The sequence below is a fragment of the Rhinolophus ferrumequinum genome (assembly GCF_004115265.2).
Source record: "Rhinolophus ferrumequinum isolate MPI-CBG mRhiFer1 chromosome 15 unlocalized genomic scaffold, mRhiFer1_v1.p scaffold_54_arrow_ctg1_1, whole genome shotgun sequence".
Taxonomy (NCBI): Eukaryota; Metazoa; Chordata; class Mammalia; order Chiroptera; family Rhinolophidae; genus Rhinolophus; species Rhinolophus ferrumequinum.
The window spans coordinates 1-116,685 of NW_022680357.1; the positions used below are offsets into that span (position 1 = coordinate 1).

Below are 116,685 nucleotides of genomic sequence, written 5' to 3' on the forward strand. Positions count from 1 at the left end.
AAAAATTATTAATTAATTTTTTATTAATTATTAATTACATTTTAATTATTTTAATTATTAATTAATTTTTATTAATTTAAATATTAATTGATTTTTATTAATTATGGTTAATTTTTAAATTAACATAATTAATTAATTAATAATTAATTAAATTATTAATTAATTTTTAATTAATTTAATTATTAATTAATTTTTAATTAATTTCATTATTAATTAATTTTTTGTTAATTACTAATTAATTTTTAATTAATTTAATTATTAATTTTTAATTAATGTAATAATTAATTTTTAATTAATTTCATTATTAATTTATTTTTTATTAATTATTAATTAATTTTAAGTAATTTAATTATTAACTAATTTTTAATTAATTTCATTATTAATTAATTTTTTATTAATTTCATTATAAATAAATGTTAATTAATTAAATTTAATTTAATTCCACCTAATTAAAAATCAATTTCACCTGTATGCAAATTAATTTCACCTGATTAAAAATTAATTTCACCTGTATGCAAATTAATTTCACCTGATTAAAAATTATTTATTAATTTTTAATTAATTAAATATTAATTAATTTTTAATTAATTTAATTATTAATTTTTACTTAATTTTATTATTAAATAATTTTTTGTTAATTACTAATTAATTTTTAATTAATTTAAATATTAATTAATTTTTTATTAATTTAATTATAAATAAATTTTAATTAATTAAAAATGAATTTAACTTCACCTAATTAAAAATCAATTTCACCTGTATGCAAATTAATTTCACCTGATTTAAAGATAATTTCACCTGATTAAAAATTTCACCATTATGCAAATTAATTTCACCTGATTAAAAATTAATTTCACCTGATTAAAAATTTATTTCATCTGTATGCAAATTAATTTCACCTGATTAAAAATTAATTTCAACTGATTAAAAATCAATTTCACCTGATTAAAAATCAATTTCACCTGTATGCAAATTAATTTCACCTGATTAAAAATTAATTTCACCTGTATGCAAATTAATTTTACCTGATTAAAAATTAATTTCACCTGATTAAAAATTAATTTCACCTGATTAAATATGAATTTCACCATTATGCAAATTAATTTCACCTGATTAAAAATTAATTTCACCTGATTAAAAATCAATTTCACCTTATTAAAAATCAATTTCACCTGATTAAAAATCAATTTCACCTGTCTGCAAATTAATTTCACCTGATTAAAAATTAATTTCACCTGATTGCAAATCAATTTCACCTGATTGCAAATTAATTTCACCTGATTGCAAATCAATTTCACCTGTTTCCAAATTCATTTCACCTGATTGCAAATCAATTTCACCTGATTGCAAATCTTTTTCACATGTTTGCACATCAATTTCACCTGATTGCAAATCATTTTCACCTAATTGAAAATCTATTTCACCTTTTTCCAAATTAATTTCACCTGGTTGCAAATCAATTTCACCTGATTGCAAATCATTTTCACCTGATTGGAAATAAATTTCACCTGTTTCCAAATTAATTTCACCTGATTGCAAATCAATTTCACCTGTGCAAATTAATTTCACCTTATTACAAATCAATTTCACCTGTTTCCAAATTAATTTCACCTGATTGCAAGTCAATTTCACCTGTTTCCAAATTAATTTCACCTGATTGCAAATCAATTTCACCTGTTTCTAGATTAATTTCATCTGATTGCAAATCAATTTCACCTGATTGCAAATTAATTTCACGTGATTGCATATCAATTTCACCTGTTTCCAAATTAATTTCACCTGATTGCAGATCTATTTCACCTGATTGCCAATCAATTTCACCTGTTTCTAAATCAATTTCACCTGTTTGCAAATCAATTTTACCTGATTGCCAATCAATTTCACCTGATTGCCAATCAATTTCACCTGTTTGCCAATCAATTTCACCTGATTGCCAATCAATTTCACCTGTTTGCCAATCAATTTCACCTGATTGCCAATCAATTTCACCTGTTTGCAAATCAATTTCACCTGATTGCCAATCAATTTCACCTGACTGCCATGCTCCCATGACACAGAGCGAGATGGAAGGAAAACCGTCATGCAGTTTCTAGACAGGCACCCACAGCAATGTTTGTCTCCGCAGACTCCGGGCTGGAGAGAGCCACCTAAGTCCTCCAGCATGTAGGACCAGCTCCAAAGACAGGCTTATGGGAGCCTGTGCCTGTGTTCTGCCCCCGTGGTAGTTCCTTCTTAGGACAAATCGCAAGCAACCCACAGACAGACACCAAAAAAAACAAAAACCAAACATCGGTAAGAGCAGACACTCAATAGAGAAAATCCACCCCTACATAGGCCGAGAGGCTAACTTCACAAATACGTAGTTGTCACTGACAGTTTAAATTCAGAAGACAGACATAGGGCTCATCACATGTAACCCCTACCAAACCCTATAGGAATTTTTATACACGTGCAGGAGGAATTCACAGAAGCATGAATGTTCCACAGACAGTGAAACGAAACATGGCGTAGATGACATTTTGGAAAAGGGGTGGGATGTACTTCTAGATTTTATTGTAGACATGGGCGGTTTGCAGGTCATTAGGAATAGCTCAGTACACGTGGCAGGTGTGTTTCTGTTGGGCAAGCCAGAAAGCAATAGTATAGTATATATATATATATATATATATATATATATATATATATATATATATATATATTCTGTGTAGTGTGGAGGGCAGGTGGCTTTCCAGGCTCCTGTTTGGAGTCTTCCAGTCCACCGCTGAGGTCACTGTGTCATGGTTTTTATTTGCCTCGGACAGTGTTTAAGGAGTCTGGGGAGAGGGACTATGCAAAGGTGTCGCGCGGTAGTAAATGTAACTTCTATCCAATTTTTTTTCATTCCTTTGCTCCGCTGGCCTGGGGCAGTTGTGGCCTGTGTTACTATTTCTGATCTACTCGTCAGGTGGGCGTGGGGGAGGTACTGAGACTTTTATTTAAATTCCTATCACACTTTGAAAAATCTGTTTCCATTTAGCCATTTTCCGATCCATAGGTTAATAAATCCATTCAATATCTTGTCAGATTTCAGATGGGGCACTGTAAATATTTCTCGTGTTACTAAACAATCTCTTAACCCAAGAGGGCACTAAAATGATAACTTCTAGAGTCTTTCCTTCTGATATCAATAATAAAACAATGACAGTTTTCATTTCCCATTTCCCCACTGAGACACAAGGTCTATTTTCACAATACAATCAGGTCAAAGAGATTCATATAAAGCCTGTTTCAACATTCCGAATTCCATCATCATGCAAAAACTTCTGTTTCTATATATTTTTTAACATAATCATAGCCTGAGTCAGGGCTACACCAACGGGTTTTGGTCCCCTAGTCAAGAACTCCCATATGAAGCAAACCTGGAGATTTCTCTTTTCTTACCACTTTACATGCTCTCGGGTCAAAATTCTCTGGCTCCTCAGCAAAGACCCTGCCTTTGATCAATCTTCATTGGACTGAACCGTCCTGGCTGCCGCCCCAGGGGATGGCTGGTCAGGTTTCTCATCCTAATCGCTTCCCTGCACTGTTTTAAGTTTCTCCACACGGGATAGAATACAGGTGACATTATTGAGGCCCTTCATTTTGGGGGGACCACCAGGGGTCAGTCTGGTCCATTCAGCTTTTGGTAGAGCTGTTGTAAAACTTTGGTTATAACCCCATCAATGTCTTTTTTATTTATCCTTGATTTACTTTAAAGTATCTAAATATTTCCACCCTGCAAGGACAAGTCCTGTAACTGACTCTCCTTTCTCTCTGTTTCACCTTTCTTAATATTTTAAATAGGTATCTCTCTCAATACTAACTCTGAACAAGGACCTTAGGACATTCTTACAGGCAAACATCAAATTTCCAAGATGTATCTTTCCTTGTCTTTTCTCATTCTTTCTCTGTTATCTAAAAAGAATGAACCTTCAGGATAACACATTTATGTATCATTTACAAAGTTTTTTCACCCTTTTAACTGAAGTTGATATTGGTGATGATGTGGGCACTTCAAATGTTTAAAGAAACAAACTGGAGCCTAACCTGTCAAGCTGTGAGCAGTGAAGAATAGCATTTACAGGTGACATCCAAAAGGGTGTCATTCCCATATTTTCCACGAGGTAGCAGCAGAGAATCACTTTCCCTGGTGACCTACACATGGTGTTAATTCCAAAATGCACACGAGATGGCAGCAGAGAGTGTGTCCTTGCTCTGCGTTTCAATGAGAAACGGGACACCCGGGGAAGAAACTAGCTCACTGTGAGATAAATCCTTTTTCAGGCCCTTCACAGGCCTCATCTCACCCACTGCTCCCCCTTTCCAGATAAGGCAGAGATGATTATTATCTCCATTTCACATGGTACTTAAACGGGAGACTGATTCTAACACAGTCCTGAGTCCAAGACCGAGGCAGAAATGGGCCCTTAGGGCTTGCACACAGGAGATGCTGGACAAACAGAGTGACCCAAACAGTCCTTGCAGCGTTGGGTGGAATCCTGGTCATTCCACTGAGGAAAATCTGCACATAAGATAATGGTGCAGTGTGCCAGGCACTCACCCAGGCTGGTTTTGGGGTGGGACGGGGCTGGCAGATGGGGACGGGGACAGGTGGGAAAGGAGGTGGTGTCCTGGCCCTTCCCAGGAGGACAAGCAGCACCAGATCCCTGTGAGAATGACACCCCCACAGCTAAGCGATGCCTGTGCTCGGGCCTTTCACAATCTCTTCTTCCTCAGCCCTGATCACGGCTCTGCTTCTGCCCGTGTTCCCTTCCTCTGCAGTCACAACTGACAGGAGCTTCCTGGCTGCTCAGAAGAGAGTCTGGGGTGGCACCTTCCTTATGGCGGGAATGAGGGGTGAGGGGCGCTGAGCCTCAGAAAGGTGCAGAGCTGACGACTGTCCCCTCCAAGTACTACCTGTGTGACTTTAAGCAAAGACTTATGGAAAGTCAGTCTCTTCGCCTGTCAGGTGGGGATAACCGCTCCCTCGGGTGGCGGTGAGGGGTCAGTGAGGTGAGGCAGGTCGGCTCCTGCCCCACAGGTAATCGTCCCTCACTCCCCCTCCCTCTTCCCTTCTCAGTCCTTTCTCTACCCTTTAAGGGCTGGAAGGATCAAGCGTTTAGCAAATAGTCTCCTTGAGGCATTATGAACTCTCCTAGTGCTGTGCAAACAGCCAAAGTCCCCTGAGTGCTGACTCTAGCATCTGTGCCAGCTTCATCCTTGGGGCAGCACTCACCACAGCCCCTCCCTGGTCTTCTCACCCCAGCTCATCTCCAAATTCAAGGCCCTTTTATCAGCTCAGGCCAGCAGCACCTCTCACCAGTCTTCTCACTGGTCTCCTGCTTCCTGTCCCTCTCTCGCACAGTGCAACCTGCACACTGGGACCAGCTTGTAAGTTAGGGACCTAATCCTGTCACTTCCTGTGCCTACAACTACCAACAGCTTCCTTCAGGGGTAGAGAATAAAGTCTGTCATCGGCAGGATGTCCATTATCTTTATCAGGCCTCATGTTCTTCTCCTGGTCTCATTTCCTATCATACAACCCCAATTCAGTCACCGGGTACCCCAGCTGTCAGCATTAACTTGTCTGGTTGTTGACCAGTGGGAGCTTTTACAAATAGAGGTGCCAGCACTGAGACTATACCTCGAATGCAGGAAACTGAATAAAATACAGACTTTCACAAATAATAATGTATCAATATTTGTTCATTAATTTTAAGAATTCTATGTGAAAACTAGAAAGAGAGGAAAAATAAAAGTCAAATAAGAGAAACCTATTTCATCAAAATGGAAACCTAGAGGAAACGGGTGATCTCCTAGTAAAACTAAACATTAATAAAATGGACCCTAAATTAAGGACAATACAAAGAGACTAATTAGCCATCCAGGGACCTCTTCCTCTGCTGGTTCTCCTGTCATTGTTCTGGGGTTCCCTCTCCTGAGACAAACAAGGAACAGGGACAGAGCTGTTCAGCAGGTGCCCTGAGATCTGACCCCACCCAATGTCCTCATGTCCCCCAGACGTGCCCCACCCAGGGAGGACACCATGCAGAGGGAGTGTCAGGGGTTATTGATTCTGCTGTGTCAGCCAGGATTTTGTTGATATCAAGAGTCTAGACACACTTACTGCAGTAAAGGATATTAATAATTTTTTAATGGCAGAAATAAATGAATACTTGTAAGAGGCAAGTTTAAGAGTGGGTTTGGTCCTGGCAGGTCCAGGTTCTGAGTCTCGCTGTGTGAGCTGATCCCTGTCCGACACTCCATCCTTCTAACTGCCATTGTGTGGCCCCATTCGCAGGCACAGTGTCTCTCCCTGCACCCAGGGCCTCCCGCCACTGCAGGCTCACACCCACTTACCGTCCATTCTACTGGGAGGGCTTTTCATCCCATTGGGTCCCATGAAAGGTCATGGCTTTAAATGCCTTTGACCTGGCTTGGGTCACACTCTCGTCCTTGCACCTATCCGAGCACCCAGAAGATAAACTGTGGGGTTGGCTAGACACGGGGTCAGCTCTCTGGAACTGTTTGGACTGGAAGCAGGTGGGGGGTCTTTCACAGAGCAAAAGTTTTAAATTTTCATGAAGTCTAAGTTATACATTTCTTCTTATGAGAGCTCATGCCGTTGGTGTCAGCCGAGCTCTAGAACCCCAAAATTTTTTTCCTGTAGTTTTCTGATCTAACAGTTTTATAGTTTTATATCTTATTTAAGCCATTATTCACTTTGAGTTCATTTTCATATAAAGTGGGAAACGTAGGTCAAAATTCTTTGCTTGTGTCTGTTTTTGCCTGTGGATGTACAATTGCTCCAGCATCATTTGCTGAATAGCTTATCTGTCCTCCACTGAATTGCTTTTCTCAAAATCTGGCATATTTGTTTTGGGCCAATTTCTTCATTCTTTGTCTAATCCACTGATCTATCCCTCCACCAATAGCACATCATCTATATACTGTAGCTAATAATTAGTCTTTAAATCACGTACAATGATGCTTCCCTCTTTATTCTTTTTCAAAATTGTTTTAGCAATTCTCGTTCCTTTGCCTTTCCATATAATTTTAGAATCTTGCTTATATCTATAACAAATCTTAAAATACTAATTGTTGCCAAGGATGTGGATCAATTGGAAGTCTCCCGTGCGTTCAGGATCCATCCAGTCAGAAAAATAAAGAGTCAGCATTACATTCACACATGTTCCTCTAGGTTTACGTTTACACAACTTAAATTGTGCATAAATGCTCCAGACGCCATGTGCAAGTGTTGCATCTATTGCCCTAATTTGTGATTATCTCTGGAAACTCAATTTGGAACAAAATCTGAAGCAAGAAAATGGGTACTTGGCATTACTTGGAAATATTAGTACGTATGCAAGAATCCGTTTCATTCATGTTGTCTGTGAAGAAGGAATTGACAGGTTAATTAATTAGTTTTTACACTTTCCTATGTGTTTCTACCACTCAAATCTTCCCCACTATTCAAATTAGTTTCTGACACCTATGTCAGCAACAGCACAATCTTTAAACGTTTATGGATTTGTTCTGCCTTTGTTTTGAAGATACAGATCAAGTGTGATGCAGAGAAGAATTTTCTTGGGATTTGCACAGTGTTTGTCATGAGAGCAGAATTATTGGTTTCTCTAACCCAGCCTAAGTGACTGAGAATTATAATCAATGTCCAGTGTTTCTTCTAGTATAAGAAGAGTTTATGTTACATAGGTTAAGCAGCAGCTAAAATTCTACTATGAAAAATTCCATGGCAATATCCAGAAACTGTGTTTCTATGTAAGTTTTATTGTACGTTAGCGACTGTTACTTAAAAAAAAAGAAATGACCATTTTTGAGTCGTTTAGAAAACAGAAACAAAAACCTAGATCAAGTATGAGAAAAAGCACCTAGAACCGAGCTGCATCCGTGTTGCTCAGTATCTTTTAAGTTAGTTCAAATCTGAAGCAACAATTTTTATCTATTAATGCTACTAATTTGGGCCTATTTTGAATCTGTTTGTTGTTTTGCAATGTTGAGCCAAACAGCTCAAACAAAAAAACAAAACAAAAACAACTATCTATAGCACCCATAAACGCTACATTTAAAAATTATAACCCATGGGATAAATTTCCAGATATGCTAACATTTTCAACAGGCAAAAGTTACTAAATTGGTTGTAACATTAGTTTTCTCTATAGTATGCTGTTTGTTTATGAGGAAATGTGCTAAAGATTAGAGACCAGACTGCTGTTGGGGAAAATGTTTCTTATCAAAGTTGTTAAACATTTTTTGGCATAAATTTAGTCTGATTTTCTTACTCTTGGGTTACTTGTGGAGAATGAGTGTATTCGTTCAAGTAAAGGAATGCACTAGGCTATCTTTGTCCATAAGCAATTTCATTTTCTGTGCTGGTGTCAGAGTATTTTAAAATGTCCCGTCAAATTGAATTACTTTTTGAGTAACGTGAGTTAAGACGAGTACACAGCTATTTTTCAGATTCCTAAAATAACTCCAGTAAGTTACACACTTACCCAAGTGCAGGGGGACTTACATCATCATTTATTCTCTGTGAGGGAGTAAATGACAAATCATAAAATGAGAAGGACGTAGTTATTGACACTGTCCTTATTTTTAAACAAAATCCATTCCATTAGCAGTTGAATTTTCATAAAGGTACCTCGGAGTTCCCTGGGTCCTGGGAAAGATCTCTGGTGGGAGCTACCCTTCCTCCCAATCCTTCTTTTGTGGCCTGAATTGCGGTCCCTCCAGTTTCATATGTTGAAGTCCTAACCCCCAGGAACTTAGAATGTGACTGTATTTGGAGAGAGGGGCTCAGAAAGATGTTAAATGAGGCCACTGGGCTGGGCCCTGATCCACTGCGACCGGTGTCCTTGTACAGCACAGAAGGACACACGGGGGGAAGAGCATGTGAAGACACAGAGGAGACAGCTGAGGACACGGCCTATCTCTTGACCACCCCTGGATCTCCACCCACTTCTGGCCTCCAGAACTATGAGAAAATGAGGTTGCTGTTTAAGCTGCCGCATCTGTGGTGTTGCGATGGCAGCTCTAGCAAAGTGACAGGGCACATTATATGCACACATTCTCATTCTTGTTTGGGGTTACCGTTCAGTAGCTGAGTCCATTGGGAGCCAGCTGGAAGCATGATGGTTTCTACTCACCGTGTCTCAGATGGTCCAGTAGAAGTGCAGGCAAGAGACGCCTGCTTACACTTTCTCTGTCACTAAAGGGGCTGTCCACCCCTGACTGTTTGTACGTCATTACAAGGGGCTCTGTCACAGGGCTGCAGTGAGACAGAACCCCTCCAGGGAAAGTGAAGTCACCTGTCACCCTCAGCACTCAGCAAGGTCACAAACCTTGCTTAGAAAGAACCCATCAGAAACCCTCAGGCCGCTAATCTCTCTGCCAGGTCGGAAATGATTGAGCTAAAGGAGTGAGCTTGCTGACTCACCTGTGACAAGGGGACACAAATGCTAAAACACACAGACACAACCACACACGCACAGGATCCCATTCACACACGTCACCCACATACATTCACACCGTACATCACATACACAAACATCTCACACGCACACACACACACACACATTCTAAAACCTCACAGATTATTTTCTGTCCCTCACTACTTCTTCCTGTCCCCACCCTCCTCTGTTCCTATCCTTGGGTACCACATAAAAGCGTCAAACCAGTCAAGCAAGCAATTCCGAATACTGTTCTATCCTCTTTCTTGGGGGCCCTAGACCCCACCTTAGGCTCTGACCCTGCATGCCAGGCCCACCCCCAGGGGCTCTGAGCTCACCGGCAGCGACTCGGACTTTGCTGGGTGCACCGCAGTTTTGCAGAACAGCCATGGCCACCTACAAAGGGGCAGGAACGGGGAGAGAAGGGCCTCAGCACGGAAGGACCTGTGTCTGGGCAGTGAGCTTGCAGAGGGTGGCTGAAGATGGCAAAGTGTCATACAAGCGCCATAAGTGTGGCTTCTTCCTGATCTGCAAAAGTCAGAGGCCACGGCTCCTGCCAGGTGTCTGAGTGCTCCTGAGTTCATTGCATAACTAACACCCGCCTCAGGAGCCTCACGTGTAAAGGATGTGACTGCTTGCCAGGGGGATGCCACGAAGAGGTGCTTCTCCCCACCGTGGGGCCCACGTCAGACAGGGCTCACGCAGGAATGGCCGGCCTGCCTGCCTGCCTTGGAGCCCATGTTACGCCTCTGTGGTCTTTCTTGCAGCGCTCTATGAAACTGTTATAGGAGGCTGGTCCGTCATTATCCGAGTAGGTCCAGTGTAACCACATGAACCTTTAAAAACTGGGAAATGAGGAAAGGAGGACTTCAGAGAGATTCAGAGCAAGAGAAGGGCTAGACCCACCGTTACAGACTTACAGGCTGAGAGCCCCGTGGGGGGCAGGGAACGGGCGTCTGCCGACATCTACAAGTAAACTCAGAGGCATTTTGATCCCCAGAATTCCCAGGAAGGAACGCCAACCCAGTGAACCCTGACGGCTGCCCCGTGTGGCGCAAAAAACGACCCAGTGGTGCTTGCCAGGGCTTGCAACCCACAGAGACAGTGAGATGACGAGTCCTGTCTTAAGCCACTGCATTTGTGGGAATTTGCTATGCAGCAATTTGGAAAACGTACACAAACCACCCAATGGACAGCAGCTGAGCAGAACGCTTTGAAAACAAGACAAGCATCTTCGCATGTCTGCACCTTCTCCTCAATCATATTTTCATGCTCTGGTCAGTTTCTACATGGCCATTCCATAAGAGTCCATGACAGAACACAGTCCAGAAGAAACACTCCTGGCACAGTGGCATGACAACTGTCACTAGAGAGACACTTGAGAAAGTCCAAGAACGTTTTCCACTAAAACGAGCCTGTGAGTGACAGCCTCTCACTCCACAGGCACATCCTGACAGGATCACATGATTTAAACATACTCCCTGATCTCCAGGACCTGAAATTCTCGTGTGCTATGGCAGGCTTTGCCCAGAAAATAAGGCCCAGCATCTATTTAGTCAATGATTAGGGTGACCTCGGAGACACGTCTGCAACAATAAAGGCCATGGGCGTTTTAGTGCCCATCAGACAGTTTGTAAACAAGCATTGTGCGGTGTCATGATTCTCACATAATTAACCCTTTCAATAAACAACGGTAGCTCATTTTCCTGTTGGAAAAGTAAAGACTAGATTGAAAATAAAAAATATTAACAAAATGAGGCATATGGTACAAGCAAAGATGGAATGATTGGTAGTCGTAATAATTGTTTTCTTAGCAGTGTTCACAATATTGAGATCCCTCCCCTCTCTTCCGCCTCCTCCCCCCACCCGCACTCCGGTTCAAGCCGTCGTTTCTCAGTCTAGTTGTGCAGGACGCAGCTCCCTGGCCCAGGCGGCTGTTATGAGAATTATGTCTGGAAGAATGATGTACATACCTCAATAAAAAACAGCTTATTGCTAAAGTATGCGAACCATTCTCTGAGCTTTCAGTGAATCGTAGTCTTCTTGCTGGGGGAGGGTCAGCCTCCATGCTCCTGGCTGTGACTGATCGGGGGCGGGGGTGGCTGCTGAAGGCCAGGGTGGCCGTGGCGATTCCTTGGGATGAGACGCTGAGACAATCCCGGGCGACACCTGCCCCTCCGTCGACCCCCCCTCACGACGACGTCTCTGAAGCGTGCAATGCTGTGCGACAGCGCGTTACCCACGGCACAGCTTTCCGAAGTCGAGCCAGCCCGCCAGACCCCGCCGCTGCTCCATCAGCTCGGTTGATGTGATGTTCTCAATCCTTTGTTGTCATTTCAACAACCTTCACAGCATCTTCGCCAGGAGCAGGTTCCATCTCAACAACGGAATCTCTCTTTGCTCATCCGGAAGAAGCAGCTGCTCCTCCATCCAAGTTCTCTCATGACATGGCAGCAGTTCAGTCACCTAGAGACCCCCTTCCAGTTCTACTTCTGCTGTTTCTACCACGTCTGCAGTGACTTCGTCCAGTGAAGTTGTGAACCCGTCAAAGTCACCCACGAGCGTTGGAATCAGCTTCTTCAAAACTCCTGTAATGCTGATATTCTGACCTCTTCTCGTGCATCACAGATGTCCTTAATGGCACCTACAATGGTGAGTCCTTTCCAGAAGATGGTCAATCAACTTTGCCCAGATCCATCATGGGAGTCACTGTCTACAGCAGCTATAGCCTCAGGGAATGTTATTTCTAAAGTGATAAGACTTGAAAATAGAAATGCCTCCTTGGCCCATGGGCTGCAGGACGACGCTGTGTTAGCGGGTGTGACACAACACTCGCCTCGTTGTGGGCCTCCCCAGAGCTCGTGGGTGACCAGGTGCATCATGACTGAGCAGTCATAGTTGGAAAGGAATCTTTCCTCTGAGCAGAGGGTCTTAACAGTGGGCTTAAAATAGTCAGTAACCACTGTTGTAAACAGCTGTGTCATCCAGGCCTTCTTGTTCTATTTACAGGGCACGGGCAGAGTCGATTTAGATCATTCCTAAGGGCCCTGGGACTCTCAGAACAGTCAGTGAGCACCGGCGTCAACCTAACGTCACCCGCCGCGTGAGCCCCGAGCAGGAGAGTCGGCCTGTCCTCTGAAGCTTGGAACCCCAGCACGGACTCTCCTCTCCAGCTGTGAAAGTCCCAGACGGCACCTTCTTCCAATATAGGGCTGTGTGTCTGCACTGGAAACCTATGGTTTAGTGCAACCACCTTCATGAATCCTCTCACTTGGCCTTCTGGATGGCGTGGTGCTTCATCTCGCACGTTGATGTCATGGACTCGGCCTCTCTCCTTAAGCCTGATGAACCAACATCTGCCAGCTGCAGACTTTTCTTCTGCAGCTTCCTCACCTCAGCCTTCATGGAACTGAAAAGCGTTCGGGCTTTGCTGTGGAATAGGCTTTGACTAAGGGAACGTGGTGGCTGGTTGGAGCTTCTACCCAGACCATTAACACTTCCCCACGTCAGCATCAGTCTGCTTTACTTTCTCATCATCCGTGAGTTCACTGCAGTAGCACAGTTAATTTCCTTCAAGAACCTTTCCTTGGCACTCACAATGTGGCTAACTATTTGGGGCAAGAGGCCTGGCTTTTGTCTACTCTCGACCTTTGATGTGCCTTCCTCACCAAGCTTAATCGTTTCTAGCTTTTGGTTTAAAGTGAGAGACCTGTGGCTCTCCTTTTCACTTGAACACTGGGAGGCCATTGTAGGGTTATTCGCTGGCCTCGTTTCAACATTGCTGTGTCCCAGGGAGTAGAGTGGGAGGCCGGCAGGAAGGCTGAAATGGGCCATGGCTCATGGCTGGCGCAGTCAGAGCACACAGCGTCTGTTCACTCAGGGTGCCGTCCGCTCTGGGGGCTGTTCTTGGTGCCCAAAAACAGTTAAATACAAACATCAAAGATCATGATCACAGATCACTTTAACAGATGTCAGCATAATGAAAGCGTTTGAAATATTGTGTGAATTACCAAAATGTGACACACAGGCATGAAGTGAGCAAACGCTGTTGGAAAAATGATGCGACAGACTGACTGGAGGCAGGGATCCCACAGACCTTCAGTTTGTAAAAAAAAAAAGAAAAAGAAAAAGAAAACGCAATATCTGCACAGCACAGTTAAGTGACATGAAACAAAATGAGGTTGCCTGTGTTTTATGTGGGTCCAGCTAAAATTCCAGGTTTCTTGGAACTGCAGAAAATTATTTTACAGTTGACATGGGAAAATAAACATGTGATAGAATTCTCAAAAGTAATGAAAAATAAAATAATCTTAACAGGGGGACTCACCTACCAGAAATTAAAGTGTAGCTAAACAAAGCCCTGTCATTAGAACAGCACTGCGCGCGGCTGCGGGGAAGGCAACACGGAGACACCAACAGTTACATATTGTGATAAAATTGCCTTAGCTGCTATCTCAGCGAATGCAAAAATAAATTCAAGATAGCTTCAAATCAAAATGCAAAGAAAGCAAATATAAATTATGAAATTAGCAGACAATATGGAGGACGTTTGTATAAACTCGGAGTAAGGAAGATTTCTTGAAGAAAAACAGTTAATAAGAGAATACAGCTAATTTTCAGATAAAACTACTCTAGCAAGATTGCAACTTACCTTCGTGCAGATGAAGGCAGGTTATCTGATTGCTGTGGGGATAATGAAAATACAGAAAACAAAGACAAGTTATTGACACTGAGCTTATCTTACACAAAATCCAAGGCAATGTTTAGTCGATTTTGATTCCCCTGGGTCCTGGGCAAGGACCTCACTGCGGGGACAGCACCCTCCTCCCAGCCCTCGTGACATGTGTACCTACCCTGTTTTTCCCTTCTCTTTCCTAAAACACCAGGAACGGGAACACTGGTTCATAGGGTAAATGTGTATTTCAGTTTTTAAGAAGCTGCCTCACCTCCCGAGTGGTGGAACTCACAGTTCCACTAGGCATGTGGGAGACTGCCAGTTTCCCCCCAGGTTCACTGACAACTGCTATGAGTATTGTCGGTCTTTTTGATTGTAGCCACTCTGATGGTGTATAGTGGTACCTTCTGCTGTTCACCTGACCCCCTAATGTTGAGTGAGGCCAGCCACCTTTCCACAAGCTCATTTGTCACCCACAGATCCACGTTGGTATACAGTATGTACAAATCTTTCACCCATTTAAAAAACTGGGTCCTTCTTCTCATAATTGAGTGTTGGAAGTTCTTTATCTATTCTGAATAGATGTGCGAATACTGTATTTCTGTGTGTGGCTCCTATTTTCGTGTTCTTCATGGTGACCTTGGAGGAGCAAGTGTTTTGACCACTGATTGATAAGGGGCAGCTGCAGAAAGGGGCGGCCTAAGGGAGTCAGGCCTGCTGGCGTGGTCCTCTGAGAGGGAATGCAGAAAGGAGGCAGGACACACGTGCACGCCACACACACACATACACACACACACACACAGGCACTGCCTCACACATGCACACTCACACACAAACATCACCCATGCACAAACCCCACACACACACACCGACACATTACACCATCACCCAAACTCACTCGCGCTCACATACATTTCCCAGACACACTTACACACGATAGGCACTCATCACACATACACATGAAACATCACCCCAAAACAACACACCCACACGCTCACACACACATCACCTATATTGCACTCACACACAGGCACGCTTACAGGACCATGGCCACAGGTGACCTTGGGCCTTGTCCCAGCCCTCCTCACGGGGACTTTCATACCTTTCCTGTAGGCAGGTTTGAACTCAGCACTGAGGCTTTTGATGCCTGTTCGGAGTCTCTTTTTACATAACTAAGAGTGGTTAGGCCGTTGCACACTACAAAGGAGAAAGGAACAAAAGTCAGGACTGCCATCAGCTGTGCACAGTACCCACTCAACAGTGGGCAGCTCTGGGCCCAGTCCCAGACCCCAGGGCCCCACCCCACGGCGCCAGGGACTGGTCCCTAACCCAGAACCCATGGAGCTGCTGGACAGCCTCTCCAGAGCCCATCTGGCCTGTGGGCAGCGGCCACAGCTCCTTCCCTGTTGCAGGAGCGGCTGCCCTGCCTGCCTCAGAGCCCACAAAGTGAACGTGCACCTACAGCGAGTGCCAGCTGGGACACTGGCTCCAGCATATGGCAAGTCACCAGAGGTTCTCAAAAGAAAGGCTGAGTTCTGTTTGCCAATAAAAAAGCAGTATCAGTGAAAAGGGGTTCTGTGCCTGTTTAACCAGTGTGCTACATGAGGGGCCATCTTTCCATTTGTCTCCCTGGAAACCACCAGGCACACAGCAGCTGGTTTACAATCGTGTCTGCAAAGTGAGGCCCCCCACAAGCCTACTTGCAGCTTGCCCAGGTGGGGGCTCGAGGAGCAGAAGCCCACCCCTTCCCTTGCGGTCTGTACCCACTTTTGTTTCTGTTGTGCTTGGCCTGCTTCTCTTTCTGATTAACTCCACCTGGCTCTTACTGCATCCTTCCACATTCCCTCTGACCTGGGTCAGAGTTGGAAGCCATACACTCACACGTGTTTATATTCCAGTGGGAATAGCCATTCCTTTGCATGGGTTTACACAAATGCCACGCACAGCAGCTTGTGAGCAGGCCCTGCGTGACTCCGAGCACCCGGCCACTCTGTTTCATGTGAAACGTTGACATGTGATATAACGAGGAAGTAGAGGACAGACAGCACAGAACTTTAGACCTGACAGGTGAGGAACCTGGAGCCCACAGTGCAGCGTGCGGTAAAAGGACGTCCGCCCGTGTTGCCTCCAACATCACCCAGTGGGCACACACCAGCTCGGGCAGTCTGCGGGACCCTGCTCTCCCTCAACACCATCCAAGATGCTCTCTCTTCCTTTGGCCACGAAGGTGGCTTTTCTTCACACCTGTGCTGCGGGCACTCTCCGCATTCGCACGTCTTCCCTGCAGAACTGGCTTGATGGACCATGGGGTCCAGGGGCTCGATGGACCATGCCACGTGCCACCAACCACCCCAAGTGCACATGAGAAAGCCACCGGTCCTCCTGCAGCATGTCTGCCTAGTGGACACTCTGTCACTAGGACACTAGTGGACACTAGTGGACACTCAGTGTCTTCATGGTTAGGATTTCCAGTTCGTACTTTCTCAGTCACCCTGTTCTCTTCCCATGGTGCCCTAGTCCTACCTCATAGATTCCATTTCTCCCTGAACGTGTTAACCTACAGCTTTTCCATCTCTTGTGTTTTCCCCAAGTCTCAGGATAGAACTTGCCCAGCTGCCTCTCATGGTGCTCATTTGTCCTTTCGCCTTGGAGCTGGTTGCTGGCAGAGGCCAGTGGGGTGGGGAAGGGCCACCTGACTCGGGACACCTGTGAACACAAGACTGGCCAATGGGGGGGATACGTACGCAGGTAGATATGGAAAAAGAGCAGGTATGTGATCACCACCAGGCAGAGGCTGGCCAACAGCAGCACAAACATCTCGATGCTCACGACCACTAGGGTCTTCGTCCTCACGGGGAAAAAAGGCAGGAACAGCAGCCATGTGCCCTGACTGCTGATGGCTGTGGAGACAGGGGAGACACACCTGCATCCAGCATCTGCGTACACAGCAGCACCTGTCCCTCAGGTGAGCACCATGGGCCAAAGCCTGGTAGTGGGGTAGACAATACCAGCCGAAGTGAGCACCTACCTGCCCAGGTGAGCCCATCCTCCTTACCCAGGTGTGTGCCCTGCCTTACCTAAGTGCCCTTGCAGCCCCTCCTGTCTCCAGTGGGCATTGTGACTCCACTTTATGGGTCTTGAAAGTGAGGCTGGGAGAGGGGAACTACATCCAGGACACAGAGCCTGACCTCTCTGCCTCATCCCACCACCACCCTGTCCTGCAGGCCACGTCCTCGCCAGGCACTTCTTTCTGCACCAGCCACTCTCAAGACGGCTACAGCCAGCACCTTGCGGCATTTCTAGGATACGGTCCGCTGTGATGCTCCCAGCCACACGGCTTCCAAAAGTAAGTAGGAGAAAATCTCGAAGGCTGTGTGGGTGGGGCAGCGGAGGTCTCTGCTCCACAGAAGTCAGGAAAAGGGCTTGAGCCCAGGTACTTTTGTGGTGCCCAAATGGGAGTGTTATGCACGGCAGTATTGTGTGGCTACAGACAGAGTCTGATGCCCCAGGGGTGGCAGTGCCGTGTGGTGGAGTTGGATTGTACCCACCAATGAGAGCAAAGCATCCCGGGGAACTGGAGGTTCAGAAGCCCTGTGGAATCTTCCGGAACAGTGAGCCCAGGAAGTGGCCTCCACCCCCAGTCGAGGAATTCACCTGGAGCCCATCAATTGCACTATGGCTCCAGGACCAGCAAGTCCCGAGAGACCAGCCTCACCTCACCCTGCTCACATGCTGCCCAGCACCTCCCGCCCTCTCCTGCTCTCCTCAGAGCCAGCAAAGTGAGGGGCCCAGTCAACAGGACAATTGACCAGTGACAAAGGACAAGGGAGATGCACAAAGACCATGCCCTAGGCACCTGGTGTGCTGAGGCCTCGCTCACCAGGTGCAAGCCACATTGCCATTCCATCTGTGGGGCCGAGTGTAGAACCAGCGGCCACCAGTGTGGACTGAGGCACTACGGGGCCCTCCACATGCAGCTCACAGAGCTCGTCCTGCAAGGAACATTCCCAGGCTGCTGGGCACCAAGGCTGCCCCTGTGACTGAGGCCGCCTGTGGGGCGTGTCAGGGAGGGTGGCGGGCGGAGGCCTGGGGTGGCGCTTCCTGCTGAGCAGGGCCTGGTCTCACTGAGCCCCGCCATTCACTTTTGCGGCACCCCAGGCCGCAGCACCCCAGGCCCGTCCCCAGACAGCTCTGCCTCATGCCCCACACTGATCCCATCCAGGACCAAATGCGAGGGCCAGGGTGCGGACCCCACTTTCTGAGGCCTGACACTCCCTGGGGGCTCAGGAAGCTGCTGGTCTGACATGTGGACTCCAGTCCCTCTGGCCCAGGAGAGTACCAGCCTCCCTCCCCCAAACAGGCTGACCGCTCTGGAAGGAGGGCTTTGACCTGGAAGACAGCTGGGGGTGTGGCCAAGACACACAGAAACCCGAGGGGAAGCAAACCCGGGGAGCAGCACGTACCTCCATAGTGGGGGTCCTCGCGGAGCGCCTCTGGATTGATGAAATGCTGGATTAAGATGTACATCACAATGGCAATGATCCCGAGCAGACCTGTGAAGGCGGAGGCTATGGAGACAAAGAACCACCTGTGGGAGAAACAGGGCTCAGAGTGACCGATGACAGCACTGCTGGCAGCACCCGGCGCCCGACATCCCCACGGCAGGTCGACCCAGCACACCCTTACTGCTGCTCGGGTCACATGGTGAAGCTCAGGTTAAACCACAAACACATGCTAGCTTTTCAATTTAAACAATTTTATTACCAATTATCCCTGCAGTTGACTAGCTCTTACTAAGCTGATAAGAAAAATTCCAGAGCAGAGTGATTCACCAGCACCATCGTTAAGTTGCAAACTACCCTTCGTCATGGATACATTTCCGATTAACTCGAGAAAATAAAGTGTTCACAGAAGTACCCAAAGCCATTTATCATGCATCCCAGGGCCTCACAGCCCCTTCTGCAATTGTCTAACTCCTGACCCAGTTTCTTGTAAACAGGAATCACTCAGGTGAGATATCCCTTCAGAGCATTGTTGAAAATATATTAAGTGTAGAGATATCCCAGATCCCTGTTCTAAGCGTTAAAAGTATACTAGCACTCAGAGAAAACCTCCGTAAATACATTCTATTATGTTCTAATGAGTTTTTGCTTCCCCATTTTTGATAATATCTTCAATTTCTTCTGAGACCCTTCCTTTGTAGTCGTTTGGTTCTACTGCACTTCACTACTTTTGAGACGCCAGCACAAAACCATTCTCTTTTGCACTGATGCAAGTGACCTTTTTATACTGGGGAGAAGGGGGAGCACTCATAATTTTTCATCTGATAACTTCGATAGGTTATTTCTTCTCTTTCTTGAGTATAAACAGTAATTTCTATTGGGACATATGTTCCACTATTGACCCTTTCTTGCTTATCCAGAGAACTTAAATTGCTTTTGTTCATTTTCCATACTACTCCCCATCCTTCATCGCCAAGACTGAAAAATGGTGGTTATACCAGCACTAAGTAGCTGCATGCAGGGGAGGGGCCATGCCAGCATGCAGACTGGGGTTCCGCCCTGCCCCTGACCTCTTGGGGCCCCTCTTCTATAAGGGCAGAGACAGGACAAGCGTTCCCAGATCCCTTCCAGTCATACAATTCTGATTGGATTTTTCTAATTATGGCACGTTTGGATTTCCTTCTGCTCAAAGCAGTGAAGCTTCTTTCCATGCAGGCACAACTGGGGCATTTCCCACGCAGTGCCCCTCACTTGGTGGCTGGGAGAGCACTTGGCACCTTTGCTGCCCATTTGTGGGTGAGCCACGGAGCCCGCTCCACCATACATCTGACCATAGCTGGCAGGCCACGCAACCTGCCAGCAAAGGCTTCCCGTTTCCAAGTGCGGTGTGGATGACTGGGGAGGCACTTGTGTCTTTCCTGGTGACACACAGCTCTTTACAGCCAGCAGAGCTGACTGACAGCCTGGTGAACCATAGGCCCTACACCCTGAGCTGAGCAAGTGTCCAGCCTCCCGTTCATGGCTGGACACTTGCTCCTGGCACAGCCCCTGGGCTACATCCTCTGTGCTTTGGCCTGAGGCCTCTGGAGGGCAGAAGGCAGAGGGACCCAGGCCAGCGGGGTAAGGACTCGTCAGCCCAGCCTGTGCCCTACGGACAGGGGCCAATCGTAATGGGGGTCTCCAGCCATTTACTTTGTGAGGACGGACTTGACATGGCCTGTCCAGGGACGGCCCCACCCAAACACGTCTCAGGACCAGACCAGGACACCTGACGGACCGCAAGTGCGGCTGTGCTGGGGGATGGGACACAGCTCTCACCCACGAGGCCCTTCCCCCACCCCCTCACCAGTAATTCCTGCTCCCCACGCAGTTGTTCATCCACTTGCAGTGATGGTCGAAGCCAGCCACACATTTGTTGCACATACGACAATGTTTCGCTTTCATGCTTCTGGAAGGAAAAATTGGGGAGTGGCAGCCTGTCAGCAACCAGTGCAGGAGAGGGACTGGGTCAGAGCACCCATCTGCCTGTAGGGGAACCAAAGGGCAGCAGCAGCCCCTGTCAGAGTCAGAGAGGACCTGCGCCCGAGCGGTGGCGTGCCTTCCCTCAGCCTCGCCTGCCACGTGGGGCCAGGGTTTGACGGAGGCCTGGAGGCCGGGCTCGGATCCCACCATGACCACTGGGCCTCCCTCCCACTGAGGTCCCCAGGACCTCTAGAGACCCCAGGTCCTATCGCCCTGTGATCCAGTGGGGCAGGGGCTCATCTGGGAAACCCCAGGAAGACCGTGCTCTGGCCCCTAAGCCCGGGGTGGGGAGGACTGTGTGTGTCTGAGGCCACAGCACCAAACACATGCAGGCCTGAGGCAGCCACTCCTCCTCCGAGCCCAGCCCCCGCCTCTGTGGGGGACAGCATCTGACCACCCGCAGCACTCACACAATGGCATCACACAGGCTACAGTATTGATCCTGGATGACATGGGCCTGGCGGGCGCGGTCGAAGGAAGGCCGAGGTGCTCCGTAGATTTTACAACGGACGCTGGCTTCGGCCGGGTCGATTGTCATTGCAGTGACGTAAGCAATGTAATGTAAGACAAACCCTCCGCTGGTCACCTGAGGGTGGTGTGTCAAGGAAACAACCCTCAGCCTGGTCAGCACGGCGCCACGTGTCCGGACCCTGGTGTCCGGCCAGGAGATGTGGGCCCACCTGTTGGCAGGACCCAGAACTGCCTCTCTCATTTCCCATTCTTTGTTCCAGAAAGCCAAAGCGGGGGCTATTGGAGGGAAACTCTCACCCTGGAGCCAGGGCCCCACGAGGTGAACTGTTGTTCACCTGAGAGTGTGGCTCCCACTTGTCTCACTAAGGCAGTGGGAAGGCCTGTGCAAGCAGGTGGCACCAGGCCACATGCTGAAGTTTGTCCTTGGGTGAGAGCAGGGGGTCTGCACAGGGGTTACCAATGCATGGGTGGCATTCTGAGCTTATGTTCAAGAAAGAAAGAGCAGGCAGAGGGGAGGGAGGACTCACACACCCGGCCAATGAGCTTTGGGGTAAGTGGGCTGTCTCCCCACAGGCTGCTACTCCCTCTAGAGCTTCATGGTGGAATTAAATCCTCACATGCTTCCTTTGCACCTTGAATACAAGTCAGCCACGGTGTGAAGCCATCTGGGCGCTGCGACCCTGTGTGGATGAGGGCCCGTCACAGACATCCACAGTGCAAGAAGCCTGAGTGGGGGCTGCTGCTGGCCAAGGCGGCTCATCCCTCCCTCATCCTCTGGCCTCCAGCCACTGGGTGCAGACTCAGGGCCCTACGTGCCCAGTGTGAGCGTGGAGGCTGCAGGGCCCAGGGCTGGGGGGGAGCTGAGATGACCCTGATGAGGGCGGGTGAGAGTCAAAAGCCAAGAGGGTCAGACAAAACCAGGGGAGGACCTCCACGTGGGGTAGGGGAGCCGGCTGGCAACTAGCCAGGCCCTGGGGGGCCTCTGAGGGGGACAGGACTGATAAGACCCCTCTGGGGCCACGTGAGGGGCCAAGTGACACGCAGACCCTTCCCTTGGCCACGGGAACCTGCAGGGCTGGGTGGGGGTCAGGCTCGAGCTGAAGTCAGCGTCAGCCATGAGAACTACATGGCTGACGGCTGCACTGCTCTGCTGCTGAGCAGAGGCCAGGCCCCTGGACACCTGGATAGGGTGTGGGGTGGAGGGGGGAGGTGCTCAGTGGCTGGGCCAGGCCTCACAGTCACAGCCAGTGACACTAACATGGACCTGGCAGGCTGGTCCCCCTGCACCTGCTCCCTGAAGCCTGAGGTTCAGGCCAGATGCACGCAGCACTGTTTGTGTGGTCACTGGGGCAACAGGAGTACATGCTGACCAGCAGGCAGGACACAGGCGGTGACAGCCCAGGACAATGAGAAGTAGCACGGGGCCCAGGTGTGGCCCTTTTCTATGCAGTCCTAAAAAAGAATGGCCCTTGTCAGAAAATGGTGGGCTAGGTGGCCAGGGGGACAGCTGGGGGGAGTGGATGGATAGGATGGGGAGTAGCCAGGGACAGGTGGGTGGGCAGGAGGGATCAGGGTAGACAGGGGATACCTAAAACTTGTGATTCATACTTGGAGATTGTAATCATTGAAGCCTAATGTTCTCTCCTGCCTGTTCTGGGCCCAGCTCCTGGACAATTAACAATACCTGAATGACTGGTAGAATGGCCACAGGCTCTATAGAGCTAACGGATTTATTAAAATCTATTTTTCGTCATTCAGGGGCCTTGAGGATACAGATGATGCCCCAGCAAGATTGCCAGTCCCAACCAAAGAAGCCAACACGGTCTTCTAGGTGGATCTCGAGACCCCTTCCTCTCATCTAAGATCAGACAGGACAGGAGTTCCATGAATCCCCAATAGGTAGGGACAGCTCTACGCCCCTGTCCAGCAGGAAGCAGATACAGAAGAAAAGAACCTTTGTCCCTCAACTTCCCGTAGAGATTTTATGGGGATCATGTCTCTCAAGGGGAAACGAGAGGCAGTTAGAGACAAGCATCGGGTCTCTGCATTTCTGCAGCCACAGAATGCGACCACCCAAAAGACCTCCCCTCTCTGCCCAAAATTTGCCCTTTTCATTGTAATTATCTACCCCTACCAGGAACAAATGTCCACTAAGCACCCAACTAGATTAAACCAGCCACTCACACCTCTGCAGTAAAGCAAAAGCCACCACAACCTAAGTTTCACCTGGGCCTCATTATACCATCATTATCATGCATATGCCCGGAAGTTCATTAATATCAGTATAACAGACTGAATTCTGGGAGGGAACATGCATCGTCTAAAAAGATGAGGTAATCGCCTCTTGTCAATCACAGGTGTCAATCAAGTGGTCCCACACCCAGAAAGGAACAGCCCATTCTAGAGAAAAAGGATAAAAACTACAAGTCCTTGCCAATCCGAGCCCTTTGAGCCTTTTGAGCCTTGCTTTTGCTCAGGGGCCCGCTCCAAACCCTTTGGAGTGTACTTTTTCTTTTAACAATGAGCCCTTGAGCCATTTCTGCTGCTCGGGTCTGCTCCTATTTCTTTGGAGTGTACTATCTCTTCTAAGAAACTACTCCTCTTTCACCACTTTATTTCTGTGTCTCGTTCAATTCTTTGCTCAAGAACCTGGACAAAGCGCGGAGAAGAGCCCACTCTCCAGTAACACCACCACTTAGGACAAGCGGGAGGGGCAGCACAGAGTGGGCGCTGAGTCCCTGGGGGTGGGGACGACCAGGGCAGGTGTGAGCAGGGAGTGAGGTGAGCCCGCCCTCGTCACTGCGCTGCACAGTGCGACCCCTGGACAAAGACACGGGGCCAAAGAGAAATGAGATGATGGGTTATAAGCCAGCACATGAGCGAGACCCACAGTTAGGGGCTGAACTGGGTCCCAAAGGACATTGAAGTCCTAACCCTCAGGACCTGCGAATGCGACCTTATTTCTCGGATGATAGGTTACAATGAAGTCCTTAAGGTGGGTCCTAATCCATGTGACTGGTGCCCTTGTAAGAGGAGATTACATGCACAGGGGAACAAGTACAGAAGGACAGAGAGGAGGCGGCCGTCTACAAGCCCAGGGACACCTGCAGCCACAAGGCTGGGAAAGAGGCCTGGGAGGGATCCTGTCCTAGAGCAATCAGAGGGAGCACAGCCCTACCCCCACCTTCACAGTGGACTTCTGGCCCCAGAACTGAGAGAGAATACATGTCTTTGATTAAGCCACCCTGTCTATGGCACCTACTAGGGCAGCAACCCAGGGAAACTCACGCAGCACAGCCCATGCTGCCGCCAAGGGGCTGCTGGCCTGGCCGCCACCTGCAAACAGGCTGACGTCACAAGAGGAGCAAACAAGAGACACGGATCCCACGCTGCCCACACGCACCCCCTGAGCTGTAAAGGCAGACGTCTCCGGGGTGCCCCACAGAGCACGGCCACCCGGAGGACCTCAGATGTGAAACCCCACAGCGAGCCATGTGAAGGCTGACCTGGAAAGCTCTGTGTGGGGACAAGGCTCCACAGCACACACCTGACAGGGGCTGGGCTGTACGTGCTGATGTCTTTCCTTATTAAACTCACTTTTCCTCATTGGACAACACACACTGACCCCTGTACATCCTTGGGAAAGCTGCGGTGGGTCAGGTCTCCACCTCCCCCAGTCCCTCGGCTCCCTGCCCCCACCCCAGGACCCTGGCCGCCCCCCTCCCCGCCAGGCGCAGTCTCCCTACACCAAGGGCAGGTGAGCGGCGGACACTGCTGTGTGAGCATCTGCACATTTAGCCAGGACCCCAAGCCAGCGAGTCGCACAGAGAACAGGTGTGTGGGGGTTCAGGCTCCGTGACAATCGGGGTGCACGGGGTGAGGAGTAGGGAGCAGGACAGGACACCTGCGGGTGAGTCACTGTGGAGGACAGAACACAGAGGAGTGTGACAGCAGGCACAGGAGCCCCTCTGCCCAAGGAGAACTCCCGTGGCCCCGCCGCACCCTAGACCACAGGCAGGTGCTGCCCTCGTAAAAGGATACAGCGTAGGTGACGTACTGCCACTCACAGGGCAGCATGGGGATGAAGACACAGAACATGGCCAACACAAAGGTCAGGAAGATGGCCCAAACCACCACCTGGAAGGGATCGAAGGGCTTCGACCAGCCGTTCACTCTGGACCAACGAGGTGGCGCCACGTCCGTCACGATGCGGGGCACGGTGTCGGGGACGATTGGCCTGGGGCCCCTGCAGCAGCAGCCCATCTGCAAGAGAGAGGAGGGGAGCACGGCAGACCGTGGGCCTTCTGCCACAGCCCAGCATGGCTGGGAGACCCCAGAGGCAGGAACCCACCACCCAGCATCGCCCGGGGCCTGCTGTTGATGGCAGAGTTGGCAGGGCGGGGCCGGAGTGGGCAGAGGGTCCTCCATGGGGGACCAAAGCCAGTCCTGTAGAGCCTATCCAAGCCACAGTCACCATGCAGCTATGGAAAATGGAAGGGGCACCCACTCAGCAGGACCCAGGGGAGGGCAGGGGACAGTCTGCAGCGAGTGCACGGACTGTCTGAAGACCCATCAGTGCGGGAGGAAAACCCACATGAGCATGAGGCCCTCGGGAAACTGAGGCTATGGAGGGAAAGCAGAGCCAGCTGCTGTGACCCGGTGATGTGTGTACTTGACTGAAATCCGCCCTCAGAATTCTTCCTGAAAGTTCCCCTCAAGCACAGAACCAGAGACCACATTTCCAGAGAGTTCTGTGTTAGTCCTCCCGGGACAGGGAAGACCTGCCGACATCCAGGCATCCTGGTGTCACCCAGGTACAGCGGCTGGGAGGGACCGTGGCCCCTTCTGTCCAGTCAGGTGGGTGGAGCCAACGGGAAAGGAAAGAACATGGCGTTGGGGAGACTGTGGAACAGTGAGGGTGTGGGGGAGGGGTGGACGATGTCTCACAGCTGCTACAGGGGGACTTCTGGAAAACTCTGCCACATTATGCACTGTGCAGAGCCCTTCATGTCCCTTCAGAATAAAATGTGCAGAAAACGTAGTTGATAAAACTGTTTCTTTGGGAAGAGACTTTTGTTGGAAAATATTCAAAGACTATTTCTTATGAGCTGCAAATTCCCTTGGTAATTTTCCTAAGAGGTTTTGGCTGCTATCCACCCTGATACTCTGGGTGTGAGACCACGTGGACATGAGGCCACAGTGGCCCCAAGCTTCCTTAGGTTACATGAGAATCTCAGGGAGACCTGCGACAATATCACATTGATAGAACAAGACCAGGGTGCCGTGCAGTGGCGGGTGAAGAGAACACAGAAAGGTAGTATTTGTATAAAAACATGATTCCCACATCAAAACCACATGCAGCTATAAAGCCAACCACAGAAAAGACATGGCCGAAAGTCCAAGTCCCCGAGTCGGGAAGGCAACGTCAAGGAATTATCATAGATCTGGGAACAGAGAGGTGAAGAAGTCATAATTATGAGAGAAAATTGAAGTGTCATGGAGAATAGAAGCTGGAGACATATGTTGTTTGTTAGGATTTTGCACAAGAGACAATGGAGAGGATGTAAGAGAAGAAACAGAGAAAAAAGGTGAAGAAAATGTGTCTGTACTTCAAGGAGACTCAAGACTTTAGACCTAAAGTTGGCTTCAAGAGCCAGACAGAAAAAGAAAAAAAAAGAAAGAAATAACATTACCTATACTATCTGGACACCTAAAAGTGGTAACTGGCTTCAGATTTTGTAGAATTTAAAACAGAGCAACTCTTCCAGTTCAGAGAGTACTTTGAACCAGAATAGACACAGCCAAACTCTCAGTAAAGTGACCCGGTGCTGTGTGTCCCAGCGACAGAAGGCACAGGCCAGGCCAGGTGCCACCCCCACCCACAGCCAGCAACAGCAGCTGACCAGCAGGCTCAGCCCCTCACCCCCCTGGTCAGGCCCCAGCAGTGAGGGCCAAGGAAAAGGCTGCTCTTCCCCGCCACACCCGGCGCACGGCTTGGACATTGCTGCTGCACGGGAACACACGTCACACCACACATACGTACCGCTCACACGCACTAAACCCACATCATATACTTACCATGTACACATATATGCCACCCACGAAAACTACTTACACCACTCACACACCTCACCCCTCGTACGCCAAACATACCACACTACACACACTACACGCACACACACACTATACACACAAACCAAACACAGAAACCACTCACACACAAACTACACACCACTCACACACACCACACATCTCTCTCTTTCTCTCTCTCTCTTTCTCTCTCTCCCTCTCTCAGATTTCTGGACTCACTTCTCACTTCTGACCTCTTTCATGTGGTTTCCTTGCTCGACCCACCTCTGCCCCTCCCCCGGCTCTCACCTTTGTGCCCCTCTCCTACTGTTACTTCCTCTCCATGTCCTCCCAGACAGCCCCACCAAGTCTGAGTTGGGCCCTTTCATTTATTCCTTCCATAGATGTTTTACTTAATCCCGATTGTTTCTAAGGACTGGGAACATTTATGATGTCTTTGTAGGGCAGACTTCTAGATTGGGCTCAGGAAATTAGCCCTGTTTGGGGATTGATGGTGCCTGGGTCCCCTTTCTGCCCCATTTCAGCTCCTGCCTCTTATTTTTCATTGTCCCTCAGTTTTATAGGCTGAGTTTCGGTCCACGATGCATCGGAGCTGGAATGACCCCACAAGGTGATCCTCACCCCCACGTCCTCAGACCTCCAGCACAACCATGGCCGACATTCATGGAGCGTCGCCAAGCCGGCCCATGGTTACGGAGGGAGGCAGAAGGGGTGGTTTAACCAATGTGTGGGTGACCACCCTGCCAGGACCTCCTGCCTCTCCTTATCTGCGGGTGTAGAAACAGCCCCTTCTCACACTGTGCCTGTCCTCACCAGGGGCAAGGCATCCTGGCACATCAGCACGCAGGCTGGGGACGCTGTCCTGGGGGTGTCCTGGGCACCCCCGTCAGCGTCTTTATGATACCATAACCTCTGTGCCTACATTTCTGAACCCCATCATGGGACACAGATCCCTGAGCTTCTGAGTCATTATTCTGTCTGCTCTGTGTCTTGTTGGGTCCTGGTGCCTTCATGGACCTCCAGAGGGTAAAGTTGCTAGTCCCCTGGTGAGAAAAGGAAGAAGTAAAGCACCTACCTCCCTCGCAGCCAGAACCAACTATTCACAACTATCACAAGTGTCCCAGATGAACAGGAAAGCATACAGCTTCTTGCTCAGCCCAGGTTAAAGTGAGGAACACCGCCCAAGGAGAACCTCACAATCTCCCTAGTTGACACGCCCAAGGTACCTCATAAAGCCAGGTCCCCGCCCCCTGGATATGCCCCATTGCCAGGTGTGGGGGAGGGGAGGGAGGGTGAGGACAGACCCTCGGACACCCCCCCTTCCAGGTGTAAGGGAGGACAGGTGCAGGTCCTGGGGAGACCCTGTGGACAAAGTACGGGGCCCTCAGACCGGGCAGGCTGGTAGGCAGTGTCACCATTTGCCACCTGTGCTTGATTCCTTTTACGTGGTTCTCAGTTTCCACTAGAACACTTCCTATCACAGCCCCTCAGTGACAAAGCAGTCGGCTCATGCCGCCCCCTGACCTGCTTCAACAGCTCCTGGTGCCCGAGGACTCGATCCTAACTTTCCTCATCACACATGATCCGTCAGCTGCTTTTGCTCCAGGAGCCCAGACTCGCACACTCTGTCACACTCTGTCTAGGGCGTGGGCACCTCTGGGTCAGACCCAGGGACCATGACACAGACTCAGCCACCTGAGCTCGGTGGCCCTGTGGGCTGCCCCCTTGGTCACCACAAAAGGGCCACAGCAGAAGGAGAAGAGGCAAGGAGTGAGGGACACGTGAACACCATGTTCCGAGTGGGAGGGGGTCACGTGCCAGGGAAGCTTTTCTCCCAAAGACAGCCAGCCAGAAGGGTCCTTCCCTCCTGCCCTGCTTCTTGCCTCAGTGTCTCACTCGTTAAGCTCCAGAAATTTCCGGTTATTGTCTGTGGGGTCCAAGGACTCCTATTGGAAGGCCCCCAAATGCAGGCCAATCACCAATCCCTTCCTTAGTGGGGCTGGGAGGGTGAACGGAGCAAATCCCTTTTCCGTCAGCAGAGGTGGTTTCCTATGGGCTCCACCGGCCCCTGGCACCATGAAACTTCCTAGGGAAGCCACTGGAGCTGGGGTAGTCTGGGCAATGGAGGGTTGGCTGTGCTTCTTCAAAATGTGCTGTGTGGGGCCCTACTGCCAGGCGCCTGTGGTGGCCAGTGGACCGCTGGGCCCAGATGTACAGAGGAACAAGACAAAGAGAAATGAGCAGGTCACTGGGCCCGCCAGGACCATTTGACAGGAAGGGGCTCTTCACGAATTAGAGCTCGTGTCACGTGACACGTGGACATGACAGCCTCTCAGGAGAGCCAGGGACCTCTCCGCTGGGCAGGGACCCAGGCTCACAGGGCTGGTGCTGAGACCTGACGTCTGGGCATGGTCAGTTCAGTCCGCCCAGCCGCCTGGCCTCGCCCTCACCTGGGCTTCCATTTCGTCAAACTGAAGCAGTACCACCCTAAGGGGCCTCGGGAAGCAAAGCATCATTGGGATAACAGGGATGCTTATCCAGGAAACTGGGGCTGACCACAGGCTAGTGGGAGGAGACAGGCCCAGGAGGCTCACCTGGGATCATCAGCCTCACAGGTCCCAGGACATGACGGGGGCTGGGGGCCGAGTCATCAGGTCACTGGGGGGTGAGTGGCTGCCTCCCAGGGTCCCTGGACACCAGTACGGCCCGCGGGCAGGCCTGAGCTGGCACTAACAGAGCTGCACTGACCTCCACCCAGAAACCACATCCAAATGAGGTAAGAGTCCAAAGACACCCACAGCTGACCAGACAGCCACCAGGACTGCCAGGCACCGCTGTCCATGGTGCTGCCCAGGGCAACCCCTTGTTATTGTGCTCCCACCAGGTGCCAGGCCAACATGCTACCAAAGAGACTTAAGGCAGACAGTCAGTCTGCCCGACTGGGCCTTAGAGCCTTGAGGATCCAGCCAACAGCACATGGAGGCAGAGGTTGTGGGAGACATCTGAGCTGTGATCCCTAGTAACTAAAAACCAGGGTACTGCACCCCTCGGAGAGGGCAGTCCGTCTACGGCACCTTCACTTTCAATAGGACGTGACTCTGAGAAAGACCATGGCTGATGGACGGCAATGTCGCAGCTCATGTGCATGGCGATGCATCGCTCCAGCTCGTGGTCAGTGTGGTCTTCACAGTTCTTGAAAGTGCTTCCCGGTAACTGAAGATGAACGCCGTTTGTCTCCTGCACAGAACATGCTTCTCCAGATACATGTGTGCAGCCCATGGATGGTGCTGGGTGGCCACTCAGCCATCACTCTGGAAGCTGGTGACCTCAACACCAGGGTATCTCCTGAGTGACACTGAAGGAGGCCACCAGATGGGGGTGGGAGGTCACACTATCCCAGGGCACCCCAAGTCTGCAGGCGGTGGTCTCCAGACCCAGAGCCAAGGCAACCTCAGCTGCTCACGCCTTTGAGAAATGGCCTTCCTCAGGGATGTCTTTGCTTCAAGGGAATAACTTTAGAAGCTGCAAAAATCAGGGTCTGCTCACTGTATAAACATTAGGAAATACTGTGTTTTCCCGAAAATAAGACCTACCTGGATAATGAGCTCCAATGCGTCTTTCGGAACAAAAATTAATATAAGACCCAGTCATCCCGCTCATCAGAGTATACTCCTGTTTATCAGGATCATTTGGGTGAGCTTCTCAAAAAAATCCTACAAAGAACATTGACAGACACTGCCTTGAGAAGCAAATGGGAGGACTGGGCACCTCAGCAGGAGAGAGAGAGAGAGAAGGGAGACAGGGAGGCAGTGCTACCCACAGAAATCAAAGCCTTAATACAGGGTGAGGAGAGGCCTTTGTCCACTCCACATCTTACAGTGTATCTGCCTTCACTAATAAACTTCTTATTGTCCTATACCTGCACAAAACTCCCTCTCGACTGAATTCTTTCCCTCGAGAAGAGCCAAGGAACTCATCACAACCCGGTAGCACCTGCATCAAAAGCCACAGAATAAAAACCATGGCTCCCAGGCAGCCAGGCGGCAGGGGAATAACTGGGTATTTCAGCGCCATGGCCTGCCTCCTGGGCTGGTACCACCTACACACAGAAACAAGAAGACCCACTGTGGGGACAGAGCCCCAAAAAACAGTTTCCAGGCTCTCGGCCTCACATAGAAAGGTGCTGGCTCAGGTAGTAAATGGCCATGTCTGTGATCAAATGGCCATCAGCTGTGGCTAGTTGGCCGTCAGCTGTAACCAGTGAGCCATTGGCCATGAATATAACTGCCGTGGCTAGGCTAGCAAAGAAAAAAAGGGGGAGCTAGCAAGAAGATGGTGGCTGAGTCTGCAAGCGGCACAGTGAGGGTTGAGAACTGTGTTGCTCCTGGTTCCTGTGTCTCCAACCCAGCCGCCAGCGAGACTATAGTGGTATGACTCCCCTACCTATGGCTCCATGGGTGTTCCTTTTTGGCCTCACCATATCCTGCGTTCTTATGTGGGGAGTGGGACCAGAGACCCTGCCGGATGCCCTGCATGACACTTGGCGTAGTCCGCAGGATCCCCTGCATGACACATGGCGCAGCGAGCAGGGTACGGTGTCCGCCAAAGCTCCCCGAAGGACAGTGGAGCAGTTTGTGCATATGAACACTCAGTTGCAGGAAGACCAGGAGGAGCAGCTGCCTGAGAGCTGGAACCCCGTGGAGGGTTGGAAAGATGTGGACGGTTCCCCAACCAGCAGAGGCCGGAGAAAGCGAAGTTTGTTGCAGCCCTGTGGGCTGGGAAGTGCTTGCTGAGGCAGCCCGGATGCAGGACTTGTAGTCCCAGGAGGAATGGCTTGCTGAGTCCTCCGTGGGAGCTGAGGGTGAGGTCAAGGTCATCCCTCACCCCCAGGACAGCCCTAGCGAATGACTATGGACTATGGGGAATTGCCTTCCATCCCTAATTTAATGGACCACTTGACTGTTTGGGAACATACCACCATGTAATGGAACTGGCAGATATTTGCTTTTGTGTCTTGACCGGCCGCAATCGAGAATATGTAAGCACCTTGACTGTGAGCCGCTATTGTTCCAGCACGGTACCCTGAGAGGCCCAGAGAGAGTGGCAGTGCCCTGAAAGCCCTGGCTGAGCCCAGGAAGTCTGGCTGTGTCCAGAGAGAGTGGCAGTGCCCTGAGAGCCCTGGCTGTGTCCAGGAAGTCTGGCTGTGTCCAGAGAGAGTGGCAGTGCCCGGAGAGCCCTGGCTGAGTCCAGGAAGTCTGGCTGAGCCCAGAGAGAGTGGCAGTGCCCTGAGAGCCCTGGCTGAGTCCAGGAAGTCTGGCTGTGTCCAGAGAGAGTGGCAGTGCCCTGAGAGCCCTGGCTGAGTCCAGGAAGTCTGGCTGTGTCCAGAGAGAGTGGCAGTGCCCTGAGAGCCCTGGCTGTGTCCAGAGAGAGTGGCAGTGCCCTGAGAGCCCTGGCTGAGTCCAGGAGGTCTGGCTATACCCAGAGAGAGTGGCAGTGCCCTGAGAGGCCCTTGTGTGCCCGGGGAGACTAGTGGTACCCTAAGAAGTCCAGGAAGTCTGGCTGTGCCCAGAAGTACTGGTGGTGCCCTGAGAAACCCTGGCTGTGCCCGGGGAGACTAGCGGTACCCTAAGAAGTCCAGGAAGTCTGGCTGTGCCCAGAAGTACTGGTGGTGCCCTGAGAAACCCTGGCTGTGCCCGGGGAGACTAGTGGTACCCTAAGAAGTCCAGGAAGTCTGGCTGTGCCCAGAAGTACTGGTGGTGCCCTGAGAAAGCCTGGCTGTGACCAGAGAGCTTGGCTGTGTCCAGGAAATAGCATTCACCTCCAGGCTCCTTGCACAGGGCCCCTCGCGGAAGACACTTGTCGCGTAGATTGTGAGGCGAGACCCTGTAGGGGTGGAGTGTGGGGACAGAGCCCCAAAAAACAGTTTCCAGGCTCTCGGCCTTACATAGAAAGGTGCTGGCTCAGGTAGTAAATGGCCATGTCTGTGATCAAATGGCCATCAGCTGTGGCTAGTTGGCCGTCAGCTGTAACCAGTGAGCCATTGGCCATGAATATAACTGCCGTGGCTAGGCTAGCAAAGAAAAAAAGGGGGAGCTAGCAAGAAGATGGTGGCTGAGTCTGCAAGCGGCACAGTGAGGGTTGAGAACTGTGTTGCTCCTGGTTCCTGTGTCTCCAACCCAGCCGCCAGCGAGACTATAGTGGTATGACTCCCCTACCTATGGCTCCGTGGGTGTTCCTTTTTGGCCTCACCATATCCTGCGTTCTTATGTGGGGAGTGGGACCAGAGACCCTGCCGGATACCCCGCGTGACACATGGCGAAGTCGGCAGGATCCCCTACACTACACCCACTGTCAGCACGTGCCCCCCACATACACATCACACAAACTAAAATGCACCAGGTCGCACACTCAACAGACACTGGAACAGGAGTGAACAGAAACCTACAGATACACATGTGCACAAGACTCACAGTGGCCCATTCATGTGTCACTGGTGCACACGTACCCAGCCACGACTACACAGCGACATTCCAAAACACTTGTGCACACAGTCCGAGAGGTATACACACACCTGGAGGTAAGATAAGACCTGTACCTGCAGGCCTAAAGGAGACACACATGGGTCAGGCCTTCGGGGCCCCGGGCTCCCCCTCCATAAATCCCCCCCTCCTGCCCATCAGAATAACTTGCCTTCCAGCCAGCCCCCTGAGTAGATGCCCAGTCTTCCCTAAGCAGAGGCAGTCCTCAGTGCAGGCCTTGCCCTCCAAGGGGACACTAGGTAACTGGCTTCTGAGGCCCAGGCAAGGGCCACAGACAGAAAGGAGCAGGAGAAGTGCATACTCACCAGCTTCTGCAGTTGCTGAGCACAAAGGAGGAGGCTTCACTCACGCCGGCCAAGTCTCCAAATTAGAGGCAGGTCCCAAGCAGGGTGTCATGCGGGGTCTCTGGTCCCGCTCCCCACATAAGAATGCAGGATATGGTGAGGCCAAAAAGGAACACCCACGGAGCCATAGATAGGGGAGTCATACCACTATATTCTCGCTGGCCGCTGGGTTGGAGACACAGGAAGCAGGAGCCACATGATCCCAATCTGCAGGTCCGCTTCTCTGCCAGCCAACCAACCAAGCAACCAACCAACGCCGACAGGGCAGTTATATCAGTGGCTAATTGGCTAACTGGTTACAGCTGATGGCCAACCAGTCACAGCGGATGGCCATCTATTACCCGAGCCAGCACCTTTCCACCTGAGACCAAGAGCCTGGAAACTACTCTCGGGGACTCTGTCCCCACACAGGGGCTCCACAGGAGATTCACTCTGCCATGCCACCATGGCCCCTGGCACCTTGACTCTGGCATTGGTCCTCACCATAGACCGTGTCTAGGTCTCCACCATAGACCATGACATTGTAGAAAAAGCTGCCACCAGAGTCCTCCTCCCTGACTCTTGGGAAGCCTGGGGTCCGCGCCAGGGAGGCTCTGAGGGACCAAACCCCCGCCTGGGCTGTCGCCGCCAACACCAGGAGGGACGCCAAGAGGCCCTGGGTGTCAGTGCACACCGACGCCGCCAGGGTGCGCTTTGCTCCGTGCCCCGGGGACTCGCCTGCAAGGAAAAGGGTGTTAGAGACACGGAAACGTAGGAGCCCCCAGCTCCTCCCACTGCCCCGGGGTCCGCATGCCCCCAGCCCCGCCCCCACTGCAAAAGGAAGGGCATTCCGCCAGGCAGCCCCCAGGAGCTAGCCGGCACCTCCCTGGCCTTCTCCCTACCCAGGAGGGGCGTTAACAGCCACCACTCCAGAGCCCCGCAGCCGGGCTGGTCCCTCTGGGACCCCGCAAGCCGAGCGCTCTGCTCTTGCCCCGTTTCGCGGTGGAGCTCCGCGGGCTCTTCACAGTTCCCCAGAGGACAGGCGCGTCAGAGCGACCCCGGCCCGTGAACCTACCATCCTTGGCAGGACGTGGGCCACTCCGGAAACATTCCTGGTTGGCGCTCTACACCTGCGCCTCTACCCTTCAGTGGCCCCTGGGGCCACGAGGACTCAGCTCCACCTTATACGGGCAGCTTGTCCTTCGTTTCCAGCTCACGCTGAGCCCGCTGTCCTTTCCCGTCCCTGGAGGGGTGGAGAAGGGTCCCTCGGAACTTTGGGGATCCCCTCATGGGCGCCCTAACCAATCCTCAGGGCCCCAGGCTGTGTGCTGAGCACCGCTCCAGCGTCCCCGCACGCCCGCCCGGGCGCTGCCTCACCGTGGCTCCCCCGCTGGCTTTGCGGGGTCCGCCGCGGGGCCCTCCCGACCCTCCGGCTTCAGGCTCCGCACGCGTCCGGGGAGCCGCGAAGGCTCCGAAGCTCCCCACGGCCCGAGGCGCCTGGGTGCGCGACAGCCCCCACCACGAAGGTGGCCAACTTGGCCGCGAGCGGAGTTTGGCCAAGTACGGCCGGACGCCTCCTGGGAAGGGGCGGAGGGGCGCGCGGGGTGGGGCACAGCCGGCCTGGGTCGTGGGCGTGGGGTCAGCCCCCACCTACGCGGGCGGCGCGGGCGGCAGCCGGACCGCTGCGCAGAGGAGGCGGCGATCGGCTTCCGACCGCGGGTCCCAGGCAGCCCGACAGCAGCCCGGGCCCCGCACTCGCAGCCGGCGTGAAAGTTCCCCGCGCGCTCGCTGCCAACATCCACCGGTAGCTGCAGCCACCCGCAGCCGCAGGACCGCAGGCGCGGGGCGGAGGAGGCCAGGCGCCCGGCGGACGCAGAGGACGGAGAGGCGGGGAGGGCAGCGACCGGGGCGCCCCAGCCTGCGGTGACCCGCGCTTGTCGGCCCTGCGGCCGCTGCTGTTCCAGGCTCGCAACGAAGCAGTGACACCCGTAGGCCGCGGCAGAGAAGCCCCGGGCCCAGAGAGCCCGAGCACCCCCACCCAGGGAGTCCTCCTGGGGCGCCCGGGTCCCACCGGTCAGCCCCGCGATGCAAGGGGCCACCTTGCCCTCTCTCTGCGCCCTGGTTAGGAAGGGGCACAGGGCTGAGATGGAGACTCCAGAGGCCAGAGCCGCTTTTACAGGCGGTCTGAAGGAAAAGGGACCAAGTCAGGGACAGACAATCAAAGAGCCAGGAAGACCAGCAATACCAGTGTGGGCCTTTATTGGGGTGTCGAGGTGGATAACACCAAGAAGGCGCAGAGCCTGAGGACTTGAAGGGTTCAGAGGCAGGATTTCAGGGTTTCTCGCAGACGCAGGCCTAGCTCTCTGGGCCAGGAGAAAAGCTTGGCGCTTACAGAGACTTCAGGAAGGCCTTATACTTGTCCAGGAAAGGGGCGCACAACGTTCTCAGCTGTTGCCGCAGCTCCTGCACAGCCCTGTCCCGCTCCTGCTCTTCTCCCACCACATGTTGCCTGTAATAGTTGACATAGAAGTTCACCCAGTCGTCCAGTACAGTCACCATGGCTTCTTCAGTGATTGGAGGGTCAGTGAAGACCTGGGGGGTGGGGAGGGTGGATAGTGTGGTCAGCAGTGTCATTCAGGAATAACCCACAAACCCGGACACCCTCTTCTCTCTGTATTCCCTGTCTCTAGTTGTTTCTATCAATTCCACCATTACTCTCTCTGCTCCGAATTATCCTCCCTTCTCTGCCCTCACCCACCACCATCTACCACCCCAGGCCTGTCCTTTGGAATAGAATGCCTGGCTTACCTGCTGATTCAGCAAAACATTAAATTCCTTCATTCCTGTGGAAATGAGATCTTTATTAGCCTGAAGAAGCGCCATCTGCCTGTGCAGAGAAAAACAATTTAAGTATCCTTTCCCCTCATCCCTGGGTATTTCCCCCAGTTCCCCACTCCCCCTAAAGATTCCTGGTAACCTGCAGGACGACTTCCCTCAGATACCTTTCAAACCCCGCCCTGATTTGAAACCACCTTCTACCAGGTTGGCTCACCTTCAGGTCGCAAGGTGCTTTCACCCACACTTTTCAGGATATGTATGTCCTTCTGTGCCAAGCTAGATGTAGGTGAGGAGTAAAGTGTCAGCCTCAGAGGGAAACGCCCTGCATCAGGGTCTGAAGGCGGGTGATAGGTCAAGCATGGGAGGGGAAAGGAGGGAGAGGCTTCCCTGAAGTTAGAAAGATAGCAAGGCTGGGAAACAACAGATAAGTGGCGAGACGCGGAGAACCAGACCAGGGACAGACCCTTGCCCTCTGCCCCGCACCCCACCATCCAGGCACCAAACGCTAACAAAACAAACATTACCTGACCCCATTTCATGACAGGCACTTTTAAATCATCACTACATTGTGATGGCAATTATTGTCCCAACACCTAGGTGATATATTAATAACAGTTTACATTATCTTTATCATTTATGCCAGGCACTGTTTCAAGCATCTGTTAAAGTATTTATCCTTATAAAATACCCTATTACGCAAGCAGTCACATTTTGCAAACGAGCCATCTGTAAGACATGAGGACTGAACTCCACCAGGCTGTGCTTTGCAAGGAGACATATTTACCTTGTTCTCTAATATATCATCAGGTATTCGACAAAACAGAAACATCTTTTTAAGTAGTTCCCTACTGTTTTCCAAATTTCAGAATTATCATGTACTGAGATACATGAAACAATACAAAAAAGGTGTATTTTATACTCAGAAAAGGTGATCATCTTTGCTCCCTCCCCCTACAAAGTAACCAGCATTAAAGATTTATTTCCTGTCACATCTTTCAGCACTCAAAAACCAACATTCATAGGCACCTATTAGACGTTTGTTGATTTGCTTTTTTGTTTATAGCATTTTCTTAGTTAACATATAGCAAAATTGATCTCTGTTTGGTGTGCAATTTATGAATTTTAATTCATAGATTCGTGTAACTACTACCACAGTCAGCATATAGAACATTTCCGTCGCCCCCAAAACTCCTTCATGTTCTCCCCTTGTAGTCACACCCAGTACCAGCCCTAAACCCTGCCAAGTGCTCATCTGTTCTCCACGACTACAGTTCAGTGTTCTGAGTATACCCTGTAGTGGCATCATGCAGTACGTAACCTTGAAGACCGGCGTCTTTCACTCACAGTAATACCCTTAATGTTCATCTGACTCGTTGCCAGTAGCAGTAAGTTGTTCCTTTTCATAGCTGAGTGTGCCTTGTGTGGATACCCCATAGTCTGTTTATTCATCCACCCACTGACGGACATCTAGACGACCTGCAGTTTGGGGCAAGCATGAATAAAGCTGCTATAAATATTTGTGTACAGATTTTTGTGTGAACATATTTTCATTTTTCTAGGGTAGAAAATATTTGTTACCACTAGGAGAAATAATTGCAATACTACCTAACAAAGAACATGTAAACTCTTATAGTTCCATGTTAAGACAACCCAGTTTTTCACATGGGCAAAAGCTTGGAACAGACACTTCACAAATAAGATATACAAATATGATAAGGACATGCAAAGACAATCAACATTATCACTTACCAGGGAAATGCAAATTAAAGCTACAATGTGATACAACTACATTCTCACTACAGTGACTAAAATTTTAAAAGACTATTTACGTGTCAGTGAGGATATGGGACAACCAGAATTCTCATGCATTGCTAGTGAGGGTGTAAAATGGTAGAACACTTTGGAAAACAATTTGGCAATTTTTTATAAAGTTCAACACAACCCAGCAATACCACTCCAAGGTGGAGTTTGTGAGGAATGAACATTCATGTCTATAAAAATACTTACAAGGTAATGTTTATAGCAGCTTTATTCATAATAACCCAAAACTGGAAATAAACTAAATGTCCAATAACCAGTGAGTGGATATACAAATTGTGGTATAATCACACAATGGAATACTACTCAGCAATAAAAAGGAACAGACTAATGGTACTTGTGACATGAGTGAATCTCAAAACCATTATGCTGAGGCAAAGAAGCCAGACACAAGAGACTATATACAGTATAATTTTATTCCTATAAAATCCTAGACTAGACAACAATGGTGATGAAAAGCAGGTCAGTGTTTACCTGGAATCAGAATACATGAGTGGAGATGAACATGCAAAGATGCCCGAGGGAACTTTTTGCAAATAATGGAAATATATGTATCTTGATTATAACGTGCATTTCCATACACTGTTAGGTATGTAAATTGGTAACACTTTTTAGAGGAATAATTTGACAACACTTGTTCTAATTAAAGTATACATACCCTTAATCCAGCGATTCTGCTTTGCTCTCTATTTTAAAGAAATATTCATAATCAGTGCTCAAAAAGGCCTATACAAGGAATTTACGATTCCGGTTTGTAATAATGAAAAGGCAGAATCAACCTAAATGTCCATTAATAGGGGGATCTTTATACAAACTACGTATGGCATATTCATGCTATGGCATGACATGCAGCTATGAAAATAAATGAGGTAGATACATCTGTGCTGATATGAAAAGATCTCAGACAAATGTGAGATGAACTACAGTAGAGAGGGCTACCCCAGGCTGCAATTGGGGGCCATGAGAGTGGGGCTTACATGTAAATCTCTCTCTCCCCCATCTACACGCCTCTCTCTCTCTCTCTCTCTCTCTATATATATATATATATATATATATATATATATATATATGTGTGTGTGTGTGTGTGTGTGTGTAGAGAGGGCTACCCCAGGCTGCAATTGGGGGCCATGAGAGTGGGGCTTACATGTAAATCTCTCTCTCCCCCATCTACACGCCTCTCTCTCTCTCTCTCTCTCTCTCTCTCTCTCTCTCTATATATATATATATATATATATATATATATATATATATGTGTGTGTGTGTGTGTGTGTGTGTGTTTAATGGTAAACAATATTTACTTCTGGGGATTGACTGGTATTTGTTGGGACACGTCAAAAAGGATAAATGTCAAGGGAGAGTTTGACCTTACTTATCTATATTATTGTTTGAATTATTTTACAGCAAGAATGTATCCTTCTGTTATTTAGTAATTCTTAAAAAGAATGCAAAATAAAAAAGAAAGAATAACTCTAAAGTCATTAGCCTCAGATTTAAATCCTGCCTCAGTGCCTACAGGAGTAGCAGCTGCTCACTAAATGTTTGCTGAATGACTACATGAATGCTTTTGCCATTTTCAGTTTTGTAAACTTGAACTCACTTCACAGACACAAGCCTGTGGTAGGTATTTGGCACCTGCCTTGGGCGGGGCACTGCTACAAGACCCTGGGAATAAACCAGTGCCAAGGTCAAGGGTCGCGGTCCTGCAGGGCGAGAGGACGGACGGCAGCAGCACCGACCTGGGACACAAAGGTTCCCCGGATGCTTCTTCCTTCTCCCCGTAACTGGAGGCTGCGGGGGCCCCAGGACCCGGCCACAGGGCCCCCACTGCTCCAGCGGCCTCGCCAGAAAATGCTACAGAGAACGAGGGTCGGAAGCGGCCCTGGGGTATCAGCGGCGGGGCCGGGGAGCCGAGAAGGAGCGTCCGCTTCCGGGTTCCCAAAGGCGGGAGGAAGGTTATCCCTGTGCAGCCGCCGTAGCGGCGCCGGAAACGTGCCCCGGCCACGTCGCGCGTCGCGCGCCGCGCATGCCTGGAGCAAGTGAGGAGGGATGGCCGAGCGTGCCGGCCCCACGGCTCCGCTCTGCTCCGAGCAGTTCGGCTCCCGGGCGGCCCGAGGCTGCTGCGCCGCTGCGGACGGGCGCCTGCAGTGGGAGGCCTGGGGGGGGCTCTCCGGGGCCTTTGAAGTGAAGCCCGAAGGGCGAGATGGGGGCGCAGGGGGTCCGCCGGGGCCCGCCTCACCGCTGGCCTCCCGGCTGCTGACCGTCTTCCTGCCCCAGGGCTTCCCGGAGAGCGTCAGCCCGGACTACCTGCCCTACCAGCTGTGGGATTCCGTGCAGGTCAGCGGGGCGCGGCCACCTGGGGCGGGCGGCCACCTGCCTCCCCGCCTGCAGACGGGATGGGTCCCAGGTCACACACCAAGGAGCGCCGGTGACAGACTTAGAGTCCCGTGCTCGCGCGCCCACTGCTCACCCGACTGCTTTCTTCCCCAGGCCTTCGCCTCCAGTCTCTCGGGCTCCCTGGCCACCCACGCGGTCCTCCTGGGCATCGGGGTGGGGGACGCGCAAGCCTCCGTTTCCGCTGCCACAGCCACCTGGCTGGTGAAAGGTAAGCCGGGCCCCGGGAGCCCGACCTGTCGCTGCTGCTCTCAGCCCTTCCGTCTCTCTGGCCTCCTCCTGTGAGCCCAGCCCCTCCTTGGCCCCTCGCCCCGTGTTCTGGCCGCTGATGTGTGTATTTACAGACCGATGCCTGATGAGGTCTGGGGGCCACGTCTCCCCAGTGCCTAGAAGAGTGCCTCGTACCCTGTTGATGAAAACACAAAATTCAGTGGAGTCAGTCTGACTTTTTTATTGGCTTTATCCAACTTTAATAGGCCTCCCAATGCCGGATGCCCTCGTCCCACTCGCCCCCCTTGCAGCCACCTCCATGCTGTTCAGTCCCTAAGTCATCTGGAGCCCACACCCCCTAAGCTAGCCGTCCCCTCGCTTTACCCTGGTCTCTGTGGAGAACTGCCCACGAGTGCTGTTACTGCATTAAAGTGCCGGGTGCCTGGGTTTGGGAAATTGGGGAAAATAAATCGTACTTGGTCTCCCGAGTAGGAGAGAGGAGATTCTGGGAAGACTCAAAGGCGGTTTAGATTCCCTGGGATACTGGATGGTGCGTAGTAACTCGAGTAGCCACTTGTTTAGTATGTACTGCTTTTTGAAAAGCCACTAATAAATAAAGGGACAGTTTGGTACCGTGGCCCTACAGGGTGGGGCAGGGAAGGGAAACTGCCATGTGTCTCCCATCAGCAGGACCATGGCCCCCCACTGCCCTCGGTGTCACACAGCTGTTACCATGTACATGCATGTACACGGAAACACTGCACTGTTTAGTGTGCGTTGCTTTAGAGCTATATGAGAAGTATATTGTGCTGTAGACAGTCTTCATGACTGACTTCTCACGTAAGATACTAGGATTCGTCTGTGCTGAGGTGAGCCCATTGGTTTTTCACAGCTGTCTACTAGGCCATTAAGTGAAAGGAAGGACCCGAATTGTTTTTGCTGATGAGTGTTTGCAGTATCCCTAGCCTTTTGCTTTTATGAGCAATGTTGTCAAGACCGTTTCTGGTCCGTGTCTCCTGGGTGCACACTGAGGAGCGGAGTCTGGGCACGTCTGGCCCCTTGATCCCGCTGGTCTGTCTAGAGCTTACCGGACCAGACAGCTCCCACGCAAATCAGCCATTTCGGTGCCAGGCCCCACAGGCCCAAGGCTTTTCCTCGTTCCTTCCTCATCAGTGCCTCTCTCCCCAGACTCAATGGGCATGCTGGGCCGCATCGTCTTTGCCTGGTGGAAGGGGTGAGTTTCTCTCCTGGTCAGAGACTTCTGGCCATTCCCACGGACCGTGGTCCCGTCTGTCTTAGCCCTGGCTGTATTGTCAGCACCCGCTCTCTCCGTCCAGTCTCCAGGGGAGGGGACTTTCAGCAGTGACATCATTAGAGCCAAGGAGTCTTTCGTTACAGGACCCAGTACAGGTGGCTCACCACAGGTCCCCTGGCATTGAAGCCACAGCCATTGCTCTGACCAGATGTGCCTTCAGGAGCACTGGTCTGCCACTGGCTTCCTGTCACCACGTGTCCTCTGTGTGCTTGTTGAAAGAAGCCTGGAGGGACAGTGCTTGGAAGGAATGACGTTACTCCAGAGGCTACTGTGCTGGTTCAGGCGCTTCGTCAGCCCCTGCTGAGGGAGACCGTACTTCCCACGTGGAAGACCAGGGTCCTTCCCACGTGCGATCACTGTCACTGGGCCCCGAGGGACTGAGCATCTGCTGCCTGCCGCCTCCTCGAGTCAGTGCTGGGCAGCCCCAGGAGTGGTTTCTATCTGCCAGTTACTGTGGTCATTAAGTTAAGAGAGACAGCTTATGCGATTGCTTCACACATTGCATGGCACCCAGTAGGTGCTCAGTAAACATTCGCTGCTGTTAACACTTCCCGTTGCCTCATAAGCTCCCTGTATGTCTTGTCTAATTCTCATAACAACTTTGTGGAGTAGGATTGAAGGTGTACATTTTACAGATGTGAAGCAAACCTACGATGGCAGTTACCCACATCCCACAGCTTGTAACCAGTGAGGTGGGATTTGAACCTGAAGCCTGTAGTCTGTCCGTGGTATCAGGCTGCGTTATTGGGCAGAGCCCTAGACCAGGCCCACGTGTCCCCACAGGCCCGCCTTTGTTTGCTATGTGGCCCATTCCCCACCCAGGAGCGCCCCCTTTTCCTCAGGAGAGTTCAGATGAAGGGTCAGGGCCAACGCTGCCCTGGGGCCGCCACGTCTCCCGCGTTGGGGCCTTGGAGAAGCAGCCCAAGGTGTCTGTGCGTGGGTCGGGGAGGAGAAGCTGCCGTCCGCGTGCTGTGTAATAGGAGCACACCAGGCCTGGAGGTCAGAGCCTGGCTCTTTCTCTTTCTCTTGCCCTTACCCCCCACTCCCCACGGGACCCAAGGGAAGTCCTATGCTTTCTCTCAGTAGTTAGCTATGAAATGCAGGGGGGTTACACTAAATGTTGTGTTTACCAGTCCAAAATATGTGGACTGCTTGCTGGGTACCCTTGAAGCAGGAGAAGAAGAGGGGAGATGGCAGGGGAAGCCAGGGCTAGCGTCTGTCAGCGGAGAGCAGGAAAATGGGGAGCAGCCATAGGCAGTGTTTTCCCTTGGTGTGTGTGTCACGGGTTAGGAAGGGGAGAACACTCAATGGCCACCGGAGGTCCTCCCAGCTCACAGGGACATTTCAGGCAGTAGTGACAGGGTGCTGGGGCAGATGTCTGGCTGGGGTGTGGGTTTTCTGAGCCCTTCAGACCGTACCATGGCCTAAGGGTGGCCTGGACTGCCCGCAGGGGGCTTTCTCCTTCAATCTAATTGCAAACCAGACTCTCCTCCCCGACAGGAGCAAGCTGGACTGTAATGCCAAGCAGTGGAGGTGAGCCGGGCCTCGGAGGAGGGGGCTCTGCGTCGGGAAGGCCCCACCCCTGACATCTAACCTCCGATCCTTCCCGCAGGCTTTTTGCCGACATCCTCAACGACGCAGCCATGTTCCTGGAGATTATGGCGCCCATGTACCCGATCAGTTTCACTGTGATCATTTGCATCAGCAACCTGGCCAAGGTACCTGGGCCCCAAGACATCTGCCTGGTGCTGTGTGGGCTCAGCCTGCACCCGGAGGAATGAAAACGTTCAGATGTTTCTGCTCCGATGCAGCAGTTTCTTGTGTTCCTTCTCCAGCCATACAGCCCGTGGTGTCAGATAGTCAGTCAGAGGCAGTGCCAAGAGCCACGGCACGTGAGGGTGCCCGGAGCGGGGAGAAGGGGTGCTCTGTGGTCAGCATCTGGGGCGCAGCTCCCGGATTCCTCTCGTTCTTTCAGTAAGCTATTTACTGATGTCTGCCTCGTGTTTGGCACAGAATGTGCCCACCCCCGCCCCCAGCTCTAGGTATTCCAGATGAGAAGCAGAGGGGCAAGAGGTACAGCGGGAAGTCTGGCCTAGGGAGGAGGTGCAGAAAGTCCTCCCGTGGGTCTGGGTCCTGACGGACGAGTTGAAGGTGCAAGGAGGTTATTCTGAGCAGATAGAGCTGCATGGTCATGGTCTGGTGGCGAGACAGCACAGGTCACGGGGTGAGGCTGTGGGGACACGCGAGGCACACGCGAGCCCTTCCTCTGCCAGGCCTGTCCTCGCAGTTCCTTCAGGCTGGCCGCCTCCAGGGGGGACGTGGAAGCCAACATGGTTCGCTGAAGACCTAGGCCTGTCTTCACAGGGTGAGTGCCTGGCGCAGGGAGGAGTCCTAAGGCAACGTACGACCCTCCCCCAGGCCCGTCCGTTCAGAAGCCCGTTAAAGCCGTGTTCCTCACACGTGTTCCTCACACTGCCGCTGTCTCACGTGCAGCGGGTCTTTGTGGAGGAGGATGTTCAGCTGCGTTGGTCCGGGCACTCAGTGCCACGAGCACCCTTTCCCCTCAGGGCAGGAAGCCCCAGAAAAAAACCACTGGTAGCTGTGGACCACATTTCAAATCTGCCACATTTCAAATCTGCCACATTTCAAATCTGCCACTTTTCAAATTCTGCTCTGAACACCACCTGCGGCCTCAGTCTCTTCACTTGAGGGATAACATGGCCACGACCTTCATCCTCTTCCCCCCCTCTCCACCTCAGCCCGACCCTCTCTAGAGTTCTCGTTTCGGTGACCAGCACCTCTGTTCCCCAGGTACACCAGCCCAAAGCCCGGCGGTCATCCATGTCTCCTCCTCCCCCTTCACCTGTCACCTCAGCCATATCCCCACTCGGTTCTGTTATTTCCCCTCCTGACTCTCCAGTCCATTCATCCTCCGTCCCCGTGCCACCTGGCGGTTCCTCGATGCAGAAAGAGCACAGTCGCTTCCTATGTAGGCTCCCGCTCCCGCTCTCACTCCTCTGCAGTCCTCGTGGAGCAGCCTATGGTCCTTGTAAGAGGGACATCAGACCCGGTCACGTCCCCGCCCATTGCTCTTAGGATAAAGACCTTCACAAGGCTGGGGAGGTTCCATGTGGTCAGTGCCTAAATCTGTGCCTGACATCTAAGATTTGATCAGTAGGCGATGAATGAAGGGGGTCAGGGACGGTCCCCAATGAGCTTGACCGTCCTGCATCTCGGAGGGAGAGACCGGGTGTCCTGGGAGATGAGGCAGCAGCGTGGGCTTTGAACTGGCCTGGAGGCGTGGATGGGCCTTTGCTGGGCAGTCAGAGCGTGGAGTCAGTTCCAGGCAGGTGGGGAGTAAGCAGACTGGGCCCAGGAGCTGTGCGAGGGGAGGCTGCGGCCAAAGGGACGTTAGGGCTGGGACTTCTGGGCTCGGGGTTCTCTGGGCCTCCATCTTGGGGAAGGAAGTGAGTGTCCTTGGGGCTGGGTCCACAGGGTCAGATTGCAGGCAGAACGTGAGTTTTCTCCTAGAACAGGGCGGGCAGGGGTCATGGACCCAGCGGAAGAGCCGGTGAGAACAAAAGACCAGGGACGGCGTCCAGGGTTTTGCTGTGGGGTCGCCTGAGGCCTGGTTTTCTTGAGCTGGTTTAGCTGTTTGCGTGGCTCGCCCACAGAAGCGTCCGTGTTGGCACAGCTCGTGGCCACTCAGACTTTTACTCTCCCCTCTCCCACGCAGTGCATTGTGAGCGTGGCTGGCGGGGCCACTCGGGCTGCACTGACCATGCACCAGGCCCGGAGAAACAACATGGCCGACGTGTCAGCCAAGGACAGCAGCCAGGTGAGCAGCCGGAATGGGAGGGATGGCAGCGCGTCAGGCCAGGTCACTGGAGGAGTGTGGAGAGAAGCACCCGAGTGCTCCTGGGTCCCCCGGACGCGTCCCCCGTCTCAGGAACTGTAGGTTGTTAGGGAAGGAGAAGGAAGCACACCGCAGGCCTGGCTCCTCCTAACCCCTCAGCCCTCCCCCAACCCCAGCTGTGTTTCTAAGGCTCCAGGCTTCCCTCAGTGCACAGATGCAGTGACACCTCCCAGGGGCGACCTGGGCTTACGTGCAGCCCCATAGCAGACCCAGGCTTTATTACCACTGACTGGCTGCTGGAAGTGACTGTTCCCACCTGGGGAAGAGGTGGTCCCTCTGCTCCTGAGCTCCCCCGGCTTCCGGTGCCCAGTTTACTGTCACACCCCCACAGCCATCCCCGGTCAGGGTGGCAGGGTAAGAAAAGCTCTCCAGCCGCACACCCCTTAGTGCCAGGACCAAATCTCCTGGGGAGCACAGTAGTAGGGGTACCAGCCCAGACTCCTCCCTCATGGGGAGGTGGAGCCGGCAGCTTGGGGTCCTTTCCCCTGGGGTGAGCTCAGCCAGGCGATCTCAAGCCATCAGAGGGATCTAACAACATTGATTCTCCAGGGAAGAGGTTTAGATCTTGTGCCTTTCTTCCTAGGTCATTCCTTGACCAGTTACTGCATACCAAGGGGCTTTTTAAACCACGACACAAAAATACTTCCCCACTCTAGATATTTACTTGCCTGAGCGTGGGGCTACTTAGGTGACTCTTGCAAACAAAGGAGACATGTTTCAAGGGCATTGTATTTACCGGGGCAGGATGGGCAGATGAAGCAAGCAGATGATATCTTTTAAATGACAGCTCACTCACTAAAAATGTTAAAAATTTACGAGGCTCCCTCATCAGTGTAGGAAGCACTGGGAGACTCTGGGACAGGGAGGAGCGTGTGAAAGGGACTCAAGATTATTCGGTCTGGCCTGGAAGGGAGCCCTGCAGCTCCCAACCCCTCTGCCGTTTCCCAGGAGACGCTGGTGAACCTGGCAGGGCTCCTCATTAGCCTCTTGTTGCTTCCCCTGGTGTCGGATTGCCCCAGGTAAGTCGAGGGCAAGCACTGGGTGGGGTGCCCGGGGGGCCTCTGCCCCTATTGACCACCTCACTCTCTCACTTCAGCTTCAGCCTCGGCTGTTTCTTCCTCCTCACTGCCCTCCACATCTACGCCAACTACCGGGCAGTCCGAGCCCTTGTTATAGAGACCTTGAATGAAGGCCGGCTCTGGCTGGTTCTGAAGCACTTCCTTCAGAGGGGGGAGGTACTAGACCCCACTTCAGCCAATCAGATGGAGCCACTGTGGACAGGTGACCCAGCCCCGTTTTCCAGTCCTGTGTCTCTCCATCTGTCCCCTGCCTGGGATTCCTGACTTCCCACTTCCCACAGGTTTCTGGCAGTGTCTGTCTCTCTCCCTGGGGGTCCCCCTACATCGCTTGATCTCCAGGTAAGTACCCAGTGTTTCCCACTCATCACTACTAGCACCCACTACCCAGACATGCATGTTATCCCCTTACACGCTGGCCTTCCCACCAGGCTGCACCTGTGCTCTAGGTTTTTCTAGGACCAGTCAGCAGGAGTGCTTGAGGGCAGCAGGGTGGGTGACATACGAGGTATGATCAAACACTATGGTGAATGTTAAAATTTTAAAAATTTATTATAGTGAAAGACACGTTGCCATTAATCCCCCTCAAAATACACCTCCTCACTTCAAACACACTTATCCCAACATTCTTGCCACTTTCTGAAGCAGTTCTGGAAGTCCTCTTTCGTGAGTGTCTCTAGTTGCACTGGCGTGGCTGCCTCGATGTCCTGAACCATTTAACTTGGGGGAAGAGCCAGAAGTCGCACGGTGTCAGATCCACAGAATAAGGTGGGTGAGGACACACATAATGTTCTTATTTGACAGAAATTGCCCTAGCGGAAGCAGTGAGTGACACGGAACGTTGTCATGGTGGAGGATGATTTACGGCACACTTTAAAACACACCTTCTCTCAAGTGTAGCTCACATCTGACTGACTGCACCAAACAACTTGAAACTTGTCACACATTGTTACTAAGGTTCCGATGTGTAGCTTCCCATGTTGAAGATCCCTGCCTTTCTGTTAGGTGGCACTCGGCAGCAGCATTCACTGTATTTTGTGATCACAACAAAGATTCCGTGTCACACATCGCTTATGGTATATGGCAAAGACATTATGTGTGTCCTCCTCCACCTTATTCACTGGATCTGGAACCGTGCGACTTCTGGCTCTTCACCAAAGTCAAAGCAACCGTGAAAGGCAAACATTTTGAATTGATTCAGGACATGGAGGCAGCCACAACAGCGCAACTAAAGACAATCACGAAAGAGGGCTCCCCAAACTGCTTCAGAAAGTGGCAAGAACGATGGGTAAGTGTGTTCTAAGCGAGGGGGAGTATCCTGAGGGGGATTCATGCATGGCAACGTGTGTTTTCCTATAATACATTTTTGTAAACTTGCTCTGTGTGTTTTGATCATACCTTGTAGACTAGATTTAAAGGATATATTTGTTGGATGAAGGAGGAATGGGTGGGTGAGGCGAATGATGACTAGATGCGGGAAGAAACGAAGGCCGGCTGTCAGCTGCATGAGCACAGCTAAAGGACAGACGGGAAGTGTGGACATTAGGGTTAGCGGGCCACTGCGCAGCTGATGGGATGCTTGCTCCTCCCTTGGCTTCCCCTCCCCCACTGCCCTCTCCTTTCCTTCAGTGTCTCTGAGCTGCAGCAGCTGGTGGACGGGCACCAAGAACCCTACCTTCTCCATTGGGACCAGCCGCAAAGTAAGTGCCATGTCCTCCCAGCCTTGGACTTGCCCTCCTGGGCTCAGCCTCATTCTTGTAGCTCCAGGGCCATAAGCCCTGGACAGGCCCTGGACCACTTGGAGTCTGTGTTCTGTTCCGAGGGGATCTTAGACTGAGGCGTTGCAGGTGCGTGCCCCAGGGAAATGTACTTCTCCCCTCTGCAACATGGAGCTGACAATACCTGCCTTGCTACCTGCAGTGTTTTGTGAGGATCAAAACCCAGTTAATCCAATCGGTTCCTGACCTTTGATTACCTCAGGGGAACCACTTTTTTCTCCCATCGGGAGTCATCTCTTCATGGAAAGAGTACTAAAGTTTATTGGTCTGCTGGTCGTGTGGCAAAAGTGCTTATTCTCACTGGCCATTAAAGACCTGCAGAGGAAACCACCTCAGTGAGCTGCTGTGAAACTGCAATGGGAAACTGGGTGTTTCAGTTTGGTCAGAGCACTGGGGAGCAGCAGAAGGGGGTGTTGGAAAGGAATGCGTGAGAGGTGGCCTTCCACGCCAGGCCAAGGTCTCGGGGCAGACGGGAATGAAGCAGGGTGGTAGAGTTAAGTGTGTGGGGAGGTGGCTTGCAAAGGTACCAGTCTGTCCCTGGGTCTCCAGACCAGGTGCAGGTGGTTCTGAGCCACAAGGCTGGCCCTGAGACCGTCCTGAGGGCAGCCACACACGGGCTGGTGCTTGGAGCCCTGCAGGGAGAGGGGCCGCTCCCAGCAGAGCTGGAGAAACTGAGGCACCGAGTACGAGCAGGTAAGAGCTTCCTAACCTACACTGCTGAGGATTTAAAGTGGGGTGGAGAGAGGATGGACTCTGCTTGGCTGGGGGACCCGAGCTGGTTCTACACCCTCTCCAGGTCCTGAGAAAGAGAGCTGGGTCGTCGTCAAGGAGACACACCAAGTGTTGGACAAGCTATTCCCAAAGTTCTTGAAAGGTAATATCCAGAAGGCTCCCTGGCCTCTGACGCCTGGTCCCCAGGGGCCCTTCCTGCCCCCTCCCCTGCCCTCTACCTGGGAGGGGGTAGACCCGGGTTCTCTCTGTGAGCTAAGTCTGGGCCTCAGTTTCCCCGTCTGCAGGATGGAGGGTCACAATGGTCCCTGAGGCTGTCAGTGTTGACAGTCTGTAATGCCAGTTGGCTGAAGGACAGGAAGTGAGGGCACTTCCACAAATGACCAGTGCTAATCTTTTATTTAGCAGCTGCTCCTTTTCAGCCTTTTCCACGTGCTGGTTCTGAATTCTTGCTGCAATCAGATTAGGTTTTAGCCTCATTTTATGCCAGAGGTGACCCAGCAGAGGCAAGGCATAGGGCACAGAGCCTGTACCCAACCTGCCGCTCCTTTACCCGTCTCCAGGGTCAGCCCAGACTCCTCCCTTAGTCCCCCTGTGACCTCCCTAGGACTGCAGGACGCGGGCTGGAAGACTGAGAAGCACCAGCTGGAAGTGGATGAGTGGAGGGCCACGTGGCTCCCATCTCCAGAGAAGAAGGTCTTGTGAGCAGCTGACGGAGGCCAGGCCCCCGCCCAGGAGCCTGAAGCAAGGACGATGGGCCCCAGCAGGCCATGGGAAGGCAGCTTTATTTTCACTTAGGGGAGCTGCTGCGACAGGTTGACCAGGCCGCATAGGAAGTAACTGCCAGGCACATGGGCTGGGTGCCCGGGAGAGACCAGGCAGGGAGGAGCACCAGGGCCTCCCTCCTCCCACCCGCACTTGCGAGGTTGACCCTGCCTGGCTGGGCCCGCGGCGTCCCTCACGGTCAGCCTCAGGCGTAAAAGCCCCAGAGGAACGTGGCCACAGCCATCATAAGCAGCGCGTTCAGGTTGACTACACGGGCCCAACGCGGGTGCTCGCTGATGTCCTCCAGCCGCTGGGCGTTGGCCGCTGCCTCCTCCGGGGTGGGCAGTGGGACCCTGCCCTCCCTCCTGCTGGTCATTCCGCAGAACCACAGCAGGCACTGGCGGAGCTGGCCTGGTACCCGGGACTGGGCCTCTGCACAAGTAGAGGCTACAGTTAGAGGGGCTTGGCCCTGCCCACCCCTCGCCCCCGGGCCGGGGCAGTGCCTTACCCTCCATGTCCACTGCCAGTTCAGGGCGCCCGTTCTGGACGGGCGCCGAGGTGGGGCCTTCCTGCCCGTCAGCGTCCAGGTCCTCCCGCTCCTCCTTGCTGTGCCGGAGACTGAACACCAGGCGATGGAGCTGGGTAGTGGACGCAGGGGCTGAGCGGGCGGTGTGCTCCCCGCCCACCCTGAGGTCCTGCCCACATGGCATTTCCCACACCCAGCCCAGGTCTTCCTACAAGTAGCCCAGGTCAGCCGACCTTCCATGGCTGCCCTTTGCCCTCAGGCTAAACCCGAGCTCCTCCCTGGGTTTGGAAAGCTCAGCCTCTTTGGCTCCTCCTACACTCAGAATTGGACTCTCGTTTGGTCCTAACACAGTTCTCCCCATTGCCTTCCCCCCACTTCACCTGTGGAATCCTGCCCCCTCAAAGCGCCCTGGGGCATCTGCCCTGTGGCACAGAACCAAACCCTTCCGTGGGCTTTTAAGATGGTATCCAGTTCCTCTCGGGCACCAGTCAGATCTGTGTTTTGAGTCCCAACAGCCATGCCAAGGACTTCGGGGGGCTTTAGTCACCTCCCCCACAATCTTCAAGCTACCTCCCCCAAACCATCTCAGATAAATGTCATTAAGTAAAAACACTGTTTGCAAATGCATCTTCTAACTGGACCCCCAGGCTGCCCTCACCAGCCCTCAATATACAGAATGAAGCCTCTCCCCTGGGCATTCCTGGAAGGAGACTGGCAAACGCAGTGGACAGGCCTGCCCTAGCCACAAGGTACGTGGTCGATGCCCCTCCGGAGGGCGGCGCTTACGTGCTTGCGCGGGATGGGCGCTGTGCACAGGGAGACCACCAGGGTGAGGAGGCCAGAGCAGACGAACAGCACGATGGCGAAGTAGAGGTAATGCACGCGGCACAGGAGCGCAGGGCACGCGGAGGGCCTGACGCAGCTGCCAGACCCAAAGGAGAACTCGGGAATGAGGCGCGCCAGACCCATCAGCAGGCCGCCGATCAGTCCCCAGAAGGCGCCCTGCGGGGGGGGGGGGGGGGGGGGGGGGGGGGGGAAGGACATCAGCCTGCTGCGATGCCCTTGCCCTGCCCCAGGCTCAGCCTGTACTCACGCTCACCTTCTCATTGACCCGGGGCACGAAGAGCGCCAGCACGAAGACCGCGGACACGGGCGGTGCCAAGTAGCTGGAGATGGCCTGGATGTAGTCAAAAAGCTGCCCGCCCTGCGCCGCCTGCACCACGGGCAGCCAGGCCACCGACACGGCCACGATGAACACCACCCAGAGCCTGCGGCGGGCGGCCATCAGGAAATTCCACCCGGGTCCCCCAACGCCCCCTAATTCTACCAGTGCTCCGTGCCCCCACCCCGGGATGACGGGGGCAGGAGATGGGAAACCCAGGCCGCACCGTCCTACGAGCAGCAGCTCGCGGTCGCCTGCGCGGGGCCGCAGGCGCGTGTAGATGTCCATGGTGAAGAGTGTGCTGCTGCTGTTAAAGATGGACGCCAGCGAGGACATGAGCGCGGCCAGCATGACCGCCAGCATGAGTCCGCGCAGACCTGTGGGCCGACGGGAGCCGTGAGTCCCAGGCCACCAGGTCTCCCGGGAGGATGCGGGCTTGGCGATGGGTGATTCCTCCCGGCCGCAGTCTCCGCAACGTGCCCGCGCCTGCGGGCGGGCCACCTGAGTGCCCGTCCTCACCGTTGGGCATGAGCTTCACGACGAGCCGCGGGTAGGCGATGTTGGAGCAGCCCACCTCTGTGCCGCACACGCGCTTGCACACCTCCGGCACTACACACGCCACCTCGTCTGCGGGGAGGAGGGCACAACTGCTAGTGGGGACTGGGAATTCTAACGAAAATGAGATGGGACCCCTGGTGGGAGGTGGGACTGGGGGAACGGATTCCGGAATCTTAGGACGGTCACGGGAATGGGAGGCAGGCACCTGGATCCTTGCACAAGAAGGGTCTGGATGGGGCACAGACAGGATTCGGTCGGGGCTGGGGTGCAGAAGTTACCCGGGTACAGGATGCGGCTGATCATTCCCGGCATGACCATGAGGAACATGGGCAGCAGCTTCAAGTAGCCGCACAGGATGCAGCCCGCCTTGATGTGGGTCAGGTTCTTCCCCGCCAGGCAGCGCTGCACAATGACCTGTACGAGGGCCGTTCAGCTGCCTGCGTCCAGTCCAGGCTACCTCCCCGCCTCAGGCCTTGCCTCACTCGCCGCTCTAATTCAGGCCCTGCCTGGCTCAGCGTGGCCCCACCCAGGCCCCCCGGGTTTAGCTTTGGTCCCGCCCACAGGCCACGCCCATTTCAGCTACGCCCACAGCGGTTCTGGTTCTGCCCCGGCCTCGCCCCCCCCCCCCCACCGCCCCCTGTCCCCCTCGCAAGTCTGACCCCACACCTGGTCGCTGCACCAGTACCAGCCTGAGACGATGGTAAGCCCCAGGAGCAGCGCAGGCCACGGCAGGTCGCCTGTCACAGGGTCCCGGAGCAGATGGTAGGAGTCGGGCCGGGGTCGATAACAGATGCTGGAGATGTTGCCCACGGCAGGATCCTCGGACACCGTCAGCGACGTCATTGCCCCCAAGTATTTGTCGAAAAGCCCCGAATACCCGCCCACCTCGTGGAAAGCTGTGCGGGGAAAGAATTCAAGGGACCCAGCGTCCGCGCCACGACCCTCCCTAATACCCACTTGCCTGAGACGCGCCATGTCCCAGCTCCCAGGGTCAGAGGCCTGCGACCGTCGACCTCCGCGCTCCCTCCCCCATTGGGACATACCGTAACCCATGAGGATGAAGGCCCCCCCGAGAATGACGAAGGTCTGCACGGTATCCGTATACATCAGCGCTGCCAGCCCTCCTGCAACGGGCCTGGGTCAGTGGGGACAGCCCAGACAGGCTGTTCCCGGATAAGACGGTGTCTTTGTGCGAATGTGAAAAAGGTGCCCCTTCCTGGAGAACAAATTTCAAAACGACGGCCCGTTCTCCGGCTCATGCACTCCGGCCACAGAAGCAGGACTTGGCGAGCAGAGTATGGATGAGTGACGCTCCTCGCACATCTCCCGAGCCCGCTCCCTTCCCTAAAGCCCCTGCCACGGCCACCTGTCACCGTGTAGATCATGGTGATGCCCAGCAGCGCAATGACAGAGGCGTAGATGTTCCAGCCCAGAGCCTGTTGAATGAATACCGCCCCGGAGAACATGTCCACCTTGGAGAAAGGAGCAAGCACACAGGTCAAGACCCAAGCGCCAGGGCAGGGACCCAGGTCCCCTTCCTGCCCAGACCACGACTCTGTGTGGCCACGCCTCAAAGGTTCCCTCATTTTCCGATGGCCTGGCTTTCCTGGGTCCCATCCACTGTGGCCCGGGTCCCAGAAATCAATGCCTTCTAGGCCCTGCCTCCATCGTAATCTTACGCCTACTTCTTGGCCCGGCCCCCTCCCAGGCTTTTGAGACCTCCGCACGGTGGCCCCGCCCTTCCAGGCCCCAGTCCCGCACGCCGCAAGAGCGCACCGAAATCTTGGTGAAGATGTACAGAAAAAGCGAGAGCACGGACAGGTAGAGGCGAATACGTTGGCCGCCGAAGCGCTTGCGCAGGTACTGCGGCATCGTAATGACGCCCGCGGTCAGGTACACCGGCGCGAAGAGCCACCCGAGTAGCAGTACCACAAACAGCGCCTGCGGGCACAGCGCGACAGCTGAGGGTGACTCCCTGTCTGAGATGCTGCCCTGAGCGCTTCCACCCCCCACCCTCCCATCCCACCCCTCCCCACCCCCCCACCCCCCACACACCCCCCCGCCCCGAGGGTACCAAAGACCTTCTCTTCCTGAACGTGCTGCTGTAGAGGCAGCGTCGAGTCTGGGGCCCAGAGGACACAAATACTGACGATATCCCTGGGCCCTGGGCATTAAGGGACAGGTTCTTGACACCCTCTTGGACCTTTACCTGGAGCCATCCTTGGTCTCTCAGGCCATAACCCCTGGCCAGTCCCTCCCAAAACGGTTTCAGCCCTCCACCCCAAGCACATGAATCAAAGTACAGGCCCCTCAGACTGACCCCAGCCTCTGCCAGGAAGGGCTGCTTCCACTCTCCTCTCCACCCACCAAAACCATCCGAGTTCAGCTCAGAGGCCTCCTCCTCCAGGAAGCCCTGAGCTCCAAGCCCTGGTCTCCCCAGCCCTGGGTGGCGGCCCTCAGTCCCAAGGTTTGGCTCCCTTTCACTTCTGCAAGGGGCTTTAACTTGAGAGCCCCACAGGCCACAGCTCCAGAGAGAATCAGAACAAGCACTTCACCATCTTTGAGGCTGGTCAGCCCACTTCACAGAGGAGTAAACCAAGGCCACACAGGGTAGATAGAGGCTGGTCCAGATCCACACAGCAAATTATGAGCGAGGCCTACCCCTACTCTAAAAGTGGTAATTTCCTACATCCCCTACCTCCATGCTGGATGTGTGCCCCTCACATGAAACCCAACCCACCCCACAACTGGGAAGTCCCTCCTCCAGTCTCACGTCCCCTTGGCCTGGAGCCCCCCCACCGCGCCCCCGGGGTGTGACCCTTCCATGGGTTCCTGCTGGGGTGGGGGTTACTATCCAAAAGGGGGCCTCACGTTCCATTCAAATCCAGCCACAGCCAAGCCGCTTGCAGCGCCAGTCCCTGCCAGGCCCACGAAGTGGCCACTGCCAATGTTGCTGGCAAAGAGAGAGGCTCCGACCTGGTGGCCAGAGGTGTGGGTGAGCCAGGCTGCCTCGCTCGGCCCTTCCCACGCTGCGGCCAAGCCTCTCTCACCGGCCACCACACCATGCTCCGTCCAGCCAGGAAGTAGCCACCTACAGTGCCTCTGTTGGTTCTGTACATGGACTGGGGGACAGGGGTTGGGGGAGACCTAGGGTCAGTGCATGTCTTTGGACCTCATTAGCTTCCTGAACACATTCCTCAGCCTTGTTCTGGGCTGACGATTAACCAGTGCTCAGCGCCCCACCCCGCAAACTTCCCAGCACCCAGAGCGTTCAAGGCCCGAACCTGCTGTCCAGCCACCCAAGCCTGAGCATGGCCGGATTGGGGCTGTCTTTCCTAGGGACCTTGGATCAGGCCTGTGGGCTTCCGTCAGCCCTAGTGCAGATGGGGGAACAGAAGCCTCACTTGGAATGCCGACCTTGATGAAAATACTAGCCCAATCCAAAGGTGGGACGACAGTGCTGGCTGGCACTCCCTGAGGCTGTCAAGACTTGCTTGCCCCCAAGCCCAGTTTCTCCCTCAGAGATCCAGCACTTACTGCCACCTGGGATCTCCCTGAGACTTTCCCCCTACGCCCCAGAAACCTGGCCCCAGCAGCACCCCTTTGACTTCTCACCCACAAGCCAACACCGATGACCAGCAGGAAATAAGCAGCAATGACCAGTATGTCGGCAGGGTTGTCGATCAGGACGCTCTGACTCCCCAGCCCGGGTGCCAATCCTGCCTCTGTGTGTTCCTCCATTCTGTCCAGGAACTGCCCCTCAAGGGAACAATCTCTGGATTCTCCCAGGGGAGGGATTAATGGTTACCTCAGGGGCAGTGAGCTGACAAATCCCCCAGGCCTTGGTCCCCCCTCTCCAGCTTTGTTTAGCTGAATCAGGTCACATCAAGGCCGAAGGCTGGTCCTGGGGAGGTGGACCCTTTCAAGTTCAGGAGCACTCCTTCCTGGGCCTCAGTCCCTACCCCGTCCCCAGTGCCGCAAGCTCAAAATCACTTCTTTCACCCCCTAAAAATGCCTACCTGACCTACGGGCCTGACGAAGCTAGCCCCTTGGTTCTGACTAATCCACAGGGATCATTTCCAAACACTGACATCGTCACTTAGCTGCTCAGAAACCCTCCACATAGCCCACCTTTCCCTCGCTCCTGCATTGGAATCTGGAGTTTCCTTCCGTTTCCTTCCCGCTCCCTTGCTCTTTTCAGCCCATATATTTGTGTGCCCCAAACTGCTGCGTGAGTTGTGCCTTCTGCATAAGGGCCTCCTGGACCCCCAAATGGCCAACTCCTACTCACCTTCAGTGCCCAGCCCATGTCACTTCTTCAGGAAAGCCTTCTCTGACTTTTCTGATACAGTTCTGAGAACATTCTACAGTCCTTGTCTGGGACCAGGCCACCTCTCCAGTAACTTAGAAACTCCCCAAGAACAGAAAATGATCTGATTTATCCTTGGGTACAAGAAGGGAGGGGATTGATACATAGCTGTACCTCTCCCTTTCTTCTAGAAATGACCAGAATTGGATGGCTGACTACGGCAGTAGGGTTCATGCCTACAATGGGGAAAAGAGAACATTTTAGGAGAATATCGTGAGTTATGTTTAAGGAGTGTCTTAGTTTGGGTACCTTCAAAAGTAGACCCTACAATGAGAATTGGAGCACAAAGACTTTCCAGGGGAGGTGAGCCCAGTAAGGACTGTGGAGGAGTAGGGAATTGAGACAAAGCAAAGGGAAACGCCAATAAAGATTGTGCAGACCAACAAGTTCCCACTGTGAACAGCTGGAACCCAGTCGCAATGGAGAACACACCTGAGAACTGACCCTCACAGGGCCAGGAACCTGGGGTGTTTATCCACTAATTCCTGTCTCTAACTGGTGGGCGATTAGGAAACCTCCCCTCCCACTTCAGGCCCGCTGGGTACAGGAGCACACGCCTTCCCCCTGAGGGCACCCTCAGCAGCTCAGGAAGCAGCTGGGGAGAATGGGTGTCTGGGCACTGCCTACACAGGCCTTCCCTGACGACGTCTGCTGGGCCAAGCAGATAAGGGCAGGACATCCAGTGTCTGCTTCAGGGGCTGATGAAGTGCCTGAGAGGAATTCAGTATCAGAGGATACATTGGGAGTATAGGCTCTGTCATGCAGGGTGTTATGCGGGGTCTCTGGTCCTGCTCCTCACACTAGAACGCAGGACATGGGGCCAAAAAGGAACATCCATGGAGCCATGGATAGGGGAGTCATACCACTATATTCTCTCTGGTGGCTGGGCTGGAGACACAGGAAGCAGGAGCCACACGATCCGCAGCCTGCCATTTGCTTCTCTGCCAACCAAACAACCTCGCTTGCTAACTGCAATCCGCGCTTGCTATCCGCGCTCAGCCACGGTAGTTATATCAGTGGCCGATGGAGAACTGGTTACAGCTGATGGCCAACCAGTCACAGCTGATGGCCATTTACTACCTGAGCCAGCACCTTTCCACGTGAGTCCGAGAGCCTGGAAACTGCTCTCCTGGCTCTGTCCCCACAGCTCTTAAAATCTGTGTGCTCTCACGGGGGCCAGTTGCACCTGCTTCCTCTATGACCGAATCTCCTGCTGCTCTCCCCCTTGCTCGCTCGAATCCAGCCACACTGGACTCCTTTCCTTTCTCCCAACATGCCGGTCTCCCCGTACCTCCTGGCCTTTGTACTTGCCGCTTCCTCTGCCTGGAATGCTCTCCTCAGGCTCTTTTCCTGGTTGGTTCTTTCTCTTAGACGTCACAATTGCACAGAGGCATTCTCCGACTATGTGGTAAAGTAACCCCTTCCCCAACTTCTCTTAGTTTTCTATTTTCTTCCTTCTCATCTTTGCGCCTTTCTTCCTTGTTCCTTCCTTCATTAACAAATTTTTACTGAGCCTTTACCACATGCTGGATGCCATTCTAGACCCTAGAGAGACAATGTTATCTGACAAACATGTCCTCTGACAAATAAGCTGTCAGGAGCTTGCAGTCCAGTCTCAGAAACAGACATTAACAAGCAACAACTAAACGCGTATTTGCAATAGTGACAAGTGCTGTGAAGGAGTAGGGCGGGGCTGTCGGGCCAGTTCCATTACTTCATCACACTCGTCACCTGTGCACTTTTTTGTCCTCTGTCTCCCCTACTACACTTCAGTTCCACAAGGGCAAGGAGCATGTCTGCTTGGTCCCCTGTGGACTGCCCAGCACCTGGCATGGAGCCTGGCACAGTCAGTGTTCAATAAACACTTTGGGAATGAATGGAGACGGGGGCCTGGGCAGACCCCGGGACAGGAGCTTGAGACAGAGAAGGACCTAGGGCTCTGCCTGAGGCAAGGGCAGACGACACCTCACCTGTCTCTTGCCCACACATGCTCTGCTTGGCTGTTGGCTCTCTCGCTCTTCCTCAAGCTGAAAGGGGCTCTGAGGATCCATTTCCATCCTCAAAGGTCCCTATAATTTGGATCCAGGAGTCCATGCCCCCTCCCTGGGGAACTGCAGGGTCCAAGGTGAAGGTTCTGGGGCTCAGAATGGGCCCCAGGGCTCGGAGATTCAGATGGAGCCTGAGCTCCACACCTAAAACCCTCTGGCCCCACCCCTCTCTTCTGGGGCTTAGCTCAGGTGTCACTTGCTCCAGGAAGTGTTCCTTGACTCCCAGGCTGGCTCCTCTGGCTCCCAGGGCTTCCCTCAGTCACTGCCCTGACCACACCGAGTGTCACTCTCTGCCTAGGGGAGATGTTATGAGCCGGTACTGGTAAGAGGGATCTCTGCTTTAGTGCCTAGATCCAAAGGGTGGGCATACACTGGCATTTCTGGACAGAGCCCCACTTCTGAAGGTCTTACAGGGAGGGGAAAAAATCTGGAAACCAGGCAAGATGGCAGAGGTGGAGGAAATTGGGAAGGGAATAGATTAAGTCCTTATTTCAAGAATATAGATCGGGCCGGCCCAGTGGCTCAGGCGGTTGGAGCTCCATGCTCCTAATTCCAAAGGCTGCCGGTTCTATTCCCACATGGGCCAGTGGGCTCTCAACCACAAGGTTGCCGGTTCGACTCCCTCAAGGGATGGTGGGCTGCGCCCCCTGCAACTAAGATTGAAAGGACAACTTGACTTGGAAAAAGTCCTGGAAATATACACTGTCCCCAATAAAGTCCGGTTCCCCTTCCCCAATAAAATCTTAAAAAAAAAAAAAAAAAAGAATATAGAGCTCCAGGCCACAGGGCGGTGGCTTAGAACTGGCTGTGGAAAGACTCGCACAAAGGACGGGGAGTCGCAGTAAAGCTCTCCAGTGCAGTGTGGACTGTGTATTTATGTAGGTAGAAAAAAGTGCACAGAACATTGAGGGCCTGGGGAGAGAGGAATGGCCTGGCCTGGCCTCTGGTCAGTTGAAATTGCAATGGCCCTCCTGCACGGCATCGCTCGTCAGAGTGCGACCCACTTTGGAGGCCTGTGGCCTTGGGATTGGCTGGGCCTTTTCTGAACTTGCCCTCAGAGAACAGAGAGTAGGGTACCTTGGGGAGGGTCTCCCCAGCCGGCCTCACAGGGCGGGACTCACAGGAGAGCCCCAAGCTCAAAGAGCAAGGCCTTGAGGTGTGGAGGTCATGGCGTTGGGGGTGAGGGCTGGGTCTTTGGGGTCGTGGTCTCCCGGAGGGGCGAGCCCCGCAGGCAGTCAGCCGAAGAGTTTGAGGAAGCAGGGCTGGCAATAGGGCTTCCCGGCGCGCTCCTGGAAGGAGCCCTTGGTGAGTGGGCGCAGGCAGAAGGTGCAGGTGAAGTGGTCCGGGTGGAAGCGGCGGCCCAGGGCCGACACGCAACGGCCGGTCACCGGGAGGCCACACGTAGCGCACAGGGAACCGCGCCGCGCGTGGAAATGGTTCTCGCACAGCGGGCGGCCCTCGTGCTCGAAAAAGCTGCCTGCCGAGAAGGGCGCGAAGCACTCCTGGGGAAAGGCGACCGCGACAGGGTGGGTCAGCGGCGGAACGGCCTCCCAGACGACTCGCTCCGCGAGCTAAATAAGCCTCCTCCGCCCGAGACACCGAAGCCCCGCCCAGATGCAAAGCCTGGCCTCTAGGCGCTCCCCGCCCACCGTCAATCACCCGCCCGGCTCCTATCCGGCCCTCATTGGCCCGCCGGCCCCGCCCCCACAGAGCTCACCCTGCAGACGAAGCAGTCTGGGTGCCAGAGCGCGCTTAGCGCTGAGATGTAGTTGTCCAGGATGGGGCCCTGGCAGCCCTGGCAGCGCGGGGCGAACAGCTGCAGAAAGTCCCGGCGGCAGTAGGGGCGGCCCTCGCGCTCGTGGAAACCTAGGGGCGGAAACCGAGTGGGCGGAAGGGGAGGGGGCGGGGCGGCACCAGGGACCTATAAGATGTGAGACTGTGGGGCCAGAGGAGGGCAGTAGCCGGAGCAGGCCGGGCTCTGGGCGGGGGGCAGAGCGGGAGGGGAGGGGATGGGATGGGATGGGGACGCGTGGGGCCCGAGGAGAGTGGGAGAACGTTCCTGGCCCCGAGGACTAAGGAGGTCGTAGGGGCTTGGGCCAAAGGGGGCGACGCGGGCGTCCCGCGGACCCCTGGCTTTCAAGGTGGGGATCCATCTCACCCTCCTCTCCGAAGGGCTCCCCGCAGCTGACGCAGCAGAAGTGGTCTGGGTGCCAGTGGGTGCCCAAAGCAGTAACCATCTTCTGTGGGGAATGAAAGTGGACACGCAGCGTGACCCTCCATCTCTTCTTTCCTCCCTCTCCCGCCCTGAACCTAGGTGAGTGGGTTGAAGTATGAGTTTGAGGCATGGGAGACCTAAGGAGGCACTTGGGAGTCGGAGAGAGAGGCCATGAGCAGGGCTGGGGCTGGGGACGGCGAGCGGGTGCAGCCCATCTCGCGGGCTCCTTGGGTGGGACCGTGCAGGGGCTTGTGGGCCAGGAGGGGCTCACGTGTCGGATGGGTTGATTGCAGAGGCCACATCGTGGGGAGAAGCGCTCAAAGTAACACTCAGGGCAGAAGGGGGCGCCATCCTTCTCGAAGAAGCTGCTGCCTCCCAGGGCCGTGGAACAGCCATTACACAGGAAGTGCTCAGGGTGCCACGCCCGCCCTAGCGCCGTCACCACCTGGGAGTTGGAGATGAGGCCTGGGTCAGAGTGGCCCGTGGGCTACCTACCGTGTGCCCAGTGAGCTAAGGTTTCCATGCCCTTTTCAAGTCTGTTTTCTGAGATCAGGATGAATAATCTAATGCCCAGGTCACTCGGTCTGTAAGTGGTGGAGATTCCACCCAGGTCTTCCGCAAAAATGTTGTAATTTCTTTTAAAGCCAGAAGAAAAAAATGAGCTAGAAGAACATGATTTCATGCATAATATTAATCCATTCATCTTTACATTAACCCAGTCATAAAATACAGTTTTAAATATTTTTTTGTAATGGAGGAAGGGACTCATGAATGCAAAAGTGCCTAGGGACCACAAAATCATAATGCCGCCCGGCTTTGCTGAGATGAGACGTTTTGGGATGAAAGCAGGGCGCTTCATCTGCTGGGAGGATCTGAGTTAACTGGACACAGTTGTCAGTAATAGCTGCTCAGTCAACACGTTAAGAAGCAGACTGTCCTGTGGTGGCTGCAGCCACTAGGCTTCTGTGAAGACTGAATGAGGTGGGGGTGTGTGACGGAGGGAGTAGCAGTGCCTGGCACACCTGGCACACTGGGGAACCACAGTAGGTGGTAAGTGGGTCGGAATTCTCGCCCTGCCACTTATGTGCTGTATGACTCAGAGCTTTAGTTTCCTCATCCATCAAATATGAATAATAATACCCACCTTCCAGAGTTATTTATTAAAGGAACAGTACAAAGGCTGGCTCTCGGTGAAGATGGGTCTGTGGGTCTCTGTCTCCCTGCTCCCAGGGCTCCACTTACTTGCCCAGCAATGGCTTTATTGCAGGAGCCACAGAGGCCCTTGGCCTGGGTGGGAATGCCACGGCGACTGAGGTCGGACTGCAGCAGACCCAGCATGGTGTCCAGGCCGCCCTTGCTGGTAGGCTCCGCTGGGGACGGGGAGCCCTCATCCACGGAGCTTGGCCCTGGTGGCTGGGTTGGCCCAGGAGCTGGGAGCTGCAGCAGGGGGCACATGTGAGTTGAGTCAGCAAGGCAGCAGATGTGGAAAGGTTTAAGATGGGCCGGGGAGCCACACATCCACAGCGGCCCGCCCCCTTGCCTGACTCACGTGGTTCTGGACTCGGAAGTCAGAGAGTGACGCCATCAGTCTGTCCAACTCCAGGGTGGCAGAGGTAGCCGAAGGCTTTTGGAGAACGGGGGATGGGCTAGGGGGCCTGTGAAGAACACAGCGTGTGTCGGCTCCGAGCCTCCCAGAGGAACGCTCTTTCCAGTATCTCAGGCATTCAGGACCGATCACCTCTCTCCCAGCCCTGCCAACTGTGCAAACTCACCCACTGGGCCTTTTCTTGTCCTCAGATTGGTCCTCTTTCTGCTCCCCTGCAGTCTCCTTGCTAGATGGGAACTGAGACATTATTTCATCTGCGGAGAGGAGAGAAGGGCTGGACACGGGACCGTGCTCTACCCGCCTCCCGCGTAAGGCTTTGAGTCCTTTCCACTGCTGCTCTGGGGAGTATGTACCCCTTGGTGAAGGCCTGTCGCAGTAACCCCCGTACCTGTGATGTTAAACTGAGTCGCATTAAGCTCCTGAAGCAAGCGGTCCAGCTCACAGAGCCCTGTGCCCAAGACACCACTGGAGGAGAACGGAGGGGCCGCGGGGGCCGCAGGCTTCGGGGACCGAGGCTTGCATACCGTGCTGGGAAACAGGGTGGGAGCCTGGGTTCAGGGGTGGGGAGTCCAAGCCTCCTCACCTGAGTCTCATTGGGCTTCTCCACCCCTCATCCCCGTTCCCAGGCCCCTTACCTGTACAGATGGTCCTTGTCCCCTGAGGCTCCTGAAGACTCGCCAGACCCCATCTACAGAGAGGACACAGGTATGGGATGGCAGACCTGTATCTTGCCTCACTCAGGCCCAGATTCCCCCGAGCCCAGGCCAAGACGGGCCCGAGTGGTTGCCCCAGGCCACAGCCTCTGATCTCACCTGCGGCTGGTGGCCATAGGACAGGGAAGATGTGAGGGCCTCTGGGGGCTGCTCTTTTGGAGCCTCTGACCTTGGCATGTGTGACGTGGTGGTCTCCAGGTCAGAGAGCAGGGCATCTGCAGGGAGAGGTCATCAGCGTGAGAAGCTGAGAGGTCAAAGTTAGGTCAGAGACAAAGAGGGTCTTAACAGATGAGAAGATGAGTTCCAAGTGGGCAGTAGTTGAGGACAGAAGCAAGTATTGAGAGCAGACATCAGGCATCAGGCATCAGGGAGGGCGGATGGGTAGCTCAGGTGGTTAGAGTGCAAGCTCTGGGCAACAGGGTTGCCGGTTCAATTCCCACATGGGCCAGCGAGCTGCGCCCTCCGCAACTAGAATGAAGTCAATGATCTGCCGCTGAGCTTCTTGAGTAGCCACATGACTCAGTTGGTTGGAGCACGTCCTCTCAACCACAAGGTTGCGGGTTCCACTCCCTCAAGGGATGGTGGGCTGCTCCCCCTGTGACTAACAACGGCAACTGGACCTGGAGCTGAGCTGCACCCTCCTCAACTAAGATTGAAAGGACAGCTTGACTTGGAAAAGTCCTGGAAGTACACACTGTTCCCCAATAAAGTCCAGTTCACCTTCCCCACTAAGCTTTTTTTTTTTTTTTTTTAAAAAAAGGAATGAGAGGGAAACACAAGGCCAAACCCAGGTAGAAAAGTGGAAGGGCAGCAAGGAATATTTATGAGCAGAACATCCCAAATGGCTCATCCTGGGAGTTACCCACAAACCCACCCACCTGATTTTTTTTTATCCTCCGAATCTTCCCTAATGCAGTCAAAATTGGCTCTTTACTGGAGCCAAGTTTGGCTCCACCCCAAATTGCTCAATTGGCTGTATGCCTGGAACCCAGCTTTCTGATTGGAAGCTCTCTTACCACGCCCACTAATTTCTCCCCCGACCTGAACAGGCCCACTCCGCTCTGGCCCGCCTCCAGACCCACTGGGTCCCACCCTATGCACCTCATTGGTGAGTCTGCAGGGACCTGCCTTCTGATTGGCCTATTCTCCGCAGTATCAGTGCCCGTTACCCCTACCGAGCATCACCCCTCATTACAGTCTGCTGGAACCCTTTCTGTCCCACGGTTGGAGGGCACAGCCTTCCAGCCCCAGTTCCAACAGACAGAGAGGACAAGATGCCTGCGTCCTCCTTTCTGCCCAGACAGCACAACTGCCCATCCCCAGATCTGGATCTTTTGAACGCTTTCCCTTCCAGAACTCAGAAGTCCCTGTCCCTTTACTCTTCATCTCTGAGCGGCGTGGTGGAACCTTTAACGTCTCCCCGCCACCTATGGATCGCTACCAAACTTAGGGACCCCTTAACGCTTTCCTTCCCGAAACCCCAGGGCAGGCCGGTTTCCTTCTCCAGAACTGGGTGTCATAGCCTCCCTTCCTGCCTACTTTCCCGGTCCCCAGACCCAGGATCCCTTTAAACCCTCCCGTCCCAGAGCCCCTGAGCCCAGGAGCCCAGGGCCACCGCACCTCCCTGCCCATCTGTCCGCAGCCTGTGAAGGAAGAGTGGGGCGAGGCGAGAAGGGAGGGAGCGGCCAGCCTGGGAAAGGCAGGAAGGGAGAGGCAGGAAGGGGGACGTGGAATTAGAAAGGAGGCGCGGGCAGAGACAGAAGCCAGACGACAGGAGGCAGGGATGGGGAGATGCAGGAGGGGAGTGCAAGGGGGCTCCAGTATGGGGAAGCGGGTCCAGGGGATAGTGAAGGGCTGGGGACGGGGGGACCCAGCCCCACTCACCCAGGTCCTCCATGGCGGGGTGCAGACAGACCACGCTGGGTGAGCAGGGCGGGGGCCGTGTCCGGTGGAAGGGGGGACGTCCGGGAACTGGAGGCCCAGCCCGTGACCATGTAAGGAAGCGGGACCCGTTGGGATGGAGCTGGAGGGAAAGGTGGGGGGAGTGGGGGCAAGGAACAAGAGAAGCCTGGGTGGGGGCGTGTAAGGGAGGGAGGGCCCAGACCACGCAGGCCCGGCCCCTGATCACAGAGAGGCGGCCACACCCCGGCCTTGGCCTCAGCTGCAGGGAGCCCCAGGCGGCCACAGCCAGAGTCAGAGAAGTGGCTCTTAGAGCAGCCTGGGAAGCTCCGCCCAGAGAGGCGCTCAGATGCAGACTGAGACCCCCAAACAGAACCTCCCGAAGCCAGCACCCCGAGTTGCAGACGCAGCCCCTCCTCTTGCCCAGGCTTGCTCCAGACAGAATTTGGGGGCTGGAGACAGGAATGATGTTCTAGGATCAGTCAGATCGCAGGTTCAGAGAACTTCGCTTAGCGACCCTGACACACAATGACATAGACAGAGGGCACATGCACTAGACACGAATAAATCTCTCAGAGACTGAGACAGACACAGTGAACCCTTCCACTAAACCAGGTGTCCTAGACTTGGAAACAGACACAGTTAAACTGAAACTCAGGCACCAGCCCCACGCAGACTCAGAAAACACTCCCACCAGCCAGACCCCACGCAGCCTTCAAGACAAAGCCCCTCCCCAGCACTGAGGCTGCCCAGACCTATTCCCGAGCTGCTGATGGGCCCGGAGAAGACAGCAAGCCAGACAAGGCTCCAGCCGGCCCAGCGACCAAGGAGTCAGAGGCCTTCCCTGGACTGAGACCCTGAGAAGTCAGGGCGGAAATAAGACACGCCCTGGTACACGGGTCTGGACAGACACAACTGCGCCGTGGTGTCCACCCAGACCAGAGTCCAGCCATGAGCGCTTCAACCTTGGGGACTTAGCTGGCCACGTGAGCCGCTGTGCCCACCATCAGGCCGGGATACAAGGCATTTACTGCCATTGTGTGTCCAAGGCATCACATGAACTATTTCATGTAAAACGGTTCGCGTTGGGTGGAGTATTACATTTTTAACATAGGCTTTGATTTATATGTGAAAATCTGAAATTAAAATGTAAATTTCCTTACGACACGTGTTTTGGATGTAGAACTAAGGTATACAACGTCCTGTTGTATACAGTGGAGCAAATGTATACAAGGCCGACAACCGTAGAAGAGGGTACGACCCTTGTTTTAAGATTGTCATTCAGAAAAATAAAGTAAGAATCGGTGCCACAGGTGGTCCCCAGTTGTGTCTACTTGCTGATACTGTCTCTTGTGACACAGCCCTTGTTGAGCTGGGATCCTTACAAGAATTGATCTCCATTTGTTATTTTTCCTGTCAGGCAATCGGCCATGTTAAACGGAAGAAGGAAAACAATCAAAACCAGAAGCCAATCAGAACCACCTGGGGGGCTTTTTAAAAATACTGCTGCGCAGTCCAATCCAAGCAGAGAGGACTCAGGCATCAGTATTTCACTTATCTTCCAAAAGCGCTCTGCTGGTTCTAATGTGCAGCCTAATAGAGGCCTGGACAGTGGCATCAGTGTCCACCTTAGTCCACAGAGGCCACCGGCACACCCTGTCCAGCAAGTCTCCTCAGTCACGTTGCCACCTGAGTGGTCAGACCTGGGAGCCAGGTGACGGAGACCCTGCCTTGGGGACAAAGTGACAGGAGCCCGTCCCTCACCTCAGTGCCAGCCCAGGGCTTTGCCAGCCCAAGACAAGGCCTCAGGGACTCCGCAGCAGACCTGCCTTTAGGAAAACAGCAGGACACTTGGCCCAAGAGATGAAAATGAACCCACAGACTGAAGGCCCGAGATGGGTGATGGACACTCGAAAAGCAGGAACACCCAGGCCAGGGGCATCTTGCATTGCCCCAGCACAACCCTCTCGGAGGCCAGCTGAGAAGCTGTCTGAGCAATGACATCATGTGAGCGGGAGGCAGGCCTCCCTTGGGGCCCGAAACCACATCCTAGGGAGAGGCCTGGGGACTCCACCCTGTGCCGGGACTCCAGGAACCACTGCATGTCCCTCGTGAAACTCCTCCATGCCAGGGTGTCCTGCACTGAGACACAGGGGCCGGGACAAAACCCTCCTTGATGGGTGAGGGTGCGAGGAGACCCCCAAGAGAAAGTAAACAGAGACAACACACAGTAGGGTTTCCACTTCCAAAGTTTAATCCCACTCCAGGTGCTGGGCCAGGCCCGGGGCCCTGGGCTCTTCTCCGTCTCATGGGCCCCAGGCCAGACCCCGGCCTTGGCTTCTCACTCTTGAGTCGTCAGCCCATCATCCTGGGGTCGAGGGCCACCCTCTCCTGTCCGCGGTGGCCCCTTCTGCTCAGCCTCCTCGCCCAGCCTCTCTGAGGGAGGCCACCTTCACAGCCATCTCATCTTTGGGTCCCCTCCGAGGGGACATCAACAGTCTACACTGGGACCCTTACCCCCAGACTCACCCCCCATCACCACGGCCAGTAAAGCTTCAGTCAGGGGACCAGTCTCCTTGCCTGCTGCCTCCACAAGCCCCAGCAGAGCCAGGGCGCGCTTCCGCGGACACTGCTCTGGCCCCAGTGTCCAGCGGGCACAGTGAGCAGCCAGCCGGGGCCGGCCCAGGCGGAACACCTCACCCACGGACGCTGGGCCACTCTGAGGTCCCAGGTGGACGTGGCCCACGGCCTCTTCCAGCTCCTCCTCCAGCCCAGGCAGCAGGAAACGGCCAGCAGCCTCCAGCGCCTCTTCAGCTTCGGAGCCCAGCAGGGGCTGGCCTGGCGGGGGAATGGGCCCCAGGGATGCCCCACAGCCCCGGCAGCCATGCAGGTGATGCAGGATAGGCCAGGCCGCGCTGGGTGACAGACCTCGAAGCGGTACCAGGTCCATCTGGGCTTCGGCAAAGCTGCCATCCAGCAGGGCTCGGAAGAAAGGGGATGCTGTTGAAGAGGCAGCTCGCTGGGCAGGCAGCCGCAGGCCAGAGTCGAGCAGGAAATGCAGGTCAGGGGCTGGGGTGGGCGCTGGGCCCAGCAGAGGCTCATAGAGGCAAGGGGAGGGCACCTCTGGGTCCCCCGGGACTGCCGGTGGGGAGGCTGGGGTTGCAGTGGGCGACACCAGGCTTTGCAGGCAGAACAGGGAGTCCGCCGCGAAGAAGAGGAAGAGCGGGTGTGGGGCTGGCAGCGTCAGCGCCGACAGGAGGACACGTAGGCCGCCCTGGTCCAGAAGCAGCCGGCGCCACAGAGACGGCTTCCTTCAGGGAGAAAGAGAACGCTTCAAGAGGTGGGAAAGGACAGGACTGGGGAACAGCAACCTTGCTCCCAACCCATGAAAAGCACCCACGGCCTCACCGGCAGATGAAGGGCAGGGTCAGCGCACAAGCCACTCGGTCCTCGGGGCTCCCGGAGAGCAGCAGGTGAGTGAGGGCACCCACCCCGAAGGGCGACTCAGCCTGCACGGTCAGGTTCTGCAGCAGCATCTCACCTGCAGGGGTGGGCAGGCAGGGTCAGGCTGGGAGCTGGTGGTGTCCAAGACAGCTGGACGGGGCTGGCTGGGCACGACAGGACTCGGGCCCCAGACATGGAGGAGAGCAGAAGCTCAGGGCACAGGGAAGGGGGGCGGCCACAGGCTCTGGGGGGACGGGGCCAGATGCTAGGGACTGGGGGTCAGGGGCAGAAATGAGAAGTGGGAGGGAGTCTGAGGGGGTGAATCAGGGCCCTTAAGGGCTGAAACGCAACCTGGCAGAGCTGGAAATGGGGGTGGGGTCTGGAAGGCCATGGTGCCTAAGCCTGGGCTCACAAATCCTTGTGCCTAGTGGGGAACAGGCAGGACTGCAGAACCCACACTGGGACAGGAAATGCAGGCAGGCACAATGCTAAGTTGTTGGGGCCCAGCCTGGTATCTGACCCTAAGGCTCGGGCAGAGGATGGAGGTCTCTGCATGCTGGGACTGGGGGCAGGACAGAACTCTTCCTTCCTAATTCTTGGTGGCTGGAGTCATTCGGAGGGTGGGCCGGGCGGGCAGTGAGAGCGGTGAGCGGGAAGGCACGGTTCTGGGTTCTGGGCTCACGGAAGGCAGCAGGGGAGGAGGGGGCGGCGGCGCAGGGACACACCCAGCTCCCGGTGCTGGCTGTGGCGACTGGGGGGCCGGGCACGCAGCGTGGGCCAGTCGTCCGGGGCTACCCCGAGCACGAGCCAGGAGCGCAGCAGCGCGGCCCCGTAGCTGCGCACGAAGGCCTCCAGGCAAGCAGGGTTACAGGTGAGGCGCGCCAGGATCCTCAGTGCGCGCGGGCTCGGAGGGCCCGGCGCGCCCGTCACGTAGGCCAGCAGGCCGCACAGGGCCGGGCCGGTCACCAGCGCCCCGCTGGGGTCTGGAGCCTGGGAGAAGCGCGACAAGAGCAGCAGCGCGGGCCCCTCGCGGCCCCACGGCTCCTCAGGAGCAGCAAGGCTGCGGCCTGGCGTGCGCAGGGCTCGCGGGGGCCGCAGCGAGGCTGGGCCAGGGTCAGGGCTGGTCCGTTCGGCGGGCTCAGGCGGTGGAGGCAGCGGGCAGCGCTCCGGCGACCAGTCCGGAGAGGTGTCTCCCGGGCCTGTGGCGTATCCCTCAGATATCAGCCACGACCTACGGAGGGGAAGACCGGGGAAGAGCGGAAGAGGGAAGGCTGAATGCTGGGCCAAGGTGAGGGAGGAGGGAGGGCCAAAGGAGGTGACTGACGCCTGGGAGAGGAAGTGGGGGCAGGGGAGAGGGGGGAGACAGCAGGGGAACCCCAGCTCATTCAGCAAGTACTGAAGCCTGTTATGTGCCAAGTCCCATTTCAGGTGCTGGGGAGCAGCAAAGAAGAAAACAAAACGTCCTGTCCTCTTAGAGTTTATATTCCAGCGAGACAACGAAATAAATAAGGAGTAAATAAGTAAATAAGGTGGGGGCTCACCTGAGGCTTCGGAAGCTTCCAGCTTCCACTCGCTCAGGCGTCTGCTCCTCAGGGAAGTCCCAGGAAGCAGCTTCTCTTCCCTCTTCTTCGTCATCACCAGCCTCGCCACACAGCTGCCCGGCCAAGAGCGGTACGAGTCCCAGAGCCTGGAGCCTGCCCAGGGCCCCCGTATCATAGAGGAAGCCCACGAGGGCGGCCACGACACGAGGGTGCCAGGCGCTGGCACGAGGGTCCCGCAACAGGCTCATCAGCAACTCCAAACCACCAGCATCCCGCAGCCGGGCCCGGTTGATGGCCTCCCGGCACAGCAGACACACAGCCCGCACCAGGGGCTGCTGGGAGGCTGGGCCAGCCGCACTGGGGCCCCGGCGCCGCTGGAGCTCACCCAGCAGCACCTCCACACCACCAGCATTGCCCAGTGCAGGCCGTACCAGGCCCTGGGCACACAGGTTGGCAAGGATCAGGATGGCTGCCTCGCGTACCGCCTTTTTAGGGTGGGAAGCCAGGCTGACCAGTGGGCTGAGCCCACCACCCAAACTCAGTTGCTCAGCACAGGCCCGGGAGCAGCCTCGACTCAGCTCCAGGAGGGCACGGACCAGGGCCAAGGTCAGTGCAGGGTCTGGGGTAGCCGCCAGAAGCTCGGCCAGCGGGCGCACTGCTCCCTGCTGTGCCAGCGCCAGGCGGTGCTGCGGTGAGTCTGCCAGGTTGCGGATTGTGCGAACCATAGTCTGTAGGCACTGAGAGTCCTGGCAGGCCACCAGGCTCTCCACCAGCAGGGGGACAGCGCCTGGATGGGGGTGGGGAGGACAGACAGTGGGCGATGATGCACACCCAAGCTCCTCCCCCACCCCAAGCCCTAGTGAGCTGCACCCCACAGCCTTCTCACCAGCAGAATGGATGGCCCTGCAGCTCTCAGATTCCATGGCTAAGTTGCCCAGAGCACGGGCTGTTCGGTTCTGGATGCTGTCGATCTTCACACACTGAAGAATAGTCACTGCAAGAGAGTGTGGCCTCTTGAGGGTCCTACCCCATCTTGTCTTTCTCATTAATCCCCTGAAAAGTGTGTCCAAGAGGGTCAGGGAAGGCCTCAGACGAAACTAACACTTGCTGGGTCTGGAAGGTTAAATAGGTAGGTGTTGAGCAGACGGATGACAGATAGGGCAGTACTGGGCATGTTGGGTTTGGAGCAGCCTTTGCAAAGGCCCAGAGGTGAGACCAGGCACCTCACAAAGGGCCTCCAATGCCAGGCCGAGCAATCGGGGCTTGAATGTTTGGCCGCTGGGAGCCACGTGGGGCTTTAAGAATGGGGGTGACATGACAGAATCTGAGAGCCAGGGGGAGAACGGATTATAGGGGGGAAGAATGAGGCAGGGGAAGCAGTAAGGAGGCTGCCACAATAGTCCAGGAAAGGACAATGACTTGCCTCAGGTCAGCGACCAGACAGCCCAGCGCCTGCGGACAGGTCTCTGGGCACCTGACGGAAGAGGGGCAGGAATGGATGGATTCAGGAGACATTTAAAACCCAGAGACTAATGATGGGGGTTATACACTAAAAATGAAACCTATAATTTCTTGAGGACTTCTTAATGTCAAACACGTTTTGGTCCAACTGCATTTTATGCAAATTTAAAATACATTAATGTTTCGTTTTATCAAAAAATTTAAGATTTTGAAAAAGAAATTTAAGATTTTGTCAAAACTGGGATAATTTCAGGCAGGCTCTGTGTAAACTATGTTCACAACATCGCCACTAGGTGGCGCCAATTTAGCTAAATGAACGGAAAAGCTTGCTATCTTTTGTTAGGATTTATTCCTACTGTGTTAGTTTTTAATGACTCAAAGTACCCAGTTCATGCTTAGAATATCTGCGTTATGTATTTGTATTTCTTTGCTTTTTTTAAAAAATTAAACTTATTGCGGGTGACAGTGGTGAGTAAAATCCCATAGGTTTCAGGTGTACAATTCGGTAATACATCGTCTGTAATACACATGTCACATTGTGTGTCCACCACCTAAGTCAGTTCTCCTTCCGTCGCCGTATGCATATTTGTGTTTCATTTTCTTCCAACTCCACGTTTGCGACGTAGCTATGGTCATCCCATTTTACAACACGGAATCAAGCCTGGGAGGGGTTCAGCTCTCTGCAGAGCCCACTTTCTGGACCACTAGCCTTCTGACTCTAACTCATCAAAGGGGAGCCTTGCATAGGGCCGGACATTCAGGAGACATTGTCTGCTATGACCCTCACGAACGGAGGGTGAAATAAGTCACCGAATAACTCAGCCCTCACCAGCCCAGGTGCAGGGAGGTGTCGGACAACCAATACCCAGGCAATGGCTATTAATGATCTGATCTGAGCGGGCTCGGGTGCAATCTATAAACAGTGCTGCAACCTAACGGGGCGCTACGCCGACATAAAGCACGTTCTTCCAGGATAGAACACAAAGAACTCAAGATAGCGCCCAGGCCCAGACCAGGAGGGAGGTGTGCGTGGAATCCTTCTAGGAAATGGGGGCGGAGCACTTACCCAAAGGGAGAATGCCTCCGAGTCTGCGCACTTCAGCCCGGCACGCCCCTTCCGTACAGCAGTCGGCCAGTATGCTAAGCGCCAGGTCCAGGGTCTTGCGCAGGCGCGCTGGCAGCGAGGCCGTCGACGAGGACGCAACGGAGGGGGTGGGACCCGACGAGGGGGCGGGGCCAGCAGAAGCCGCTGACTCCACCGACGAGGGGGCGGAGCCTGGGCCAGCCTGGGACGGGGCGGGAACCGCTGCAGACGCTCGCCGTAGCAGCGCGAGAAGGGGGAGGAGCCCGCCGCGTGTCCGGAAGCGCTCGATTCCCCCCGCTGCCTTTACGTGGCGCGTGCGGAGGGCTAAGAGCGCACGGCCTAAGGGTGTCTCGTTGGTAGCTGTGTCCTTTCCCCCACCTAGACCCTCCACGGCCGCCGCCGTGAGCTGCGTGAGGCAGAATGAGAGCGAGTCCGTGGGGGTTGGTTTCGCAGCCGCCATCTTGGCTCAGGCCTAAGGCTCCGCCCCCCTTCTCGCCGCTGATCCAAGGGAGCGGAACTGGAAGAGAGGTGTCAGAGAGGAACCTCCTCTCTGACGCTTTTTAAATAGCGCCCCCGCAGTTATTAAGCAAGTCGGAAGTTGTAGTTCTCAATCCCGGTACTCTGATTCTTGCACAGTCGCAGAAAGCACTTTGAGGAACTGGTCATCTAATCGTCGCGCGAGCCCAGGAGGCGCGTGCGATGCATGCTGGGATATGTAGTCCACGCTAAGTTTAACATGGTTGTTTTAGGATAGATAGGGTGGTGCCTCTGTAGATCCCAAACATGTGACCATGGAGTCTCAGTACAGTGCGGGTGACTTGACTAGCGCGCCCCCAAGGTTTCCTAGGCAGCGGCTGCCTTTTCCTTTAGGCTCGCTTGGCCGCCCCCCAGGGGTGGCGGGGCACCGAAGTCCGCGCTGACTTACTCAGAACCCGGAGCCAGGTCGAAAGTGGCACATTCCTAACAGCGGCTGCAGATGGGAGCTCTGGATTGGACAGATGAATGAAGGGGTTAAACCTACCGAAACCATTCGCTGTCACTTCCTAGAGCGACAGGGCTGGTGGACATTTCCATTTCGGTCCACACTCTGTAGGTCACGTTCTGGATCTGGCGAGATAGAAGCCCACCCCAGGACCAACTGTCCTGCAATCCCAAAAGCCTTTGGGTGCCAAGAGTGTGGACTGACCAGTCACTACCAAAGCAGCCACACTACGGCTGTCTGGAGTGTGGCAAAAGCTTCTGATGCAGGTCAGGTCGGGTTAAGCGCCACCGGGGACACACTGGCGAGAAGCCATACCCTTCTCTGAGCATGGCTGTTGCTTCAGCTTCAGCTACAACGTCATCCAACACAGTCGCTCCCACTCAGGTCTCCTGCCTCACAAGTGCCCAGAGTTCGAGGAGGCTTTTGATCGCTGCTTGGAGCTTGTTAAACACCAACAGTGTTTTCACCCTATACCTGTGCCAAGTGTGGTAAGGCTTTCACTGTTAGCTCCAACCCGATCCAGCACCACCACACGCACACAGGTGAGAAGCCCTACCGCTGTGACAGCTTCAGGCACAGCTCTCACCTGGTGCAGTGACAGCTTCAGGTGCAGCTCTCACCTGGTGCAGTGACAGCTTCAGGTGCAGCGCTCATCTGCTCTAGCACCAGCGTTCACACTGTGAGCATGGCAAGAACTTCAGCACCAGCTGGCTGCCTGCAGCACCAGCAAACCCACAATGGAGTGTGGCCACGGCTTTAGTGAGCACACCCCTTTACTGAGCACTAGTGCATCCACTTGGGTGAACTACTTATTCCTATCTAGAGTGTGGCAAAACCTTCTGCTACAGCTCCAAGCTCCTTAAACACCAAAGCTCACACATAGGCGAGAAGCCCCATAAGTGTTCCAACTGTAGCAAGCACTAGAGTAAGATGAGTGAGGCACTGGCCTCTAGTGCAAAAATTAAGGGGAAACAGAAATACTCAGTAATCAAGATAAATAACACTTGAATGCAATTTATTTTTAATCAGCAAACTACAGAATGTGGCGTCCACCTGATTTTATAAATGGACAACAAAAAGAATAAAAAACCTAGGAATAAACTTAAGCAAAGGATGTGAAAGGCTTATATACAAAAAACTATAAGACATTATTAAAAGAAATTGAAGACGCAGAAATGGAAAGATATTCTGTGTTCATGAATTGGAAGAATCAACATAGTTAAAATGGCCATATTAACCAAAGCAATATACAGATTTAATGCAATCCCCATCAAAATACCAATGGCATTTTTTAAAGGAATAGAAGACAAAGTTGCATGGAATCACAGAAGACCCCAAATAGCCAAAGCACTCCTGAGAAAAAATAACAAAGCCAAGGTATCACTCTCCCTGACTTCAAATTACACTACAAAATGACAATAATCAAAACAGCATGGTGTTGGCTGAAAAACAGACATAGACCAATGGAATAGAATTGGAAACCCAAAAATAAACCCACATACATATGGGCAGATAATTTTCGGCAAACGAGCCTAAAACATACAATGAAGAAAAGAAAGCCTCTTCCATAAACGGTGCTGGGAAAATTGGAAAGCCATGTGCAAAAGAAAAACTAGACTGCTATCTGTCACCACGTACCAAAATTAACTCAAAATGGATCAAAGACGTAAACATAAGACCTGAAACAATATACCGCATGGAAGAAAGCATAGGTATTAAACTTATGGACCTTGGGTTCAGAGATTTTATGAATTTGACCTCAAAGGCAAGGGAAGTAAAAACAAAAATAAATGAATGGGACTATATCAAAGTAAAAAGCTTCTGCACAGCAAAAGAAACCATCAACAAAACAAAGAGGCAACCAACTGAATGGGAGAAGATATTTGCAAACAGTGCCTCCGATAAGGGGCTAATATCCAAAATATATAAGGAACTCATACAACTCAACAACAACAATAAAACAATCCAATTAAAAAATGGACAGAGGACCTGAACAGACACTTCTCCCAAGAAGGCCAAGAGATATATGAAAAAATGCTCAATTTCTCTCGTATTAGGGAAATGCAAACCAAAACTACAATGAGATACCACCTCACACATGTTAGAATGTCTATTACAAACAAGACAAATAATAACAAATGTTGGAGAGGCTGTGGAGAAAAAGGAACCCTCATACAAGGCAGGAATATAAATTGGTACAGCCACTATGGAAAAAACTATGGCAGTTCCTCAAAAAATTAGAAATAGAATTACCATATGACCCAGCAATCCCTCTTCTGGGTATCTACCCAAAAAATCTGAAAAACATCCATAAAGATATATGTGCTCCAATGTTCATTGCAGCTTTATTTATGGTGGCCAAGACATGGAAACAACCAAAGTGTCCTTCAATAGATGATTGGATAAAGAAGATGTGGTGTATAAAGACAATGGAATACTACTTTGCCATTAGAAAAGATGAAACACTTGAGATTATCAAGCTAAGCGTAATAAATCAGACAGAAAAAGTCGAGAACTATATGACTTCACTCATATGTGGGACATGAAACTGAAAGCAACAAAGGAACAAGACAAACAAATAAAGAAACAAAAACTCATACAGACAATAGTGTAGTGGCTACCAGAGCGTAAGGGGAGAGGAGAAGTGATAAAAGAAGGTAAAGGGGGTCAAATATATGGTTATGGAAGGAGAACTGACCCTGGGTGGTGAACACACAATGCAATATATAGATGATGTATTATAGAAATGTACACTGGAAACCTATATATATAATTTTACTCACCAATGTCACCCCAATAAGTTCAATTTAAAAAAGTTTTATTGGAACCAGGGCCATGATTAGGGTGAAGTGAGTGAAGGAGGGTCATGAAAACTCGGTGTTGAATGCTGTTTTTATTGAAAAATTTGGGGGCCAAGCCCAGGGGCTCATGTGGTTGGAGTGCCCTGCTCCTAACACCGAGGTTGCCAGTTCGATTCCCACATGGACCAGTGAGCTGCGCCCTCTACAGCTAAGATTGTGAACAACAGCTCTCCCTGGAACTGTGCTGCCATGAGCAGCTGGTGTCCAGCGAGTGGCCAGCTGCCATGAGCTGCTGTGAGCGGCCAGCCAACCACCAGAGACCCACTATCTTGGGAGGGGTGGGGGGTGGAGCAGCGCAAGGCTCACAATACCAGCCTGGGCCAGGGAGCTGTGTCCTACACAACTGACTGAGAAACAACAGCTTGAACTGGAGTGCTGGGGGGGCGGGAGGTGGAAAAAGGGGGGGACCAAAAAAAAAGGGGGGTAAAAAAACAAAAAAAGAAAAATTTTGACAGTTTGTTCTCCATAGATTTTTCACATTAATTTTGATTTTTTGAAATACTGCATGAAAAAGTCATTTATCTTGATTACTAAGTTTTGGGGCGCCCCCTTAAATTCTGTGCCAGAAACCAGTACACCTCACTCGCCTCACCCTAATCCCAGCCCTGCCACTCAGCGTCCAGCCTCCCCCTCGCCATCTTAAACCTCCGTCGCTGTCCAGCCTCGGTGACGCCCCACGCCTGCAGCCGCTAGGGGGCGCGGTGGTCCCGCCCCGGGCACCTCACCTCCCCCTTCCCAACTCCCGGGGAGGCGCGGGGCCCTCACGGAAGGGCGTGGAATGGAGAGTCCCACAGGGCTCCTTCTGGTGGACTCACTGCTTTGGCCTTTTCGTCACCGCACAGGTGGGGGCAGGACTTGGGGACGTGAGAAGCAAGCAGGACGAGCCCGGAATGGAGCACCCTGGCCGACGCTGGGTGAGGATGCCGAAGATCCTTGCATCCCGGGCTGGGCGGGGACTACCGCCCACGTGGCTTCGGGGGCGTGTCACCCTCCTCCCGCTCCCAGGGCCCCTTGCGAAGGACTACGTTTCCCAGCAAGCACAGGAGAGGCTGCGGGTACCGGGACCTGCGCGTTCCCTTCCCGGAGTAGGGCGTCTGGCAGCGAGGGAGCGGCGTCTTGGCTGCAGCGTTCCCTGCCCTGGGCCCTCTCGGGTTGAGGCCTCTGCAACGCCCTATGGCCTTCCGGGAACTAGGGGTCTGGCTGTCTCCGGAGAGTGGGGGTAACTGGTCCCCACTTGGCTGCATCTGCAGGTGTCACGCAGGAGGAATGCAGGCTCGGGGTCTCACTGGTTCAAAGCTGAGGGGTCGCAGCCTGGACCTGCTGCCTCTTTCCTGCAGCAGGAGTATTTCTGAACACATGCCTCTGCAAGCCACTTTCCCAGGGCACTCCATGCACCCCGGCAAGTTATCGGGGTGAAAGGGGTGGGACAAGCACGTCTGCTACTGCCCCTTTCAGCTTTCCTCTGAGAAAGGAATCTGTGCTTCAGCTTCTCTGACTTAATCAGCGCCGACAAAGGGTCGGTGGTGCCGACATCAATACCAACAGGAATCCCCGATTTGGAGTGTAGTGAAAAAGGAAACTTGTTCAGTGCGAACAGCTCAGTTGTGATAGAGCGCAGCTGTGAGACAGCTCAATAGTGTCACAACTCAATTATGAAACCGCAGGTTTGTGAGGCCACCCTTCTCTTCAGTGGTCCCCAACTCCAACTAGGAGCCTTCAGTGGAAAGAGAAAGTACACTATTTGAGTCACAAGGGGAGCTGGCTTATACATATTACTGCAATAAGAGAAACATTTCGTCCTCTAACCTTTGGCACGGTCACATGAGCTGGTGTAGTAACTTTCGATCACACCTTCGTTTTTCGAAAATTAAGTTCTGCACAAGAAATATTTTGGCTGATCCATCAAACCATGAGCATTTAGTAGATGTTATTAATCATTCCATTGCAACTATTACTCCTACAGATTGTCATAATTATTTTATGAATATGTATATGAAATTACCACGAGCAGTGGCAGGAGAACCGGTATAAATGAAGCTATAAATAAATATTTCTGATGTTAAATATTTTATGTTTTTACTAAATACATGCAATAAAATGTTTAATTTTAACAATAACTTAACATTGGAGTTATTTTTATTAAAAAGATTAAGAAAACATTTTTTGTGGAAATATTTGATCTGCAAAAGGATGAATTCTATTTGCAAAATGGTGAATTTGATTTGCAAAAGAGTGAATTTGGAGTGCAAAACCTGTGTAGACAAATCCCTACCCTCTGGTCCCCAATTGGTCTGTCATCATGCAAATGAGAACTCCATATTATTGCAGTTTGGTCCACAAGGCACTGTCATGATTGGTCAGATAGAGCTGCACAACTCTGATTGGACAAGGATTGAAATACAATTCCAGAAACTGTTTATAAGGGCTGGCTCAGATGTCAGGAACACGTGCAGGCAGACTGTTCAGTGAAGGCTTCTCAAGTTCAGTTTGCATGAGAGGCCCCTGTTTAGAAATGGCTGTTAGGCTCTGCTTTTAAATTTGAGCCAGTTAGCCACCAGAAGAAGCCCTTTTTGGTAGGTACCGTCTTTCTCTGGGTCTACATCAGTAACCAAGAGGGAACAATGAGCTTTCCCAAAATTTCTTCATAAGGTGCAAACTATGGGAAATAATCACATATAAGATCTACACTGTTTGAACACTAAAAATAACATTGCCTGTTCTACATCCTGATAAAAAATAATCTCAAAGAGTCTCAAAGTGATTTGTTTCCAGACCTGAGCATAAATGTACCAGTTCGGCGAAAATAATCAGTGTCACCAGCATCAGACACATTTCAGAGAAATCAGGTCACAGCGTGTAGACTTATTTTGATGCATCACACTGCAGTATTCTGAAATGGAAGGAGAAAAGAACAGTATAAAGGCTCAACCATTAAACCTTTAGCAAGTTGGAATATAGCTCAACGTGTAGGTGTCTGCGGTCATAAGCTTTCTCTCCCTCTCCAGGGCAGAGGGAGCTAATAGTCCCCTTGTAGACCATATCATCCTATGGCCGTCAGGCCACTGATGGGATCCACCTGGATTCTCTCTTAGCTCCAGCTCCCTTTACCATTCATGTCCTGTGTCATCATGGAGTCGTCTTTCTGGGACAATCCCAATTTCAAATATTCTGTCCTAGAGCGCCCATAACAAAACTTATATTTAGATCACATGTTGGATTTCTCTGTGCTTTGGAAAATAGGTCATGGTATGTAGCATCTCAGGGAAGAGGCACAAGAGAAACTGTCACCTCTCCACACCCTTCACCACCAACAGCTGAGGAATGTCTGAAAGCGGGCTGGGACACCTGGTAAGTTCATTCTTCCCTCTGCCCAAAGCAAAGAAAAACCTAAACCTCCAGAAACGGAAGCTTTGGCAGCAGCCCAATTAATTAATTGTGTGAGAGACAACTCACGGAACGATGGGGTACAAAGACTGCTGGAGCCATCTCTGCACTGCCGCTACACCGTTCAGACAAAATCACCATCAGCCTAGGAAAGCGCTGTGTCTACACAGAAGTCTCTGGGTGCAGAGGCAGCTGCACCCCAGCAGAGGGCAGCAGCCCTCAGGGCAGTCACCGAATACCAGCAAGAATAGCTCGCAGTGGGTACTTCCAAGCTGAGACAAAGGGATAGAATCCCCCCCGGAATTGTTTGGCAGTGACCAACAAAACGCCGAGTGCAGAGAGGGGAGCCTAGAACCTTCTCAGGTAAAAAACCCTCTTTACATGTGTTTTCTTCAAGAACCATATCACAAGTAGGGAGGGGGTTTGAGGGGATTGTGTGCAGAGGGCAAGTCCAAGCCACTTTAACTGAAATTAGGCCCCATCTTCTCCGCAGCAATTCCAGAGCCCAACTGGGAAAAAGCAACTGTAGGAAGAATTCCATCATAGCTCACTGAGGGCCCAGGAACAAGTAAGCGACACTCTAACAACTGCCTGTTAATACGAGGTCACCAAAACTAAAAGCGTAAGAAAGTCAAGCAAAAGCTAAATTCAGTTTACACTTACTTTGAAATGGACCTTCCTCATTTTTCTTCTATATGTTTAGGTGAGGTGCATAACATTCGTTTTTCTTTTGTATGTTCCTATCAGGTACATCAGCTCTTGATCAAAGCTGCAGGCACCCTACTGGGCTGTATGGTTAAGTGAACTTACATGGTTCAAGCATTCGTTCAAGACGTATTTTTAGAACATGCGCTGCATGCCAGGTTCCATGCTGGTGCTGAGGACGGAGCAGACACTACAGCCGGCTTCCGCTCGGCCCCGTCCTGCAGCTTTCTAGCAACCTGCTTAGATGCAGTTTCATGCAGACTTGCCTAGGCTTTCTTCTTTTTCTTCCAAGTAGTCCGATTTTTCAGACTGAACTAACATACTTAGCAGTAGACACCTGTCCAAATTGTGGCTGCCCAGTTTCTTTGGAATACTCTTCCTCTCTTTGGGGATTTTCTCTGTTACAGTTCCTGTCCTCTTAAGGCAGAAGCCAGAATTCAATTACCTAGCCTCTCTGGAAACGAGAGCACAGGCAATGATCTCAATGTTGGCAGTTGGGGCGCACAGGGTTCAGAAGACAGGAAACTGAGGATGTAAGCTTCACGGAGAATCCATTTACAAAAGGGTGAAAGTGGCAGAACCTGCCTTTCCAGGGCAGACCAACGAAGGTTTTAGAATCCAGTGTCCAGCAGTGAGAACTGGGGTGGTGTCTCACGGCTCCCACCACAGAGCGCTTTGTGTCTGGCTGTGCAGACTGGAGGCCTCTCCGGCCAGACCATGGATACTGTGAGCTACTTAAAATTCTCAATCGCTTACCTTCTAAAAACTAGTTAGACTGATTTCTGTTCTTTGCAAAGAACTTGTGACTAACACATGTGCTGAATTACTGTTATGTGCCAGACTCTAAGCTGGCATATCCCTGTTACTTTTTTTAAACTTCATACACATAATTAAAAACACAAATTATTATATATGTCACAGATGGAAAAAAAACACTGAGATTCAAAAGGACACTTAATTCATTCCACAAATATTTATTCACAACCTACTGTGTGCCAGCCACTGGGACCAAAGTACTGAACAAAACAGTTCCCAGCAACTATAAAAAGAATGGTGCATTGCATTTTAAATAAAAGAGGCACCACAGTACCACAGCTGTCTGCAGAGAAGGACTTCATGCCAGGCAGGCCTCATTTTAAATATAGAAAACCCCTAAAAATAGCCACCCATGTTATGGACTCAACAGGTGATTGGCCCAAGAGGAGGGGAGGGGCAGCTAGGGCTCAGTGAAGGAGAGTGAGAGGACAGTGGTGTCCCAGCTTCTCTCACCGCAATGGCTCTGCCTCTGAGGTCCCTGAGTCGGGGCTTGGCCAGTGCCGCCAAGGGAGACCACGGCGGGGCAGGAGGTGAGTGGGGCCGGCCCTGAGCCTGTGGCTTCCTGACTTGCCCCCTGGACGCCCAGCGCCCTGGCAGCACCCCCTCACTGCCCCCACCGCCCCGCTTGCCTCACCGCGGCCTGTCCCCTCTGCAGGCGGCACCTGGCGCCTCCTGACCTTCGTGCTGGCACTCCCGGGCGTGGCCGTCTGCACCCTCAACTGCTGGCTCCACGCCGGCCACCACGAGCGCCCCCAGTTCATCCCTTACCACCATCTGCGCATCCGCACGAAGGTACGTACGCGGCCCGAGGCCTTGGCACCCGGGGCGGGAGCAGGCAGGGGTCTGGGGGTGCAGGGGGACCCCCAGGCTGACAACTCGCTCTCCCTCTCTCCACAGCCCTACTCTTGGGGGGACGGCAACCACACTCTTTTCCACAATCCGCACGTCAATCCTCTGCCCACCGGCTACGAGCGGCACTGAGACCCCGCGGGGGCCCCAGGCCCAATAAAGGCCCGGAAGTCGGAAGTCGCGTGTGTCCACCGGAGCCTTGGGGACCTCGGGGACCTGCGGGGCGGGCAGCAGCGCTCCCCGTGGCGCATGCGCACAGTGCGGTCTGTGCTCCTGTTCTCCCCAAGGCCTAATTTGGGAGGGTCTGGGGGGGGGGCACATCCATGAGGCAAACGCAGGAGATCCCTGCTCCTTCTTGTTCACCTATGAATAAATAGGGCTCTAGGCTCCCACCGGCTTTCACAATGACTCTATGAATTCTGGCTATCTGGAAACAACCCTGATTTCAAACAAGACCTATCAGCCCTCTGTGTGAGGTTTCATGACCTCATGCTAAATATGGAATATTTCCGTCACACTCCATGACCGCCTTTAATGGGTCTAGTGAGGGAAATCAGATGTTCCTTTCTGGAAGCCCCACTCTCCTAGCTTCTGGGGAATCCATTCAATGGGGCACATTGGTTCAAGCCAGCTCTGAACATTCCATTCACCTTCTAAGACAGCCTGCTCACCTCCCATTCTCACCCAGCCTGAAGCCTGTGCCGAAACCCACGAGCAACACACACGGAAAACTTCTTTTGGCCCTGACACCACTAAGAAGTGGTGGTCGCAGGCCCCCCTCACCCGGGAGAGAGACCGGTCGCTATACCTGCGAGCAGGTTCACCCATCCCTTCTGACAACAGCACTCAGGTCCCTGGATTAGAGCTTTTTCATACAAGGAACATGTGTTAGAAACATACTCATTTAATGTGACAAATTCCCATACACAGGAAAATTCATGCTGGCATCATGGCTGCTTCTGTAAAAGTTGGGTTGTCACTGAAGACGTCTGGCAGATATGTAAAAACATAAAAAAAAAATCTTTCACGGTCTTGGGAAGATAGCACAGCCCCTGGTAACTTGCTCAATCCAGTCCAGATGTATGCAGAAGAGATCCCCACAGAAGAGAGCTGTAGGCTACGCAAGACCAGCCAGTGGGGCTAGAGATGAGCAGGAAAAGGTTATCAGGACAAAGGCAGATGTGGGGCTTCACCCCTGAAATCCTCCCCACTGAGTGTGGCAATATCTTCTGGCTTCTTTTCCAGCATTTCTTTGTACTGACGTTTGAAGAAGCCAAGCTACGAGGGGAAGTAAATCAGAATTGGGTAAGAGGGTAAGGAAGAAAGCTGAGAGAGCAGAAGGGAACTAAGCGGACTTGTACTTGTGTGCCAGGACAATTATGGGAGCGACAGCTGTCACGTGTCCTGAGGACAGTGGTTATACACATGATCTAGAGCAGAAAGGCACAGATTCTGCGGTCTGCAGGCCTGCACCCGGCCTCCTTCCTGCCTTGCATTAGCCGCTCTGTATTATTATTTCAAAATTGAAGAACAGCCTCAGAGAGGTTGAGCAACCCGCCTGAAAGAGCCACAGTTTGCACCCAGGCCTGCCTGATTCCATTGTACGGGTCTTCCTTCCTGTGGGAGGGCTTGGGTTGAATACTGGTGGCGTCAAGTGGGGACGAGAACACGCACCTTGTACAGTGTGGCCGTGATGAGAGCCAGCAACAGCAGGCCCCCCACAGAGCTGCCCACGATGAGGGGCACCGGGTTATGGATCGCGTACTCCTCTAGCACCGTCCCCATCTGCAGAGGAGGGGACCCCACCAGGAAGTGTCAGGCCTCTGGCTGCCCCAGACTCTCCCAGGTTCCCCGACCTTTCACGACCCTCCCCCTTCTCCACACCAGACTCCAAGGGGTGAGTTTCAGATGCACTTAGGCCACTGTCCCGCCCAGGGACCTCCGTCCTCCCTCCCTCCAGGCTTCTGAGCCCCCACCCACCCAGCATCGCAGATTTAGCCTCAGAAGCCCCCTCACCCGCCTGGCCACTGCCCACCCCACAGTCACTACCTGGGCTCTCAAAAACGCCTCCTGTCCTGGGAACTGGGAATACACAGATGTGTCGAACGTGATTTCAGCCACACTCACCACCAAGACCTTCTTCTGCAGTGTCTGCAAAAGGGAGCAGGACAGCCGGGGGACCAGCTCTAGGGAAGCCTCAGGGTAGAGACGTGTCCCAGCTTGAGGCTGGGTGGGCCCAGACCCACCGGCACCACCTGAGTCTCGGGCCGGGACTCTGCTGCTGGGCCTGCACACCTGGCTGACCCACCTGGCTGACCCAGCCGAAGCTGAGGTTGCCCTTCAGGATGAAGTCAAGTTCCTCCTGGATGCCGAAGGAGGGGACGTCACAGCGGAACCTCAGGCAGTCAGCGATGGAGCAGTTCTAGGGACCGGGGAAGAATGAAGTTAAGGATGGTCTTAACTGAGGGGGAACCACAAGATGAAATAGTCCGTTAGATTTGGGGTGAGGAGGAGATTAACAAGTGCAGGACATACAAAGGTGGACAATTAAGATCGCGAACTTTGCACCGGGCACTTACGCAGTGGAACGTTCACAAACGTAATTGGCCAACCGGTTTATATATCGCTCTGCACCCGCAGTTCACTGAGCAGCTGCTCCTCCCCTAGAAACGCAGGGCCTTTCTCACCAGCACAAGACTCCTTGCAATCTGGGTCTGGAAGTCCGAATGCTGGGCAGGTTCCATCTCTGACACACAGGAGAGACTCTAAAGACAGACAGAAATAGCCACTGAATGATCAAAATGTCCGTGGTACGAGGTGGGAGAAACTGGGACTCAAGCCCTGGAGAATTAGGAAAAGCTGGCAGGCACCTGAGAAGGGGCCACCACAGCCACGTCCCACACTGCCACGCCGTTCAGCAGGACGGGAACCCAGAAATTAACGCTGATGGGCAGATCTCGCTGGCTCAGGTTATTCACCTACAGAAAACAAGACGATATCACTGGTGTCTGGAGCACCCCAAATCCCTCTTCTTTTCCGGCTTGAGCCCTCGGTTCCCCTCCACCTTTCCCCACCAGCTTCCAATGTTAGCAGCACCACGGCAGGGCCGACAGGACTATCCCCAGCCTCACACGATACCGATGCTCGGCTTCTCTACTGCTCTTATCACCAGACGCTGAGAAGCTGAAGTACTTGGCGGATTCTTCCTGCCTGGAGAGAGAGGGCTTGTTGGTGAAAAATAGCCCTGGGACCGTCCTGGGTGGTGCCCCAGCCTGCTGCCAAGGGCTCTTTTGGGCCCAGCAGATGCCCCAGGGAAACCATGGTCGCCACAGCCTCTGCAGCCTCAGCTTTGGCTCCTGTCCCCCACGCCCTTTGTCCTGGTCACCCACCACTGCTAGCTTGTCCCTTGATACCCTGGCTCTTTCGTATCTCTGTGACTTTCTTTGTTCAAGCTTTTTCTTTGGCTGAAATGTCCTTACTCACTCCCTCTTATGGAAACTTCCACTTAAAGGCCCAATGTAAACATCACCTTGCCTAACACTGAAACATTTCCTGTGGGAAAAAGGTATTCACATGCCATCTCTAGATTGGCTTTCCTGGTAGACCCATGGTGGGCCTCAGGGGAGGCTTGCACAGAATAGCCTAAGGAGACTCAAGGGAAGGATGGCTGGGTCACTCAAGAAAAAATGGAGTGTGAATCCACCGGAATAAAAAAATAGACGTGGCTATCCTGGGTGGTTGAGTAAATGTGATGGAAGATGGCACATGAACACAAGCCCATGGAGTGGACAGAAATGTTCGCGGCTCCAGGTGGCTTTCCATCCATCTATCCATCCACCCCCCTGTCTATCCGTCTGTCCATCCACCCATCCATCCATCCATCCGTGGCCTGCTTCAGTAAGTGTTTACCCTGTACCAGGCTGCGTGCTAGGCTCTGGGGAGCCATCAATTAACAAGTCACAACTCCTGCCTTGTCAGATGCCTGCTCTCCCAGCTTCCCCAGAGGAGAGGCTGTCAGCTTGATGAGTAAGGACTCAGGCTCTGCAGCCAGCCCACCTGGCTTCACATCCCGGGCCCACCACTGCCTGCCTCAGTTTAAGGCAAGCTACTTGATGTTGCTGGAGCCCCGTAATTTTTTCCTCTTTAAATGGGGGTGCTAACAGCAGTGCCACCAACAACAGAGTTGTGACGAGATTTATAGCACTGGCCTAAATATTACAATTTACTTTTTTCCTTCAGTATGTTAGTCTTCCTCTGCTCCCCACCCCAGCCCTTTGTCTCTCTGCTTCCATGTTCTCGGCTCACAAGCTCCCAATTCTAAATCTCTTTTCCTATTTGAGTAAATCACTCAGCTTTCCCAATCCTGAGAGAGGTATGTAGCATTGGCCATGGTGCTAGACCATCAGGGTTTCATCCCTGGTTCTGCCACTTGCCATCTGAGTGACAGGGGAAGTAATTTCAACTCTTGATTTCTTTGTTCTTCAAAGGGGAATAACAGTAACTATATCATGGAATTGTTAGAACGATTAAATAAACGTAAATACACGTAAAGTACTTAAAACAATGCCTGTCACATCCTAGGGATACATACCTGTAAGCTCTTTGTATAAGAGTCAGTATTTCCCATGGACTGAAGCAGGGAGGCTCACGTGGAGGGTGGAAGGGTCACGACACCCCTTGAATCCCCCTCCCTCATATGTGCGTCCACAGCAGCAGCCGGCTCTGTCCCAACTGTCTACAGCTCTGGAGTGTACCAGACATGTGGGCTCCTTGTCCTGCTTCAAGGCTTGGCCTGCCCCGCTCCTCCGCTCACCTTCAGAACCCAGGCTTGCCTTTCTGGTGGTCTGCCTCTGCCTGGGGTGCTCCCAGACCTTGCTAACAGCTGATCACATCTCTGCTCTTCCTTCAGTTCCGTAAAAAACTGACCTTTACTTTCCTCTGTGTGTGAAAGACCATATCCTGTTGGGCACAAGTTCCCCACTGCAGAATCTCAGAAAAGCCTCAGGCTCAGCCTAGCATTTTAGCTTCAGCATGTCCGTGTGTAGCACAAACACAAGACTGGCTTCATGTGAAAGGGAACCTGCACCTGGGGGGACACAGGCGGGCACGCACAGCAGTGGTGAGATGCACGGGTCCCGCCAGAAGGCCAACTCTTGTCAGAGAAGCAAGAATCATGGTACAGGCGGGCCTCAGGGACGCGGCAGGTGCGGGTCCAGAGCACTGTGATAAATGAGTTTGGCTTCCAGTGCCCATCAAAGTAAGGTTTTCACTACACTGTAGTCTATTACGTGTGCAATAGTATAGCATCATGTCTAAAAAAGTAAACACACCTTAATTGGAAAGCACTGTCTTGCTAAAAAATGCTAACCATCATCTGAATCTGTTAGAAAACTGGCACTGGTAGACTTTGCGGGATGCAAGGTTGCCACAAACCTTTAATTTGTAAAAAACACAGGAGCTGCGAAGTTCAATAGAGTGAGGTCAGCCAAACAAGGTATGACTGTGTGTGGTGCAGACATGGCTGGTCCCAGTATTCCCATGTGGGAAATCAGAGGGCTAGTTTCCATACCAGTCCTCAAAAGAGTGGGCTGGCTGCAGAGGTGCTGGTCTAGGAGGAAGGTCACAGGTTGGAGGGAAGGGCCAGGGATTAGTCACCTGCTGATCACTGTGTTGACAGAGTATTTCACGGGAAGCTCCACCTGGCAGGTGGACTTGCTGGTTGCAGGTCTGTTATTCTCACTGGAGAGAGAGGGGGGAGGCCAGTTGGGAAGGAAACCAGGAGAGGAGTCCCTGGCTGGGACAGGAGAGGGGAGGGTGAGGGGCACATCACACCTGGCCTGGGCTCACCTGCTGGCATTGGCCTTCAGAATCAACTTGTCCCCCAGGGTGGCCTTGTAGGAGACATCAAACGTGACCATGAAGGTGCCCTGAGAGAAAAAGCAAAAAGGAACGGGGATGGGGAAGGTCAGGGGGGAGCAAGGACAGGAAATGGGTCAGGACAAGGGAGGGAGAGTGACCGGGGAGAGCGCTGACCTTAGTGCCCTCTTGGAAGAGGGGGTGGTTGACGCGACAGCTGGTGCACTTCAGGCGCTCGTTTCCAGTGGGCAGCGCCTCACACGCCAGGTGCAGTGGACGCTGATGGGGGTGCTTCCAGGGGAGGAGAAGGAAGTCCAAACAGTTACCCACATGCACCGTCTAGAACGGTGGGGGCTTACAGAGCAGCAGGGGAAAGGACGGACTGTTCACTAAATACATGGTCCTGGGAAAATTAGTCCACGCAAACAAAGGAAAACAACAACAGTCAAACACTGGACTCCTACCTCACTCCATCCAATAAAATAAATTCCAACCAGATTAAAGTCTTAAATGTCAAAAGGCAAAATTGTAAAGCTTTTAGAAGATTACATAAGGGAACATTTTTTCATGACCTTGGAGAAGGTAAAGATTTCTTAAAGAAGATCCACACAAAAACACTAAACATTGACAAAAACCAACCACAATCAAATTAAGACAGTCTGTTTATTAAAAGACTATAAAGAGACTGAAAAAACAAGCAACAAGGTTGGAAAAGATATTTGAACACATACAACTGGAAAAGGACTAGTAACCAGAATATGTAAGCAACATTTACAACTCAATAAGAAAAAGATGGACAATTCAATAGAAGAAGAAAACAACTTGGAACTTGCTAAAAGAAGAAATCCAAACCATCAGGAAGTATATACAAAGTTGCTCAACTTCACTAAAGAAATGCAAATTAAAACTGCAAGGAAATATTCTTACCCACCAATTTGATGAAAATTTACAAAACAGACAATGCCAAGTTTTGGATTGGATAAAAAGCCACAAGACTCTCATAAGCTGCCGATGGAATTGAAAATAGGTGAAAACGGTTTGGCTTTACTTATGAAAATTGGAGACACACATACCCAGTGATCCAGCAATTCCATGTGCGGTATCTGCCTTCCAAATATTAATTCATACATCGGTACACACCAGAATGTGTGCTCAAGAAAGGTCCTGGCCCAAATCAACAACTGCAATGACCTTCGATTGTAGAATGGATAAATACATTGTGGTAGAGTCAAAGGGCTCTGTGTGGCAGTGAAAATGTTCTATAGCCACATGCAGCAACGTGGGTGAATCTCACAAACATAATACTGAAGAGAAGAAGAATGACACACAAAAACATACAACATGTTTCTATTTATATAAAGTTCAACGACTGGCAAAACTGACCCATACTAGGGATGTACTTGTGGGTGGTAAAACTATAAAGAAATACAAGGGGTTGATTATCACAGAATCAAAAGAGTGATTTCCTTTGGGGAGACAGTGAGGATATAATGAGGAAAGGCTTTTGGGGGTGCTGGCAGGGCTTTATTTCTTGACCTAAATGCTAATTGCATAGACATACACTTTATGTTATTTGTTAAACTATACATGTGCTTTATGCATCTTTCTCTCTCTCTCTCTCTCTCTCTCTCTCTCTCACACACACACACACACACACACACACACACACACACATCTCATCATAGAAGAATTAAAAGGAATCGACTATAACCCAGGGCAGGAGAGAGCTCCCGGCCAGCTGGAGCCCACGGGGACTTACTGACCCGAGTTCTCGAGACCCGTCGGTAGGACAGCCCTGCTGGGTAGTAGAAGTTGATCGAGGTTCCATAGGAGTCCTCACCCTCATTCCACACGCTCACTGTCAGGTTGAGCTCCAGAGAGCCCCCCACCACCAGGGTCTGCAGGCTGAGGAGGAAGTACAAAGCCACGGGCTCCATTGGGAACAGACTGGGAATGGATCAGGGGCAGGGCAGGGCTGTGGGAACTCGGGAGCAAGGGGTGGGTAACAGTCCAGTCCAAATCATTTCTTAGTCAGAGACAGCCAAAGGGGAGCACTTTTCATCCTGGGAGGGTGGGAGACCCACAAGTCTGAGTGTCTGGGTTGAAAGGAGCCGGAGCTCACTCACCCTGAGAAGCTGAGGTTGACATGCAAATCCTCCTCACACAGGCGATCTTGCCCACAGTTCTTCTTAAAGGGCAGCTGCAGCGAGACAGTCTGCTGTAATGCTTCTCCAGCCCCTCCTCGGGGGCGCCCACCCACATGGAGTATTACGGGTCATGCACCCCGCACCCAGCACTGTGCTGGACCGGCGAGGAGTGGGGTGTGTGTGGGCAGTTAGAACACAAAAGAAGGCAAGACAAGCTCCCAGGCTTCTAGGAATATAACCCAGCTGAGGAGTCAAAGCCAACTCACACTGGAACAACTAACTATTCAACAAATACTGTGAAGTGTCAATAAAGGGACAGGTTCTGGGCTGGGGCGGGGGTGGAAATTAGAAACTACAGGGGAATGACACCTGGCTCTTGCACTCAAAGAACCTAAGATGCCAAGAGAGCCACCGGGGCAGGAGCAGACGGCTCTGGGTCCAGCTGTGTGGTATTTGGCATGCTGTCACCGTGACGTAATAGGAGACCCGAGAAGTGACAGATGTTGAGTGTGGTTTTCAAATGATAAGGGAGAGAAAACTGGAGCGTTGAGGAGCAGAACAGACCTTGGAAGTGGAGAGAGGACCTGTTTCCAAGTAAGAGCTGTGAAGTGGACAGAGGCACAGAGGCCGGAATGAGAAAAGTGAGGAAGGGCCCGCAGAATGGAAACCACAGACTTTACGTGGGGATAAGGTGGATGGAGAGCCGGTGGGGACAGGTGTAGGGTCCAGGCCAGGCGGGTCTCGGGAACTGGGTGGTGGCGTCAGAGTTTCTCAGGCACATGGGAGAGTGAGCGTCAAGCCCGCCTGGGGCTGTGTCGGAGACTCACGTAAGCAGTGACGAGGTCCTCTGAGCCCTCCGCCAGCACGGGGTGAAGGTTCTGGGATGAGGGGATGGGCTCCCCGACCAGGGACAAGTTGAGACGCAGGGCGATAGGGCTGACCACATCCTCCACGCAGCCCTAGGGGCGCAGGGCGGCTCCACAACCACTCTCCTCCTCCACTGGACCAACTCCCCACTGTCACACCGTTTCCCAGCCAAGCCGTGGGGCTGGCTTCTCCAGCCTCAGACTCCCCGCTTCCACCTCACTGAGCATCCGTGCCAGACACCAGCCTGGGACACCTCCGGTCTCCCCTCTCCCCTTTCCCAGAACCCAGAGGCCTCACCGGTAGAAGCAGTTTCATGGATTCACAGTGATCCCCCAGCCCCAGGGTTTTGCTTCGACTTAAAGTCCAGTGCTTGGTTTCTTCAAAAACGGCACGAGAAGTCAGGCGGCCTGGGTCCAGTGCCAGGTCATACTTGACAGAGCTTCGCATGTCACCTAAAGTGGGAGAGGGATAGAAGCTAGAAAGTCAAAGAGAGCCTCGAATGTTCTGTTTTCATTTATCCAGGCAATCAGTATTTGCGGAGCAGTTGCTACGGGCCGTGAACTGTGTACCAGGTGCTAGGAACACACGTGGAGAAGAGGACAGACAGGTAGATGTGGTCCCCGACCTCAGGAAGCTCAGTCTAGGACAGGAGGGGAGCACGTAGGACAGACGTCACCGTGTGACTGTCACAAGGGTGGGTCCTCAGGTAAAGCCCAAAGGGAGAGGCTGGCACATTTACCAAAAGAGCATTGAGTGAGGGGAGCGGGATGAGGAAAGGCTGGAGGGGCCGGGAAGGGCCGAGGGCATCGTGAAGAAGAAGTTTGGTAAATGCGACCGGGCGTTGAGGAGTGTAGAGCAGCACAGTGAGGAGGCCAGAGTGGTGCTTCTCAGTGAACCACTCTAGTTGCTCTTTGGAGAATGGTGGTGGTGGGGGGGGTGGGGGATGCAAGGACAACTGTGGGAGCAGCTCCAAGTGTGGGTGGAGAAGAAACAGGTGGCCTGGGAGTGGGCAGCGGCCGGGTGGTGGAGAGGGGTGGGCACACTCCAGATTTATCCTGGAGACAGACCTCTAGGTCTGGGTGTGCGAAGAGGGGGAGAGCAGGGACCCAGGTTTCTGACACCGGCAGCTGGGTGGGTGTGTGAGTGAGATTTGGATTCCTGGGCCCATTCTACGGGCTGGGGACCTCAGTGGAGTGAGGGCCTGGGTCCACTGGCGAAAACTCACCTAGACAGTCGAGGGAGATTTTGTGGATGGTGAGACAGACTGTGGCAGTCCCAGCTTCCAGGGCGGTGGGCACCTCCTCCCAGCATTGGTACATGGCCTGAACCAACTCGGAGGGCGTGAACCTGATGGCTACAGCCACGTACAGCACCGGCTGGCTCCTGAGGGTTACAGAGCGGGTGGGGCTCCGGCCTCTGGAAGGACACCAGGCTTGGGGCAGCCGGGTGAGTCAGACACACGGCAAGCAGGGGTGGGATGTGGGGAGCGGTCACCTGAGCAGGAGCACGTGCCCCTGGGCCCCCACGGCCAGGTCCACCAGTCCATCCTGGGTGAGGTCCTGACCCCCGCTCAGTGACTGCCCAAAATACTGGAGCCTGGGGGTGAAGTGGGAGCCTGCAATCCTCTGGCCAGAGAGGGAAAGGAGACGTGGAAGTCAAGGGGAGGTGATGAAAAGGTCTGCGAAGAAAGATTTGGGAAGGAGACTGCAGCAGAAGCGGATCTGACTGGAGAAATTGAAAAGGACAGATGAGAGTATAGGAAGGAAAGCAAGCAGAGAGGGGATCTCAGGGACTCCAGACAAACAGGGGGGCATTTTGGGGCGAACTCTTCAAGAGGGTGCAGGCTGACAACAAGAAAAAGGCATAATGATAGGAGAATAGATTTATGCAGCATTTGCATGTTCATTCATAAATATTTGCCGAGTGCTCCTCCCATTGAGTTATCTCTACAAGCCTGTGGAGTAGGTTTATCATTGAATGTTTCCTAGAAGGAAACTAAGACTCACAGATGCTAAATCGGCCACTTGCCTAAGGCCACACCACTGACCGGGCTGGCCAGGACTTTCCCTGGGGCTTGGGATCGCTTAACAATTAAGCTGCCCCCAACAGACTGACGTCTGCTTTGAACCAGAGAGAGGAAAGATAATTTGTGCTTAGCTGGGCCTGGTGACATTCAGGGATTTAAACCACTAAAAGAAGGAGGGTAATGGCAGCTGCTAAGGTCCCTGAAAGGAGGGGTCACCAGGTGACTCTAAGAAGGAAAGGAGGTGGGACTGGAAGAGGCTGAAGACGTGGGGCCTCACCTGGCTGTGGGAGGGGCTGATGCCCAGACCTGTGGCTCCACGGAACAGGTAGACAGCACCTGAGTTCTCCTGCTCCCCCGGGGCCCCGATGGCCACGTCCGTCAGCCTGTCCCCATTCACGTCCCCCAGCACTGTCAGGGCTGCCCCAAAGCGGCCCCAGGGGTGGCCCTGCTCCCCACGGAGAATGACGTCACACTGCCACTTAGCCCTCTGCAGAACAAAACCAGTGTCAGGCCCCAACCCAAGCAACCCTCCACCCCACACCCAAGCCCCACCCAGGCCAGGTCTCATCAGCCACTCACCCCCCGGGGCAAGGGGCACACAGACACCTGGCCCCCCCGAGTCAGCTCATAGTAATGGGGAGCCCCGATGAGGACGAGGTCGGAGCTGCCATCTCTGTCCACGTCCACGGAGCAGAGGGAGGCCCCAAAGTAGGAGCCGATCTGCCGGGCAGAGCTAAAGTCACCCTGCCTGCCCCGGCCAGAGGCACCCCTTCTGGGCCGGGTCCTGCCTCTCCCCAGGCAGCAGGACCTCCCCCCACGAGCCCGGAACCCCTTCCTCTGCCCCTTCTCCCCCCCCCCCCCCCCCCGGAGTCCGCGCCACCCTCAGGTTCCACTCTGGCTTCCTCCACACCCCACCTGGGTCCCTGTGACTTCAGCCTTCGGCTTCCATTGCCTGGACGCCTGGGTGAAGATGACCACCTTCCCAGTGTGCTGATGGCGGGGGGCTCCCAGGACCAGGCTCTGTACCCCCTTCCAGAGTGCCAGTTCGGTGGAGTAACCTGAGGGGCCAGGCCTCAGCTCAAAGGCTCCCCTCAAGCCCCTCCCCCCAGGCAGCTCCTGCCCCACCTGTCCTCACAGCCAAAGCCTTTTCTCACCCAGGTAAGAGTCCCTCATGTCCTCATGCTCCTGAGACATGTTGATGAAGGTGGGGTTTGCATTTGGGGGGTACAGGAAGGCCCCTCCAGACCAGCCGAAGCTCCCCACAGCCCCCAAAACGGGTCCATCCTGGGAAGATAAACGGGTCCATCCTGGGCTGAGCAGGGCGGAGAGGAGAGGACAGCCATCCCGGGGCAGTCCTGCAGCCGACTGCACTCACTACCGGGAACTGCCCCCCCAGCCCTCACCAGAAGCCTGTGTCCGACTCCCAATGCCTTCAGTTCATGTCCCATGTCCCCACCCTGTCCCCCTTCCCCCACCCCCGCTCTGCCTCCTGGCTGGCTCTCCACTGCTCTACTACATCTGCTCCAGTTAGTGCTCCTCCAAACCAAATGTGCAGCCACCACCCTGCTGGCAAAACCCTGTGTCCACATCCCTTAGGAGGGCATCCAGGATCCAGCCCATCAAACCTGTGGAGTTAGCCTCTGTCCCAAAACACATCCAGCCTCAGGCCAGACACCTCTCTGTCCCCTGTCTCTCTGGGAATCAGCTCCTCTCTCTGGAAGAGTCAACCTCGAAGCCCCTCTCTGGGCGCTTCCTCAGTTCCCTCAGGGAGTGACAGGCTCTGCGTCTGTGGTTTACCGCCTTTTAAAACTTTTTGGATTGTGGATAATTCAGAACATACACCAAAGGAAAAAGAAGTGAATCAAGAACCCATAAGTACCCATTACCCAGCTTCAATGGTCAATTCACGACCAACCTTGTTTCATTTCTGCATCCCCCTCACGCGTCCCCCAAATTATTTTGAAGCAAATCCCTTCGGATGTTTTGCTTACACGCCTCCTTTTGGACAAGGCAGGCTACATTGTCAGTCTTTGGTCTGCATGGTCTGGCCCTTCCCACCTCTGTGGCCGTCTCCTTCTGTGCTGCCCTTGGCTCACTGCTCCAGCCAGGCCGGCCTTCTATCTCTTTCCTGCAGCACCTTGCTCCTGCCTCAGGACCTTTGCACTTCTCCGTCTGCCTCGAGCAAGCCCTCTCCCGCTTTCTCCAGGGCTGGCCCTTTCTCGTCACGCAGCCTCACTTGTCACTCCGCAGGCTTCCGCTGATCACCTTTCGCTATCCCAGTGCATCACCTGCATCCTGAATGTCTCCTTTGTTGGCTGTCATCTCCTCTCCCTGGGTCAGCGCTGACGAGAGCGGGAAGCTGGGCCATCCTGATCTCTGCTGTGCCCCCAGCACCTACGTCTACTGCCCGAGTGTTTGCCCCCTGCCATAGGGGAGCCTGAGGATGGACTCTGCGTTCTTGTTTCTGCTGGGTCCCAGCTGCTGGCGAATCCCGCCCGGGGTTAGTCCTTAGTAGCTGTTACCAAGCTCACGCTCCACGCACCGTTGTGAGCACTGAGCTGAAGCCTTTTTGTGACATCTCATACTGGAAAGAGCTGCTTGTCCTCGACTGGGTTCCTGTGGAAAACGGGTCACTTAGGCTCCAAGGGCTCTGAGCAGAGCAAGGAAAATATGGTCTGGGGATTGGGGACAGGGACCAAGTTGGGGTGAGTTGTGTACAGGGACCGACCTTCAGGTCTGTGGGGACCACTGGGGCGGGACATCCTCAGTGCCTAAGCCTGTTCCCCAGTTACCCTCAACCGCGAAGATCTTCTCCTGTAGCTGTTTCTGGATGCTGCCAAGCGCTGCGAAATTGTCCACCTTGAACACGTGGTCCTGCGAGGGGACGGAGCCGATGGCGTCCAGCTCCTGCCTGGCGCGGGATTCCTGGAAAGCGCCGCCCACCTGCAGCAGAGAGGCAGGTGAGGAGAAGGAGCCCAGCAGCCTGTCAGCCTGGGCAGGTGCACGGAGGCCGGGGAGCCTGGGGGCCGGCAAGCGAGCGAGATGACATACCCCAATGGCATAACGGATGATACCGGCTTTCTCAGCCAGGGGGATGACATCCCTGTATTCCAGGGAGTCTTTGTATTTCTGTCCATCTGTGATGACGATGAGAATCTTCTTGGAGCTTTTGCGGGCCCCATTCTTACTATGAAATAGTTCATTCCTGTCGGGGAAGAAAGGGAGGGGACTCTCCTGAGATGGGATTGACTCTGGGAAGAATCGTTTGCAGCATGAGAAGCTCATCTGGACAGACTGGGGAGTCCTGGTCCCCTCAGACTCTGTCGGGTATGATCAGAAATCAATTTGGCCCTTTTTGAAAGTCGTACTGACAATAATTAGCAAGACCCGTAATGAAGGCACTCGTACGCCTTGTTCCTAAAATTCCATCCGTATGGCACCTTATTCCCAGGAGGCAGAATGGTTTGGGGCAGGAGTGCTGGAGTCAGGCGCTGTTTGGGCAAATTATCTCAGCTCTCTGAGCCTCTGCTTCTCCCAATATTTGAGAATAATAAGTGTGCCACAGCTGGTCTCCAGAGATGGCCCCGGGAGCCACACCTCACTCCCTTCCCCTACTGGACCGGCCTGTGACATGCTCTAACCAGCGACACGCAGTGGATGTGACACCATGCCCTGGGCCGTGGGCCCAAGAAGCCTGGTGACCACATGGACAGAGAGGCCCGGCCATCCCGACTGAGCCCGGCCTTTCAGCCAGTCCGGCCAAGGCCGCAGCCAGGTAATGAAGGTCTTACGTTCCTGTCTCCGACGCCACCTGACCACAGCCACACCAGAGGCCCTACGCAAGGACAGCTGAGCCCCAGGATCATGAAAACTTAACAATTACAGAGTTGTTGTTTACGCCATTATGATACAGGCCAAGCGAGGGGGGCGGCCCCCCTCCACCCCCTGCAAAACTTTTAAGTTTTCTTTCCTATAGGGTTTTACGTTTCCCTTTCCTTAAGTTTCCTTTCCCCCAGTTTCTCAGGTCCCTAGTTCCCGATCTCAATCACCTTTCAAATCAGCTTTTTCATCTTAAACAGAAGATTGTTCCGAGCCTGAATCATAGGAAGTCCCCTGCCCCCGCTCCAGGCCGGTCCAGGCCCAGCTCCTGGGTGAACAACGCCACCCGATTGACTGGATTAACCAGAGGAAAAGACCACAGGCTCCACGAAGCTAAACAGAATTTCTATCCCACAGCCACCTTGCGTCGATGGCTTTGGGTCCTGCTTCTTGGGCCAACACTTTTAACCAAAATCTATTTTTCCTCATTTAGGGGCCTTGAGGACACAGAGGATACCCCGGCAAGATCACCAGTCCCAACCAAAGACACCAACATGGTCTTCCATGCGGATCTCGAGACCCCTTCCTCCTTCTGAGATCAGATAGGGCGAGAGTTCCGTGAATCCCCCAATAGGTAGGGACAGCTCTACGCCCCTGGGCAGCAGGGCCTCAACTTCCAATAGAGATTTTATGGGGATCACGTCTCTCAAGGGGAAAACAAGACAGGCAGTTAGAGACAGGCATCGGGTCTCTGCTTTCCTGCACAAGCCACAGAATGCGACCGCCCGAAAGACCTCCCCTCTCCACCCAAAACTTCCCCTTTTCCTTGTAATTATCTGCCCCAATGACCTGCTCTAATCAGCGGCACACAGTGGATGTGACACCGTAAACCCAGTTGTGGGTTTATCCTCCTTTGACACTTTACTAGACAGAAAGAGTCAGTAACTCCCGGGGTTGCCCAGACAACAAGCAGGGAGCCAGGATGGGAAGCCCATGAGCTGTCTGCCCCAGGTGAGCTCGGGGTCCAGCCAATGTAAGGCCAGGCACAGAGACAGCACAGGACAGAGGAGGACTGTCCTTTATCAGTGGGGAGGCAGCGATGGAGGAGGTCAGAAACACTCCAGGAAGGACTCTGCCTTCAATCTCCCTTCCCCCCTGTGAGCCACCCCCCACACACACCCCCCAGAGCCTCTCAGCTTGGCATGGGCTGTGCGGAGGCAGGAGGGAGACTTACACCACCTCCTGGATGCCCAGGGCTGTGAACGTCAGTCCACTCAGCTGGACGATGGGGTCCACCAGGCTCTGAGGGCTGGCCCTGCTCTGGAACTCGGTGAAGGTGAAGTGGGTCTTCAGGATGTTGGAATATTGCATCAGTGAGAACTGTGGGGGCCAGGAGGAAGGCTCGGGCTCAGGAACTGGGGCTGTCGTCTTTGTTTTTAATAAACTTTTTATTTTGGACTAACTTCGGGTTTCCAAGCCATGTTCTATGTGTTTTTCAGGCCCAACAAATACTGGGGGTGCCAAAAAAAATGTATACAAGTGGACACTTTGGTCAACGTTGCTCAACCAGTCGTTCACTATAATCAGAAGTGTCTGGACACTGATGGGAACCACTTTGAGCACCTCTTGTCATTGCAGAAGTCAAACGTGACTTGTATTCCTCTTTTTTTTATCGGTATATATTGACTATTACAATTTTAATACCATTTTCCTTTCTTAAAATGTGTAGACATTTTTTTTTGGCACCCTCTGTAAATACTGAAACCCAGAAGGAAAAAAGTGGCCAAAAAAGCAAAACGGGAAATCGAAATCAAATAATGCTTCTTTCATAGTTTACAGAGAATAACCCTGTCAACCACAATATTTGTTAAACTTAAATTTTAAAAAAATTGTAACACGAGACATCAATTTGTAGGCTATATTCCCTCACTTCTCAAGAATCTGTCCATACATATGCACGAATGACTGGGAAATTAAATAATAAGATAAAGAAATCAGGTGTCACATAAAAAGCATAACAAAGAATCATCAATTATTTGGCCAAGTTAAATTTCATAATTTAACTTCAGTTCACTTATTTTACAATCCTCCAGTGCTTGTAAACAGCAAAAACATCTATTTTTTGTGGCATGCGGGGACCTGTTCAATGCAATGGGGGGACCTCCAAGGGTCGGGGCTCAGCTCTGCCCTGTGCTGGGACCTTACCTTGACCCTGGCACAGGCCCACCGAGCCCACAACCCAGGGAGATGCCAGGAGGAGACCCGCCCCCAGAAGCAGACCCGCCCCGGCCTGCTCCCCAGGCCTGGGGGCCGGTCTTCACCAGGGTATTGGTGCCCTCAAACTGGCCCATCACAGCTCTGACAAAGTCCTTCATCCGCTTAAAGTCGCTCGGGTTGATGCTGCCAGAGCCATCAATGAGGAAGGCGATGTCCATCTCTTGATTTGGACACTCTGTGGAGAGGGAGGGAAGAATGGGACTCACATGTGGGTCCCAGCCATTTGCTGGGGCCCCAAAAGCCTTCCTGGTCCAGAGTCAGAGGGCCGTCCTTGGCCTAGGGGTCACTTCCCACCCTGTTTCTAACACCCTCCCCAGAGGAGACTGCACCCCTCTCCCCTCATCTGAGTCTCTGCTGCTCCCCTCTTCCCTCCAGGTCTGACAAAGGGGAGCAGGAAGATGAGGACAGGGGCGAGGTGGGTTCCTCATTCATTTCACCAACAAATGTTTTTGAACACACGCTGTCAGGGTGTCACAGACCGCAGGGGAAGGCGGTTGAGCCAAGTGGCTGACTGTGCCTCCTGGAGCCAGCATGCCAGGCCCAAGTCCCAGTGGCACCACCTGCTGGAGGTGCACTCAGGCAAGTTCTGGAACCTCCCTGGGCCCGTGTCCCACGTCTGTAAAACGGGGTAATCATAGTGCCTGCCATGCAGCACTGCTGCAAGGAGAAAAAGAATTCATATGTACCGAAAGCGCTTAAGCCACGGCCTGCTCCACAAGGGGCAGCTGTTATGCTGTCATCACCACGTGCCAGGCCCTGGTCCAGGCCCGAGGACATGCCTCGGGGGTGCTGGGCTGTGCCACCGAGTCCCAGCCCCTACCAGGACAGAAGCGCCCTCTCCAGCTGCAGAGAATTGGCTGTGAGTCCCTCCCAAGGAGTCACCCCAGTCAGAAAGGAGATACCTTGCCCCGGGACAGGGCCTGCCCCGGGTGGGGGGGGGGCGGAATATGATAAAAGACCCCAGATTTAAAAGCAGACGCCATTCTTGCCGTTGTACCGTCCACTCCATAATGGAGAGCCACGTTCTAAGTACCTAGTGAATGAGACATTTCAGATGGTCCCCAGACTCATATCGGGAAGTTGTGGCCTGTGTGCAGCACCTGTTTGGGACCTCCCCCAGTGCTCCATATCCTGTGTCACCCCCATACGGCCACAGCATTGAGCAGTGGTGCTAAGCTGTGGCAGCTCCTCCCCCATCCCGCCTGCTTAAGCAGCTGGTGCTGAGAAGAACTAGAGGGTCACGTCCCTCCCTGTTCCCTTGGTGACTAAGAAATGCAGCCACAGCCGGCCTGGAAGCCCTCAGGTGCTCCCCTTCTCACAGGGTTCCCCCCCCCCCACCCCTCACATCCTGTCAGGCCCAGCAATTTCCCTCACAATTGTCACTTCTGGAGCCCCTGGGCTCCAGAGCATGTTCTGGAAAAGGACCCGCCAGTCAGGCCCAGCTGCCACTTCTAACAACGAGAACGCACCTCTCTGAGCCTGTTTGCTCGTCTGTGAATGGGGATCATCCTGCCCGCACCCCAGGCTCCTGTGAGGATGTGTCTGGGCGATGCACCCCGGGCACCCGCTCCTTCCCACCCCTGCCCCAGGTTCTGAGCTCACGTCCATTCATCAGCCATTTCCTGAGCCCCAGAGACGTCAAGAAGACATTCACCTCCTGGCGTTTCAATGCCACATCTCCTGCGTGGACTGAACACACGCCCTAGGCAGGGCATGGGAACCCCAAAGCCGGGAGCACCCCTCCGGCACTCTCTGTTCCCTCTGTGGACTCTACTCTCTGTTTGTTTTGGGGGTGTTTCTGCTCACCTCTGGCTACAACCCCACCAGACCTAGCATCGTAGCTTCTCTGGCCCAAAGCAGTTCCCAGTCAGCACCTTGAGGGGCCCCAGCCCTTACTTAGGGGGGCCTGTCTGATACCACAGATGAGGCCGTTTGTCCCTTCATCCCAGCCCACAGGGCGCTCCGCTAGACCCGTCCTAATAGCCATCTCGTGTTGTGCGCAAGGCAGGGCTCTCAGCACTTCATCTGTATTCAATCTTTTAATTGTCATAAGCACCTCGATGATTTAACCCATTTTACCAACGAGGAAACTAAGGCCCAGGGAGTGAGGCCACTTGCCCAAGGACAAAGGAGCTGAGTTTATGTAGACAGATGGCGCTGCAGCGTCCCCGGCACCACTGTCTGTGCAGAACTGGGCTGGTTTTCCACAGCCCCATCATTGCGCCCCTTAGAAGGGGAAGAGCTAGTCTGCAGAGTCCTGGCAGCTCAGCAAGGAACCATCCAGAACCGCCTCCATCATCCTCATCACACGTTGTCACCAGCCGAGGCCCTTCCTCTTCAAGTCCAAGAAGTGTCCCTGCACCTGCTGACAACTGGAGACCCCCGTGCCCCCTGCAGCCAGCACGCTGGGCTCCCTTCTGTCCCCTGAAACCTTCACCCCTCGACCAGCTTAGGGCTCCTGCTGCCTCCTGCCAGGACAGATCATGCTGCCAGCCCCTTGGGCTCGTGAGGCCACTGGGAAGGTCACCTCAGACGTGGGCCTCACACTCTGCCCACTCCTGAGAGCCCGCCCGTGCTCCACGCAGAATCGATGTCCCTACGGGACCTACCTGGCTCTGCAGCAGGGAGTGTCCGGACGCTCTGCAGGCGGGAGTCCAGCAGGAGGCAGGATCCCTCTGTGTACGTGTTCTCCCCACAGGCTCTGTGTGCCGTTGGGCCGCAGGCCTGGGTGCAGAGGCCAGTGTGGGCAAGGGGCCCCGGACACCCCCCCTCGACTCCCCCAGCCCAACAGCCTCCTCTGGCCTCTCCCTTCTTGGCCCTCCTGTGGCCCAGAGAAACTCACCAGCAGCTGGGAGTGGTTGATGGAGGCTGCCATGGACAGGCCCAGGGACATGTTCAGGGTCCCTGGGGGTGCTGAGAGGGCGGACACACACGGTCACCCTCAGGCACACCCTCATTTGGGGGGAGAGTTGGGCTGGAGGCCAAGAAGAGGAACCCCGGGGTGGGAGGGGTGAGGGTCCCAATTCCTGGGTGGAATCACTCACTGTGAAGTGAGACGGGTTGACACAGGCCGGTGGCAGCGTCACAGTTGTACAAGCGTCCTGTTTGGTTGACGACCATCACCTCCAGGGGGGCCCCCACCACAAGCCTGGAGGCACAACCATGACAGACAGTGGGGGGGGGGAGCACAGTGCGCTTTGGGCGTGTGAAGAAGTGAGACTTTGCTCTCGGCATTGAGCACTCCAGGCCATTAAAAAATCAGGGCTGAATTTAACCCTGGGCATGTTTGCGTGTGCGCGCTTATACACATGATTTGGGTTGTTTTTGTAACCTTCACCAAAAAGAAAACTATTCAAAACAATAAAAAAGTATTTCCCAACCATGGGTAAGTGCATTTTGCTTCTGGGTACCCTCATTCTGAGTCACCCAAGAAACAGATCACCTCCAGTTAAACACAAGAATGTCCTGAAGCCATAAGCTTTCAAAACAAATAGATAATTCTGTAATTAATTAAACAATAATAGAATATAAGTAATTTAAATTCAAAACTGGAGGTTTAGTGACATTGGTATGTATAGGTTCCTTCTCGAGAGCCGTTCCTTTATGGAAAGCTGAAATCCCTGTGTCTAAGCAGACGCAGTTGTCTGGGACCTGCTGGTCTAAACGCATGAACTAACATTTAGTCTTAAACTATTATTCTGCATGTTTTTTCCTTATCACAACCCATTCCTCACGCGCAGGCTCAACCTTTTCAGTATTTGGGGTAAAATGTAGCAGAAACCAGCAAAAAGAGTAAACTTGTAACATTCAGAATGTCATCCGACATATGATCTGCCTCATTATAAATACTGGGGAACAGGGATCAATCAATCGTTGCATATTCATTCTTTTAAGGCAGAGGGCTGGAACACAGAGGGATGGGCCTGGAAGGGGGACCGTGGCCATCTCTGGATTTGCTGGGTGTTGGGTGATCAGAGGGGCCCAAGAGGACCTGGGTGGGGAAGCTGGAGATGGAGTCCACGTCAGTCTGGGTAGTGGTTTCCCGGGAACACACGCATGGAAAAGTCCACCGAGCTGGACTTTTGGATTTGTGGTTTTCAGTCTAGGTGTTATATTTTAAAACAAACAAAGAAAAAACAGAAATGTGGCACTTGGCCCTTGCTTTTATGTGCCTAGCTTGCCAGCTGGGTGGGGGAGTGGGAGGGATGTGTGCGCCTCTGGAACTCTGTATACGTGTTCTTGGCCACCTGAACATGCCTGAGCGCTCAGGCTCATTGCCGATGCCACCTCCTCTGTGAAGCCCTCCTGGAATTCCCTCCTGGGTTAGATCTCTCCCTGCCTGTGCTTCCCAGATGTTGGTTACGCCTGCATTACATTGTGACTTCAGCTCCTTGGGTCTTTGTCTCTGGGCCCTGAGAGCGTGTACTCCTGGAGTCTGGGCGACTTACCAATCCCAATGCAACATTAAAATGTGAGGCCTTTTGTTGTTGAGAAAAAGGTTTTTCCTTTCTTTTGGAGTCTCTCCCTCTCTTGGTGTCTTGGTGTTTTCTATGTGTTATTGAGTGTCACACTAGCTTAGGTCTAGGGATACTCACGGGGCAAACTGGGCACAGCCAGCCCTAACCTTGCCCAGCTCATGCCAGGGGTGGAGGCTGGCAGCAGCCACTAGGTGGGGAGGTGGGGTGAAGCAGGAAGCTGAGACCCTTCCCCAAAAGGCAGTGGGAGGCTTGGCCGCTCATGAGCCAAGGCTCCAAGCCCCCAGGGCTCCTCCACTGTCCCATCAATCCTCACTTCCAAAACACAAATGCAAAGATTAAATTATGAATAATTTCAAGAGGGAGACTGCAAACCATTAATACAAGCGCAGAAGCGACGAGGTAAAGCCAGCCCTGCCTGGAGGGTGGATTCCAGACCTCCCTCCCAAGGCCACGTCTGGCCCAGAGTTTGTGGCCCTTCCTGGGATGGTGAAAGGTGAGTCGCGGTGTCGGGGGCCTCGGGCAGGCTTCCAGCCTGTGCTGCTTCTCCCCCAGGATACCTCTCGGGCATGCCCCGTACAGCCACCTGCCTGCAGGACAAGGGGAGACGGTGAAGGGAGTGGGCAGACCTACCTAGAACTGCCAAACTGGACCACACTCAGTCCAAAACCAGCTCCGTCCTCTCGGAAGAACTTGGGCTCTTCCACGTCCAAGTTGAATCCATGACAAGACACGAAGACTGAGGAGTATAGGAAGGGAAGGTGGGAGGGCAGTCAGAGAAGCTCCCCTCCTCTGGCCCCCTGATTTCTTAGGGTCTGGGCGCCCACTCTGCGGCGGCAGCCTTGGTTTCCCACCTGCCCAGGAGAAAGGCTTTTCTCTTTTGTTTCCTGGTTTGCCAGCTGTGTGGGTCCTGTCTCTCTCCCTCCCTTCAAAGTAATCAAAGCACAATGCACAAGACAACCATCCAGAGAACTGTCCCCTCAAGGACACCTCAAAGGACGTCCACAATCTGAAATGAGGCCAGTCACCTCCTGGTGTGTGAGACGAGGAACGTCTTCTAAAGACAAAGTGACCACACAGTTTAGTATCGAAACGGGGACCTTCTGAGTTCATCATTTACACCAGGGAGGGACGCTGGGGCTGCCCCAGACACACCAGGGCATATGGTCACTCTATTTACAGACTGCCTTGCACCATCTTCTCATTACACAGAGATCCCAAAGGTCCCGATGGGAGCACCCACTTAGAACGCTGATTAATCATTTGAAATTATGCGTTTCCCGGGTCCCTCCCCCTTGGTGTCGGGCTCTACCTGGGCAAGGAATGTGTCTGCCTTGTCTCGGTGCCTGGTGCCGTGCCTGGCCCTTACCCGGTGACTAATTCCTGTTTGTTGACTGACCCAGAAGGGCAGTCACCGGTACAGCCCGAAGTCCAGCCCTCGCTCCTGCTCCTGGACTCATGCGTCCTCCTCCCTGCTGACTCAGCTCAAAAGCCTCAGGGGAAAAGCTCCTATTTAAGGGCTTTTTCTGACTCCCCCGTGGCCAAGCAACGCGCTTTCCTCTCCATTCCTCCTGGATTTCCCATCTCTCTCTGGACTGAGGGGCCGACTCCCTCCCAAGGGAAGGGAAGCTCCGTGGAGGCCACATACCAGGCTGGGCAGTGACAGGGTGGGTGTGGGGGGGTGTCCGGACATCTGAGCCCCAGGGTTCTGGGAAGAGGCCAGATATTTGGGGTTCTGGGACCCTACAACAGCCACATGCAAAGGAGCCTCACGCCCTACGTCTTCCTCTCAGAGAATGAATCTGTTGCTGAGCCTAAAAGCAGCCCTGATGACCTGACAAGAGGTAGGGCACCAAGGATCTCAAACTCAAGTGCCAGAGGGGCCAGGCAGGTGACATCAGTGAGTCACGTGGGTGGGTATGAGCACCACGGAATAATGGACACTCAGAGTGTGGCCTCTCCCCAGGGGGCAGCCATCACAAGGCTCCAGTACCCAGAACCACCAGACCTTGCCATTTCTCAAGAGAAGCTGGAAATCTGGATTTTTGTGTGAAATCAGATTTTTAAATGACACACGAATGTGGTCCTAACACACTTTTCTATTTCTGGAATACTCTCTTGGCAATAGCGGGACAGCCAACCTGAGGTCAAAACGCGGGACCAACACAAGAGCCAGGAGATGGTACCCAGTCCTTTCCCCTCTAGCGGCTTCTGTGCCCCCTCCAGGGGTGGCTGGGGCTGACTCCTCTCACCCACAGAGCGCCCCCACCAGCGCCCCCAGGAGGGAAGCAGGGATGCTTGGGGAACATGGCCTGCCGGAGCCTCACCCACCAGGCCACCTTCCCTCATCTTTGCTCAGATCACACCCTCCAGACCGTGGACACTAGGCCCTCCCCTGCCTTCAGCTCCTTTTGCGAGCTGTGTGAGCTGACCACAAGCCCCCAACCTGCCTCACCAGGTAAATACCCTCCCCCGAGGCTTCCCCAGCCTTGAGGGCCCCACTCACCACCCAGGAGGAATGTAACACCAAAGGCCATCTCTGAGCAGTGCATTGAAGGAGTGGACGGCACTCAGTGGCTTGGGAATGACATACAATAATGACTCAGGGCCTTGAGGTGACAGGAGGAAGGGCCTATTGAGGAACTCCTTGGTTAATCATAGAACAGAGGCAAGGGCAAAAGGCCAGAGACACTCTGGGAGAAACCCCCGACTTCTCCCCACACCACCACTTCCAGGGCCTGGTTGTCCGCCCTTGAGACTCAGTGAATAGCCAGGGGTTAGCTCTCTGGTAGATCCCTGGTAGCCTCAGAAACCAGGAAATGGAAGTGGGGGACGAGGGGGACGCAGATGAATGGATGTGAAACTAGTGAGGGGCAGACCACCCCTCAGGCAGCAGGGGTTGGGGGCGGGGAGGGAGGCATGGGGGAGGGTGCTGGTTAACAAGCAAACCCCACTCAGAGGAGAACGGATAACTACGTACCATGCACTCACTAGTCAGCAGCAAGTGACAGACAATGTGTAACAACAGGGATGAATCTCAACATTACCATAAGTGAAAGAAACTGGACACCGGGATGCATAATGTATGATTCCTCTCGTATGAACAGATAAAACTGACTTATGAGGATGGAAATCAGAAGGGTGATCACCTCTGGTGCAGTGGGGAGGGAACTTCTAACCTTTGTTAAATTTAACATTCAGCACTGAATATTTTAGCACATGTTAAATCAGGGAGGGGTACATACATGGGTGGAGGCTATTTATTCTCTGTTGTCTGTGTGTTTTAAAGATTACACAATTAAGCATAAATGAATGTTTTGAAAGCCCATGAAAAAAATGTCCCATGTATAAAAACCCAGGCATAGACTTGGAAGGTTAAAATGTATGACAAAAGCCCTAACTATGACATATTATTTTAAGTACAGATATGACTGTTACTTCTAATACTTAAAATATAGATTAAGTGTCAACTATAGACAATATAAAATAGTTTTCTAAACAAAACATTAAGCTCAATTTACTTGAGGTGATATTGAATGGACAGAAAAATCAACAAGATATCGGCAAGGTCATGGATAATGTCCTTGCAGAGAACAGCAGACTACGATTCCTCGCTTTCGGGCTGGTTTACCCACTTCCTGTAAAGATTCTTGTTAAAGAGAAAACCACAGGCCCAAAATGGCATCACTCATGCTAAAAACCTAGAGTTAATACCTGATTTACCTGCAGTTTCGACCTCTCTCAGAAATATAGTTTTAAATCAACCAGTCTGGAATTTTCTGATCAAGCACCATTAAGATAATCTGTCACATGGGCCCTCTCCATCCCCCTAAAAGGAAGGAGAGGCGATTTGCATAAAACCCTTGCCTTCCCTGCCACCCAAAAGATGCCCTGGTTCAAAAATAATCCTTTCTTTTCTTTTTCTAATAACTCCCCTGCCATTTCCAATAAAAACAACCCCTCTAGTTACTAGGTGGGATGCCGCCTAATTCATGAATTACTTACTAAAGCCAATTCGATCTTCAAATGAACTCAGTTGAATTTTGTTCTTTCACACTGTCAAGGCCAAGTTGAGCGATAGCTTTCTCCCTCTGGTGCTAAGTGGTCTGCAGCAAACAGCACTCTGTCAGTTCTGTGGACCTGGGACCTTCTCTGCGTCTGGAACCATAAAATAATTATTTGATCATTTTCCTAAATCCAAAATGTAAATATCTCTTCATTTTGTCCATCTTCCTCACACTTCTTCTTTAGACCCTGTCTTGAGTGATATCACATTTCACACATAATCTTCCATTTTGGACTTGTCTTCACAAGCAGGTCTTCAGGCTAACGTTCTGCTGATTTCAGCAACTATGAGGATTTCCAACTTTGCCTCAATTGTATTATCACTTGTCTCAGCAAAACATTTTTGTTTTCCAGTCATTTTTAAACAAAAAGGTCAAATTGCAAAGATATGCAAAAACTTGCAAATAAACCACACACTGCTAGGCTGCAGGCACCGGGCTGCAGGGCGCCAAGTGGGGCTCCCCACTTAAGAGAACCACCAACTTAGTATATGGTCTTAAAGCTTGTGATATTGTGAATATACTAAGAAAGATGTATTGGGTCTTTGTCCTGTATCTGGCATAGAGCTCCTAAGAGTCTTGGAATTTCCTAAGTGATGAGAGTAGAACTGCAGGAGGCTGCTCAAACTGGTCCTATCCTGTTTCTGATAAGACACTGAGTTGCTTTTCAGGGACAACAGACCCAAACCACATGTCCCGCAGCTGAAGCTGCACAGAGGAGAGAACCTGGACCTCTCATTGTGCCCGGAACCAAAGTCTCACCTCCCGCCTCCCACCATGGAACCAAAGTACGGGAATATGACCGGAACCCTTTCCGAAGCAAAGGGTCCACTTTCCAGGAATATCCCACGCTGAAGCCCCTTACCACAAATGACCAAGTTCCAAAGCTCTGCGATTGGAACCTGCCCCGCCAGCGTTCCTGCATACCAGCCTGCTCCCCCAAACCCTTAAAATTCACCTGGAGCGCAGGATCGGGGAGACAGATCTGAGCCTTGTCTCCTGTCTCCTTGCTGGTCTACTTAGCAATAAAAGCTTTCTTTTCCCCCCAAAACCAGTGCCATAGTATTGACTCCTGTGTCTGTCTGGCAGCAGGCCCTTGCTCCGTAATAAGAGCAATGAATGTGTCTCTTGTCACATTAATGAGGTGACTTTTGGAAAGTACCTGAGGATGGAGACTGGTTGCCAGTAGAGCCAACTGTGTGATTAGAGTGTTGGAAATTTCAGTCCCACTCCTCATCTCCTGGGAGGGGACGTGGGTGAGAGGTTGGCTTCAATCACTAAAGGTCAATGATTTACTCAGCCATGCCTATGCAATGAAGCCTCCATAAAACCCAATAGAATGGGGTTCAGAGAGCTTCCAGGTTGGCGATCGTGTGTAGATTTGGGGAGCGTGGCATACTCAGTGAGGGCGTGGAAGCCCTGTGCCCTTTCCACATGCATCTCTTCCATTTGGCTGTTCCTGAGTTATTTTCTTTTTATACTGAACTGTAATCTAAAGTAAAATGTTTCTCTGAGTTCTGTGAGCCACTGTAGTAAAACCAACCATGTCCAAGGAGGGAGGGTCTTGAAATGACCAGTCAGAAGCACAGGTGGTAACCTAGGGTTACAAATGGCCTCTGAGTGGGGGTGGGAGGCAGTTTTGTAGGACTGAGCCCTTCACCTGTGGAACCTGATGCTATGTCTGGGCAGACAATGTCAGTGCTGAGTTGAATTGTAGAACACCCAGCTGGTGTCAGAGAATTGCTGAGTAAAGGGGAAAGGTGTCTCCCAACCCTATTGAAATTGGCGTATCTTTAAAAAATAATTAAACAATACCTTTAATAATCTTTTCAAATCAGTGTGAAGGAGGATATTTTTGCAAACTTTCACCAGAATGATTCGTGCCTGCCTCAGTTATGAAAAGCATGAATACAGGTCCACACAGTTTAATTTCCACATTCAGTGCTTCCTGTTTGGTGTACTCTTTATTTTGCTTAAATAAGAAAATCCTAACTCAGGATTATCAGCTAATGTGTTGACAGCTCTGTATGATAGTTGTAGATTCTCAGATAAAACCTGAAACCATAAGTTATGGAAAAGTGTCTTTCGTTGCTTTCAGAGTTTTGTCAGATGCTAAGTCAATGAGCATTTCAAAGAGGCTTGAGCACTGAGATTTGGGGGTAGGGGGAGACAGACTCCCAGTCCTGTTTGATTGCATTTGATCAGAGCATCTGTGCTCTGCTGAAGCTTTAAGATGGGTTCTATATTATGCCTATTGTTTGTTATTTGCTTTTCTCAGATGAGTAAAGACCATCTTAAAGTCAGGGGCAAAGCTTGTAACACAATGGTCTTAAGAAATCCCAATACATTTCTCTTAATATTTTAAATTGTGATACTTGGGTTCTGTAAGACAGGTTTAAGCTATTGAAGATGGTGAATACTATATTGCTGAGATGTGAAGCTTGAACAAACATTCGAATTTTTAAAACTGGATTGATGGTCATCATCAGTCACATAAACTGCTTTAAATCTCATTAATCGTTTTAAAATCCGATATGATTTGAATGGAATACTACTCAACAATAGAGAGGAATGGAGTATTGGTACCCATAACAACACAGATGGATCTCAAAATAATTATCCTGAGTGAAAGAAGCCTAACAAAAAGCAAATACTCTATGATTCCATTTACTGAAAATCTTTTAAAAAGCAAACTAACATATAGTGTCAAAAAGAAGATCAGTGATTACCTGAGGATGGGGGGAAAAGGGATGAAAAAGAGGCACAAAAGAGGTTGGGAAACTGGATATCCACATGCAAAACAGTGATGCTGGACCCTTACCATATACCATATATGAAAATAAATGCAAAATGTACCAAAGACCTAAATGTAAGAGCTCAACTATAAAACCCTCATAAGAAAAATAGGGGCAATTGGATTCATAAAAAAGTCATGAAATTGGATTTGGCAATAGTTTCATGGATATGACACCAAAAGCACAGACAACAAAAGAAAAATAAATAAATAAATTGAACTGCATCAAAATTAACTTCTGTGCATCAAAGGACACAATCAACAGAATGAAAAGATGGAATGGAAGAAAATATTTGCAAACCATACATCTGATAAGGGGTTACTATCCAGAATACATAAAGAACTCCACAACTCAACAATAACAGCGACAGATTTAAAAATGGGCAAAGGACTTGAATATATACTTTGAATAGTCAAAGATAGACAAATGGCCAACAAGCACATGAAAAGGTGCTCAACATCACTAATCATCAGGGAAATGGAGATCAAAACCACACTGAGCTAATCACCTCATACCCAGTAGGGTGGATATTTTTAAAAAACCACAAAAACTACCCCAAACGGAAAATAACAAGTAAAATAACAAGAAAATAACAAGTGTTGATAAAAATGTAAAATGGTGCAGCCGTTATGAAAACCAATATGGTGATTCCTCAAATAATTAAAAATAGAATGACCATATGATCAACAATTCCATTTCTAGATATATATGCCCCCAAAGTATTGAAAGCAGCATCTGGAAGAGATATTTGTACACCCATGTTTACAGTAGCATTATTCACAAGCGCCAAATGTAGAAGCAACCCAAGTGCCCACCGATGGATAAATACAACCACCATATATAAATGTAAAATATGTACAAATGTAAATGTAAATGTATAGAAGGGAATATTATTGGATCTTGAAACAGAAGGAAATTCTGACACATGCTACAACATGGATGATACTTGAGGACATTATGCTGAGTGAAATAAGCCAGTCACAAAAAGACGAACACTGTTCATTTACGGTTCCACTTATCAGTGACAGAGACATTCAGAGACAGACAGTAGAGGGCGGGTGCCAGGGGCTGGGGGGGAGGAAATAGGGAGTTGTTGTTTAATGGGGACGGAGTTTCAGTTTCACAAAATGAAGAGTTCTGGAGATGGGTGGTGGTGCTGGTGGCACAACAATGGGACTGTACTTAACACCACTGAATGTACACTTAAAAATGCCTAAGGAGGTAAATTTTGTTTTGTGTATTTACCACAATTTAAAATAACAATACAATCTCAAGCAGCCGTACTTCTCCCCGACATTCCTTTAGTATGAAAAGCAGTCTCCGATACTTGCCTATTTCTCCATACAGCATTGCAAAGATGAACACCCAGGGGCCACGAGTTGATCGGATTCGTAATTCCCTCTCTGCTTCAGCACTGAATCAAGGTTGAAAATCAGTTACTGTGTAACTGCCCCCATCCTCTGTGGATAACGTGTATACAGACTAACCCCCGTAAGCCAGGGGTCCATCAGCAGTGATCCCACTCCATTTCTGCCACTCACAGGATCAACAATAATGGCAAATAGTCAACTTTCATTTTCTGCTACTTGGGTAGTCCGTAATAAACAAAAATTTGTCCAGTACTTCTCCCTCTGGTAAGCACTGCACAGAAGCCTAGAGCTGATTCAGACTTTCCACAGCAGTGACTTAATCCAGGTGGAAAGTGACACGTTTATGCTGCCACCCAAGTTAGTCATTGCTAGTCTACCGTATACATTACACAATGTCCAAGCTATTCCTCGGCAAAGGAATTTTGCCCACAACTTATTTTTCCGACATAACAGTTGCCAGACCCTGTGGGTAGCCTGCCAACTGCCAATAGCCCGGCCACCCTCTTCCTGGTGGGCAGGCTGTTCCAGATTGGTAGGTGGCAGGTTTAACAACAAGCCACGGAACTTACATTGGCGGCCACAAAAGCGCATTTCCAGCCCCGCCCACCAGAATCTTAAGGGTTTATGTAGAAGTCTTAACTGGGTTCAGCCACGTATACCATCCAGGTGGTGTCAACAGCACACTGCCCTTTCGACGCTGCATCTTTGAATTAAGAGCACTATTTCTAGCTTGTTCTTCCTTAACACGCTGCTTTAGGGGGTTCTAATCCCCTCCATGGGTGGGGACACACACCATGGCAATCATGACAAGCCAGAGAGGGGCAACTGCCCACATACCCGCGGCTCACTGATTCGTTTGCTGGGCATACGAGTGGACCCATTGTAGAAAGGTATTTCCAGAGATCCAAGAGGGCAGACTAGATAAACACTGGGCCTGCTTCCCTCGAACATATTAAAATCACAACTAAATTATGGAACAACCAACCCGGAGAACCACCTGAAGTCTGGCTGAACAGAAATCGTGTAACTCATGAAACAAAGAAGCCACATTGAGCCGGGTAGGAGGGACACAGAACTGGCCAACCCCAAACCTCCGTGTGGCGACTGAGAACCAGCAGGGCTATCTCAGCCTGACGGCTCCCCCTAGAAGAGCGAAGCCACATGCCAGGCTCCCCAGCCCGGAGTACTGGTGTCGGGAAGAGGCGCCCCCACAACATCTGGCTGTGAAAAACCGTGGGATTCCAACCATCCAGGTAGGACAGAGGCGGCGGGAAACCTGGCGTCCTCTTAAAGGGCCCGTGCACAGATTCACTCGCGCGCAGGCACTCACCTTGGGCTCCAGCGGTGGGGCGGTGACTCTGGGGTGTCGGAGACACACGGGGAGCAGACTGAGGTGTGTGGCGAGGGCTGGACTACGGTCAGCATGTTCCCTGTGAGGAGTCCTCCTACCCTGAAGCTGGCAGCCCGGCGCCATCTTTCCCATGTTGAGCCCGCCCCCTACACTTCCAGCCAAATCTGAATCTGATTGGCTGGGTGAGCTCCGCTGCTCCTTCCTGCAGACTCACTGGGACCCTGCTCCACCCGACTCCCCCAAACCCGGAGGCACTGTCTCCAAGAGCAGCCAGCCCCACTCGCATTGCACTCTTTCTTGGAAAACTATCAGAGTCCGACAGATCCCAGGTGGGCAGGGACTGGACTTGGTGTGCTCTGAGATTTTTGCTGAGTGGCTCCAGGCTCAGCACTGTGGGGACAGAGCACTGTGGGGACAGAGTCTCAGAGAGCAGTTTCCGTATCCTGACCCTACCGGGGCTTATCCATGGTCACCCACCCTTCGATTTCCCGTGGTCCAAGCCATAGGGTTCATCCCTTTAGAACAGCCCAACAGTCAGTGCACAGTGTTATCAGCCAGGCCTAGTGAGATCACCAGCCAAACTGTGCTGAGTTCAACCCCCTGGCTGCTGGAGTTTATTCCTGTTTCCACCCAGATGGTGTCAGTGTTGGGCTGAATAGCAACTGCAATCCACCGTGACCTGGTTGCTCTGATCACATCCACCTGTGTACCAGGCGTCCGACCCACTGGTACACCAGGCATGGACCCACCTGAATACGAGGCATCGGCCAGAATTTCCCTCGTTCCCTTTCTGCAGGCTGCAGGGGCTGCCACAGGGATGGAGGGGGCGGCATTTGGAGGGTCTCCGTACTCTGCAGGGCCTCGTAGCACCTGCGTTTCTAGAGACAGTGGGCTGGCAAGCAGGCGTGCCCCTTAGAGTGGGAGTTTGGGCCACGGCAGAGGTGGGCCAATGGAACGTACTCTCAACCCACACCTCGACAGGAAGGGACATTCTTACCATGGTAGGCTGCTCCTGCCTGAGAGGCTGTACCTGGAGGAGTGCTCACCTACACGGCTGGGAGCTGTCGCTCTATGGGGCTGTATGGGGTTTCTGCCCCCTCCCAGGCTGGGGACAAATCCTAGGGGTATTCACTCCTTCTGTGGTCTCTGCCACAGCATCCTACCTCCAAACTCCTTCCGGAGTCACAGGCACAGCTGACCCAAATAGTAGCCCTCTCTTGGAGACACCCGAGCTTCGATTTGCTTCACCTGTATGTCTGCCCTCTCTCAAAGGCCCTTGCTGCTCTGAAATCCAGTCCCACACATACCCTCTCTTTCCCAGCTGGTATAAGGGAGGGAGGCACTGTGCCAGGTGGGGAATTAAAGTCTTCCAAAAGCCCAAATCTCCACGAAGGCTTACACCTCTTTAATGTTCTTAGGGGTTGGAGAGGCTGGCATCTTATCAATCGTGCTTCTGAGCCAATGTGTGTCTTGCGCCACCACCAAAAGCTTGACGGTGGTGCCTGGGTCTCAAATTCCCTGTGGGTCAATGCCGTCCTCTATCTCCCACGTGTCCCAGAGAAGCCTGCAGAGTCCTGCAGCAGACACACATCTTCACATGTTAACATTGTATCATCAATGTAACAGCCTGTTTTACTGATGTGGGGCAGGAGAACAGGAACAGATCTCTGGGCTACCATCCCACGACATATTGTGGGGCTGTGCCGGTACCCTTGAAGAAACACTGGAAAGGTCTATTGTTGCCCCTCTCACCTGAAGGCAAATTGATCTTTTGGCACAGAGGCCAGGAGCACGCGTCTACTGCACGTCTTGTGTGAAGATTTTTTATATGTCCTTATGTACTTTGGTTGGCTCCCGTTACTCGCTGCCAAAAGCAAACTTCCAATACAAATATTAACCTCGCTGCCAGTTTTTAAGCTTCTAAATCATGTGACTTGTACATGCTTTTGCTATAAGAGCAAATTTGATGTATGCCGTGGTAGTTCCTCTGTATTCTCTATATTTAATGATAAAATTACTTGATTTGGGATGGAAAAGCGATATGTTACAGTTCTAAGAAATCTCTGTTGCTTTATCTGAAGGGTCGTTGGATTGTTTGAAAATGACACACAAGCGTCTTAGCTTCATGCCACTATTTGACAAAGTTTCAGAATGGACAACAGCCTAGGAACAAATAGATATCTAACTCAATAAAATACAATTTTCAAATGGTATAATATTTTCTTGATATAGTTTAACTTTTTTGGCCCACAAACACTCGTCCCAGCATTCATATATCCCTACACTCAGTGTCCACTGGACTCTTGTTCAATATTGATTTTGATGACATTATTTTAAGTTGCAGCAATTGTTTTATTTTTTTATCACAACTTTTATGCTTCAATTAATAATTTTTGAGCCCTTCTTCCATTTTGTGATTTGGGAATATAAAACAACACAATAGCAATCTTGAAAAATGCAAATATCATGAAT

General features: G+C 52.7%; 8 protein-coding genes and 1 long non-coding RNA gene across 23 annotated transcripts; 3 read left to right on the forward strand and 6 right to left on the reverse strand.

Moving 5' to 3' along the window:
* Nucleotides 1-11,802: 11,802 nt before the first annotated feature.
* LOC117019822 (probable palmitoyltransferase ZDHHC11B) lies at nt 11,803-35,608 on the reverse strand. 4 transcript variants are annotated; one of them, XM_033102009.1, is made up of 12 exons: nt 35,183-35,608; nt 34,612-34,845; nt 34,090-34,293; nt 25,197-25,418; nt 21,095-21,270; nt 20,509-20,610; nt 18,624-18,748; nt 16,905-17,060; nt 15,263-15,357; nt 14,137-14,168; nt 13,496-13,581; nt 12,774-13,390 (listed from the first exon to the last, which is right to left on the reverse strand). In XM_033102009.1, the coding sequence occupies exons 4-12, from the start codon at nt 25,416-25,418 to the stop codon at nt 13,362-13,364; spliced, it is 1,023 nt and encodes a 340-aa protein (XP_032957900.1). In that variant the 5' UTR covers nt 34,090-34,293; nt 34,612-34,845; nt 35,183-35,608; the 3' UTR covers nt 12,774-13,361. The 4 variants fall into 4 exon arrangements, with proteins under 4 accessions (XP_032957897.1, XP_032957900.1, XP_032957901.1 ...); XM_033102006.1 differs by lacking the exon at nt 13,496-13,581 and having other exon boundaries at nt 11,803-12,915; XM_033102010.1 differs by lacking the exon at nt 13,496-13,581 and having other exon boundaries at nt 12,774-13,385.
* A 741-nt stretch (nt 35,609-36,349) lies between these two features.
* Nucleotides 36,350-37,274, reverse strand: AHSP (alpha hemoglobin stabilizing protein). Of its 2 annotated transcripts, none has more exons than XM_033102011.1 (3): nt 37,160-37,274; nt 36,916-36,994; nt 36,350-36,699 (listed from the first exon to the last, which is right to left on the reverse strand). In XM_033102011.1, exons 2-3 carry the CDS (start codon nt 36,988-36,990, stop codon nt 36,496-36,498), a joined length of 279 nt encoding a protein of 92 aa, XP_032957902.1. In that variant the 5' UTR covers nt 36,991-36,994; nt 37,160-37,274; the 3' UTR covers nt 36,350-36,495. The 2 variants fall into 2 exon arrangements, with proteins under 2 accessions (XP_032957902.1, XP_032957903.1); XM_033102012.1 differs by having other exon boundaries at nt 36,916-36,990; nt 37,160-37,224.
* A 3,478-nt stretch (nt 37,275-40,752) lies between these two features.
* On the forward strand, nt 40,753-50,902 carry RUSF1 (RUS family member 1). 2 transcript variants are annotated; one of them, XM_033101694.1, is made up of 13 exons: nt 40,756-41,097; nt 41,251-41,365; nt 42,553-42,598; nt 44,180-44,212; nt 44,292-44,397; nt 46,416-46,517; nt 47,544-47,614; nt 47,692-47,876; nt 47,956-48,013; nt 49,301-49,371; nt 49,999-50,142; nt 50,246-50,323; nt 50,786-50,902. In XM_033101694.1, exons 1-13 carry the CDS (start codon nt 40,810-40,812, stop codon nt 50,881-50,883), a joined length of 1,395 nt encoding a protein of 464 aa, XP_032957585.1. In that variant the 5' UTR covers nt 40,756-40,809; the 3' UTR covers nt 50,884-50,902. The 2 variants fall into 2 exon arrangements, with proteins under 2 accessions (XP_032957586.1, XP_032957585.1); XM_033101695.1 differs by lacking the exon at nt 44,180-44,212 and having other exon boundaries at nt 40,753-41,097.
* Nucleotides 50,903-50,915: 13 nt separating this feature from the next.
* SLC5A2 (solute carrier family 5 member 2) lies at nt 50,916-60,197 on the reverse strand. 2 transcript variants are annotated; one of them, XM_033101697.1, is made up of 15 exons: nt 58,850-60,197; nt 56,805-57,734; nt 56,240-56,311; nt 56,061-56,165; nt 54,966-55,130; nt 54,556-54,661; nt 54,233-54,313; nt 53,856-54,085; nt 53,468-53,603; nt 53,151-53,258; nt 52,858-53,008; nt 52,569-52,737; nt 52,256-52,471; nt 51,452-51,581; nt 51,005-51,375 (listed from the first exon to the last, which is right to left on the reverse strand). In XM_033101697.1, the coding sequence occupies exons 2-15, from the start codon at nt 56,928-56,930 to the stop codon at nt 51,149-51,151; spliced, it is 2,022 nt and encodes a 673-aa protein (XP_032957588.1). In that variant the 5' UTR covers nt 56,931-57,734; nt 58,850-60,197; the 3' UTR covers nt 51,005-51,148. The 2 variants fall into 2 exon arrangements, with proteins under 2 accessions (XP_032957587.1, XP_032957588.1); XM_033101696.1 differs by lacking the exons at nt 54,966-55,130; nt 56,061-56,165; nt 56,240-56,311; nt 56,805-57,734; nt 58,850-60,197 and having other exon boundaries at nt 50,916-51,581; nt 52,569-53,008; nt 53,856-54,313; nt 54,556-54,938.
* A 306-nt stretch (nt 60,198-60,503) lies between these two features.
* TGFB1I1 (transforming growth factor beta 1 induced transcript 1) lies at nt 60,504-66,177 on the reverse strand. The gene is made up of 11 exons (XM_033102094.1): nt 66,025-66,177; nt 64,240-64,355; nt 64,063-64,115; nt 63,816-63,955; nt 63,594-63,681; nt 63,371-63,476; nt 63,064-63,258; nt 62,093-62,266; nt 61,765-61,846; nt 61,324-61,472; nt 60,504-61,108 (listed from the first exon to the last, which is right to left on the reverse strand). Exons 1-11 carry the CDS (start codon nt 66,035-66,037, stop codon nt 60,842-60,844), a joined length of 1,383 nt encoding a protein of 460 aa, XP_032957985.1. The 5' UTR covers nt 66,038-66,177; the 3' UTR covers nt 60,504-60,841.
* LOC117019861 (uncharacterized) lies at nt 61,779-64,687 on the forward strand. The gene is made up of 5 exons (XR_004422578.1): nt 61,779-61,920; nt 62,115-62,336; nt 63,646-63,735; nt 64,054-64,132; nt 64,590-64,687. It is a non-coding gene; the product is annotated as an uncharacterized LOC117019861 (long non-coding RNA).
* A 2,038-nt stretch (nt 66,178-68,215) lies between the features above and the next one.
* On the reverse strand, nt 68,216-79,429 carry ARMC5 (armadillo repeat containing 5). Of its 9 annotated transcripts, none has more exons than XM_033101977.1 (9): nt 78,228-79,429; nt 75,172-75,266; nt 74,867-75,025; nt 73,552-74,554; nt 71,911-72,018; nt 71,025-71,811; nt 70,209-70,714; nt 69,448-69,580; nt 68,217-69,350 (listed from the first exon to the last, which is right to left on the reverse strand). In XM_033101977.1, the coding sequence occupies exons 4-9, from the start codon at nt 74,027-74,029 to the stop codon at nt 68,531-68,533; spliced, it is 2,832 nt and encodes a 943-aa protein (XP_032957868.1). In that variant the 5' UTR covers nt 74,030-74,554; nt 74,867-75,025; nt 75,172-75,266; nt 78,228-79,429; the 3' UTR covers nt 68,217-68,530. The 9 variants fall into 9 exon arrangements, with proteins under 9 accessions (XP_032957873.1, XP_032957868.1, XP_032957866.1 ...); XM_033101975.1 differs by having other exon boundaries at nt 75,138-75,266; XM_033101981.1 differs by lacking the exon at nt 74,867-75,025 and having other exon boundaries at nt 75,138-75,228.
* A 3,262-nt stretch (nt 79,430-82,691) lies between these two features.
* Nucleotides 82,692-83,356, forward strand: LOC117019821 (cytochrome c oxidase subunit 6A2, mitochondrial). Its single transcript, XM_033102005.1, has 3 exons — nt 82,692-82,847; nt 82,973-83,109; nt 83,215-83,356. Exons 1-3 carry the CDS (start codon nt 82,775-82,777, stop codon nt 83,296-83,298), a joined length of 294 nt encoding a protein of 97 aa, XP_032957896.1. The 5' UTR covers nt 82,692-82,774; the 3' UTR covers nt 83,299-83,356.
* Nucleotides 83,357-84,161: 805 nt separating this feature from the next.
* Nucleotides 84,162-107,224, reverse strand: ITGAD (integrin subunit alpha D). The gene is made up of 30 exons (XM_033102004.1): nt 107,140-107,224; nt 105,267-105,372; nt 103,203-103,306; nt 103,001-103,071; nt 102,768-102,882; nt 100,203-100,333; nt 99,116-99,261; nt 97,114-97,267; nt 96,855-97,005; nt 96,605-96,678; nt 95,217-95,346; nt 94,978-95,120; nt 94,642-94,782; nt 94,340-94,549; nt 93,531-93,661; nt 93,262-93,419; nt 92,334-92,488; nt 91,997-92,128; nt 91,149-91,222; nt 90,786-90,927; nt 89,200-89,313; nt 89,014-89,093; nt 88,822-88,905; nt 86,298-86,376; nt 86,037-86,144; nt 85,854-85,931; nt 85,475-85,588; nt 85,216-85,317; nt 84,841-84,951; nt 84,162-84,444 (listed from the first exon to the last, which is right to left on the reverse strand). The coding sequence occupies exons 1-30, from the start codon at nt 107,183-107,185 to the stop codon at nt 84,331-84,333; spliced, it is 3,498 nt and encodes a 1,165-aa protein (XP_032957895.1). The 5' UTR covers nt 107,186-107,224; the 3' UTR covers nt 84,162-84,330.
* Between the last annotated feature and the right edge of the window lie 9,461 nt (nt 107,225-116,685).

Coding starts and splice junctions, on each gene's coding strand:
- LOC117019821 (XM_033102005.1), top strand. CDS start 82,775: ATGGCTCTGCCTCTGAGGTCCCTGAGTCGGGGCTTGGCCAGTGCCGCC. Junction 82,848..82,972: donor AGACCACGGCGGGGCAGGAG/GTGAGTGGGGCC, acceptor TCCCCTCTGCAG/GCGGCACCTGGCGCCTCCTG. Junction 83,110..83,214: donor ATCTGCGCATCCGCACGAAG/GTACGTACGCGG, acceptor CTCTCTCCACAG/CCCTACTCTTGGGGGGACGG.
- LOC117019822 (XM_033102006.1), bottom strand. CDS start 25,418: ATGGGCTGCTGCTGCAGGGGCCCCAGGCCAATCGTCCCCGACACCGTG. Junction 18,749..20,508: donor GTGGGGAGCAGGAATTACTG/GTGAGGGGGTGG, acceptor TTTCTCCCACAG/GTGGTTCTTTGTCTCCATAG. Junction 17,061..18,623: donor CGAGGACCCCCACTATGGAG/GTACGTGCTGCT, acceptor CTGTCTCCACAG/CCATCAGCAGTCAGGGCACA.
- SLC5A2 (XM_033101696.1), bottom strand. CDS start 54,775: ATGAGGGAACCTTTGAGGCGTGGCCACACAGAGTCGTGGTCTGGGCAG. Junction 53,259..53,467: donor CAGCCGCATCCTGTACCCGG/GTAACTTCTGCA, acceptor TCCTCCCCGCAG/ACGAGGTGGCGTGTGTAGTG. Junction 51,582..52,255: donor CGCCCATCCCGCGCAAGCAC/GTAAGCGCCGCC, acceptor TCCACTACCCAG/CTCCATCGCCTGGTGTTCAG.
- ARMC5 (XM_033101982.1), bottom strand. CDS start 74,029: ATGGCGGCTGCGAAACCAACCCCCACGGACTCGCTCTCATTCTGCCTC. Junction 71,812..71,910: donor CAGGGCCATCCATTCTGCTG/GTGAGAAGGCTG, acceptor ACCCCCATCCAG/GCGCTGTCCCCCTGCTGGTG. Junction 69,581..70,208: donor CAGCCAGCACCGGGAGCTGG/GTGTGTCCCTGC, acceptor CCACCCCTGCAG/GTGAGATGCTGCTGCAGAAC.
- AHSP (XM_033102011.1), bottom strand. CDS start 36,990: ATGGCGCTTCTTCAGGCTAATAAAGATCTCATTTCCACAGGAATGAAG. Junction 36,700..36,915: donor ATGTTTTGCTGAATCAGCAG/GTAAGCCAGGCA, acceptor CCCACCCCCCAG/GTCTTCACTGACCCTCCAAT.
- ITGAD (XM_033102004.1), bottom strand. CDS start 107,185: ATGCACTGCTCAGAGATGGCCTTTGGTGTTACATTCCTCCTGGGTG. Junction 97,268..99,115: donor CTGGGCATCCAGGAGGTGGT/GTAAGTCTCCCT, acceptor CTTCCCCGACAG/GAATGAACTATTTCATAGTA. Junction 95,347..96,604: donor TCAGCTCAGTGCTCACAACG/GTGCGTGGAGCG, acceptor TTATCTTCCCAG/GATGGACCCGTTTTGGGGGC.
- TGFB1I1 (XM_033102094.1), bottom strand. Junction 63,956..64,062: donor GACAAGGACCATCTGTACAG/GTAAGGGGCCTG, acceptor CCTGTTTCCCAG/CACGGTATGCAAGCCTCGGT. Junction 63,477..63,593: donor GACAAGAAAAGGCCCAGTGG/GTGAGTTTGCAC, acceptor TGTTCTTCACAG/GCCCCCTAGCCCATCCCCCG.
- RUSF1 (XM_033101694.1), top strand. CDS start 40,810: ATGGCCGAGCGTGCCGGCCCCACGGCTCCGCTCTGCTCCGAGCAGTTC. Junction 41,098..41,250: donor AGCTGTGGGATTCCGTGCAG/GTCAGCGGGGCG, acceptor TTTCTTCCCCAG/GCCTTCGCCTCCAGTCTCTC. Junction 47,615..47,691: donor CTGGTGTCGGATTGCCCCAG/GTAAGTCGAGGG, acceptor CTCTCACTTCAG/CTTCAGCCTCGGCTGTTTCT.